Source organism: Lygodium microphyllum, chromosome 18 (assembly GCF_053477565.2).
Source record: "Lygodium microphyllum isolate KBCC chromosome 18, Lygodium_microphyllum_v1.1.10, whole genome shotgun sequence".
Classification (NCBI taxonomy): domain Eukaryota; kingdom Viridiplantae; phylum Streptophyta; class Polypodiopsida; order Schizaeales; family Lygodiaceae; genus Lygodium; species Lygodium microphyllum.
The window spans coordinates 27368367-27512545 of NC_141152.1; the positions used below are offsets into that span (position 1 = coordinate 27368367).

Here is a 144179-nt window from a genome sequence, read left to right on the forward strand (position 1 = left end):
AAACAGTGGAAGATGAAGATCTGCCGTATACAAAGATATGCAGATATGTACACGGGCGCAGTGCGCGAGACTGCGTGTCTCGACCTTGACAATGCAACATGCTATTCACCTCGAAGTCCGCTGTAGTCTACACGATCTCCAGCCTGAAATCTGAAAATAGAGATGTAATCTGCACGAATCTCCAGTCTAAAACCTGTGATCAGAAGTGAGAGAGACTGTGCTGGACATCGGCTATAAATAGCCAGGAAATATGCGCCTGAAAAGATAGGTCGACTGCATTAAATGCAGCAAGCTGGTGCATACAGTCGGACTGCCACATGGCAATTCGACTGGTCAGTCCGACCAGTCCCGACTAGTACGGCCAGGATCTGATAGACATCACTAACACCCCCTCTCAGAGCTTGGACAAGGCTAAAGCCTGAGGGATCTGGCATGTCTCCGAAGTAGAGCCTGGGGAAGCGCCTTCATAAACAAATCTGCAAGATTGTCCTCCGTCTTGCAGTACTCCATAACGATGGTCTCATCCAGAAGCTTCTCTCTAATGAAGTGGTACTAGATCTCTATGTGCTTCATCCGGGCATGGAAAACAAGATTCCGAGCCAAGGCAATGCAACTCTCATTGTTGCATTGCAGCAAAGTAGGATGAATCTGGGGGCAGCCAAGCTCCTCCAACAATCTCAGAAGCCACACAGCCTCACATGTGGTGGAAGACACGGCCCGATACTCTGCCTCAATAGACGAAAGGGCTACTGTGGGCTGCTTCTTGCTACTCCATGAGATAACACCTGCACCCAAGGTAAAACAGTAACCTGTAGTAGACCGTCTGTGGTCCACATCACCAACCCAATCCGAGTCGCTCCAACTTGCAAGTACAAGATCTGAACCATCTGTGCCTGCTGGATAATGAATCCCTAAATCAAATGTTCCCCTCAAATACCGAAGTATCATCTGGGCAGCCTGCCAATGCACCGTCTAAGGTTCACTCATGAACCTTGCCAAGAGACCAACAGCAAAACAAAGATCAACATGAGTGTTGAGGAGCCAAATTAATGATCCAATCAACTGACGGTAGCGGGAAGCATCCGCCAAGGGAGAATCTGAATGTGAAGTGGCCTTCCAATTCGGATCCATACGAGTAGAAATGGTCCAACAATCCTCCATCGCAAAAGAAACCAAGAGCTCATGTACATATCTCTGCTGAGAGATGAAAATCCCCCTCTAAGACTGATAAATCTCATGGCCCACGAAGAAGTGGAGTAGACCCAAATCCGTCATCTCAAACATCTGATGTAAAGCTGCTTTCGTCTCTTTGACCTTCTGTGCATGATCACCTATGACAATCAAATCATCAACATACAATACAAAAAGCACACAACCAGCCTCGGAACTGTGTACATAAAGCTGCGGATTGGCCTTGGAGCACCGATATTCCAACTGTGACTAAAGAAACGAGTCAATCTTCTCGTTCCATGCACGGAGAGCTTGCTTGAGGCCATGCAAGGCCTTCTTTAACCTGTAGACTTGCCCATCTGAAGATCCAAAGCTAGGAGGCTGCTCGACATAGATCTCCTCCTTCAAATCACCATTAAGAAAGGCCGACTTCACATCCAACTGGTAGACAGGCCATCTCCTATGGCCAGCCAAGGCAAGAACAGCTCGAATAGTTGCCATACGAGCAGTGGGGGCAAAAGTGTCATGGCAATCAATCCCTGGGCGCTGTGCAAAACCTTTAGCAACAAGGCAAGCCTTGTGCTTGTCCAAAGAACCATCGCTAAGATACTTGGTCTTGAAGACCCATTTGACGCCAATCACCTTCTTATTCGAGGGGCGAGGCACGAGATACCAAGTGTCATTCCTCTCAATAGCCTCCAGCTCGGCTTCCATAGCTTTCTTCCATGGTGCGGACTGTAAAGCCGCCTTCACGGAGGTGGGCTCTCGATCCTGCATAACACGGGTCATCAAACAATAGTTAGAGCAAACAAGCTCCGTAAAATGTGCCTGGTGCCTCCATGACCTCCGCGGACCATCCTGCGGTCCCCACTCCTCAGGGACCCCCTCGATCCCTGAATCACGGAACGTGTCACGGGCCCAACGAGGAGGAGGCCGGCGGACCTCTCCTCATCTCTCTCCATCAGCTGAAGACTCTGGGATAGCCACCAGTGGGAACTCCTCGGGGGTGACCGGTGGAACAGTAGACTCTGTATCGGAAACAGAATCAGAATCAAAAGGAGCTGGCTCCAAAGGAACTGTCTCGGGAGCCCAACTCTCCCCTGGATCTCCAAGAACGGGATGCTCCTCACCCGCTGCTATGGCCGGAACCTCCACAAACCGCACATCTCGACTGGTGTACACATCTTGCTTGACGGGATCATACAAACGATAGCCTTGGGACTAAGAGCTGTAGCCAACGAACACCTGTCTTCGGGAAGTTGCTTCAAATTTATCACAATGAGTCTTGGGAATGTGAACATAGGCATCACACCCAAAAACCCTGAAATAAGAAACATCGGGCTTAGTCCCAAAGTAAGCCTCAAATGGTGTCATCCCATCAACGGCCGAAGTGGGGGATCGGTTAAGGATGTGGACTGCAGTAGCCACAGCCTCGGCCCATAGAAACTGAGGTGTCTGTCGGTGCTCCATCATGGTGTGCGCCATCTCGATCACACTTCAGTTCTTCCGTTCAAGAATGTCATTTTCTTGAGGAGTGTTGGTGTTAGCAAACTCCTGGTGAATGCCTTTATCTGCACAAAAACGAGCAAACTCATTAGAAACAAATTCACCACCCTTGTCGGATCGCAAGGTCTTCTTCAAGCGCCGGCCCGATCGGTTCTTCTCAAAGAGAAACCAATCCTTGAAGTGGGAGAAAACCTCCGACTTCTACGCTAAAAAATAGGCCCATGTCATCCTGCTGTAGTCATCTATGATCAACATGAAGTACGAGCTTCCTCTCAAGGACTCGTTCCTCATAGGGCCACAAAGATCTATAGATACAAGCTCCAGCGGTGAAGTAGACCGCCGCGAAGCTTTGTTGGGAATCACATCCCTATGCTGCTTCCCACGAATGCAAGAGACGCATGGCTGCTGGCTCACCACTATGTCCGGCAATCCTCGAACAAGCTGTCCACGTGACACCCTCCGAAGATAATCATAGTTGAGGTGACCAAACCAAGCATGCCATAGCTCTGACTGTTTCTGAGAGGTAAGAAGAAGAGTAGGGAGGGCGGTAGAAGACGTCAATTTGTAGATGCCATTCTCCTCATATCCTAATGAGAGAACCTTCCTTGACCCACGATCAAGGACTCACACCGAATCACTGTCAAACTCCACCAAAAGTCCAAGGGAACAAATCTTATGGACCGAAAGTAGATTATACCCCAATTGGCACATGCAAGACCTCTGAGGTATGGGTACCACCACGCCCATCTGGAATAAGCTGCATCTCACCCCGTCCTGCAATAGACACCGAATAGCTATCTCCGATGAGAATCTGCCCACGTGAAGGTCACAATTGCGCAACACCAACTGATGAAGGAGTCATGTGCCGGGAGGCACCACTGTCAACAACGATCCACTCTCGAGTCTAGGGAGCTGTCATCGCAGCATCAGAAGCATTCGATGTAGAGTCCTCAATGACAGCTAGATGAAAAAACACAGCTGATGAGGGTGCAGCCACCGCTCCAGAATCCTTCGTGTCCTTTTTAGTGTCCTTCTTGTCTTTGTCAAGGCAATCCTTCTTCCAATGGCCGGTCTTTCCACAAATGTGGCATGTGGATTCTTTGTCCTTGTCCTTCTTTGACTTGTTGTCCTCCTTCTTTTGGTCCTTTCCCTTCTTCTGAGAGAATTGACCTGTCAAGGCTTCCAACTTGGAAGCATGCTATCCCTTCAGTTGTTCCTCTTGGTCCAAGACCATAGGAACCAACTCTTCTCAACGAAGAGTAGACTCACGCCCCGAAGCAATAAGGGCGGAGTAAAAAGCACCGAATCGTGGCGGCAACTAGGACAAGAGTGTGATCGCCATGTCTTCGGAGGAAATCGGCTTCCCTGCATTCTGAACCTGCATCTGAAGCTGTCTAAGCTTGTTGATGTGCTCCCGCAACGAAGAAGACTCGTTCACGGACAAGGTCCGCATCTACACCTCCAAAGAAACCCGCTTCATAAGGGTCATCCGGTTATACATCTGATCAAGCTCCAACCATATCTCTCGAGCCACCGTCAAGTGCTCGATGTGGGATATCACGGCTGTAGTATAAGACAGAAAAAGAAAAAAATGAATCCGGGCATTCAGTTTGTCCCAGTGAGACTGTCCCTTGGCCAACTCCGCACGAGCATCGAAAGAGAGTTTGGACTCATCTCTTACCGAGGGCCGGTCGATCTCCTCCTGTACAAGCTCCACCAAATCGTAGGACTCAAGGATGGCTAATATCATCACGCGCCAGATGCGGTAATTGTCGCCATCGAGCTTTTGATCTGCGGGAAGATCCGGTAAGACAGGCACCTTCCGGTCCATGATCGTCTGGAACTCCAAGTCAATCTCTGTAGACATCTTCACCTGGAATGCCTTCACAAACGCAAAAGCAGCCCCCTCTGACTGTAAAAACACAGCCTGCTAGGGCTCTTTCTTCCGTGTCTTGTACCTTCTTCACCCGCCGGAGGCGATGAAAAAGAAAAACCTACACTTGAAAGCTGAAAACTCAACCTTCCTTCTCTTTAAACAGCAGTAAACAGCAGCAAATCCACCAACTGGACTCCTTTCCCGCGCGCCCACGCTTGCTTCAGCCTTGTTCCGATGCACAGCCCTCCCGCTCGCCCTCGAACGTTGGAAACGCAACCTTGTGTCACGATGGAATCTCCTCTTCAGGTAGGTTCTTCACTCAGTCAGCCCTTCTTCACTGCTCTGATACCATGTCAGAGTGCAGCGATGCGGAAGTGTGGGACCAAGACTGAGAGAGAGAACGCAGAGAGAAGAGAGAGAAAGAGACAGTGGAAGATGAAGATATGCTATATAAAGTGTACTGTATACAAAGATATGCAGATATGTACACGGGCGCAGTGCGCGGGACTGCGTGTCTCCACCTCGACGATGCAACCTGCTGTTCACCTCGAAGTCCGCTGCAGTCTACACGATCTCCAGCCTGAAATCTGCAAACAAAGATGTAATCTGCACGAATCTCCAGCCTGAGACCTGCGATCAGAAGTGAGAGAGACCGTGCTGGACATCAACTATAAATAGCCAAGAAATATGCACCAAAAAAGACAGGTCGGCTAAATGTAGCCAACTGGTGCAGTACAGTCGAATTGCCACGTAGCAATCCGATTGGTCAGTCCGACCAGTCCGATTGGTACGGCCAGGATCTGACAGACATCGCTAACATGTGGAAGCCGCCACCATCTCTTGCTTATTATGGCTGGACCAAGAAATGGGAGCCGTGCCCAAGATAAAGAGGTAGCCGCCATGGGAACGCTTCGTGTCAAGATCTCCTACCCAATCAGAATCAATGTACCCTTGCAAACATGAATCAAAACCATAAGTGAGGCCATAAGAATAAGTACACTGTGAATAACGCAACACATGAAGATATGCAATTCAATGTGATATTCTAGATGCTGTGAAATATTGAATAAAAATGCTGACTAAGTAAGCTAAGTCTAGCCTAGTATGAATCAACCAAAGAAGTTTCCTAACGGACCTATAGGTATACGCATCGAAGGGCTGACCTAGGGTATCCTTCGACAAGTGGATCATAGGATCGAGAGGCGTGGCCACTGCCGTGTCTGATCCGTAGTGAACTATTCCATGAGTTGAAGTGTGTACTTTTGCTATGACACAAAAGTACAACCCTTAGATTGAACTATCTCATCCCCAAGAAGTACGACAACAAACCAAGGTTTGTCATCTCAAATGTAGTACTAAGATATGCCTTGATTTCCACTATGACATCAAAATTTGAGCCTTGATAAGTAAGTCATCAACGTACAGCACGATGTAGTTGATCCCCTTTGCAGTAGATCAAACATATAAGTTCAGGTCATAAGGGGTAGAATGGTATCCGTGAGTCTGTAACAACTCGTCCATCCTATGGAACCAAGACACTCGTGCTTGTTTCAGCCCATAAAGAGCTTTTTGTAAGTGGAATACCTTATCCCTCGGGTTCGCAGAAGGAAATCCTGGTGGTTGCTCCACATAGACTTCCTCCTCTAGATAACCATTCAGGAAGGCACACTCGACATCCAACTGATGTATCATCCAACCATGGTGAGCGGCTATGCAAGTAATAACTGAAAAGATGTCAACCGTAGTAGGTGTGAATGTCTCTTCATAATCAATATCATACTTCTGTTGAAACCCTTGCACAACAAGGTGAGTCTTATACTTGTCTAAAGTCCCATCATCCTTTAGCTTGGTCCTGAAAATCCACTTCATCTCGATAACTTTCTTGTGGATCGGACGACCCACCAATGTCCAAGTCTCATTTCAGTCAATACTCTCTAGCTCCTTCTCATGGCCTCTCGCTATTGAGGATGCTGAAGAGCCTCGTACCATGTATCCGACTTAGAATGCGCTATGTAATTAGCTGTAAACAATGACGCAAATGATGCCTGAGGCGCAAGCAAGGCATATATTCTAGATCCCTTCGGAGTGGAATTCAGTGGTAAGATTCTCGAATCCCACATAGGGGACCTGGAAGCTAAAGAATCCGCAAGTAGGTTAGGAGCGGGAAGTAGACTAGGCTCAGTAAGGCACGATCTCCAATAATATAGAAGGAGAAGTTGGATCGGAATCCAGTGTACAGGACTACACGATATCCCTATTGTCAAAGATGATGTCCCTCCTAATAACAATCATCGGTAGGCTTTTGATTTCGAGGAATATCCGACAAAGATAAGGAGATTAGATGGGGGAGTGAGCTTTCCTATTTTATCATCAAGTGTGTGTATATGCACGTCACCCGAAGACTCTGAAGTGGGATATGACAAGCCGAAAGCCAAAGAATGCCTCGTACGGGATCTTTTGAGAGAAAGAGCCGCAGTCGAGCATTGGTTGAGGATGTATACTGCAATGGTAGCAGCCTCAACCCAAAAGTCCTCAGGGAGCTCTGTTGCGAATAGCATAGAGCGTGTCATTTCCATGACTATCTGGTTCCTACGCTCTAAGACTCCATTCTGAGAGCGGAAGTTAGTACAGGTGAGTTGGCGAGATACCATGCTGCTATAGAAACTCAAAAAACTCATGGGAGATGAACTCACCATTGCTATCACTCCTCATGCAACCAACACAACGACCCGGTTGGTTATGATCAGCAGCACCCAAGCAGAGAAATATATGAGCATAGGACTTATGCTTAAGGAAGTACATCCACATGTATCTTGAATGATCATCCACTATAAAAAATAAGTAGAGTGCACCGTTCAAGGTGGCAGTGGATGTTGCCCCACAAAGATCAACGTGAATCAATCTAAGATAGGCGCCTTAGCTCTATGTGTAGACTATTGAGGGAATGGGGTACGTTGCTGCTTCTTGAGCTGACATGCTTTACAAACATCTCGAGCTAGTTTTAGGCAAGGAAGGCCTTCAACCATCTCATAGGAGGTGCACTCAATGGAGGCTGAAAGGATGTGGCAGCGGAATAAGAGGTTGGGATGGGAGGGAGATTAAATGGATTTGTGATAGGTGTAGATGTGGGAAATAATGTGGGTTTCTTTTGTCCATTAAATGCATTAAATTGAAATGATGATGATAATGCACCTGCTCCATTTTAACCTTCGAAATAAAAATTATTTGAAGGAAAATAAGAGAAAGAAGTACTCACAGTTTCTTGTTTCAATTGTTTACCTAGTCTTGAGTTCATAAAGAAATATTTGTCTTCCTCATTACTCGTAAACCAAAATTTGTTTAGAATACGTCCTTCATCATGAAAATCATCCATACCAATAAGAGAAGGGAAATCATCATTAACAAGATCTGAAATGATAGGCATACCTTGTACCGTGAGAATAAGTATGAAGGCAATGATGTGTCTCTATGCGAGTTTCCACTTGCGGATGACCAGTCCTAAGTGGAGATTCCGCCCTTCCTGCATGGTCAGTAGATCAGTGCACCAAATCTAAAGGGTGAAATTCAAACTTACCTTCTATCTGTTGTTGGGCTCTATGCATCAAAATAAGACCGTACTCAGCTGTAGTGATCTCGTAAGGCTGTGGAACTCCATGGTAGTCTAATGTCTGTCCGGCCTATGGGGAGCTTGTGAAGCAAGCTGTAAGACCCACTCTGACTCATTCCTCAATGGATTTAGATCAAATGTGAAAAGTGATACGAAAATAGTATTTGAATTCATCTGCCCTTCTATTGTTCATGCTTCTTGTGTAGAGCTTTCAGATCAAGGCCTAGGTTTCTCTTAGAAAACTCAGCTTTGATACCATGTGAAAAAAATACCCTAACACAGAAACACAAATAACACCATACGACAAAGCTCAGATTGATAGAATAACATAGTTGGGGTTAGGATAACTCAGAGATAATAAACACAGAGAATGAATGAAATGATATGACTACTGAATATACAATGCTCATGCGGTAAATACACTATGCAGTGAATGAATACCTTACCTCGAACTCCTGTATCTCAAGGATTAAGACAGGGCTAATGAGCTAGAGAGTGTCGTACTCCGAACAAATCCCAAATCGCAGTAAGAGCCTCTGGATGTTAAACACCAATAAATGCAACCAAGAAAAGCTATATCTGATGTAAATGGCAATGCAGAAGAGAGACGAAAAACGGTGAGGAGAGAGAAAATAGTGAACATAGGCTGCAAGAGAGAAAACAACAGTGACAGGCTAAGGAGATGACGGCGATAGTTGGAGGAGAGAGAAAATCTGCAAAGCGATAACTAGGGCCTGCAAACGCAGCAGTATGCTGACGTGGCATAATGTATGGCAATTGGATGATGAACAACAGCAATCACCTGGCTAGAAACAACAACAAACTAATGACGGAGGGTTGGAAATAAGTGCTAGATGAGTGAAGACTGCAATGGATAGCTTGGACTGCGATGTCCTTCGAGAACGGGGTGTGGGCAACAAGCTGAAAACACCTGAAACTTGCAAAAACGAGATTAGGGCTGAATGGAGGACAACATATTTATTTATAGAAAGTTTGGACTCTCCCCAGTGGGTTTATGCTTATGGGATACAGACACTCTCTAGGAAGGCATTTCTTTTTAAATAAACAAGGTTTCTTCCTTATTTAAGCATGTTTTGGGGTTGTTTAAGTGAAGCTAATGCATTTTTAGCTCAATAAGCCCTTGCAACTGGGAGTGTAGGAAACAACTCCTCAGTCAAGATTCAGGCCTAGCGTCATATCAGTTTTCCCACTGACCTGGGTCCAAATCTTGCTTTGTTGAATGATATCTATCATGTCCCCCAGCTTGGGGTGAACTTCTTATCCGTTCAACACCTTTGTCAGTTGGGGCGAGCAGTTTTCTTCACTGCGACCACAGTTAAGGTCCTTGACTCTCAGACTAGCTTAGTAATTGTTTGTGTCAAGGCACAACCTAATGGCCTTTACCACATGACACACTTTCTTACTAAGCGGTGATTCGGAGTTCCATCGCTTCCAGGCTTTAGCCACCACACGGGAGCCCACGGACTCTGAGTGTCTTGGGAATTTTTGCTTAGGACATCTTGGCTATGACTCTCTTTATGAGCTGTCACATTAGGGGATGGTTGAGAACCTTCCACGCCTAAAACTAGCTCAAGAGATTTGTAAAGCATATCAACTAGGTAAGCAACATCGTACACCCTTTCCTTAATAGTCTACCACTCGTGCTGCGGAACCCCTTAGGCTCATTTATGTAGATCTTTGTAGTCCCACATCCACCGCCACCTTGAATGGCGTGCTTTACTTCTTTTTGATAGTGGATAACTTCTCTAGATACATGTGGGTGTACTTCCTCAAGCATTTGGGTCCCCCCCTTTGTGCCTATTCTACAAGCATAAAAAAGAAATTGTGAGAGACCTTTTCTAGGAGTGCACGCAAGTCAGAATCATGTGGAAACAGTCACAAAGTTGGGCGTGCAAAGGGCTGGCTTCTCTGAAGCAATTGACTGTAAACTGGTTCTTTTTGGTGATAAAGGTCCTAGGGATGCCAGACTTTAAAGCTTTGGAATGTATAACAGGCTGTTGCCATGCAGGAAATATGGAGACTTAGGAATTTGAGGCTTTTTGGAAGGGTTAAGCTACCTCTAGTTCCAATGGATAGATGGACGAGGATTAGGGGTGAGGTTTTGGCTGCTCTCAAAGGCTTTAGATCAGTAGATAGTGTCTTGAAACTGTTTTGCAAAGGGCTTCTTAAGGCCTAAGACCAATGTGTCTTGAAGACTGCCTTTTATAGGCATTGTAAATATTTTATATTTGTTTTATTATTATCATCTGCGCATTGTAAGAAAAAACTCTTGATTAATTAGCCAATATTTACAGGGAAGAGAGAGAGAGAGAGAGAGAGAGATTTGCCCAAGAGCAGACTTGTACTCATTGGCTCTATCCATCTCAGAGAGAGAGATTCTTGCCCAAGAGCAGACTTGTCACAAGTTTGGGAGAAGGCTTGTACATGGGATCTCACTTTCTCATTGGCTCTATCCATCAAAGAGGGGAGGGGTGCCATGAAGAGGGTTTACATATATGAGATCTTGCTTTCTCTCATTGTACTTATCCCTCTATCCATCAAAGAGGGGAGGGGTTTCCATGAATCGAACTGGTGCTTGTAATGTGTATAACTTCCTCCCACTTCAGTGGTCAACTTCGCCTGTAGGGCACAAAACCCTGCCCGCTATACCTACTCCTTCCAGAGCTTGAGGCCACTGGATCACATAACCTTTGGCTTTTGAATGGTGATCCTTCTGCTGCTTTCTCCAAATTTTGTTGGTCTAATTTACATGTCCTAATCCTGCCTCTGTGTTCTCCATGCAACTGGCTTTTCTGGCTTGAAGACAAGAGTTTGGACTTGTTTCCTGCCACTTTCCATACTTTGGAATATTCAGTTACTACAAGCTTTTCTCTGTGTTTTGATGAAGCAACCTCTGAAGTAGTGTCTGCCACATGATTTCCCCCCCGTGTCACAGACAAGGTGTCTGCTGTCTTATGGGCTGCCAACAGATTTCCATTTTCTGCAACTTTCTTTCTTCCTGCACTGTAGGACACCTGGCAAGACATTCAAATGAAAGTTCAGGTTGTCGGTGCTTTTCAAACTCAAAATTTGATCACAAGCCATGGAGATTCCAAGGAAAAGAGGAGATTGAAGAAATAGAGGTCTGTTAAGAGTTTAGTACCTCATCAGATGTTTCCCATTGTTGTAATGAATGACCCCACATGTTATCATGCTTCATCTGCAGATCATTGTTTCCTTCAAGCAGCTTTCTGGCATGGCCTGACAAACGCTCCATTTTTTTACGATTGACCTGAATATCTTTGTTTTCTTCATGCAGCTTTCTGGTGTTGCCTGACATGCTTTGCTTTATCATGTCAAGCTCCTTCTCATCTTGTGAGGCATCTCCTGTTACAGCTACTAGAAAGGTTATCCTGAAGGCATCCTGTTCACTTGAAGTTTCACATTTCATTAGATGAGCACTTCCACATGGCTCGTCTACTCTTGATGCAACTCACTGCGCCGTAGCATTTGCTTTGACAGGTGAGCTATATCCAGTTTGTGATGAGCCTTCTTCCCCATCTTCTGTTGTAACTAGGCCACTCGAAGCTCGCTTCATTTTACCTAACAAGACATGGAAAAGCACTCAATGTTATGTCATTTCTACAAAATCTGAAGACGATTCTATGAAGTTTGCACTAATTCTACCTACCTTCACTTGCAGTAACACTTAAAAGTTCTGTGATTCGGTTTTTCTCATCGACCTCCTTTGAGATGTCACACTTGGCTTGAGTGCAGTTTTCCTCTCTATGTTCGGGAGAGGGTCTAGAGTTTGCAACAGTCCAGTCCTGTGAATCTGGATAATCGGAATGTACATCCTCTAGACTACCATTTACAGTACTGTCTTCTTGTTCACCTGATATTGGTTTGCAATCCTTCTCCTGACTCTTTGGATTGTGAGGCAAACAGCTCCAACCAGTTTGTTGACCTTCAATAGTTGTAGGCTGCACTGTAGGATTTGGTTTAAAAACTGACCTTACTTTTGGAGTGAAAGGGGGATTAGCAACAGCCCTATTTAAGGACCACCAAGTTGATGTATTAGCGAAAGCAGCTGCAGCTGCTGCCACTGCTGCTGCCGCCACTGCATTAGTGCTTTCCAAACCATTTTGTGCTTCAATATTTGAAGGTGGTCTTAAAGGTACATGTAATGATGATTGCTGAGTAAGGCCTGGCCAGAACGCTGCTGCAGCTGCAGCAAAAGCTATTGGATTATTGAAGGGTGCAGCATGTGCTAGATGCCATGGTATGTAAGAGCTGCAAGGACTTGTAAGGTTAGGCAAAGCAGGTGCACCATCCATGCTTGGAACTTGATTTGGGGATAAAGAATTCTGCATTAGATTCTGTGTAGCAGAAGAGGAAGATTGGAAAGGAGAAGATTTTTCAGATGAGTTTGTACAGTGCATAAATGGTTGTAAAGGAGCAATCAGTTGTTGGAATGTGGCCGCTAAGTTAGAGCTTGACATCTCTGAAGTTATATTCTTGTTGTCGATGGTTCCATTGTCTGGTTGATCTGGCAGCATTTCTTTGACAGGTGACAATTTACCTTTAGTTGCCTTGGTTGATCGATCAAACACCAATCCTGACAGACTTTGCAGCTCTTTTGCAACTTCAATGGCTGGGTCACTATTTTGACTTTCTTCTGACTGCATCTCTTGAAGGTTCTCATGAGACTTTCCAGCAGACGCATTGTCATCTGCTCTTCTTTGTTGACAAGGATCGTAGTCAACTGCAGGGGGTACACTGTTTACCGAATCTCTATCTGCAAGGAAGCATGCACAGGAAGGAAAGAATCAGGCATTTATGCAGATTTTCACATTCCTATGGTATATGTCTTAACAATTTTCACCAGGAATTCTTAAGAGAGCAGGCTTGGACTCTGATTTTGGCCTAGGCACTTTGTCATTGGATGGAATGACTGCCACACACTGCACCAAAAAAATGTTCATGTCAGTAGGCTTTAACATTCCCTGGATTAAGGTTTTGAGATATACCAAAGTAACCTCTCGATGAACACAATATGCACTGTGTGGCAAAGTTTGCAAATAGTAACAGACAAAATTGCTGACTACACAAAGCCATCAGCGATGCATCACAACTGACAGATATAGAGGATATGAAGAATGTTGACCTTTTGTCACAGTGAACAAAGACATTTAACATACCATAGCCTCATAAAGTAACACTTTCAAGAGTTGCAAGAAAAATGATGAAGTTGAATAGGTGAAAAAAGATTTATGTCAAGCTGAAAGATTGACAGGTGACCTAAAAGATTGATGGTAATAGAGTCAAAATACAAGGCTTGCCATGATGCTGTTTGTGATGAGGATTGGCATACTGGATGATTTAAGTGGCTGATCAAAACATGGAGGTCAGAGAGATGAGAGGGAATGTGGGAAAGGTGGCTGGCTATACACACATTTTCAAACAGGTCTTGTTATGGTGATCAAATGGCTCTCACCTTTCGTGGGTAAGGATGGATTGGCTTACGCTTCGGCCTTGGAGGTGGGATATCAAAAACTTCAATTGCCTCCTTGGTGACACCTAAAGATGCTTCCTTCTTGATCTGTGGTCAAAGTCACAAAAAGCTCTTGAATAACAGAGGCCATTTATAAACCTTTTTTAATTTTTTCCGAATCCTAATGCATCTAACTTATAATTATTTGTAGTATGTTTCAAGGTTACAGCCTCAGCAAGAAAACCAAACGAATACATTTCAATATGAAGAAATCATAGGATCCAGTTGATTCAAATTCACCAATCCATGAATGCATTAAACAATGATAGCTTCCTAAAGTACTTAGTAAATTCATAAACAATCACTTGGCAGATATATATATGAAAAAGTGGACAAGCAATCAGCATCTTGAGTAAAAGAAACCCTGCTGGAAAAATTTATATCAATATCCTCGTAGCAATGGTTACTCCATTGGAATTTGACATGGAACAACATAGTATGAATAGTTGATGCGTTTTAATGCTGAAAATTATACTATAACTGACTTGAGTTGGTACACATCTCCCAGTTAATAGACGTGCCTCTTGTCTTTCAAAGAGGGTGCTTGCTGAACACAACCCCTGCAATAATTAGATTAGCAGACAATGGAGGGCAGCTTGATGTATCTGCTTGAACCAATCAGGTTGAATAGCAAAAGTTTAGCGACAGGATTGATTCCTAATCAACCAACTGAAGGTTTCAATATGCAACTGGCATGTAGGAACATTAGCCATGACAGACATGCACAAAAATGAACTCCAATGAGGTTATGCTGTTTTCAGCCAAAGCAGCAGCTTTAGACTGCTCTGCTATTCAAAACTAAAAGTGAAACATGGCTATTACAAAACACCTCTGCCAGCTTTCCTTGGCAGCCCAACCATTCCCTCCTTGGTGATGTACAACACATCACAAAACAGGGCAGCAAGCATACAAAAGCTGACAAGGTAAGGCTGATCAAAACCACTAAAAAAGCATGCTCGCAGAACAAAACCCCCATAATGATTAGATTAGCAGACATATGTAGGCAGCTTGATTTATTCGGTAGGACACGTCACAAAACAGTGCAGCAAGCACACAAAAGCTTACCAGGCAAAGCTGATCAAAACCACCAAAAAAGCATGCTTGCAGAACACAACCCCGATAAAGATTAGATTAGCAAACATATGTAGGGAGCTTGATTTATTTGGTGGAACAAAGCAATTTGAATAGCAAAATTTTGCTAACCGGATTGGGTCCTAATCAAGTAACTGAAGGCTTCAATATGCAATGTCATGTAGGAACATTGGACATGATAGTCATGCATAATATTGAGTTCTAATGAGGCTATGCTGTTTTCAGGAAAAACCAGCACCTTTAGACTGCTCTGCTGGTCAAAAATCATAGTGAAATATGGCTATTACAAAACATTACCTCTGCCAGCTTGATTTGGCAACAAATGCTTAACTGCTCCCCCCTTGATTATGTACGACACCTCACAAAACTGTGTGGCAAGCACATGGAAGGTGACCAAGCAAAGCTGATCATAACCACCTAAAGAGTGTGCTTGCAGAAGCAGACAATGGAAGGAAGCTTCGTGTATGTGCTAGAACAAAACACCTTAGCAAAAGTTTACCAAGAAGATCGGGTCCCAATGCAATGCCATGTAGGAACATTGGACATGATAGACCTCCACAAAATTGAACTCTGATGAGGCTACACTATTTTCCGAGAAAATCACCAGAAAAGAAGCAGCTTTAAACTGCTCTGCTGGTCAAAACTAAGGGCAAAACTCGCTATCACAAAACACCAGTTCTACCAGCGAGGCTTGGGCAACAAATGCCCAACTATTCCCTCCTTGATGATATGTCACCTCACAATGTCACGATTGTGGGAGAGAAGGAAGGAGGCTCACTTGTAGCTTTCTCACTTACACAATGGGGGAATACACACAAAGGTGGAGGCTGAAAATAGTTTTCCTCTTCTTAGTTGTGTAAGCCAAAAAAGAGCACTTGTACAGAGAAATAGAAAAACCTTATATATAGGTCTCAAACCAAACTCAACTAACTAAGGTGGCATACTAACTGAGCCACGAACTAGAGTAGATAAGGATAGCTGTCATCTAGCTATTATTCATGGGCGGTGTACCAACCGCATCTGCAGCTAACAAGTCGGCGACATAAATGCACAACGGTCACCCTGGCATACCACGAGTGGAGCTCGATATCTCAACACTCCCCCTCGAGCTCAATCCCAATTCCTGCACACCAAGCAGGTCTCTGAACTTGCGCAGCTTCTCTGCACCCAATGCCTTCGTGAATATGTCAGCTACCTGATCCTCTGTGCCGACATAAACTAGATCAATAAGACCTAGTAAAACTCCCTCTCGCACATAGTGATAATGCACCTCAATGTGCTTTATTCTAGCATGATAGACTGGGTTATTTGCGAAGTGTATATTGCTCATGTTGTCACAATAAATGACAACTGGTCCATCTGTAAGCTGATGCATATCATAAAGTAGCTTATGCAACCAAGCTACCTCACATGCAGCCATTGCTGCACCCTTGTACTCAGCCTCTGTGCTCGACAAGGCAACTGTAGGCTGTTTCTTGCTGCTCCAAGTGACTGCACCACTCCCAAAAGAGAACACATATCCACTGATAGATCGTCTATCAAAAATACTACCAGCCCAATCAATATCAGTGTATCCATACAACTGTGTCTGAACCCCAATCTCATTAAATAGTCCATACTGCAATGTGGACTTCACATACCTGAGTATGCGTCTAGCCGCATCCAAATGCGGTTTCCTTGGAACCTGCATAAACTGCCTTACCAATCCAATAGCATAGCTCAAATCTGGCCTGGTAATAGTCATATAAATCAAACTTCCTACTATGCGTCTGTACATAGTAGGGTCTTCCAGAAGCTCACCTGCATCTGCACTCAGCTTCACATTCTGCTCCAAAGGAACTGAAATAGACTTACAGCCTGTCATCCCATATTTGGACAGCATGTTCAATCCATACTGCCTCTGCAAGAGCCGTATCCCACTTGGTGATCTAATCACCTCAATGCCCAAGAAATAACGCAGCTCTCCCAAATCCTTCATCTCAAACTTCTGCATCAATAGCATTTTCACATTAAGGATATCTTCATCACTATCACCTGTCATAATCAAATCATCAACATAAATGACAAGTAGCATAATACATTTATCTGTTTTTCTCACATAAAGTGAAAAATTTGCCTTGGAAATCTGAAAGCCAATAGTGACAAGATATTATCCTATCTTGTCAGACCATGCTCTAGGTGCTTGCTTCAAGCCATACAAGGCTTTCTTCAACCTGCAAACAAACTCAGGATAAACAGCATGCACATAACCTGGTGGCTGCTCCATATAGACCTCGGCATTCTTTACATCCATCTGATGTAAAGACCATCCCTTTGATGCAGCCATAGCAATGACTGCCCTTACGGTTACCATCCTTACAACCGGACTGAATGTTTTTTCATAATCAATGCCATATGTTTGTGCATACCCCTTGACTACTAATCTTGCCTTGTATCTGTTTATAGAATCATCTGCATTGTGCTTCACCTTATAAACCCACTTACAACCAATTGAATTATTATCTTTAGGCAAAGGTACCAATTCCCATGTAGCATTTGCTTCCAAGGCATCCATTTCTTCATCCATGGCTATCTCTCATTTTTCTTTTCCCATGGCTTGCTCAAAAGAAGTGGATTTTGGTTCCTATATCACTTTGACTATATAAGCATAGTGAATGGTTGTAAATCCATCATATTTCAGCCTATCCACAGGATACCTAACTTTAATAGACCTGCGCAAAGTAGGCTCACTTCAAGGTGCTCTCAAAACATCCCCAGTCTTTCTTACTCCAGGTGTAACAACAGAAGGAATACCCAACTCATCATCAATGCTCTGTTCTGAGCCACTGGATTTACCATCCACATAAGAGTGGCCTGCATTCACATCAAACATGGGCTGATCTACCTTCTCTTTTCCTTTTCGTGACACCTGCATGCCACTATCTGCATTGCTTTGAGAATATTCTCCTCATCTCAATCTGGCTATCCATGGCGAAGAATGTGAACCACTGCTAGAGGACACTTCAGGTCCACTAATATCTTGTGACTGCTGCTGTGAATTCTGTGCAGCATTACAATTTTGTGCATCTACATTATCAATTACATTTATTGGTTTATACCAGCTACTCATCTCATCAAAAACAATATCTCTGCTTATTGTAAACTTACGAGTAGAAGGGTTATAGCATCTATACCCTTTCTGCTGCAGAGAGTAACCAATAAAGATGCACTTCTCAGCTTTTGGATTCAACTTGGATCTCAACTCATCTGACACATGAACATAGGCAATGCAACCAAAAATTTTCAAATGAGAAATATATGGTTTCCTACCAGTATACCTCTCCTCTGGAGTCATCCCATGTATTGCTGCAGTGGGAGTCATGTTCATTATATAGACTACTGTAGCAACTGCTTCAGCCCAATAAAAATCCGGTAAGTCTTTTTCGTTGAGCATGGCACGAGATACCTCTCCAATATGCATGTTTTTCCTTTCTGCAATTCCATTTTGTTGTGGGATATGGCTGCATGAATATTACTGCTTTATGCCATGCTCCTGCAACAACCTTGCAAACTCATTTGAGAGGTACTCTTCCCCTCCATCTGACCTTAGGCATTTTATTTGCAGACCTGTTTCATTTTCAACCATAGCTTTAAGAGTTTTGAAATGCCCAAACACTTTACTTTTCTTTTTCATAAAATACACCCAAACTTTTCTGCTATAGTCATCAATAAAAGTGACAAAATAATGATAGCCTCTAATAGATGCAGCTTTAGTAGTCCACACATCAGAGTAGATTAATTTCAATGGCTTCTTACTCTCTTGAACATATCTAGGAAATGGTTTCCTTGCCTGTTTTCCAAATTGACAGGCTTCACATACCTTATGCATTTCTGCAACCTTGAATTTAGGCAATCCTGCAACAATATTTTGAGCCTGCATTAATTTAAGTCGTTGTACATTAACATGACCAATACGTTTATGCCAGATATCAATATCTGCAACTACACCGATCCCATGTGCAAACATTGCTACACTCAATTTAGGCATGTCTGCATCCAACGTAAACATTCTGCCCTTCTTCTTTTCTTTTACTATCAAGCGACCTTTATTTTTCATATCCTGAACAAAGTATCCATGAGGATTAAATCTGACGTGCAAGCCCTGCTCAACCATTTGACCAACAGAAACCAAATTCTTGGTGATATTCGGGACATGAAATACATCTAACAGGTATTTCTTTTTCCCATCTTGCATAGACAAAGGAATTTTTCCAATCTGCACAATAGGATGTGCAGTATCATCACCAGTCTCCACAAATCCTAGTTTTTCCATTTTCCTTGCATCCTGCATCCATTCTGCATGACCTGTTGTGTGGTTTAACGCACCTGAGTCAACATACCACACTTCGTTGCTTTCTTCTGCACTTGTCACAGAATTGTTCATGTGTTGCACCATAAACAAATGCTCATTTCTGTCTTCACCCTGTCTACTGGAAAATGCATAATTCCCTTGTTGCAATTTTCCATTCATGATGTCATTCTGCTTTTTATAGCAGTCTTTAGCCATATGACCCATTTTACCACAGTAGTAACATTCAACATTGTTGTTTGCATTTTGGCATCTTTGCCATCCACCACGGCCTCTTTGGCTCCCTCTGCCTCTAGAGTTACCACGTCCTCCTTCATAGGACTGGTTTTCTTGAGTTTGCTACATATTCTGATTTCTACCACGGCCTCCAGATCGGCCTCCTCTACCTCTGTCTCTACCTCTTCCAGCATTTGAGTAGAAGACAGTTTCTTTTGAAGTTCCTTCTGAAGAAGATGCACCACCATTTCTCTGCTCCTCAGAAATTAGAAAAGCAATCAACTCCTCAAAATCAGGAAATCTTTCACGGATGGAAATGGATGTTCGGAACTGTGCATAATCCTTTCCTAGACCATTCAAGGTCACAGAAACTAAATCATCATCTTCCACTGGCGACCCAATGGAAGCAAGTGCATCTGCAATCTTCTTCACCTTCATGTGGTAGTCATTGATGCTCATACTTTCTCTTTGCACATTGTAAAACTCTTGCTTGAGCTGCATTTTCCTAGCTTGCGTATTTGTGCTATACATTTTTGACAAAGTATCCCATGCCTTCTTTGGCGTATTTGCATCCTGAATATGCACAATCATAGAGTCTGAAATACTGATAGACAGCCAGTACATAACTTTTCTGGCTCTCTCAGGCCATCCTTTAAATGCCTGCATTTGTTGTTGATTGAAAACATCAGGAAGAACTGATTCTTCTTCATTTCTTGCAACGAATTCCCAATATCCTTTTCTCATAAGGAAATTCGTCACTCTAAACTTCCATGCTTGGAAGTTGTTCTTGTCAAGCTTTTCAGTGACAATCTGTGAAAGAGAATCAGACGCCATTACAGAACACTGCAAAGAATTCTGTCACTGCAAAAAACACAGCTTCAGTCTCACAAGGGCAAATCTGCAAAACTGACGAAAGTGGTATTTGACCACATAGTCGCTTCCTAGTGACGATTTTACATCAACATGCAACAAGGATGATTCTGTAACTCCCAATATCTCTGCGCACAGGCATACGATACAATTTCTACGGTAACTTTTCACCGACCTGTAGAACAATGATCGCACAGCAAAAAACAGGGCTTTTTCATGAGTGCGTGCGGAAAACTTCCACCTCCAAAACAGGCCCCGAAATGGCCTCAAATAAAAAAAACAGGGCAACCTAGAGCTAAAGCCCTATCCCGTAGCATATACTACCCTCTTGCTACACCGCGAAGGGCGTCTTAATCTGAAACAATGCACTCTTGCACTTTCCGGTTGTGCTACCTGCAGAGACTTGCTCCCAAACTCAAAAAATGAAAGCAACACTGGTCCTCTTACCAGAACACCGCGAACTTGGTTTGCTTTCTTGAGCTCCTTACCACGAACCAGGCTCTGATACCATGTCACGATTGTGGGAGAGAAGGAAGGAGTCTCACTTGTAGCTTTCTCACTTACACAATGGGGGAATACACACAAAGGTGGAGGCTGAAAATAGTTTTCCTCTTCTTAGTTGTGTAAGCCAAAAAAGAACACTTGTACAGAGAAATAGAAGAACCCTATATATAGGTCTCAAACCAAACTCGACTAACTAAGGTGGCATACTAACTGAGCCACGAACTAGAGTAGATAAGGATAGCTGTCATCTAACTATTATTCATGGGCGGTGTACCAACCGCATCTGCAGCTAACAAGTCGGTGATATAAATGCACAACGGTCACCCTGGCATACCACGAGTGGAGCTCGATATCTCAATACACAAAACAATCATCAAGCACATGGAAGCTGACCAGACAACTGATCACAACCACAAAGACCAACCAACAATGAAAATGATTTGATATACATTTTTTGAGTGGAGTACAAGCGGATACACCTATGGCTAAAATTCCTACATTCTGTTGTTTTCAGTCAGACCAGGCATTGCATACACAATCATCAATGAGTGATTTTATGTACAAACGATTTATAACACAAGTTACTCATTACAGGGAAGGTGGCATTCCCTCTTATGATGGCAGCATGGATATGGACTCCCAGTAATCCGCCAAATCATTACATGAATGAGCGAAAGGAAGAGATATAGGCAATTGCAAGTGTTGTGCAATGAAAGATGTAGACAAAAATGATGCTGCGTAAACTAAGCTGATCACCCAAATGACAGGCCATCATCTTTAAGCATAAAAGGATGCAAGTTGAGGGAAGTTCCAAAAGACCAATTGGTGCCTAAAAGTCCCACAGAATGAAAAAAGTGAATAAAAAACTAACCAAAGGGAAGATCTAATGATGCCCCCCCACTGACTCAATGAAAGTGCCCTCGAGTAGAAGAGAATCACCCATGCCAAATATTAGGAGTGCAAGAAAGATTTAAGAAGCCAAAGTGATAAGAACCAAAGGTAATGGAAAAGCCTATGTGAAGCTCAATTAAACAATGGATAATCTACAACCTCTTGTCTCTCTTTGGATCTCTATAAGCATATGGAACATTTGGGTTCTTCATAACATCAAAACAACTTTAGCTGTTGCACCAAAATCACAGTTTGTTGCTGCTATGGAAAGCCAACCTCTGCAATAAATCTCCTCAATTGCACCATGTCTTGGGCAGCCACATAAGTGGCCTTGTGCTGAGTGGATCGCTTCTGCTCCATAAGTCTTCAGAATAATCAAATACCAACAAAAGCAATAGAACACCATAACAATTAATGAACCCAAAATATAGAGATGAACCAGGGTAATCAATCAATCAACTACCAACAATATATAAATGGTACATGACAAGATGGCACAAGGAATGTGCAACGTAAGCGCCCCGCACCATAAACCTCTACATATAGGCACATGATATCGTAAGGTATAGAATGTAAACATAGAGTAGTGCACAAGTGGAACAAATGCAAGCACATATGGCATACCAAAATAACAGCTGCTAACACCCTCTATCAGCTCATTGGTGAACACATATCAAACGAGAGTACCACCCAAGATGCACCATGGATACTCCAGTAGCATACACTCCTGGTGAGCACCCAATAACCAAAGTAGTGCTCCCCGATGAGCAAGAGGTACTGTAGGAAGAGAAAAACCAGTTCTCACCAATCATACCAGCCACTAGCAAGGCAGCCATGAAAATAGACTCTTCAACTCAAAGCATCAGCATGCCCTTAAGATGCCCCCAATGTAGAAAGGACACTGGAATTTTGTCATATCATATCCACCAGGAACCTGAAGGTAAAACGTGCATAACAAGTGTTTTTGCTCAAGTGTAGGTAGTGCTCCTTGAGACTCTAGACATGGACCCTAAATAGCAGAAAACAATAGTGCACTTGAGAGCATCAACATGCCTTCTCTCATTACATCACATGCCCCTCTCTGGCAAGGGGTGATTGAAGCATATAATTGAAAGAAGCATTCTCATGTATCCATCACATTATACAAGAATCCTTCACACAGGCCACTAGCAGGTTGGGAGTGAAACCAACTAGCAATCACTATGTGATCTGGTGCTCTGGTGATGTGTAGGACCCCATCTTTGTCGTCTTAGGAAGTCACACGACACCATCTCTCCACCTTCATGTGCATGGTTGTAGTTCTACTGAATAGTGATGGAACCAAAGACTGCTCCAAAAGCAAAGCAATCCAACACCCACTCTGAAATGCACTGGTAAGCACCATAGTGCCAACCAAAGCACCTTCCTCTGAGCATGTCCTGATCAGGCTGAAAATGTAAACTTAGTTAAAAGTGCAGATTGTCAGAGAGTAGATCTGCAAAAAGGAGAACTTTAAAATGACTGCACACCAGCAAAATTGTTAGCTGTGGAAGAGAAACATCAGCTGTCCTAGCAAAAATGACAGTAGAACAGATGAAAATGTAGGCAGATCAGCAGCAAAAACACAAGCTACACACAGCCACCTAAAGGCTGAAAACTGCTGCCCAGCACTCTGCGTGACTGCTTGGACATGCATGGATAATATCAGCAGCAAACACAAGCTTTTGGAGCAGTCAAAGCACAATCAGACCTGAAAATAGCAGGCAACATGAGAACCAGGAGACACAAGCTTTGATACCATGACAGAGAAGTGTGGAGCAACAAAAGAAGTAAAAGAGACACTGCTGATATAGATTGCAATCAACACAAAGAACAGAAAAGAGAACAGCAAGAACACAAGAACTCGAAGACAGTAGACTCGGGAAATGGAATCCATATACCAAGGCTCAAGAATAGCACAAGGGCATGGACAATGAGTTATCGATAGTGTGCACCAATATCCCTCTCTCCACCTAGAAGCAATCATGCTGTAGGATGTGTATCTGAGTGAATGACTAAAGAGGAGAGAGACTGCTATAAAAAGGCAGAAATATGCCATGAAAAATGAGTACTCTGCCATCCATAAACTAGCAACAAAATACCAATTGGCCAGCATTAAAAATACACTGGTATAAAAATGAAATGCACATAAACACAGACTTTGTCACCTATGAGACATACTTTGCAAACACCCTCTCTCAAAGCATGGATTATTAGGACAATTAAATATACAATGATAATGACTCATCATAGCACATACAACAATGACAATCATGTAGGACCAGAGATACCCAAGCAATGGCTGATTAAGTCACCACCAAAGTGGCTTGGAAAGACAACGATGTCGATGTCGACTATACCAATCCCTAATCATCGAAAGTAGAAATAGCTTGATCTCAATGCCTAACACTAATGCCTTGCAAAGGTATTTGTAACCATGGATTCCTCATCTTTGGACAATCTGCCAAAGTGTCTCCTCACATGAGCTTTAGACTCGGAGTAGAGATTGCTCTCTCTCACACCAAACAACTAGTTATGAACTTGGAAGTCAATCCCAGCTCTCGGATTTCAAAACCTGCTAGACTTCATCAAGGTGTGTGGGAAGCCACAATTTACTGCACTTGCATATCTATGAGATAAAGATACCCCACCTCCACAACCCCCTCACATTCCTTATCTAGCACTAGAGAATCACGAGGAATGCTAGCACACTAGGGCTAGAAGGTCAAAGAGGAGGCCTTAATGACCTTTGCCTTCATCACAAAAGAGGAGGCCTTTGTGCCTTTGCCAAAGGGCCTAAGTCAGAATCTAAATCTAAAGATGAGGATGATGGTGACTTGTAGAAGGAGTCCTTGCCCTTCTTCTTTTTCTCCTTCTCCTTCCGCTCTATAGTTAATTCCTTGCAATCCTTTTAGAGATGCCCCTTCTTGCCACAATGGTAACATTGTGCTTCCTTCTTTTTCTACTTGACACCCCCTCTTTTAAGCTATAAAAGCATTCCTCTTCCCACCATATCAAGATGATAGCCTCCCCTGCAAATGCAAAGAAGCCTCATGCTCAAGTAGCATAGAGGTCATATGCTCAAACTTAAGAAGTGTTACTGATGCTTGAGCTCATACGATGTTGGCCACACCATAAAACTCAGGAGGGAGCTTGTAGAGAACATTCCTGACAAGATGTGCTTCTGGAAGAGTGAATTGCATGTGTCGAATCTAATTTTGAATCTATGTTTCACATAAGGAATTAGTAAATCCTATTAATCACCTCGAGCCTGATAGTCTGAAGTTGACCATAAAGGGTCATAGCTCACAAGGTCAATGGAGCCTCGTACATAAGCTATAACTTCTCCCACACTCGTGAGACATCCTATAGGAAATAATCACGGAAAGAACTACACATGCATTGAAGAAGAGTAGAGTAGGTGCAAGAATCATTTGTCTCCGAAGTAAGAATGGCTTCCTCATAGTTGTCTTCATCCCAATCATTTGGAAAGGAGAGGGCATTTGGGGACGTAAGATAGCTCCTGAAATGACATGCCATAGGTGCTTCTGCACAAACCAAGCTTTCATGACAACACTCCAAGAAAGATAGCCATGTCCCTCTAGCTTATCATCAATAGAGCCACATGAAGGAGCCATTGAGATGAGGTGCATAGGAGCTGAAAGAAGGCAAGTGGTTGGAGAGAGAGAGAGAGGCATATCCGGGATAGTAAAAAAAAATGGCAAGAAAGATTTATCCAACTTTGGAAATCTAAGGTTCCATATCAAGGTAAAGTGTTCATGTGGAGGTTGCTCATTGGGGGTCTTCCAACTGGGGATGTCCTACGTGCCCGAAAGATTTTTGCTGGTCGTTGTGTATTCTGCACTACATGTGATGAGACATTGCTTCATCTTTTTGTCTCTTGCCCTGTCGCTCGACAAATTTGGAGTTTTATTTCCCGTGTGTGGTCTTCGACGACTCAGCATCAGATGCTTGCTCGTTTGTGGATTATGGGAAACATGCCCTCTATATCTTCTTTGCATTCAGATTATTCTTGCCTTTTCCATTTCCTTAGATGGACAGCCCTGTGGCATATTTGGCGTACTCGTAATGCCTCTATTTTTGATTCAGTATTGGACATCCATGGTCATGTGGCCTATGTTCATGGTTTAGTGCTATGGCAAATCTCTTCTACGATATCAGCTGACCTGGTTCTTCCTGACATTGCTGCTCCCTGGCTGGCTATTGTTTGCTCTACTCCTGCTGTCCTTTTTGTGTGACCTCTTTGTGGTACTCATGTAGAAGGTTGTTCTGATAGCCTGATGGCTTCATTACAGTTGTTTCCTTCCTGTTTGGTTGGCCTAAAGGCCTGATGTAAATATTTCCATACATTAATATACTCTTATTCACAAAAAAAAGAGAGAGACATTTGTAGACATAGTTGCCCAAATACCACGATTTCAACAGCTCAAGTAGTAGAGTTTCAAGCACAGAGAGAGGAATACAAGTGAAGAGAGAGTAGTGACAAAAGCATGACAACCAACACATGTGATCCATCCTCTAAGTATGTTCGGATTAGGCTAAAAATACAGACTATTGAAGAGTAGATCTAGCCAAAAAAAAAAAGGGACTGCACATCCGAGCTCAGCAAAACGGAAGGATCAGCAGCAAAAGTGCAGGCTGCAAAAAACAACCACCCAATGGCTGAAAACTGCCTCTGCATAGCCGCCTGGACCAGCCCAGATGAAATCAGCAGCAAACACAAGCTTTTGGAGCAGTCAAAGCACAATCAGACCTGAAAATAGCAGTTGAAAACACCAGGCAGCACCATACCATGTCAAAATAGTGTGAAGCAACAAAAGGAAAGAGACACTGCTGATATAGACTGCAACGAACACAAAAAGCAGAAAAGAGAACAGCAAGAACACAAGAACTCAAAGAGAGTAGACTTAGGAATGCAATCCATATACCAAGGCTCAAGAATATACAATGGCATGAGCAGTGAGTTGCTGGCAATGTGCACCAGTCTCCTTCTCCCCACCTCAAAGCAATCGTGCTATAGGATGTGTATCCGAGTGAATGAGTAAGGAGGAGGGAGAATGCCTATAAATAGTCACAAATATACCATGAAAAATTACCATTCAGCCAAACATAAACTGGCGCAAAAATACTAGTTAGGCAACATAAAAAATGCTCAGGCATAGAAACTGAAATGCACATAAACACACACTCTATCACCCATGATAAACATCTTGTGCTGCTGCTCATGACCTCTCTCCATTATGTCGACCTGATTTGGCATATGTTACAGCTGTGTTTCATCTTTCATTTGGCTGCCAGCTGATCTGCTCCATCTAACATCAGCAATAGGTCTGGCCCTGCGTTTGTAGTCTCTTGAGGCCACCCAACATCCCTTCAGGCTCCCTCAGCTGTTGCCTACACCTGCAGCATCCGTGTTTGTTGTTAATAGGTTTGGTATCCATCATTACCTGCATTTTGCATAGCTGCTCTCATCACAGCCAGTTGCCCACCTCCTGGCAGCTGCCTCTAGTCAGTCTACATCTCTGTTTTGGTATTGCAATCCCTGGAGATCACTTCTCATCATCTATAGCTCCCCAGGGCTGCATTTTGCTCCCTCTACGACTGTCCATCATCATCTGGCGTCTTCTCCGACATCCCCCCACTTGTAGGATTGCATTCACTCCCTCCACAAAGCATTCTCATCCACGTGCTCTCACTCAATCAGCCATGACAATGCAGTCATCTTTGAGCCTTGTTTGACATATCAATTTTCTCAAGTCTTCTCTCTCCCTCTCACATGCGCTACATATGAAGTGCATGTTAGAAGTCATGGGCATCACGTATAGTCATCTTCTACTTGTGAGTTCTCAATCTAAGTCAAACAAGGACATTAGTTTTTCTAGTACAATGACCATTTTGGTCAAGTGGGCACCTACATGTTGGGCCTAGCAAGTTTCTATGCCAATGGTGGCCTCAACTTGCCTATTTATAGGTAGCCTGTCCCCCCTCACTTCATTCACTCATTAATCCATTAGATCAACCAGCCCTCCTCAATCTTCTATTATCCCCCTGTTTCCGTCTAATGTCCACATTGATGCTTACTTCTACGTATTGGGGCTGATTGTTGCAACCTTGTATTAGTCCGTCCTTGGTCAATTTTTTTTCTCTCCCCTTTGTTTCTTTCAGTTTCCTTCTTCTCTATTTGCTATGTGTTTGATTTCCTTTCCATTGCACTCTCACATGGTACCATTCACCTTGGTTGAAGCTGGAGTCCAAGAAGAGGAGCTGCTATCCACATGAGATGGGCAACATCTACATTAAACCTTTTATTAAAAAGAAATGTGTTCCTAGAGAGTGTCTGTGTCCCATAAGCACAAACTCTAATTGGGAGGACCCAAACTTTCTATAAATAGGCATGCTACCCTCCACTTAGCCATATCTCGTTTTTGCAGCTTGCAGGTGCTAGAGCTTTGCTGTCTACACCCCATACCGGAAGGATATCTTAGCCAAAGCTGTCCACTGTTGTCTGCTACCATCAAGCTCTTGCTTCTCAGCCATTTCTCGCAGATCCAAACTGTTTCCAGCCATCATCTCCCCAGTATCATCAAGGCGGCTGTAGTCTACCGTTCAGAGATTGCGTTTACTGCTTATCTTCATCAGAAACCTTGTGTTTTGGGGTGCATTGATGTCATCAACAATAGGCGACCTGTTCCAAGGCTGTGTTTTGTCCTTGCTGCTGCCTTGGCTGGTCGCTACCCTCTAGTGCTGTGTTCTACTGTTCTAGGCCTTTCATCAACTGTCATGTTATCATCTTGTGCTACATTTGCAGTTTTCTGCCCTCTTCTGCTTGTCTGTCACTCACTGATCTAGAATCCTACTACTACATTTGCTGCTACCAAACACATTCGGAGGCTGCCTTGCTGCATTTCAAGATCCATCAAAGTACGACACACTCTCTGACTCATACACTTTGCTCCAATTCTCGAGACTCTAGAGTCCGGGGTCAATATTCTTCATTGCAGTGTGTTTGTTGGATTGAGCATTGTATTCCATTTTCATACGATTTTTTTTTTTGTTTTTTGTGGTAGAGCATTACTTTACAACCCCTACATATGACTTGTGAACCGCCTATAGATTTTAAGAATCCATCTCGAGTACGATCTCTCGGAGCTAATATTGATGTATCTAATGCCTTTCTCGGTTCACCTCATCCTTGGTCCTCAAAACATAGAAGTTTGAGGCCCCTTTGTAGCATATTCAGTGTATGACATTCATTCATTCACTTACCTTTCGAGTTCTCTTCATCTTGAATTCTACATCACACTTTGTACTCGCATTTCTCTATCTCTATTCGAGCATTTTGTCACATAGTGTCAATGCTAGGTACATGCATCGATATCCAAGCCCTGATTTGAAATCCTGGCATTGAAGAGAAGAAAGAATGCAAGAGAAAAATGTATTTACCATAGTCACCAAAGCAGTCCACCTCTAAATATGTTTGTTTAATATTAACAGCTTCTTCCATGCAAGCCTTGAGGGATACTGGATATCCCAAAACAGAAGATCCTCAAATTGAAAAGATCCCATCAAGATTCAATCATCTACTTATGAGGAGTTTTTAATTATTCTGAAGAATGTGAATGGAGTAGATGAAGCCCTTATGCCACATTGCCTTGCACTACTTCTATCCCTTTTCCATGCTATCTAGATGACCATGTATACAACCCACGGGAAGGTGCATACCAGCATAAGTATGATACTTAATGAGGATCTAGAACTCCCAGTTTGAGGAGGACACACTAGCAAGGGGTACATGCCATATCTAGTCTCTCTTCTAAATCCATCCAGTCCTATGAGATGGGGAAGATGGAAGCTCAACTGAGAGTACAAAGTTGACAGTGAAGAGAGAGAAGACAGGAATCCCAATGCAATTACCAAAGAGTAATGAAAATACAAAGTACAACCCTTAAACCTTAGGGTTGTTAAGGTATGCTTTCACCCAAAAGGTGTAAAACACGATAAGTGCCCGAACTGTGTAACATAAGCGCATAAAATAAAATATACTATAACTGGGGGAAAAAGCCTCTCATAAAAAGAGTAAAAAGTGCCCCAGTGTCCTATTGCGGATCACTGATACTCCTCTGTGAGCATAGGCATGAGTCATACCCAACAAATCCCCTTGGAGTGAAAAGTGATCAACATACAAGGATCATCCACCAAAGGAGATTAAATTTAAAGCATTGTGAAATGCTTCAAATTTGTCACAAGGAAGAGCTTTGGCAAAGATGTCAGCCACATTACCAGTGGTAGGACACTAGACAAGGCTGATATCTCCTGCATGTAGCCTCTCTATGACAAATTAATAGTGGATCTCTATGTGTTTCGTGCGTACATGAGACACTCGGTTCCATGCCATGGCAATGGCACTTTGACTATCAATAAACAAAGGAGTAGGCTTCGTGACAGATACATCAAGTTCAGCCAACAAACGTCTTAGCCATACACATTCAACTTTGGTAGTGAAAGCTGCCTCATATTCAGCTTCACAAGATGATGTGGCAATAGTGGATTGTTTCTTGCAAAGCCAAGAGATGCAAGATGAGCTAAGAAAGAAATAGTTTCCACTCATAGAGTGACGTGAATCAAAATCACCAACCTAATCTGAATCATTGCAAGCATGTAGTTGCAGTGGTTCCCCCTTGGCATAAAGCAGTTCAAGAGTCCTAGTACCCTGCAAGTAACGAAAAGTATGCTTCACAGCTTGCCAATGTGACATGCGTGGGCTGTGCATATGTCCGCTCAGGGGTTGAAACTGCAAACTGAATATCTAGCCTTGTGTTGTATAAATAAATGAGGCATCCAACTGGAGCATATGTATAGATGTCAAACAAATCACTGTCATTATGCAATGACAGCTTGCATCCAGTATCCATTGGTGTGCAAACTCGCTTGCAACCTATAAGCCAAGCCTCTCAAGGAGTCTACCAATATATCTGGACTGTGACAATCCAATGCCTCTAGCATCATGAATGAACTGAATGCCCAAAGAGTAGTGCAAAGACCCTAAGTTTGACATCTCAAAAGTTGTAGCAAATTTTTCTTGAATGCTGAGATCTCATCAACATGTGTCCTTGTGAGCACAAGATTATCTACATAAAGACATATGACCAGCAAGGATCTCCCCTCTTTGCATACGTAAAGAGTAGACTCTGATAAACTATTAATGAATCCTTGGCTAAGTAAAAAGGCATCAATTTTTGCATACCAAGCTCGAATAGCTAGCTTTAAACCATACAAAGTCTTTTTCAACTTACATACCGAGTGTTTGGATCCCTCAACTGCAAAACCAATGGGTTGTTGTACATACACTTCTTCTTGAAGTTCCCCATGTAAAAATGCAATCTTAATATCAAGCTAGTGCACAATCCAACCATGATGGGCAGCCAAAGCAACCATAGATTGAATGGTAGTCATACAGGATGTAGGAGCAAATGTCTACTCATAGTCAATGCATTTCTTTTGTGTGTAGCCTTTGGCCACAAGCTTGGCTTTATATTTATCAATGAGTCCATCCACATTTCTTTTCAACTTATGGATCCACTTTGTACCAATGGCTTTCTTTCCAATAGGCAATGTCACTAAATCCCATATTTGATTCTTTATGATAGAATCAAATTCAGCTTGCATTACTGCCATCCAATGCACACTTTGTTGTGCATCCTCAAAACATTCAAGCTCCTCATCATCAAGTGTGTGTGCTGCCATAACAAACTCCATTGTATTAGCATGATCATGCAGGCGAGCTCATCTTCTAGTATGACCAGCAATAAGAGCATCCAAATGACTATCTTTCATAGTTTGCAAGTACCATCTAGGCGTCTGCCTAGCTTCCTGATTGTGTACAAGCTCTTATTGAATCTCAAATTAAGCATCTTGCTGAATATTCAGATCAGCCATATGCTGAATTTCTGCATTGCTCAATGGAGCAGCTGGCTAAACATTGTATTCATTTACTGAAGCTCCAACTGTGTCACTAAAAAAAATGGGCAACAGCCCTTCAAACACATCGCTTGCAGCATGATATGTATCAAAACCAGCAAGAGATAATTCTGATTTTTCATCAAAAACCACATTCGTACTGACAAAGACTTTCTTGGAAACAGGATCATACACTCTATATCCTTTGCTCTCACTGTTATACCCTACAAAAATGCATTTAACAGTCTTGTTGTCCAACTTCTTTCTTAGTACTTCGGAAATATGAGCATACGCAAGACACCCAAAAGTACGAAAATGGCCAACTGAAGGTTTTCAACTGTTCCAAGCCTCAAAAGGCGTAACACTTTTTAATGCCTTGGTAGGGCACCTGTTCAAAACATGACAAGCACACATAACTGCTTCCATCCAAAAGCCATGTGGCAAACTCTTAGCTTTCAGCATACATTTGGCCATCTCCATGAGTGACCGATTCATCCTTTCTGCTAGGGTTATATGCAGTAGTATATCGATGGACAATGCCTCTCTGCTTCAAAAAATTATTCAGCATAATGAAAGACATGTATTCCCCTCCTCGGTCCGAACGAAGAGTCTTAATCTTGCAGCCCAATTGATTTTCAGCAAGTGCAACAAAAGCCAGAAATGCATCATACACCTCTGACTTTTTCACAAATAAGTAGACCCAACAAAAATGAGTAAAGTCATCAATGAAGGTGACAAAATAATAACATCCATCCAATGACTTTGTCTGCACAGATCCACATACATCTCAATGCACAATCTATAATATGGCAGTTGCCTTAAAAGCATCACGAGGAAATGAGAATCGATGCATTTTATCCAAAATACATCCCTCACAAATATGCTTAGGATATCTCTCCAAGAAAGGTAAGCCATCTAGCATTTGAGTACGATACATAAGCATCAAACTGCCACAGTTGACATGCCCCATGCGAGCCTGCCATAACTCTACCTGTGACATAGGAGGAGTAAGAGCAGATGCTAAATAGACCAACGGATCAATCGAATAAGCATCTAGCTCATAAAGTCCATGACATAATGTGCCAATCAAAACCAAAGTCAAGAATTCTTTATCCTTGACCATACATTTGTCATCATCAAATGTGACCAGCATACCACACTTTGCTAAAAAAGAAATGGACAACAAGTTCTTATTTATGCCTGGCATATATAATGCATCCTATAAACGAAGAGTAGAGCCATCAATGGCTGTTAAGACAATCTCTCCAACACCTCTAACAAGGTGAGATGCTGCATTGATACACTGCACAGACTTACCAACAAGTGCTACAATAACAAAGGAAATCCTTGAGGGATGTAATGTGCTTAGAAGCACCACTGTCAAAGAATCAAGTGCTAGCATTCTCAGTAGAGCTAAATGCTCTATTAGCCCAAGAAGAGTCATAACTGCAAGTGTAAAAACACTAGTCATGGTCTACAACAAAAGGCGCAGACTTTGTAGCAATAGAAGCTGCATCAGAAACAGACATCCCCGTTCTCCTCGGCCATGCGCTTTTTACATTCCATGATGTAATGACTTGGCTTCTTACAATAGTGGTACTTACCCTTCTTGGCTTGTGTGCCCCCTTGTTTCTTGCTACTCCCTGAAGTACCTAAACTTTCAGAACTGTGCGGAGCATTTTTAGATTAGCTGCCCTTGCCATTCTGCCTAGCCATAAAATCCTGTTTAAAGGCTATTACATCCATCTCACTGTTCTTTCTTATTTGCTCTTCTTCTAGGAGCAAACTAACCAACTAAAGAAAAGTAAGTGGCTAAGGAGAAATTCTCGTGGTGAGATTTAGGGCTGTATGAAAGGCCAAATAAGAGGGCAGCAAAGAGTTCATGGTAGTAGTGATCAACTGTGCATCCGAATAATACTCATCTACATGCACCACGCTGCAATTGACAAATGTGTGTCACACTCTGTCAAAACTATCCAATGTACACGCTGTCCAATGCACAAATAGTGCTCACAATGTAATCAATGCAAAAGCCCCAAAATTTTGTTGTCTAAAATGCACAATTTTAGTCTATTCCACACTGAACCTGTAGTATATGTGCCAATGTCTACATAAACCAAAAAAACCCGAATTTCTTGGCTCGCTTTCCAAGAAATTCTTGCTAGAAGTGTGTCCAAGACATGAGACTACCTGGGCAAAAATTCCCTTTTTGAAATTCAAAATTTTAAATAAAAAATGGATAAACGTCTCTGTTACCTTCTGTGTTGGCAGCTAGCTGGGAGCGATTGCTTGGAGAAGCAGCAAGATGCTAGCAGCCTTGGCAGGAAGGTGCAAACAGCTAAAAGGTAAACAAGGCTGCGCTCAAGAGCCGTATAAGAGGCGGACAAGCTAGAGCAGTGGACCCAGGCGGTCGGCTACAGGCAGCACAGGACCAAGGCATAGGTGGCACAGGCGGCCAAGCGAGCTGGAGCAAACAATCGACAGCACTGGCTCCTAGTGGACTTAGCAAGCAAGGTGACAAGCTAGGACGGCAGAGCTGGCGGCCGCCAACTGGTACGGCACAACTGGTGATGGTGGTGACTGCTGACGGACGAACCTGTAGGGGCTAAGTGGCTAGCTCGAGCTGATCTCGCTGCTAGAGTTGAAGCTAAGTTAAATCCCTCCTCTAATACCAAATGTGAGATGAGGAAGATCAAAGATTAGCTGAGTACACAGTTGATAGTAAAGAGAGTGAACACACAACTCTCAATGCAATTACCAAAGAGTGTAATGAAAGTATAAAGTACAAGCCTTAAACCTTAGGGTTGTTAATGTCTGTTCACACCCAAAAGGTGTAAAATACGATAAGTGTTTGAACTGTGTAACAGAAGCACATAAAAGAAAAGATAATATAACTGGGAGAAAAGACCTCTCATAAGGAGAGTAAAAAGTGCCCCGATGTCCTACCGTGGATCACCAACACTCGTCTGTGAGCATAGGCATGAGTCATACCCAGCACCTTCTTCCTTTCCTTTGGTTGATGGGCAGGACATGAGTGCAAGTATTCATGATAACCTTAACCCATACAAGTATGAGAACGTAAAAAAGAAGACTCAAGAAGAAAAAGATCAAATAACACCTCTCATTAGTTGTTGATTCAAGAGATGTTGCTTTGGGTTCATCATAGTACCTTTGATTCCCACCCATGTCAAATACACATTCTACTACACATTCCTCTAATCATCCACCTATGACACACTTCACTATAGGGGGGGTACATAGTCCTTAAATATGCATCCCATAGAGCCTTAATCTTATCCAAAATTGGGTAATGGATGTGCACCATGGGGGGGGCCATATTCACTGACTAAGCACCTTGGGGGAACTACACGCAAGGGTTTCATTCCCAAGCATATCAAGCCCCGAGTGTCACCCCGATAGTACCATACTTTGCACACATGTCTTTACCTAATGGACTATCAATCCTCTATCATGTAACACCGCCTACTATTGAGCAAAGGCCATGAGTCACTATGCCTAGCCATACAGTCCAATGTGTAGCACTAGGCTCCCACATATGCCTTCCCACCACATCAACCTCATGTGACATCACAATTCTTTCCATAGATCTATATCTCTCAATAATTATTTTGGTGATAAGACTTGTTTCAAAGGGTCTAACTTTACTACTTGGTCTAGCTTGATGCAGGATGTCTTGGACTCACAAGTCCTTTGGGACCTTGTTCAAGGTTGGAACCCTAGCCAAACCCCCATTGGTCCTCATATGAAAAGCCGTAATGCCATTGCCATAGCTGCATTAATGCAAGGTCCACTACCACAATTCCACTCTCAATTGCAATACTTTGACTTAGCATTGAATTGTTAGGCTCTGACCGACGGGCTTTGACTAATCGCTATGTAGCTCAGGACAGGATACCTCGAATAAACCTTGACCATGAGTTCCAAGAGCTCAAAATTACTAACCAAGATGATCTTAATGACAAGCTCGCTAAGTATTTGTATTATTGATTTTTCTATGATCTTATTTTGATAAGTAACCATGCCCAAAAGGTCAAGGAGACTAAGGTGGCACTACACAAGGTGTTCCAAATGATGGATATGGGCCTTCTTCATTTCTTTTTAGGCCATGAGATTTACCAAAATCCGAGGGGGAATTTTATCTTCCAACACAATGGTATGTGCAAGAGCTTTTGAAAGGGATGCAGGAGACACAGGAGAGAAGAGCATACACAATGTAGGCGTTGTCAACAATGTTATGACAGTCTTATTGCACTTTCATATATATATGATCAAAGAATATGGGCGGTCACTGTACACGAGCAGGCCCAAGGGCCTTTTACCCCAACAACCTCCCACTAAAAGGCCAATGAGCTAGGGAGTGAAAAAACAAAATAAAACAAAAGAGACAGGGTGAGGAATCATGACATCTTACCCAACGCCCAATCGGAAAGCAAGCTGTGCAATAAGTGGCGGGAACCTCCTCACAAGAAGAGTCAAGCATCCCCGAGTCCATGACATCCAGAAGATAAGTGATCCCATAGCTCTAGACAATAAAGCAATCCATGACTGCTTCCCATGAAGCAAGCAACACAACTCATAAGTGCACGGCTGTAAAGCATCAAAGTGGCGCATAGTATCAGCGCAGCGCATAAAAAACAACGGAGAGTATACAAACTCTCTAAGGTAAATCATTTAAAGAGGGCCAGCATCCCGGATACAAGTCAAACGGGGTCTCAAGACAATATGCGGCCTCAGCAAAGCGGAAGACTAGCATATGGCTCTAGAATCAGCCATAAAGCACATTGAGCACGCATCAATAGGCCTAAGAGGTGTCTGCGTCTCATAAAAGATAGCATGACGGCTGCGTAGAACCTGCTAGGCATCTAAATCCAAAAACCTATAAGCCGTAAAGTCACCGTCTCCATAACCAAGGAGTATGCATCTGCGTGACATAGGCTCATATGGCATACTAACAGATGTCTGACAGCCAAACATCCTCAAGTGATCATAGGAGGGTCTCATGCCGATTAACCAAGTAGACTGCCGTCATAAGGGCCTCAACCCAAAAGCCATAAGACAACCTAGCTGTGGTAAGCATAGAAGCAATCTTTGCCTATAAAGTCAGGCACATGCCATGAGCAATCCCATAATACCATGGGCATAAGAAATCAATGCCATATTGCTGACAAGAGATCCGTAAGCTGGGAGAGATACCATGACTCTCATAATCCATCTGCAAGCATCTAGGCCTGCTACCAGCAAAATCCATAAACCTGTCATAGTAACAACATCCTCAATCCGTACCAAAGGGTAAGCCCAAACACGGTAGGTAGCATGATCCATGAAGGTCACAAAATACGACGCTCCACCAAGTGACTGGGAAGGCATAGGTTCATATACTGCAACATGGACTAGATCTAGAGGAGCATGCCTCACACGATCCCCATAAGCCAAAGAGGCTCTGCACGGACCGCGAGTACAATGAGGGCAAGTAGCATGGGGAAGAGCAGGCAATAAGCCCATATCACATAAAGCATCCATCTCAGTGTGTCGTACATGGCCTAGGCGACAATGCCATAACAATGCATATGGTATCTGCGTAACTGCAACCATAGAATCTCCCACATGAGAGACATGCACTACATAATCACTGCCATATCTAGCACCTCTGGCCAATACTAAGCAACCACGATGGATTTTCCATGAAGTATCTCCAAGAGAAACATAATATCTTGCACTATGCAACTGACTGACAGAGATCAGGCTCTTATCGAGCATAGGTATATGCAAGACATCACGGAGCATAAGAGAAGACCCATTTGGCAAAGCCAAGTGTATATCCCCTGTACCAATAACATGACAATCCTGCTCAAGGCCCAAAGAACTACATCCGACAACCTCCCTGTAAGAAGAGAACCAAGCTCTATGCGAAGTAACATGACAAGATGCCATACTGTCTAAAAGCCAATCAAAGGTATAGGCCATATCACTGAGCAAGTAATCTGTAGGGTAACATGATGCTAGGAGTCTAGGCTCAGCTGCATCATCGTGGGTAACTACATGCACCATACCACTATCAACAGTGGTCTCACCTACTGTATCACTCACTCTGCTCTCATGTCTAGTCCGGCGCAATCTTTTTTGCTCTCTAATCCACTTGAAGCATTTATGCTTCACATGCCCTGTCTTTCCACAATGAAAGCAAACTGAACCTATAAAACTTGTAGAAGAGGACAACTGCTCTGTAATAGCATGAGTAGGATTGTCCAATACATCCAAGGAGCTCAAATAATCAGGGGTACTCTCATCAAAGAGAACGAGCTCATCAAGAGGATTGTCTGCATGACTAGAAGAGTTGGAAGTCGTCATAGCATACTGCAAAGGGAACTTATCCAAACCAGAAGGAGAGAACACAAAGGCATCAACCACAGATGTAAAAGCTCCCACACGGACAGGCCTAGTAGACAAAAGCATGGCATATCCAACCACTGTAGCTCACAGCCATAAAAGCATAAGTATGCCTCAGAGCCATAAATGCATAAGCATCCCCGAAACATAGGAGTATACATAACTTTGCAGTGTCTCATACCATGTATTGACACACATGTCCAGCCAAGAACGGCAGGTGGCAAATAAGCCTGCAAGAATCAAGCTCCAATAAAAGCCCAAATATCTGTGTAAAAGCATCTAGGTAAGAGGCTCTGTAAAATACATAGCAACAGACCATGTGCATACATAGGTGGCCATAAAGATCAACTACTCCCTGACATACACGGGCAATAGCAGCCCAAATAGCATAGATGCCATACAATAGAGAAGCACGACGGCCATAACTGTAAATCCCAAGCACTGTCCAAGTCCACTGATCAGTAAGTATCCCGCATATCAAATGCAAACGAGCAATCACAACTCAATAGGCAATTGCTAAAACAAGGGAGCAATTCACTGCTCAATACCTGTAAGTGCATCGAAGTAATAGCCAAGATCCATAATCAGAGCATCAAATCCCATATAGCATCCAAGGTCGTAACGGAAAAAAAGCCAAGTCGTAACCGAAAAAACCAAGTCAATGTCCAACTGCTCAAGGAAATACTCAAATGAATGTCAAGACGAGCTCAAACAACTGCCATCCACAGCCAAAGCATAAAGCATTCACCAAGACATCATAACCCGTACTGGGTAGCCTAGGCATAAACCATGTCGTAGATGAAATGCTAGCTGCAAAGAAGTGACAGTCAAACCCAAATCGAACTCTAATCTCAGCTCAAAAGCATTCCGGAGCATAAACAATACATATGACATAGTCCAAATACATCATGACATCATACCGAGTAGCCGGGAGCACCCCATGATCAATAGGGATAACCCAACTGTAGTATAAATAGCTTCAGCCCTGAAGTTTGCAGCAGCAAATAACAGTCCAAAACTGAGTAAAATAATGCTCAAACCAAGCTCAAATCAAGTGTCAACTCATAGGCATACATTCCCGTATGCATAGGCACCAACCGGGCATAATCGGGCATCAAATGCCAAGACCTGTAAGCATAAAATTGAAGTAACAGGTGGATGCCCTGTTTTGGGCTGCTTATGGACTGTGTAAAACAATCAATGGCTGAGCAAGATCAGCTCCAAAACCATCTCACATGATAGCCATACATTCCCACATCATTCGGGGAGCATTTGGGACCAACTAGGTGACCAATGTCAATGCCAATGTGGCCCAAACATAAAATGCTGACGTAGCACTGCTGTAAACTGTCTGTGAACAGTCCTGGACTGAAGTAAATCAGCCCACAAATCAATGCCAAGTCAAATGTCAAGTGCTAGGGTCAAATGCCAAGTGTCGGGGGGTCCAATGGACCAAGATCAAGTGCCAATGAGTAGCCAAGTGGGTGGAGGAGCTGGAGAATGATCACGTGCTGTCCAGGGCCTGCCAAAAAATGGCGCAAACTATCATAAAGGGAGTTGATTACGTTTTTTATGAAGGGGGGACTCAATAGGTGCCAATGAAGGCCCAAACAAAGCCTAACCAAGCCAAGCAAGGCAGGAAGCTTCAAGCTTCAAGGAGAAGCTCATCAATGGCTGCCCCAACCTGTAAACCCTGCTGTACCTGAAAATGACTGAGGGAGAAGACCTCATATTTCGTGTAGATGCCGGGAAGAGCTCGCGAAGGAGTGGCTCTGATACCAATTGAAAGGGATGTAGGAGACGCGAGAGAGAAGAGAACACACAATGTAGGTGCTGTCAATAATGTTATGACAACCTTATTGCACTTTCAGATATATATGAATAAAGAATATGGGCACTCATTGTACACGGGCAAGCCCAAGGGCCTTTTACCCCAACAGCTTTTAGCCACGTTTGAGATGGAGGGATGTAAGGCCATTTCTACTCCTATGAATCCGAATTGGAAGGCTACGACCCATGCAAATTCTCCAACGGCGGATGATGCCCGCTATTAGTAGTTGATTGGGTCCTTGATTTGGCTTCTTAACACTCAGGTTGATTTGTGCTTTCTTGTAGGTTTGTTGGCCGAGTTCATGAGTGAACCTCAGATGGTACATTGAAATGCTGCTATGAGGATTTTGTAGTTTCTGAGGGGGAAACCTGATCTTGGTATTCATTATGCACTAGGACTGGAGATTCACCTTTGGTTCTTACAAGCTCAACGGATTCACATTGGGCCGAAGATATTGACCAACGGAGGTCAATAACACGATATTGTTTTACTTTGGTACGAGTGTTATCTCGAGGAGTAGCAAAAGGCAACCTATTGTTGCCCTTTCTTTCACAAAGGTGGAGTATAGAGCGGTGTCTTCTACCACATGTGAGTGATTGTGGGTTTAGAGGTTCCTAGGAGAGCTTAGACAGGCTCTACGACACTTCACTTTGACAATGAGAGTTGCATTGCTTTGGCATGGAACCCAATATTTCATGCTAGGTCAAAGCACATTGAGATTCTGTGCCATTTCATTCAGGAGAAGATATTGGATGAGACCATTGATGTGGTTTACTGCAAGAACGAGGATAATCTCGCAGATTTGTTATGCCGCATCTAGGATCTAAGAGGGAATGTTAGAGATTAGTCATCCCCTAGATTAGCATTCCTCAAGTTACTATTGGTGCAGTCAGTTCTCTCAGAGGGCATTATTCATTATTCCTATCAGTTTGGGCATTATTTTCAGCCGTCATCAGTATTTGGGTAGGTTTCATGGCCAAGACAATGCCACGCAAGTAGGCCATTTCTATTGTAGGTAGTGCAGCTGTTTAGTCGGCCATTTTCAGTGGCTTTTGACCAGATTTGGCAGGTCAGCCAGATTTGGCTGGCCAACCTGCCATGTTTTCCCCTTCTTTTTCTGGCTATTTATAGCCCATTTTCAGCCTGCCCTCTTCAGTCTTTGCAGGATTGGTGGGAGAGATCCAACTCAAGGAGATGTCTTCTAAAAGAAATTTGCAGACCACATTGATATTCTTCATTCTTAAAGCTCGACCTCCACCTTGTTTGTGAGATCTTCTCTTGCAAGTGCAACGTACTTCATCTGCCATGGACCCACAGACATGGTTACTAAGTCAACCACCCAGTTATAGTGCATAACTAGTGGATATGTCGTATCTAGACCATCACAATGTCGTACAGAAGAGTACATCTAACAAGTAGTACAAGTCTCAACAAATTGCAAGGCATCTCTATACAAGCCTTTCCACCAGTATCTTTCCATTATCTTTGTGAATGTAGCCCAGACACCTCACTAACCAGCCCATAAACTCTCATGAAACTCTCTCATAATATGTTATTGAGTGTCTTTGTCACATACTACTCTCAATGGAGTTCCATTCCTCTACTTTGCATGTTTCCATAAAAACCCATTCTTCAAGAAATATCTATATGATTTTCTGCAAATCCCCTTGAGTTCTTCTTTTGACCACTCTTCTTGCCTTATCAAAGTGCTCAAATAACGATCAATCTGTGGCCACTCACCCTCATACAACTCCTCTAAAAAAGACTCCACTAAGACAACATAGTATACATGGTCAAGTGCTGCTCTTGCACTTTCACCTTCCTCTCCATCTAAAACCATACCTTTCTCATTCTTATATTGAGTCCTTAATAAGATATCAACGATTGGATTAACTTTGCCTACAATATGTCAAAACTTTGGATTCAAGGACTTGATATGAGTAATCCATTGAAGCATAGCAATATCTAGAGTCGAACAACTAGTAATCATGCCAAGAAGTGGTAAGCAATCTATCTCAAAAAGAATTGAAACTCCAATGAAATACACTTTGTCACACTTCAATGCAATGAGCTAAAATAAGCTTTACAGCTAATAAGCATTTTTAAACAGCCCCAAAACACGTCTAATTAATGAAAAATACAATTTGGTGTGTGGTTCAAGACAGTTTCAGTGGTGCTCCAAAACCTAACTTTTTGGGGCACCCTTCAACAACTATAAATAGACGAGCTGCCCACCATTCAGGCTTATCCTTTTGTGCAGGTTTCTCACTCTACTATGTGGATTTTAGCCATCAACCACCTACCATCTACTGTCCAGCCACCATCACCAACCTGCACTCCATCACTATCCAGCCCTAGGTGGCCTATTTTCAGCCATCACCTTGCTGTTTAGAGGTCTCCAACTGCTGCTCATCATAGCACCTGATCAACCTACGTTTTCAGCATATGGTGCCAGGCAACAGGCTACTGCCTTCTCACCCACAAGGCGACTATTGTAGTACCTGCGTTTTTGCTATCTAGCAAGCCATCTACATCAATGAAACCTCTTTTGCTGTCACTTGATAATTCTCTACCTCAAGTGATTAGTTTTCAGCCTTTCTTTGGTGGTACATTGCTGCATTTACCAGATTTCAGCCTTCGACTACTGTGTTTTGGTGACCAGCCTACTGCCCTTCATTATTCAACACTCTCTCATCCGACTGGTGGTCACAACACTTGGGATCCATCTTCGGTGGACATCACTCTCTAACATTGCATTGCTCTGCCCTTGGGCATTCTGTACACTCTTACATTCATTTACAACATTCATTCACTTTAGAGTTTCTTCTCTCTATGTTTGTCTCTATGTTTGAGTAGTGAGTTTTTGCATTTTGCGTTTTGCGTTTAGGGTTTGAGTTTTGCTTGTCTCTGTCTGAGTCTTTGTGTTTCAATCTTGGTTGTACATGCTATGTTTCCTCAGTGCAAACCCTAGCATATCTTCACATAGTATCAAAGTCAGTGCTCTTCTAAAGAGTATCCTGTGGTGATTGTGGAGGCTAGTCTTTGTACGAGACTCACAGGCGACTCAATTCTAACTCATAATGTCTCAGGAACCTTCTTTTAGGTATACTATGACACCCTATCAGGGTTCATCATTGGAGGCTCTGAGAAGGCATTATGGTCTCGAGAAGAAGGTAGACACATGTTCACCTTTATTGTCTTCTTTTACTCGTTCTGGTCACCTTACAAATGAAGAGTTTGAGAAGTATGTGCACATCACATACAGTTAGGTTTACACCCCTCCAACGATTGGATGTGACGTGCATCACAAACCGTGCACATCACAAATCGATTTTCTCGATCGAGACAATTGGAGAGGGATCGTCTTCCGCATCCGAGACCTCATGATCGAGAGAGATCACCTTTTTCACTTGCCCTTGAAAGACCTTTGCATCGCTTCAATGGCAAGTTTTTCCAACGACAATCTTCATAGACATCGTCGGGAATACCAGGGCATGGTGTGGCCTCTCCTCCTAATTTGCAAAGATGGATGAGAGGGCGAGTGACAGATGAGATTTGGAGCTTTGGGCAATACTTGCATTGCCACTTGCAAGTGTTGGATTTCTCCTTCACTCATTCGAAGTAGGCACAATGCAAGCGAAAGGCCTCATGGAGCAGGGGTGCCATTGATGATGTATAGAGAGAGCCTAGAGAGTCACGGGTGGCGGGTGAGATGATTGAAGAATGAGTGAAAAGGGTAGAGAGCTTGAGGAAGTAGAGAGAGGCTAGAGCTTGATGGAGGAGGTTGGAAGGGTTGAGAGGTTAAGGGAGGAGAGAGCTTGAGAGAGTAGGAAGGATGGAGAGCTTGATAGGAGTAGGAGGGGTGGAGAACTTGAAAGGATGAATGAGATGGTGGGGGGGGAGGCAAGATTTTTATAGAAAAGGAGAGTGCTTTGGGATTTAGGGTTTGGGGAGAGAGAGAGAGAGAGAGAGAGAGATTTCAAATTCTGAAATTTGAATGGTGGCCCATCATCCATGGGAGAGGATGGTTGCATTGTGCCATTGTGTGCATATGAAAGAGAGAGATGGATGAAATTTTAATCATGAGAGAGGGAGAGGGAAGCAGAGAGAGTTTTTAAACTTGTTAGTTTAATCTTTAATCTTTTCTCTTGAGTCTGTGTGAGAGAAAGAAAAGATAGAGAGAAAGAAAAGAAAGATAAGAAAGAAAAGAAAGAAAGAAAAGAATAAAGAGGAAGAAAAGAAGAATAGAGAAGATTCAAGAAAGAAAAGAAGAAAAGAAAGCGCTGAAAGAAACGAGGAAAAACGGTCAAAAAAAGTGACCATTTGTTGGCGGCAGGCGTACTAGTAACGGTCGGACATGGCGCAGTCGGCACAGTCGGGCAGGCCGGACGGGCCCGAACGGGTTGGACAAGTTGACCCGTCCGTCAGTCGTGGACAACCTTGGGCATGCGGACAGTCTCAACAATCTATCTCCTTCACTACTCCTGAAGGATTGGCTGATTGGTCTGCTAGTGACTCGCCTATTACACTTTACGCATCCCTTTCTAGGACATCCACTACATCTTCTAGGACCCCTTGTCCACCTCACCGTACGCAATGGTAGCCACACACTTAGCCTTTCCCTTTTTAGACTTCCGCTACATACTACATACTCATGGCATTGCATTTAGCTTTACTTTCTTTTATTTTCAGTTTTGTTTTTGGAGCATCTCACTACTCACCTCTATGTTTGCAGATTTTGATCTCTTTTGTGGGGTTTTGTATTTCAGTGTAGGGCTAATATACAAGTTTGCACCAGTTCTTCCTAAGCTGGGATAGGAGATGCATGTCATTTCTTTCATAGTTCTATCTACTTGGAATTTTGCTCTTCTACTAGCATGGAGGCTTCCCCTCTCGTGGCAAATTGTGCAGTCTCTCTTGATGCTATCATTGCGGTTGTGAGAGTGGAGGTCAGGATCGAAGCTCAGCACAGAAAATAGTAGACTGTAGAGAGTGAAGCACAACCTATGCAATAGACTGAAAGAGTGTAAACTGAAAGTACAAGGTACAACCCTTAAACCTTAGGGTTGTAGGGGGGTGTTCACACCCGAACACGGTAAGTGCCCGTACGTGTGTGTCATAAGCACATACGAAATAATACCATAAGTATGGGGGAAAAAACCTCTCCTACCGAGAGTAAAAAGTGCCCCAGTGTCCTACTAATCACCAATACTCCGATGTGAGCGTAGGCGTAAGTGAGGCGTGAGTGAAATACCCAACAAACCCCCCCTGGAGTGAAGAGTGATCAAGAGTACAAGGATCATCCGCCACCAAAGGAGATCAAATTTAAAGCATGGCGAAATGCTTCAAATTTCTCACGAGGAAGAGCTTTGGTGAAGATGTCTGTCACATTACTGATGGTAGGACAATAGACAAGGCTGATATCACCTGCATGTAGCCTCTCTCTGATAAAGTGATAATGTATCTCAATGTGTTTCGTTCGTGCATGAAACACTGGGTTCCGTGCCACTGCAATGGCACTCTGACTATCAGTGAACAAAGGAGTAGGCTCCATAACAGATACATCCAAATCAGCAAGCAAGCGTCTAATCCATATGCATTCAACTGTGGTGGTGAAAGCTGCCTTGTATTCAGCTTCACATGATGATGTGGCAACAGTGGACTGTTTCTTGCTAAGCCAAGATATGCAAGACGAGCCAAGAAAGAAACAATTGCCACTAGTGGAGTGACGTGAATCATAATCACCAGCCCAATCGGAATCACTATAAGCATGTAACTGCAGTGGTCCCCCCTTGGCATAAAGCAATCCAAGAGATCTAGTACCCTGCAAGTAACGGAAGACACGCTTAACAGCTTGCCAATGTGACATGTGTGGCTGATGCATATATCTGCTCAGGGCTGAAACTGCAAACTGTATGTTTGGCCTAGTGTTGCATAAGTAAATAAGACATCCAACTGTTGGAGCATATGTGTGTATATCAAACAAATCACTGTCATCATGTAATGACAGTTTTAAGTTCAAGTTCCATTGGTGTTGAAACTGGCTTGCAATTCTATAAGCCAAATTTCTCAAGAAGTTTACCAATGTATCTTGACTGTGATAACCCAATACCTCTAGCATCATGTATGAACTGAATGCCCAAGTAATAATGCAAAGACCCCAAGTCTGACATGTCAAAAGTTTGCTGCAAATTTTGTTTAAATGCTGAAATCTAATCAGCATGTGTCCCTGTAAGCAAGAGATCATCAACATAAAGACAAATGATCAGCGTGGATCCCCCCTCTTTACATACGTAAAGGGTAGACTCACATGAGCTGTTTATGAACCCTTGGCTAACCAAGAAAGCATCTATCTTTGCATACCAAGCTCTAGGAGCTTGTTTCAAACCATACAAAGCTTTTTTAAGCTTGCATACCAAGTGTTCCAAGCCTTCAACTACAAAACCAATGGGCTGCTTTACATATACTTCCTCATGAAGCTCCCCATGTAAAAATGCAGTTTTAATATCCAACTGATGCACAGTCCATCCATAATAAGCAGCCAAAGCAACCATAGACCTGATGGTCATCATACGAGAGGTAGGAGCAAATGTCTCCTCATAGTCAATGCCTTTTTTTTGTGCATAGCCTTTAGCTACAAGCCTTGCCTTGTATTTGTCAATGGATCCATCTGCATTCCGTTTCAGCTTGTAGACCCATTTTGTTCCAATAGCTTTCTTCCCAAATGGCAAAGACACCAAATCCCATGTTTGATTTTTAGTGATAGAATCCAATTCAGTTTTCATTGCTGCCATCCAATGCACACTCTGTTGTGCATCCTCAAAACATTCAGGCTCCTCTTCATCAAGGGTGCGTGCTGCCATAACAAACTCCATGGTCTGTGCAGTATCATGCATACGAGCTTGCTTTCTAGTACGGCCAGTCATGGGTGCATCCAGATGACTATCTTTCATAGTCTGTAAATACCATCTAGGCATTTGTCTTGCCTCCTAATTGTGCATAAGCTCTTGCTGAATTTCAGTTTCAGCACTTTGCTGAATATTTAAATCAGCCAATGGCTGATTTTCTGCATTTTCCAAAGGAATAGCTGGTTGAACATTGAGTTCACTTGCTGAAACTCCAGTTGAATCACCAAATGTAATGGGCAGCAGCCCTTCAAATACATCACGGGCAGCCTGATATGTATCTAAACCAGCCAGGGACAATTCTGATTTTTCATCAAATAGTACATCCCTACTAACAAACACCTTTTTAGAAACAGGATCATAGTGTCTGTAGCCATTGCTCTTGTGAGATGGAAGGATCGAGGTGCAGCTGAGATTCAGTAGACAGTGTGAGAGTGAGAGACAGAGTGAAGCATGACACCCAAGAGAATAGACTGAAAAGAGTGTAACATGAAAGTACAACCTACAACCCTTAAACCTTAGGGTTGTAGGGGGTGTTCACACCCGACACACGGTAAGTGCCCGTAAGTGTGTAACATAAGCACATAAGCACATACGAAAATAAGACTATAAGTCTGGGGGAAAAAACCTCTCCTACCGAGAGTAAAAAGTGCCCCAGTGTCCTACTGATCATTGACACTCCCATATGAGCGTAGGCGTAATTGAGTCGTGAGTCAAATACCCAACAAACCCCCCTAGAGTGAAGAGTGATCAAGAGTACAAGGATCATCCGCCACCAAAGGATATCAAATTTAAAGCATCGTGAAATGCTTCAAATTTGTCACGAGAAAGAGCTTTGGTGAAGATGTCTGCCACATTACTGGTGGTAGGACAATAGACAAGGCTGATATCACCTGCATGTAGTCTCTCTCTGACAAAGTGATAATGGATCTCAATGTGTTTCGTGCGGGCATGAAACACTGGGTTCCGTGCCACTGCAATGGCACTCTGACTGTTAGTGAACAAAGGAGTAGGCTCCGTAATAGATACATCCAAATCAGCTAGCAAGCGTCTAAGCCATACGCATTCAACTGTGGTAGTGAAAGCTGCCTTGTATTCAGCTTCACATGACAATGTGGCAACAGTGGATTGTTTCTTGCTAAGCCAAGAAAAAAAAAGAAGAGCCAAGAAAGAAACAATTGCCACTAGTGGAGTGACGTGTATCATAATCACCAGCCCAATCAGAATCACTGTAAGCATGTAATTGCAATGGTCCCCCCTTAGCATAAAGCAACCCAAGAGATCGAGTACCCTGCAAGTAACGAAAAACACGCTTGACAGCTTGCCAATGTGACATACGTGGCTGATGCATATACCTGCTCAAAGCTGAAACTGCAAACTGTATGTCCGGCCTAGTGTTGCATAGATAGATAAGACATCTAACTGCAAGAGCATATGTATGTATATCAAACAAATCACTGTCATCATGTAATGACAATTTCAGTCTAGGTTCCATGGGGGTACAAACTAGCTTGCAATCCTGTAAGCCGAACTTCTCAAGAAGCTGCCCAATATACCTTGACTGTGATAGCCCAATACCTCGAGCATCATGTATGAACTGGATGCCCAAGTAGTAATGCAAAACTCCCAAGTCAGACATGTCAAAAGTTTGCTGCAAATTTTGTTTGAATGCTCAAATCTGATCAGCATGTGTTCTAGTGAGCAAAAGGTCATCAACACAAAAAGACATATAATCAGCATAGTTCCCCTTCTTTGCATACGTAAAGGGTAGACTCAGATGAGCTGTTTAGAAACCCCTGACCAAGCAAGAAAGCATCTATTTTTGCATACAAAGCTCTAAGAGCTTGTTTCAAACCATATAGTGCCTTTTTGAGCTTGCATACCAAATGTTCTGAGCCTTCAACTGCAAAACCAATGGGCTGCTGTACATAAACTTCCTCCTGAAGTTCCCCATGTAAAAATGCAGTCTTGATATCTAGCTGATGCACTGTCCAACCATAATGTGCAGCCAAAGCAATCATAGACCTAATGGTCGTCATACGGGAAGTAGGAGCAAATGTCTCCTCATAATCAATGCCCTTTTTCTATGCGTAGCCTTTAGCTACAAGCCGTGCTTTGTATTTATCAATGGATCCATCTGCTTTCCTTTTCAGTTTGTAGACCCATTTCGTTCCAATGGCTTTCTTCCCAAATGGCAAGGACACCGAATCCCAAGTTTGATTCTTAGTAATAGAATCTAATTCAGCTTGCATAGCTGCCATCCAATGCACACTGTGTTGTGCATCCTCATAACATTCAAGCTCTTCATTATCAAAAGTACTTATTGCCATAATAAGCTCCATGGTATGTGCTGAATCATGCAAACGAGTTTGCCTTCTAGTACGACCAGCCATGGGTGCATCCAAAGGACTATCTTGCATAGTCTGCAAATACCATCTAGGTAACTGTCTAGCTTCCTGACTGTGTGCAAGCTCTTGCTGAATTTCAGTTTCAGCATTATGCTGAATATTCCAATCAGCCAATGGCTGAATTTCTGCACTTTCCATAGGAGCAACTGGCTGAACATTAGGTTCATTTTCTGAACCTCCAGCTGAATCACCAAAAGTAATGGGCAGCAGCCCTTCAAAAACATCACGGGCAGCCTGATATGTATCCAAACCAGCCAAGGATAATTCTGATTTTTCATCAAAAACAACATCCCTGCTGACAAAAACCTTCTTTGTAACGGGATCATAGAGTCTGTAGCCTTTGCTCTCATTACTATATCCCATAAAAATGCACTTAACAGCCTTGTTGTCCAATTTTTTTCTAAGTACTTGTCGAATATGGGCATAGCAAGACACCCAAAGGTACGAAAGTGACCAACAGAAGGTTTACGGCTGTTCCAAGCCTCAAAAGGTGTGATGGTCTTCAAGGCTTTGGTAGGGCATCTGTTCAAAATATGGCAAGCACACATGACTGCTTCCATCCAAAAACTATGAGGCAAGCTTTTTGCCTTCAGCATACATTTGGCCATCTCCATGAGTGACCAATTCTTCCTCTTTGCTACCCCATTCTGCTGTGGAGTATAGGCTGTAGTATACTGATGGACTATGCCCTTTTGCTGCAAAAAGGAATTCAGCATAGAGGACATGTATTCCCCCCCTCAGTCCGAACAAAGAGTCTTAATCTTGCATCTAGATTGATTTTCAACAAGTGCACTGAAAGCCAAAAATGCATCATACACTTCTGACTTCTTTTTCAAACAGTAGACCCAGCAAAAACGTGTAAAGTCAACAATGAAGGTCACAAAATAATAACAACCGCCCAATGACATGGTTTGCATAGGCCCACAAACATTTGAATGCACCAACTGCAATCTGGTTGTTGCTCTGAAAGCAACATCACGAGGAAATGAGAAACGATGCATTTTCCCTAAAATGCATCCCTCGCATAAGTGCTCAGGAGGTCTCTCCAAGAGAGGTAAGCCATCCAGCATCTGAGTACGCTGCAAAAGCATCAGGCTGCCAAAGTTTACATGCCCCAAACGAGCATGCCATAACTTAAGTATGTCGACTGATCTACTGAAAGAGCATCCAACTCATATAAACCATGACACAAAGATCCTGTCAAGACCAAAGTCATGTGTTCTTTATCTCTAACCATGCAACGGTCATCATCAAATGTGACCTGCAAACCACAACATGCCAAAGAAGAAATAGAAAGCAAATTCTTCTTGATTCCAGGCACAAACAAAGCATCTTGCAGGCAGAGAATAGAGAAATCAATGGCTGTGAGCTAAATCTCCCCAATACCACGAACAGGGTATGATGCATTATTGGCACACTGTACCGATTTCCCAACGGGAGGTGCACTAACTGAAGCAAACAAATCTCTGCGAGATGTAATATGTCTAGAAGCACCACTGTCAAAGAACCAAGTGTCAGTATCCTCTGTAGAGCTAAGTGCTCTATCGGCCCAAGAGATGTCATAACTGCAAGTGTAAAAACAATAGTCCCTGTCCACAACAAAGGACGCGGACTCACTAGCAGTGGAAGGAGTAGTAGAAACAGACATTCCTGACTTCTTCTTCTTCTCTTTGGCAATGCGCTTCCTGCACTCAGTGATATAGTGGCCGGGCTTCTTACAATAGTGACATTTTCCTTTTTTTGCTTGCATCCCCCCTTGTGTCTGATTCTGCGATGTGCCCGAAGTGCCAGAACTCTATGGAGCATTTTTCACCTTGCTGTTTTTGCCTTTCTGTCTTGCCACAAAAGCCTGCTCAGAGACTATAGCATCCACATCACTATTTTTCCGTGTTTGCTCCTTCTCTAGAAGCAAACTAACCAGCTGAATAAAAGTGGGTGGATGCTCAGCAATCCTCATGGTGAGGTTCAATGCAGTATGAAAAGACAAGTACGAAGGAGGTAAGGAATTCAAGGTGGTGGATATCAACTATGCATCCGAAAAATACTCATCTACATTCATGAGCTGCTCCCTCAAGTCCTGAATCTTATTTAAGTGATCCTGCATAGAATCACCCTCACGCATCTTCAAAGTTTCCAACTCTTTCTTCAAGAAAGAGATTCGAGTCTCATTCTTTGCTCCAAACATATGATCCAAAGTCAACCATGCATCTCCTGAAGAAGATGCCGAACGGATGTGAGGTATGATGGACCGATGAACTGCCAGAGCAATCAGCGACAAGGCCTGTGCATCACGTGTATCCCAAGCTTTTTGAGCTGCAGTTCTTGGAGAAAGTGGTTGAGGTGGAACGGGCTGAGGTCCCCATTGTCCACGTGCACCATGGGGAGGAGGAGTAACGGGAGCTACAACTCCCGGTCGAGTTTCCTCTCCACTAACATAATCCCATAAATTATTGGCCACTAATACACTCTTCATCATGAATGACCAAAGCGAATAGTTGTTTCCGTCCAATCTGTCTTCCTTGGATACATACGTAAAGACATCACCTCTTGATTTGCCATGATGACAAATTTCCAAAGACAAAATGAGCAATGTCAAAGCAGTATGGACTGAAAATCTGCAAATTTCCAGAAATTGCAGCAAGCACGCTTCTGCAATTAATGTGCAAGGGCGTACTCTGTCAAAAACTGTCTTTTTATGCACGCTTCCCAAGGTGCAAACAGTGCACAACAACACTTATATCAAAATCCCCAAAATTTTTGCCAAAATGTGTGTCAAAACAGTCTTTTTGTGACTGTACCAACAGTTCATATGCAATTGTCCTCAAAATACACAAAAGCCCCAAAATTTCTGATTATCCAGTCCAAAACTTTGCATCAAATTTGCCGCATGTATTCGTGCTGTGCCTGCCGTGTACGAACCTCCTGTTCTAGAACTTTGTTCTAGGCTAAAATTAAATATTTTTGTTTTAAAAAAAACACACCTGACATGGACTGCAGTGGGCGGACAGGACGTGATGGCGTGACATTTGCAACTGGCGGTAAACTGACAGGTGGGCGCTGGTCTAGACGGAAGTCGACCGGGCAAACTGACAAGCGGGCGCTGGTCTGACGGTGGTCTGACGGAAGTCAGGCGGGCAAACAGTCGAGCAGACGTTTTTACGGCTGACGTACAGCAGGCGACAATGCTGACGAATAGGACGACACGCGACTTAGGCAGCGTCGTGGCTGACGTGGACTGCGGGGCAGACAGGCGGCTGTTTGGGCGCTGACGAGTAGCGCGCTGGCAGACGTCTGCGCCTGCAGCTGACGTGACGCCTGACGACTGACATGGCTGGGCGACGTTGCACTAAAGACAGGTTACGTGACCCAAGTTAGCTGGAGATGTCTGCACTGTAAGCTGGAGGCAGGAAGCAACGTCTAACGAACAGCACTGGCGTGCTGAAGACTGATGACTTGGAGCAGATGCAGAGCAGAGGTGGCTCGGGTGCGGTCAAGACTGCACACTGCAGGCAAGAGCTGAGCTCAGAGCTGTGCTCTGATACCAAATGTGACATGGAAGGATCGAGGTGCAGCTGAGATTCAGTAGACAGTGTGAGAGTGAGAGACAAAGTGAAGCACGACACCCAAGAGAATAGACTGAAAAGAGTGTAGCATGAAAGTACAAAGTACAACCCTTAAACCTTAGGGTTGTAGGGGGTGTTCACACCCGACACACGGTAAGTGCCCATAAGTGTGTAACATAAGCACATAAGCACATACGAAAATAAGACTATAAGTCTAGGGAAAAAAACCTCTCCTACAGAGAGTAAAAAGTGCCCCAGTGTCCTACTGATCACCGACACTCCCATATGAGCGTAGGCATAAGTGAGGCGTGAGTCAAATACCCAACAGCTCTCACTGCTATATTCCATAAAAATGCATTTAACAGCCTTATTATCCAACTTTTTCTTGAGTACCCTTGGAATATGTGCATATGCAAGGTACCCAAAGGTACGAAAGTGTCCAACAGAAGGTTTCCGGCTGTTCCAAGCCTTAGAAGATGTAATTTTCTTCAATGCTTTGGTGGGGCATCTGTTCAAAACATGGCAAGCACACATGATGGCTTCCATCCAAAAACTATGAGGCAAGCTCTTTGCCTTCAGCATACATCTGGCCATCTCCATGAGTGACCGATTCTTTCTCTCTACAACCCCATTCTACTGTGGAGTATAAGCAGTAGTGTACTGATGGACAATGCCCTTCTGCTTCAAAAAAGAATTCAGCATAGAGGACATGTATTCCCCCCCTCGGTCTGAATGGAGAGTCTTAATTTTACAACCAAACTGGTTGTCAACAAGTGCAAGAAAAGCCAAGAATACATCATACACTTCTGACTTTTTGACCAAAGAGTAGACCCAGCAAAATCAAGTAAAGTCATCAATAAAAGTCACAAAATAGCAACATCCTCCCAATGACTTTGTCTGCATAGGTCCACATACATCTGAATGCACTAACTGCAACCTGGCTCTTGCTCTAAAAGCAACATCACGAGGAAACGAAAAATGATGCATTTTCCCCAAAATACATCCTTCGCACAAGTGCTCAGGAGGTCTCTCCAATAGAGGTAATCCATCTAGCATCTGCATACGCTGTAAGAGTATCAAGATGCCAAAGTTCACATGCCCCATCCTAGCGTGCCATAACTCTGCCTATATCATAGCAAGAGTAAAAGTGGATGCCAAGTACGCTGACTGATTAACTGAAAGAGTATCCAACTCATATAACCCATGACATAAAGTATCTGTCAAGACCAAAGTCATGTGTTCTTTGTCTCTCACCATGCATCGGTCATCATCAAATGTGACCTGCAATCCACAACGTGCCAAAGAAGAGATAGAGACCAAATTCTTCTTTATGCCTGGCACAAATAAAGCATCCTGTAGGCGGAGAATAGAGCCATCAATGGCTGTGAGCACAATCTCCCCAATACCTCTAACAAGATATGATGCATTGTTGGCACACTGTACAGACTTGCCAACTAGAGCTGCACAAACAGATGCAAATAAATCTCTGCGAAATGTAATATGCCTAGAAGCACCACTGTCAAAAAACCAAGTGTCTGCATCCTCAGTAGAGCTAAGTGCTCGATCTGCCCAAGAGGTGTCATAACTGCATGTGTAAAAACAATAGTCCCTGTCTGCAACAAAGGACACGGACTCAGTAGCAGTGGAAGGAGCATCAGAAACAGACATTCCTGACTTCTTTTTCTTCTCTTTGGCAATGCGCTTTCTGCACTCAGTGATGTAGTGGCCTAGCTTCTTGCAATAATAGCATTTTCCCTTTTTGGCTTGCGTGTCCCCTTGTTTTTTGTTTGCCTGGGATGTGCCAAAAGTCCTAGAACTCTGCGGAGCATTCTTCACTTGGCTGCCTTTGCCCTTCTGTCTAGCCATAAAAGCCTGCTCAGAGGCTATAGCATCCACACCACTATTCCTTCGTGTTTGCTCCTCCTCTAGAAGCAAACTGACTAACTAAAAAAAAGTGATTGGCTGTACGGCAATCCTCATGGCGAGGTTTAAGGCTGTATGAAAAGCCAAGTACGAAGGAGGTAATGAGTTCAAAGTGGTGGATATCATCTATGCATCCGAATAGTACTCATCAACATTCATGAGTTGCTCTCACAAGTCCTGAATTTTGTTCAAGTGATCTTGAATAGAATCACCTTCATCCATTTTCAATGTTTCTAGCTCTTTCTTTAAGAAAGAGATATGAGTCTCATTCTTGCCTGCAAACATCTGCTCCAAAGTTAGCCAAGCTTCTCGTGAAAAAGCTACTGAACGAATGTGGGGGATGATTGACCGTTGAACTACCAATGCAATCAGCGACAAAGCCTGTGCATCCCGTGTATCCCATGCTTTTTGAGCTGCTGTTCTTTGGGAAAGTGGCTGAAGTGGAGCAGGCTGAGGTGCCCGTGGTACACATCCTCCTGGAGGAGGAGTAGCTAGAGCCACAACTCCAGATCGAGCTTCTTCTCCACTGACAAAATCCCAAAGATTTTTCGCCACAAGTACATTCTTTATCATGAAGGACCAAAGTGAATAGTTATTTCCATCCAATCTGTCCTCCTTGGATACATAGATGAAAACATCTCCTCCCTGATTTGCCATGATTTTCAATTACCGAAAAAAATGCAAAAGAGTAATGTCAAAGAAGGACTACACTGGATATCTGAGAATTTCCAGAAATTGCGGGAAATAACTTTCTGCATTTAGTGTACAGAGGTGCACTCTGTCAAAAATGTCTGTTATGCACGCAGTCCAACGTGCAATCAATGTTCAACAACACTATACTAACAAAATCCCCAAAATTTCTTGCCCTAGATTTGTTCAAAACAATCTATCAATGACTTGGAAATGACAAATCGTCGCTGATGACAGGCGGATGTGGGAGTGGTCAACATTGCTGACATGAGGGCAATCGGGCTGGTCGTCGCAGGCAAGTTGACGTGCAGCGCTGGCGACTGACGGGCGTGACGTCTGGCGCATCAACAGTGCTGATGCTAGGCACAGCGTTTGGCAGTCGAGCTGGTAACGAGCTAAGATCTGAAGACCAGCAACACAAGGGCGGACAGGAGACGTCAAGCGCCTGAGGTCTAGGTGGCAGGAGCTGGATGAGTAGCTGGCGAGGCAAGCACTGTGGCTGGGTGAGAGCTATCTAGTGAGTGGCGCAGCAGCCTGGCGGGTGTCAGTTTAGCGTGTACAACAGATTGGCGTGGCGCAATACACGAGGCCTGGCGGATGCAAGACGAAGTGCTGCAGGACAGGGCGTTGGTCGAGCTGCTGCAGTCATGTCGAATCCGACGGACACAATTGGAGCTCCCACAGGCTGAGCGGAGTTGAGCTGATGAACGGAACCTCGGCTGAACAGAGCCAATGCTGCTCTGATACCGAATGCGAGAGTGGAGATCAGGATCGAAGCTCAGCATAGAAAATAGTAGACAGTAGAGAGTGAAGCACGACACTCAATGCAATAGATTGAAAGAGTGTAAACTGAAAGTACAAGATACAACCCTTAAACCTTAGGGTTGTAGAGGGGTGTTCACACCCGAACACGGTAAGTGCCCGTAAGTGTGTGTCATAAGCACATACGAAATAATACTATAAGTTTGGGGAAAAAAACCTCTCCTATCGAGAGTAAAAAGTGCCCCAGTGTCCTACTAATCACCGACACACCGATGTGAGCGTAAGCGTAAGTGAGGCGTGAGTGAAATACCCAACAGCAGTGTCTTCTATCCTTGCTCTTCTAGTCAAGATGCTTCATCATTTTCATTCACATGGTTCTCCGAACCACACGAATACCGATATCCTCAGGTTTCTCCTTCTTCTTCGGCATCAACATCCAAGTTAAGAGGGGATTCCTACCCTTCTTGGTATTCTACAGGTTTTGGCACTTGTCTTCGACATCGTCCTTTTCCCTGTTGTATCTTTTCTTGTACTAGGGCACTTGGACAAGTAAACAATTTTTCCACGAGGGACACTGTCCAAGTGGCACATGTTGCATGAGCATTCTTTAGTATATAGCATACTATGCATCCCATTGTGCGGAGCACCACACGACGGATCCTAAGCTGTTTCCATTGACGGATTACACCACCATCCTTCTTCACATGATACTTCATCACCTTTCCCTCGTCATCCACATCCTTGAGTAGTCGGGTATGCTTGTACTGTTTTGTGATGTGTTGGATGTACCATCCCTACTCCCATTTTTTGGGTCACTGTTACTCAATCGGCCACCAGCCCTAAAATTAACTTTTCACCCTCCTCCCCCAAAAAAAGTTCAATGTGGTTCCATCCACCTTTATAGGCCTTGGTAGGCCACTAGACAGCCGACGAACACCCTTTGTCCGATGCCCTATCCTCTTTGGGGTGACTACTTGGACTCCCCTAGTAAGATCACTATTGCCTCTGTAGTCTTGATAGGCCACTGGGTAGCAAACGTATACTCTTTGTCCGATGCCCTGGCTACTTTGGCGTGTGATGCCTTGGGGTAATTATTACAAGCCTTTCCTTTTAGGCTCAGTTTTGGGCCTGAGAAGGGGTGTTCAGCTAAAACACACTTTATAGCAGCTGATTAGCATTTTTACAGAGTCCCAAAACATGCTTAATTAATGAAAAATGCAAATTTGGTGCGTGGTTCGAGAGAGTTTCAGTGATCTCCCAAAATCCTAATTTTTTGGGGCACCCTTTAACATCTATAAATAGACAAGCTTCCCATCATTCAACCTTTTCGTTTTGTGCAAGTTTCTCACTCTACTATGGAGATTTCAGCCATCAACCACCTACCATCTGCTCTTGAGCCATCATCAACTGCAGTCCATCACTATCCAGTCCTAGGCAACTTCTTTTCGGCCATCGTCCTACTGTTTGGAGGTCTCCATCTATTGTGTCATCATTGCACCTGATCAGCCTGTATTTTCAGCATCTAGTACCAATAGGCTGTTTTTGTTGTCCAGCAGGCCATCTATATCAGCAAACACCTCTCCTGTTGTCGCCTAATAGTTCTCTGTCTCGAGTGATCAATTTTCATTCTTCCTTTGGTGGTACACTGCTGTGTTTACTAGATTTCAGCCTTCGACTGCTATGTTTTGGTCACCAGCCTGCTACCCTTCATTATTCAGCACTCTCTCATCTCTGACTAGTGGTCACAACACTTGGGATCCGTCTTCGGTGAATGTCACTCTCTGAGATTGCATTGCTCTGCCCTTGGGCATTCTGTATACTCTTACATTCATTTACAACATTCATTCACTTCAAAGTTTCTACTCTCTGTGTTTGTCTCCATGTTTGAGTTTTGAGTTTGTGTTTTGCCTTTTGCGTTTAGAGTTCGAGTTTTGCTTGTCTCTATCCGAGTCTATGTGTTTTAGTCTTGGTTGTGCATGTTGTGCTTCCTCAATGCAAACCCTCGCATATCTTTACAATAACCACTCCCCATAATTCCCTGTTTATGTGAGGGTTTTTTTTTTTAAACGTGGGTTTAACACTTTGGCTCTAAATCTTATAGCATACATGTTTCCTTCTTCATCATCCTTTGTCCAATTGCCTATCCTATCCCTATAGGGCTCATATCAACTATAACAATTATAGGTCTTCTGCTTTTATAATCAGCCTTTCTTAGTGTAGGTGCTGTTTGTAACAAGTATTTCAGCTTTCTCATTGCTTTTATATGCATCTCATCCTACTAAAACCTTTGCCCCTTTCTTGACAACTGATAGAGTGCATCTACAACATGAGCAAAGTGTGGAACCTATATGAGATAGAATACACAAGCACCCAAGAATCTCCATATTTTTGAGACTAATGTACAAGCTTCATTCATTCTCCCAATTGTATCCACCTTCGCTGAGCATGGCTATCTTACATATGTTCCACATATGTGACCTACAATCAAGACTTCTCTACCCCAAAGATTGACTTTTGTCGTGATAGAGTAAGATTCACCTCTTCCAATCTGGTTAAGATTTTCTCATAGTTGGCTATGTGATCTGTAACAAATTTTCTACATTCCTTTTCATACATTGATTCATCTTTGGCCTCTTCCTCACACCCTTTTATCAATACATCATCAAGAAAAAGCATAGTGATCTTTGGTATGTAATCCCGTAGAACCTTATTCATGGTATTCATCATATGTGCAACAGAATTCATTCTTCCATGTGACAAGATACACATCCTCACCAATCCCAAGGTGTTTTCATTGTAGTTAGATCCCTTCTTTCAATAAACAACTAAAACTGATCATAAAACCAGAGTAAAGATTACCCAAGAAGTAGTTAGCCTTACCTGTAAAAACTTTTGCAAACTCATCCACAATTGGACGAGCCCTAACATTCCTAATAGTCACTTTGTTCACTAGCTACATGTCCTATATGAACCTTAAGTCCCATTCTTCTTAGGCACACTGAATCACATGTATAAATATGGAGTAGACAATGGCTTCAATAAATCCAATTTGATCTTCTCATTCAGTAACTTAATCAACTTTAATAAATGTGCTTTTGGCACTATAATAGGCTAGAAATTCAATGGTACATGAGGCACAGTGAAAATAACCATCAAAACAACAACACTAGGATTAACACGTCCAATTTTATATGGCTGAAATGAAATGCATATCCATGAAGCATTGTTTCTTTGTATGAGTAAGAAAATCCTCACATCCAATCTTCAAGTCCTTTAGAAACTTTGTAGTAAACTTATACCCAATCTTCTTTGGGTCTCCAAGATTTGACTAATGAGTAGCCAACTCAATCTTTTCTTCACTGTCAGAAGGCAACAACAAAGCAACAAGCTTAACCTTCATAACCACAGTTTTATACTTCATTTCAACCCATGCCTCCAATCTTTCATCTGTACATCCATGTGCTTGTTTTTCAAAGTCTTCTATCACTCTATATATATGAAAAGAGAATACTTTGATAATATCATGGCCTGTATGCAACCTAGAATCATAGTACCACGATCTGCCATAGTGTCAAAGTATGACAACTGATCAAAAGTCTCAAAATACATTCATCAAAATCAAGCCATCCATTCTGCCTCAACTTCTCTTGACCCTTATGAACAAACTGCCTTAAAAATCTATGCATATTTTTAATTTTCCGAAAGCAAACCAAACCCTTCGCTGAAAATGTTACAAATCGTGCAAAGAAAGCATATGTGCCTACAAAAAGAGGTGAGAGCTTTTTCCTTTCAGCACCATCATAGTCCCACTTTATAATGGCACTTGCTGAAAAACCACCTTCTCACAAGACTCTTTGAGTTCCTTAAAATTCGAGGGCAATGGATACTCCCAAAGACTATTACGATTAATCTCATGATTCACATATACTATAAGAAACTGCACAACCCCCTTTCCATCACAGCTTCTTACCCTAGCATAAGCAAATCCATCATCAAATAACCTTTTTTTCCATGCAAACTGCAGTCATATACAGCTGCCAAAGAATTACAAGGTATGTAGAAACATCCTATACAAAGAAGTGTTGCTTATCCTATACATCCCCAGTAGTGATTTTGACATTCGGACATGCAACATACCAATCCCCTATTGCATTATTAGCAGCCCGCATCCTCCATCCATGATCCATATCAAGTGGCCATCTCCCACAATGAAAAAGACTTCTTGTTATCACATTTATCTCAGACCCATGACATTGTAATACATGGCTCCTCTAGATCTCCCACTTTAATAAGAGTCTCTATCATAGTTTTGGCCCGATGATTCTTTGTATAATGACTTCTCAAAATAAAACCTGGTGCTTCTTCTTCCATGAAATGAACCTGCTTTACCTCTTGGAAAGTATGGTTACATACGATTGCATTTTCAACATCTTTTTCTTGTGGCTCTTGTATCCCATTAGAATTTTGAATACCGTGTATGCCCTACAAAGATAATTCATATTTTTCACCCTGCAAGCTGATACTCGGTGATTCACCCACAATTTGGCACTTCCTCTTGATAATATCAATGTTCATCATGGAATTCTCTCTTTGTGATTCCTAGAAATTCATCTAAGATAAATTCCACATTGCTATTTAAAATCCTCTCTTTCAAGACTTTCTTCAAATCAGTGGTCATCTCCATATCTGACTGCAATTTATAAGCCAAATTCTTGGCTTAAGCTTTACTTTGATCTTGCTTTTTCCCTTTTTCTGTAATTTCCAAGGTTACATCAAGTGAAGAATTTGCAAGAGGCATACGTTGTTCAGAATTAGACTTAACAACTCCTTTAGCTGTCCTCTTTGATGTCCCTTCATTACCATCATCCCATTTCCATTTTTTCTTCCACAACCACCTCAGTATTTTGGCTTTTGGCAATATGTGCATACATAGAAAAAGAATCGACAAGGTCCTTCTAGCCTATCTTTCTTCTAATGCAATTACCTACATCATTCAATTTGGACCTGGTAATCTTTCCTTTTTCAGCTATCTGTATAGCATAGGACCAAAGCTCATTCTTCTTACCACCAGCTATGTACATCCTCTTTTATGAGATTTTCAAACTGTAAGTGATAAGTCACAAATTTAACTCTTGCAAAAGCATGCCGAACAAACATATCCTGCTATGTGGTATATTACTTCCTGTTGGGCCTTCTCTAGGTCATGCATGGGCCAAGTGAAGCAACTCATCAAGAGTTTCATTTGGTCAGGTGGAGATGGTAACCCTACAAGAGCTCAGGTAGCCTAGGATGCTATCATTCAGCCCAGATCTAGGGGTGGTTTGGGGATTGTTGCTCCAAACAATCAAAGTAGAGCATTGATGGTAAAGCTTATTGTGAGGGACCTTCTTCCTGGCAAGGAGCCATGGAAGAAGCTACAATTATGAATACTAGAGACCATTGCTCCTAATCAGTGGTCCATGATAGCCTAGCATACATTGGATATTTCAACACATCTGAGCTATAGGGCTTGGGAACAGTTTTGAGGTCAGATTTGCTTCATTTGTTATAGAGGCATGGAGATTAGTATATCAATGACTTCACCATATTGACCTAGTTATCACTTTTGAAAAGAAGTTGAGGTAGCAACTTCTCCTTCAGCCAGCTACTTAGGACAAATAGAGGCCACACCATTAGAGAGAGGACCCTTCTATATTGGGGGAGGTTCTCTTCACAAGTAGCTTCCATAGTGGGGGAGTGGTTTGCCTTTCTTAAGCTGCCGGCTTATATACAAAGATAGAATCTTCGAGGCATTAGGGGGGCTATAGCGATAATGGAGACCATCAGGGAAGTGGTATCCCCAGAATGGAGGATTGACATAGAGACTTTGCAGACTTGAATTGGGATCTTCACCAAAGGACAGATCCTCCTTGCAATGGCAGCCACCAATGGAGAGTGTATTTACTTTCTCAATAGAGATGGATGGAAGAGTTAAACAAGAGGACCTAGATCAATTAGGTTGATAGAGAATTAGAGTTTTGGTTCACTATGACGGAAATTGATACTTACACCTAAACCCTTAGACTTGCATGATAGATGGATGGAGACATTGGGTATATAGAAGAAGACTATTGTAGAGACTTCAGTGGGACCCTAGGGAGTGGGTATGGAGAGAACCATTTCCAAAGACACCACAAGATATGTCCTCCTTTGGATATATGACCAAGCTAGGGAGGAGGATATAAATGAGCATGATTAGAGTGGTGCCAGCTACAACTCAGCATTGGACTAACCAAGGTATATCATAGCCTTTCTTGGCAAACCTCTTGACGAGATTGAAGGACAACTTCAGACCAAGAAAGATTTCACTCTTTCATTGCTTACTAGCACACAAGAGTCTAGCAGTTGGTGCATGGCTTGGCTATAATAGAGGCCCTCTCCCTTCACACCACATAGGGGGAGCATGAGGAGACATATTGCTATGTGGGGAATGGTTGCTCGGGTCATAGACAAAGACCCATCTTATGGATATGAGGATGTATGGAAAGTCATACCTATCTTCTTTCAGGTCAACTTGTGATGTGAGCTCATAGCTAGCATTATAGCTTGGTACATATGGACAGCCAAATGTAGCTACATTATTGAATTTTTGGACATATCTACTAAGAGACTCTCTCCAAGATCTGGACTGAGATTGTGCATACTCTCTATAGGAGATGGAAGAGAATACAAGGCAGTTTGGAGACTATGAGGAGGAGAAGAGATGCTTTTCTCAATACATGGGATTCCAGCACTGTCTTCCCTCTCTAGACGCAAGTGGTATGCACTCACACCATATCAGAGAGACGGTAAGGTTTGCGGGGAGAAAGATTGAGTGTACAGCAAACACTGAAGGGAATCTGCACAATGAAGGGAGCGAAATGCAGTCCTTCGGGCAGTAGAATATCAAAGTAGATGCTGAAAGATGAAGGAAAGCACTGTACAAAGCCAAATACAGTCGTCAAGAGTGAAGAAAACACAAAAACGCAAGTATCTGATGTAGGGCTGATGAAGAGGGTGTAATTTGCTGTAAATGGTTTTGAATTTTCTGCAAATGAAGCCTCCACAAAGTGGCTAATGGTTGGGTGTGTCGCCTGGGTGCTAGGGTGGCAATAGAAGCTGAAAACAGACTATAATGATGAAGATAATCTGCTGTACCAGTCCAGGGAGGAGTTGTCACAGTGCAACGAATGCGGAAGTGTATGGACAAGACTGAAAGACAATGAACACAAGAGAAGAGGAAGAGGGAAAAGAGACAAAAGAACACAGACATCTGCAGTCAATGAATGCTGAAATGAAAAAGGCAGATATACAAGGGGCTATCGGAGTATCTCCTCAAGCCAATCTCTCTCGCCAACACCTGAAAAGACAAGTGATGAAGGGCAGGCTGCCTAATGGCTATATATAGCATAAAACAAAGCAATAAAATAAGTAGGGTGGCCAGAAAACTAGCTGACCAGCTGCTGACGAGGAATAAATGCAGCTAATTGCTCATAATGTAATGCCTAATCATGACGACCAGTTGTTGTACTGCCACATGAATCACCAGATCAAAACAAAAGCAGCAGAACCAGCACTTTCAAACTATCAAATGCTATTTCTTCCTAAAAGATGATACATACTTGCAATGAAAGCCTCAAAGGGAACTGCAAATTAACACGACACTGATACAGGCCCAAAATAAACACTAAATAATCTGTGTTACTTTGGCAATTGAGAATTGATTCTAACCTTGCAAAAGAACTTTTGTGCATGGCTGCGATTTTGGACAGCAGTCTTGGTTCCCACATGTTCTACATTGACAGTAATTTTGAATGCTTGAGAATACTGAAAGTTCAAATGACTAGTTGAGAGAAAAAAGCAGGGTCTGAGGCAATCATATGAGACTCCCCTGATAAGAAATAAGATTTCCCTAATCAATATTAGTTACAAGATTCCAGGGTAAACCTTCAATACGTCGCCATGCTCTACCATAAAGCTTCAGAGCCTCTAGAAATTTATGATGCTCGTCTTCAGTCCACCTCTCCCGTTGTTTTGTTATGGTATAGGGCTTTCTGACCTGACAAATGCAGGCCCCATCTCCCAATAGACATGAGCAGTATATAAGCATCAACTTAAGAATGACCATTGAGAGGGCACTAGGAAAATTCTATGCTTCACTATTAGTAATGAGCTAATTAGATTTTTCATTATATGTATGCAATTTCTAGTCTGATAAATTTTCGGATCTCTTGGCAACTATGCAGTACATTTCTTCTATCCCTTTTCGATTGGGATTCAAATATCTGGACTAGATTATGACTAAGCATTTCTGAATTCATAAAGAACCACAAAAGAGGTGACAATACTTGGCCAGACTTATCTACTTATTTCCTCAATTATCTTACTGAAGAATCAAAATTATTTAGAAATTGTGCAGTATCTTAGTAGGTTATTCCTGGAACTGATGTGCAAATTAGCTGTTGTGTTTTAAGCATTTGACAGAGCAATAGGAATCAGACCACTCCATTGTACATGGAGCCGACCCCCCTTCCTTCACTGACTGTAGCCCCAGGGCCCTTACGTGCACCGGTTTCCCCCCTCTTGTGTCCCTCGCTGCCCCCCCCCCCCCCCAACCTTCTCTTGCAGACCCCACACATGCACCTCCCTGCTTGCCCACCTTCTCCCAGCCTCCCCCTTGCAATCTGCCAAGATTGCCCCTTCCCTAACTGAGCACCCGCCTGTGTCTTGGCCCTCATCAGCTACCACTGCTAGCAGCCACCGCACTCCTAGCTGCTCCCTGCCTCCCTCTCTCCTCCTGGCCTGATCTTTAGCACTTCTCCATCTACTTGCAGCAGCTCTCTTCCGGTCTTCAGCAGAGAAGTTTGTGAACATGTTGTTCCTTCTACACACATTAGAGAAGTCTACTACTGCCTCAAGCCTTGCATGTCCTCTCAGATGAGCACCTCCGGTCATTCAGAGCATCAGACGAGGAGTTGAGTCAGCAGTGTGACTGGCATATCCTCAACTGCAACCATCTTCTTGCAAGTCACCATTGACAAACTCACTATGAAGCTGCTCCATCTTTCTAATGTAATCCCCATCAGATAAGGTGTTGGTTATCCACCTTCTTAGAAGCTGCAAGAACACAGACTCGGGATTGCCAAAAGTGGCTGTCCACCCACAATGCAAATATCACTGGTTGCTGCAGGTGGCTGTCCGCTGAAATGCAGCAAGGCTTGGGTTCCCTAGAGCTGAAATAACTTCGCTTCTTGAACATACTATCTAATGCGACCCATGTAATATTTGACATGACTGTGCCTCACATGTTGCATGCAAAAATTGAATTTTACAGCGCATAATGTACATCATCCAGCATTTCCAATCGAAGACTGTCTGTCACATGTCAAACTTCATCCACTATGAAAATCTGATGCAGGAGAAAATTATTATTTAATACAAAAACCTTACACAAAGATAATGAAATCCTCTATCCTGTTCATCGCAAGGCACACAATTTTGACAAGACCATATTTCAAAGCTTGCACGAAACTGCACCAAGCTCAGTAGCATTTGGTAAGTACAGTCTGTCCCAACGGGCACAGTATTCGTTATAATATGTGTAAAAATACACATTGTTTGTAAAGCATAAGATTCACAAGCAAATGCAGCCCATGTTTCCCTTTCAAATGTTAACATCTGAGAATGTCCAAAAGAGTTATCCATCTACTAGGGAGCACTATTGAAATCCCTGCAACAAAGGAAATTTGCAGCCAAGGATAGACAGCTATTTGAGCCCATACATTTGCTCTGTGGGCATTATTGATATCCCCACAATGACGGAATTTTGCAGCCAAGGATAGACAGTAATTTGAGCCCATACATTTTCTCTATGGGATAAAGCCCAAGGAGCATAACGGTAGCAATTTCACAAATCTATACAGAAGTGCAAATGTACATTACCAGCCATCTATTCCATGGACCATGATAAGCCAAAACAGGTTGCAAATGTCTCATGGCCCAAACAACTACTCCAGAAAACGAGGAATGGTTTGCAGCTAAAAATATTATAACCCATAAAATGGCCCTGCTGCCTGCCAAATGTTTCTGCAAACAAACTGCATCTGTCTATTAGGAGTGATATACAATATTTCCACAATCACATAAAGTGTATGTTTGAACTTTGATTAAAGCATTCTTGAATGTATGTACAATGAAAGGGCACATACAGAAGTTCCCAAACTTCAAGTTTTATGCATATTATCCAAGGTAAATCAATGTCTATGGAGGAGAAACTTCAACATGCATCCAAGATCTAGTCCTTATGCATTTCTTTGGAAACCTACCATCCCCATGTATTTTTCTTCTGCTTATCCTTTGTACTTTTCTTTTGGTCATATTAGCACCAGCCACCAACACATCTTATTTACCTTTATCCTTGTTCAGGTTCAGTTTGGTGTAGAAATTACACGACACGGCGCACAGAATCTGAGCAAGGAATAGAGAACACACAGCAAATGTGAGAAGGATAGAGACTGCTTTAATTTCAAACGAACTAATACAAAGATGGTTGTGTCCACCCATGCACTTCCATTGTGAAGCTTAGATGGTGATCTAGACAGATGATAGGAGAAGAGCTTAGGATAGTTGGAAGAACTCTAACTGGGTGAAAGATAGATTGACAATGGCTTTAGAGGGGTCTTCCTTTTATAGCGCGGGAAGGTAGTCTGGTCAACAAGTCCGACCATATTATAAACCTTCCCTAGTCGGCCACAAACTATTCTAGGAAATATTCCCTTTATCGTTGGGGGCCGAGGGAGCTGCCCTCGAACCCCCGTCATAAGGGTTGTTAGCCCCCCTGAGACCCTCTAGCTAGGGGCCACTTCCACAGCCCCCGAACCCCAAAATAGGGGTTCTTCATAACTCCCACACCTTGCAACTCGATGCATTGTGCCTGGAGTTGCTACCAGTATAACAACTCTATCTAACCCAAAGGCTAGATCCACAAAGGTCACCTTTTTGCCATCCGGTCACATAGACCTCATCTGACATATAAGTCAAGAACCACCCAATGTCTATGCTCACACAGGGCTTCTTCTCATAATGGGGGCCTTACAACTTAGAGCACCATGGATCATTGGTTGCACCTTACGAGGGTGGGGGATTGAGCATATCTAACACCCCCCCCTCAATGTCCACCCACAGGTGAACTACATTCTCGATCCAATACCGAGTCTTTGAAGATGAATTCAAAGGAGATCATTTGTAAGAGCTTTGGTGAGAATATCTGTCCCATTCTTCTCCATTGGATAATAGACCAACTTTACTATCCCATCCTCGATCAAGTCACACATATAGTAATACTGAATCTCAATATGTTTGGTGCGTGCATGAAACACTCGATTTGTGGCAAAGGCAATGCAGCTCTAATTGTCACATCTTAGCACTGTTGGATCTTCATCCTATACTTCCATATGCCATAGAATCCTCCTTAACCATACTGCTTCACATGCAGTAAAGCAAGCTACCTTGTACTCTACTTCAGTAGAAGACAATGCCACATTTGGTTGCTTCTTACTAATCCAAGAGAAAATTCCTGAACCTAAACAGAAACAATATCCAGAAATTGATTTCCTAGAATCTATCACCTGCCCAATCCGAGTCATAGTTTTCCATAAGAGCAATTCCAGAACAGTATGTGATACCATAGTCAAGAGTTACCTTTAAGGATCTGAGCACCCGCATCCCAACTTTCCAATGGCTTTCTTGCGATTTGTTTGAGAACCTGCTCAAAACTCCAACGACAAGCTGATATCTGGCCTAGTGTTTCACAAGTAGATGAGGCTGCCAATCAACTTACTGTACCTCCCAATGTCTCCTAGTATTGATGTATCTTCAATGGATAACTTCACATTAACCTCCATAGGTATAGCTATCTCCTTACACTCGGTCGTGCCAAATGCTTTTAAGATCTCCCATGCATACTTCTTTTGAGAGAGAAAGATTTTTCCAGGCACTTGCTAGACTTCAATCCCTAAATAATGTGAGATGGAAGGATTGAGGTGCAGCCGGGATTCAGTAGACAGTGTGAGAGTGAGAGACAGAGTTGAAGCACGACACCCAAGAGAGAATAGACTGAATGAGTGTAACCAGAAAGTACAAAGTACAACCCTTAAACCTTAGGGTTGTAGGGGGTGTTCACACCCGACACACACTAAGTGCCCAAATGTGTGTAACATAAGCACATAAGTACATACGACAATAAGACCATAAGTCTGGGGGAAAAAACCTCTCCTACCGAGAATAAAAAGTGCCCCAGTGTCCTACTGATCACCGACACTCCCATATGAGCCTAGGGGTAAGTGAGGCGTGAGTCAAATACCCAACAAACCCCCCTGGAGTAAAGAGTGATCAAGAGTACAAGGATCATCCGCCACCAAAGGATATCAAATATAAAGCATCGCGAAATGCTTCAAATTTGTCACGAGGAAGAGCTTTGGTGAAGATGTCTGCCACATTACTGGTGGTAGGACAATAGACAAGGCTGATATCACCTGCATGTAGCCTCTCTCTGACAAAGTGATAATGAATCTCAATGTGTTTCGTGAGAGCATGAAACACTGGGTTCCGTGCCACTGCAATGGCACTCTGACTGTCAGTGAACGAAGGAGTAGGCTCCGTAACAGATACATCCAAATCAGCTAGCAAGCGTCTAAGCCATACGCATTCAACTGTGGTAGTGAAAACTGCCTTGTATTCAGCTTCACATGACGATGTGGCAACAGTGGATTGTTTCTTGCTAAGCCAAGAAAAAAAAAGAAGAGCCAAGAAAGAAACAATTGCCACTAGTGAAGTGACGTGTATCATAATCACCCGCCCAATCAGAATCACTGTAAGCATGTAATTGCAATGGTCCCCCCTTGGCATAAAGCAACCCAAGAGATTGAGTACCCTGCAAGTAACGAAAAACACGCTTGATAGCTTGCCAATGTGACATACGTAGCTGATGCATATACCTGCTCAAAGCTGAAACTGCAAACTGTATGTCCGGCCTAGTGTTGCATAGATAGATAAGACATCCAACTGCAGGAGCATATGTATGTATATCAAACAAATCACTGTCATCATGTAATGACAACTTCAGTCCAAGTTCCATGGGGGTACAACTGTTCCAGTGAGCAAAAGGTCATCAACATAAAGACATATAATCAGCATAGATCCCCCTTCTTTACATACGTAAAGGGTAGACTCAGATGAGCTATTTAGAAACCCCTGACCAAGCAAGAAAGTATCTATTTTTGCATGCCAAGCTCTAGGAGCTTGTTTCAAACCATATAGTGCCTTTTTAAGCTTGCATACCAAATGTTCTGAGCCTTCAACTACAAAACCAACGGGCTGCTGTACATAAACTTCCTCTTGAAGTTCCCCATGTAAAAATGCAGTCTTGATATCTAGCTGATGCATTGTCCAACCACAATGTGCAGCCAAAGCAATCATAGACCTGATGGTCGTCATACGGGAAGTAGGAGCAAATGTCTCCTCATAATCAATGCCATTTTTCTGTGCGTAGCCTTTAGCTACAAGCCGTGCCTTGTATTTATCAATGGATCCATCTGCTTTCCTTTTCAGTTTGTAGACCCATTTCGTTCCAATGGCTTTCTTCCCAAATGGCAAGGACACTAAATCCCAAGTTTGATTCTTAGTAATAGAATCTAATTCAGCTTGCATAGCTGCCATCCAATGCACACTGTGTTGTGCATCCTCATAACATTCAGGCTCTTCATTATCAAAAGTACTTGCTGCCATAATAAACTCCATGGTATGTGCCCAATCATGCAAACGAGTTTGCCTTCTAGTACGACCAGCCATGGATGCATCCAAAGGACTATCTTGCATAGTCTGCAAATACCATCTAGGTAGCTGTTTAGCATCCTGACTGTGTGCAAGCTCTTGCTGAATTTTAGTTTCAGCATGATGCTGAATATTCCGATCAGCCAATGGCTGAATTTCTGCACTTTCCATAGGAGCAGCTGGCTGAACATTAGGTTCATTTTCTGAACCTCCAGCTGAATCACCAAAAGTAATGGGCAGCAGCCCTTCAAAAACATCACGGGCAGCCTAATATGTATCCAAACCAGCCAAGGATAATTCTGATTTTTCATCAAAAACAACATCCCTGCTGACAAAAACCTTCTTTGTAACGGGATCATAGAGTCTGTAGCCTTTGCTCTCATTGCTATATCCCATAAAAATGCACTTAACAGCCTTGTTGTCCAATTTTTTTCTAAGTACCTGTGGAATATGGGCATAGGCAAGATACCCAAAGGTACGAAAGTGGCCAACAGAAGGTTTACGGCTGTTCCAAGCCTCAAAAGGTGTGATGGTCTTCAAGGCTTTGGTAGGGCATCTGTTCAAAATATGGCAAGCACACATGACTGCTTCCATCCAAAAACTATGAGGCAAGCTCTTTGCCTTCAGCATACATCTGGCCATCTCCATGAGTGACCGATTCTTCCTCTTTGCTACCCCATTCTGCTGTGGAGTATAAGCTGTAGTATACTGATGGACTATGCCCTTCTGCTGCAAAAAAGAATTCAGCATAGAGGACATGTATTCCCCCCCTCGGTCCGAACGGAGAGTCTTAATCTTGCATCCAGATTGGTTTTCAACAAGTGCACTGAAAGCCAAAAATGCATCATACACTTCTGACTTCTTTTTCAAACAGTAGACCCAGCAAAAACGTGTATAGTCATCAATGAATGTCACAAAATAATAACAACCGCCCAATGACATGGTCTGCATAGGCCCACAAACATCTGAATGCACCAACTGCAATCTGGTTGTTGCTCTGAAAGCAACATCACGAGGAAATGAGAACCGATGCATTTTTCCCAAAATGCATCCCTCGCATAACTGCTCAGGAGGTCTCTCCAAGGGAGGTAAGCCATCCAGCATCTGAGTACGCTGCAAAAGCTTCAAGCTACCAAAGTTTACATGCCCTAAACGAGCATATGCCATAACTCCGCCTGTATCGTAGGAGGAGTAAGAGTGGATGTCAAGTATGCCGACTAATCTACTGAAAGAGCATCCAACTCATATAAACCATGACACAAAGATCCTGTCAAGACCAAAGTCATGCATTCTTTTTCTCTAACCATGCAACGGTCATCATCAAAGGTGACCTGCAAACCACAACATGCCAAAGAAGAAATAGAAAGCAAATTCTTCTTGATTCCAGGCACAAACAAAGCATCCTGCAGGCGGAGAATAGAGCCATCAATGGCTGTGAGCTGAATCTCCCCAATACCACGAACAGGGTATGATACACTATTGGCACACTGTACCGATTTCCCAACGGGAGGTGCACTAACTGAAGCAAACAAATCTCTGTGAGATGTAATATGTCTAGAAGCACCACTGTCAAAGAACCAAGTGTCAGCATCCTCTGTAGAGCTAAGTGCTCTATCGGCCCTAGAGATGTCATAACTGCAAGTGTAAAAACAATAGTCCCTGTCCACAACAAAGGACGCGGACTCACTAGCAGTGGAAGAAGTAGTAGAAACAGACATTCCTGACTCCTTCTTCTCTTTGGCAATGCGCTTCCTGCACTAAGTGATATAGTGGCCGGGCTTCTTACAATAATGACATTTTCCTTTTTTTGCTTGCGTCCCCCCTTGTGTCTGATTCTGCGATGTGCCCGAAGTGCCAGAACTCTGTGGAGCATTCTTCACCTTGCTGTTTTTGCCTTTCTGTCTTGCCACAAAAGCCTGCTCAGAGACTATAGCATCCACACCACTATTTTTCAGTGTTTGCTCCTCCTCTAGAAGCAAACTAACCACCTGAATAAAAGTGAGTGGGTGCTCAGCAATCCTCATGGTGAGGTTCAATGCAGTATGAAAAGACAAGTACGAAGGAGGTAAGGAATTCAAGGTGGTGGATATCAACTGTGCATCCGAAAAATACTCATCTACATTCATGAGCTGCTCCCTCAAGTCCTGAATCTTATTTAAGTGATCCTGCATAGAATCACCTTCATGCATCTTCAGAGTTTCCAACTCTTTCTTCAAGAAAGAGGTCCGAGTCTCATTCTTTCCTCCAAACATATGCTCCAAAGTCAACCATGCATCTCGTGAAGAAGATGCCGAATGGATATGAGGTATGATGGACCGCTGAACTGCCAGAGCAATCAGCGACAAGGCCTATGCATCACGTGTATCCTAAGCTTTTTGAGCTGCAGTTCTTGGAGGAAGTGGCTGAGGTGGAGCGGGCTGAGGTCCCCGTTGTCCACGTGCGCCATGGGGAGGAGGAGTAATGGGAGCTACAACTCCCGGTCGAGTTTCCTCTCCACTGACATAATCCCATAAATTATTGGCCATTAATACATTCTTCATCATGAATGACCAAAGCGAATAGTTGTTTCCGTCCAATCTGTCTTCCTTGGATACATACGTAAAGACATCACCTCCCTGATTTGCCATGATGACAAATTTCCAAAGACAAAATGAGCAATGTCAAAGCAGTATGAACTGGAAACCTACAAATTTCCAGAAATTGCAGCAAACACGTTTCTGCAATTAATGTGCAAGGCCGTACTCTATCAGAAAACTGTCTTTTAATGCACGCTTCCCAAGGTGCAAACGGTGCACTGCAACACTATTATATCAAAATCCCCAAAAATTTTGCCAAAATTTCTGTCAAAACAATCTTTCTGTGACTGTACCAGCAGTTCATATGCAGCTGTCCCCAAAATACACAAAAGCCCCAAAATTTCTGATGATCCAGTCCATAAATTTGCATGATATTTATCTCATACCTGTGTTGTGCCTGCGGTCCCTGCTGCGTATGAACCTCCTCTGCCAGAAATTGATTCTGGACTAAAATTAAAAATTTAGTTTTTAAAGAAAAACACACCTGACGTGGTCAGGGCGGACGAGCAGAGTGACAGGTTTGACGTGGACTCGTCAGATGGCGGGCAGGACAGTCGCGAGCTGACGTGGAGGCGTCAAACGGGTGGGCAGGACAGTCGCGAGTTGTGTGGCAGGTGGCTGGTCGTCGGGCGGGCGGGTTGGCTGGTCGTCAGGCGGGCGGCAGGACAGTCTGACGGAAGTCACGTGGGTGAACAGTCGAGCCAGCTGGCGACAGTGCTGACGAACAGGATCACAGTCGACTTAGTTGGCGCATGGGCTGACGAGGGTAGCGCTGACGAACAGTGCACTGGTGGAGCTGCACTGGAGGGCTATAACGCTAGCAGACTGACGGGGGCAGGGGCACGCTCAGAAGGCGAGCAGGATCAGGCGGTGCTAGCGGGCAGACGAGCTGCAAGTGGGAGCTGCTGAACTGGTCGACTAGGCAGAGCTGGCAGGGGCTGCAGACAGCAGACAGAAGACTGCTCTGATACCAAATGTGAGATGGAAGGATCGAGGTGCAGCCGGGATTCAATAGACAATGTGAGAGTGAGAGACAGAGTTGAAGCACGACACCCAAGAGAGAATAGACTGAATGAGTGTAACCAGAAAGTACAAAGCACAACCCTTAAACCTTAGGGTTGTAGGGGGTGTTCACACCCGACACACACTAAGTGCCCAAATGTGTGCAACATAAGCACATAAGTATATACGACAATAAGACCATAAGTCTGGGGGAAAAAACCTCTCCTACCGAGAGTAAAAAGTGCCCCAGTGTCCTACTGATCACCGACACTCCCATATGAGCGTAGGCATAAGTGAGGCGTGAGTCAAATACCCAACAAATAATAGTACAACAAGCCCAAGTCTATCATTTCAAACTCAAAGCTCAAAAACTTTTGAGTCTGATGGATCATATCTTCATAGTCACCTGTAATAAGAAGGTTGTCCATGTATAGGACAGTCACTACAGACTTTTCACAATGCATGTAAACATACAAGTTAGCATCTGAGGCACATCTTTTGAAATTTAAACCTAGAAAGAATTTATCTATCCACTAGTACCATGCTCTAGGGGCTTGTTTCAGCCCATACAATGTCTTCTTCAACTTATAAACTTTGTTCTCAAAATGGGGGGTCTCAAACCCTAGTGGCTGAGCCACACACCTCCTTCTTAAGATCACCATTCAAGAATGTTGATTTGACATCCATTTGGTAAACTCGCCACTTCTTATGAGTAGCTAGTGCAAGTATTGTGCGAATAGTGATCATTCTAGCAGTTGGAGCAAATGATTCTTGAAAATCAAATCCTTCTGTTAGCAGAGTATTTGTTAGCTCATGTGTGAGTCTGAGCTTGATCTGGGCTGGGCATTTTTATTAGGTATTTTAGGCTTTTTTCTGGTGTGGCTTTTTATGCTATTGGGGCATTTTATACACCAATCGGCCAGCTTTAATGCTGTCCGACCAGCATTTTTGCTCCCCACTTTTTCAGCCTATTTATACTCAGTGGCTCCTCCTCAGTCAGTCACTTCATTTCACCATCTGCAGACTCTGTGGAGAGAGGAGCCAGTGCCAGTGCCAGTGCCCACGCAGCCAGTGACTCACTGTTGTATGCGACTGTCTCGTGTTCAGATATATGGATTCCATTTCCCGTGCATACATCTGAGTTCTCATCTGTATCGTGTTCTTTTCTTTTCTCTTTTTGTCTTGTGTTTCAGCAGTTTATTTCAGCACATGTTTATGCTTCCACCGCTGCTCCACTTCTGACATGGTATCAGTTTTCAGGATTTGTGTTTCTGCTGTGTTTTCTTGCTGATTTCAGGACTGTTTTGTACCCCTGCTAATCAGATGACTGCTGTCGCAGCCAGGCGACCTGTTTTGGGGCTGTTTTCAGCCTGCGTTTTTTGCAGTTTTGCGATCGCCTGCTGCCTCCGCACCCTCTGCTGCCTACGCACCCTCTGCTGCCTGCGTTTTTCATCTGCAGCTGCTGGCGACAGTTTTCTACCTGTTTTCTCCAGTTTACAGCCTGCGTTTTGCTGATTTAGCATCTCTCGTGGCTGGGTGGCTGTTCCTTCAGGCCGTTTTTGCTGTTTTTGGCAGTTTTTGACTGATTTTTTGTCTTTCTGCAGCAGATTTTGTCTTCTATTGATCAGATTTTGGGTTCTATTGCATGTGAACTCTCATTTTCTGTAGTCTGTGCTTGTGTTTTGGCTGTGTTTCCTCTCTCAATTCCATCTCTTCTCTACTTCTCTTCTTATCCTCTCCATATGGCTCCTCCGTGCACTTCCACTGATGATAAGCATGAGGCATCCTTGAGATTACAGGGGCGGCTTCCGGCACATTATGGAGATGAGGCTTATGTAGCTTCAGAGAGGGGTGACGGGAAGAAGAAGTCGAAGGCCCAGTGTTACCACTGTGGCAAGAAGGGACATTTGCGGAAGGCCTGCAAGAAGTTAGCGGCTTCCAGGAAGAAGGAGCAGAAGACGAAGCGGGATGCTGACTCTACCGATGAGTCCTCTCCTTCCTCAGACTCCGACTCCGATCCTCCGACCAAGGTGAAGTCCAAGGCGCGGAAGGGATCCTCTTCTTTGGATCGCGGGAAGGGCTTGGTGGCCCCTTCCTCGGCTGCTTTCTAGTGGTGGTGATGAGGTCATCCCTCACGACTCTCTTGTGCCAGAGAGGGAGTGTGAGCGAGTGTTCAGATGGGGCAGCCGCGCCTCATCTATACTTTTATACAGGTGCACAGGTTCCAGAGATGGACGTCCCTGACGCATCGACTTCAGTCTGGTGGAATCAAATCCTGGAGCTGGGATTGACATCCAGGTTCATGCTGAGCTGGTTATTTGACAGAGAGCGGGAGGCTTTCGTCTGGAGCTCACATGAGGGGACACTTTGGCGGTCTGGCCAAAGGCGGGGAATCCATGGTCACCTATGTTCAGGGGCATTTTTGACAGGATGGTCTTGTATGCTACTGCAAGATATTGGTGATGGACACAGAGACATGCTATGATCTTCTCTATTTTCAAGTGTTTGGTACGATCGACATCGACATCAGGTTCTCTCCGAGGCACCTTGGTGGTGGCTTGATCACCCACTGCTTGGGTATCCATGGTTCTACTTGGTGGTTCTCTGTTGTATAGTTTATGATCCCTTTTCATTGTACTATTGTATTGTATCAGATCACTCATGATCTGAGAGAGGGTGTTAGCAGAGTATTTGTCAGCTCATGTGTGAGTCTGAGCTTGATCTGGGCTGGGCATTTTTATTAGGTATTTTAGGCTTTTTTCTGGTGTGGCATTTTATGCTATTGGGGCATTTTATACACCAGTCGGCCAGCTTTAATGCTGTCCGACCAGCATTTTTGCTCCCCACTTTTTCAGCCTATTTATACTCAGTGGCTCCTCCTCAGTCAGTCACTTCATTTCACCATCTGCAGACTCTGTGGAGAGAGGAGCCAGTGCCAGTGCCCACGCAGCCAGTGACTCACTGTTGTATGCGACTGTCTCGTGTTCAGATATATGGATTCCATTTCCCGTGCATACATCTGAGTTCTCATCTATATCGTGTTCTTTTCTTTTCTCTTTTTGTCTTGTGTTTCAGCAGTTTATTTCAGCACATGTTTATGCTTCCACCGCTGCTCCACTTCTGACACCTTCAACCTTTGAAAATACCTATGCAACTAATCTAACTTTGTACTTTTCTAAGCTGCCATCAGTACTTTACCTTCCAGACCCACTTGGTATAAAAAATATTTCTCTTTTCTGGCCGATCCACTAGCTCCCAAGTGTCATTCTTCATGATGTTGCCATACTCAGCTTGCATAGCTATTCTCCATGCTGGATCGGCGAGTGCTTTTTTCCAAGTCTGCTGGTTCCTTTACTTCTCTCATAATCTCAGCCATCAAGGCCATATTGACTATGTAAGAAGAAGTCTTTCTTTGCTCCTCTATTCTCAGTGACCTCCTTGGTCCATCTGCCTTTTCCTCAATTGTAGTAGGCATAGAATTGCTAAGATCATAGAGCTACTTCACCCATCATGGCAATGGCTTTTTCAATGGTGTAATTGCACGTTGGTGAACTTTTTCCTCATCATTCGAAGATAATGCTTCCTCCTCCTTGAGAGTAGGAACAGCTCTTGGGATAGGTTCATAGTGGACTACTTCTTTGCTTGATGATAAAGTGGAAGAGCTTCTATTCTCCTTCTTCACTGTATGTGCCTGCTCCTTAAAGACCACATCATGGCTCGCTATGATCTTATTTGCCTCTTGGTCATACAATGTGTAAGCCTTTTGCTTATCACTATAACCCAAGAAGATACATTTTGTGCTTTTTGGATTTAACTTGTTTCTCTTATCCTTTGGAATATATGCATAACATTCACATCCAAAAGTTCAAAAATGTGAGACAAATGGTTTCTTACCAAAATAGGCCTCATGAGGAGTTTTACCCTTAAGAGCCTTTGAGTAACTCCGACTAAGAATGTAGACTACAGTATTAATAGCTTCTGCCCAAAACAGGTTAGGCAATCCCTTGTCCTTAAGCATGCACCTTGCCATTTCCACAATGGTGCGATTTCAACCTTCAACAATGCCATTCTGCTGAGGTGTATGAGGCGTCATCAATTGACATTCAATCCCTTTGCTCTTACGAAAGTCTTCAAACTCCTTTGAGTTGAGCTCTCCACTACTATCTATTCTAAACTTCTTCACATTTTGCCATGTTTCATTCTCAACAAGTTTTAGCCATTCTTTAAACTTACAAAAAACTTGAGCCTTATTACAAAGAAAGTACACCCACATCTTCCTACTATAGTCATTGACGATCAACATAAAATAAGAAGATCCTCCCAAGGCTTTTATAGGCAATTTACCGCACAAGTCAACATACACCAACTCTAGAGGGGCCTTCACTCTATTCTTGCTTTCTTATGGAAATGCCTTTCTTTGTTGCTTGCCCATTATACAAGCTTCACATGGTTCTTTCATTTTAGTTTATTGCAAGTAGATGAGCAACCGTGCCTTGCTTATGCATCTCCTTCAACACTGCAAAACCAATGTGACCAAATCTTTCATGCCAAAGTTTACTTGTGCCCACACCAATGGTGGCTGTAAGAGCACTTAGCTCATACAGGTTGTTCCTCCTTTCTTCTTTGTTGACAACTTTGTTAGCACTATCAATAATTTCTGCACCTCTTACTGAACCTCACCTCATGGCCAAGATCAGTTATAGAAGCAACTAATAGCAGATTTCTCTTAATCTCTAGAACATACAACACATTTGAAAGATTCTTAAGTTCACCATTTGCAGTAACAAAGAAAATAGTACATGTGCCCTCATGCAATAGGACTTTTTGCATCATTCCCAACCATTGTAGTGATGGATTCTTGCAGAGGCTTCATAGAACTATATAGACCTTTCTTGTTGGTCATGTGATAGGAGGCACCACTATCCAATACCCGTGAGTCAGTGTTAGGTATCTCTTGCACCGAGTAATACACTTTCTCAATGATCATTATAAATAACTCTAACTCTACTTCAACCGTATAGGCTATCTCCTTCCCTTTAGTCTTCGCGGTGTCATTATTTTCATCTACCTTCTTAACAACAATCTACAATTGTATGTTTTTCTTCTTGCAGTAGAAGCACTCTCCTTGAATTTTTTCTTACCACCCTTCTTCTTTTTGTTACTGTTGGTAGAGAAGCCACCTTTACCTTTCGCATTAATGGAGAATGCAACATCTCCACTACTCCTACCTTCTCGGACTTTAAACCTCAACTCCTCCGTTAGTAGTGCACAAAATTCCTCAAACGTCAAAGCTTGGGGTCTCACCTGAGTGTCTAGGGCAGTTACCAATCCATCAAACTTTGGTGGACAAATCCAAAGACACCTCTGAGCTAGCTCCTCATTAGCTTTTTATATCCCAGCCATCTAATCACGCAGATTCTTGATTCGAGTGATGAATGCTTTAACTGTCTCTTCTTCAGCAAACTTCTTTGCTCCTAGTTGATTCTCCAAGTTCTAAATCCTTGTTTGATTTCGTGTTTCGTACTAACTCTGTCACAACTCTATAGAAACAGAATTTGTATCCTTTTTCATTAATTTGTCTATATAATGATTTATTAAATTTATTTCCTTTGCACTAATTAGATATAAAGAAAAGTGCATTGGAGCTGGCCACTGATGAGTGGTCACAGGTTATGGTGGACCCACACGGTGGGTTAGAGAAAAGATAGTTCACACTTCCACCTATATGACCCGATTGGGCGCCTGTGACTAGAACTCACGCATATCAGGGTTAGACTCGCACACAGAAAGGATTGATGCCTTGAAGTGTGGGCTAGATCCACCAGAACAGACAGTTACAATCAACAAGATGGCATGATCATGAAATGCTTGTATAATGTGCATGTGTGGGCTGAAAGCTTGAAATGCACATTTCTTTGCATAGGAAAGTCACATGAAGATTCGGATACCATTTTTGCGATGTACACGGAAAAAGCTTTCATATAATACCCATATTGGGGGGGTCCCTAAATTTTAGGAGATCCCTAAATTTTAGGAGGTCCCTAAATTTTAGGAGCCTCGAATTAGCCTAAAAATGCTAGTCCTAAAAAATAGGGATGTCATTCTAAAAATAGTAAATTCTGTACTCTGACTGTGCTTACTAAATTTGGTTGTTTCTATTCTTGACAATATTCAACCCAAAAAGGAAGGCCATAGAGAAGAGACAAGTGTCAAGACACTTGTCACACAAGTTTCCAAGTGTCCCACCACTTGTCACATCTCATGACATGTGGTTGGACACTTGTCTTGTGCTACTCCACTTTCCCCTTTTGTACTAGCTCTCCCCTCTCCTATAAATAAGAGCTCGTTTTTCTTCATTCAACATCATTTTTCTTTGCTGTAAAATCATGTACAACACCCACAGATAGCCAGAAATTGGCCCCATCCATCCCCATCATCATCCCCCACTTCTCCATTATCAAATTCCTCCATATTCCCTCTTCTATCACTGTTGTTTTACAAGACAGCAAGCCTGTAAATTCATTACAACACCTCCTTCTTGAGCTCTTTTTTCCATTTTAGCTACAAGAAGCAAGCTCTATCCATGTACTGCTGATCAACGATGGAGAAAGGCTGAATTCCCCTTTTTCTTCTCTCATACTGTAAAGAAATCAGTTCTTATCATTGCATAATAGATAATGCATGTGTGTTTGTACATCTTTGCATGATCTTGTGAGAGTGAGAATTACTTCTTCTCACTCTCAGGTTGATTGTAACTGAGCTCTTTCCTAAGGGACTTGGGTTGAGCAGAAATACATTCCTTCGGGGGGGGTTGCCCATCTTCAACCCTCAATCTTGTCTCCATTACTTTTACATTTTCATGGCTGTAATTTTGTGAGTAATTTTCATTTTTAGCTTTAAGTGTTCATTCTCTTTTATATTAAATCTCGAAAACAAGCAAATATCATAATTGTTAAGCATACTACGTTGTTCGGGGCGTTTACAAACTCCTCAGTACGTTCTAAGCCTCTGATGCCTTGGTTGTGTGTTGAATCAAGGTCCAAACACTGTCAAAAGAGCTTGTAACTAAGGCATATATTGCATCTGCATTCCTTCGTTTCCAAGCTCGTAGAAGATTTGCAATCATAACACTTAAACTTGACGAGGGTGGATTGTAGTTTTGAGTCAGTCTCCAACACCATCTCCAAAAGCTCATAAGAATCAAGGATAGTTGTGATTTTAAACTTTCACAAAGTATAGTTTGTACCATCTAACTTGTCTTCGTTGAAGGTTGGTGGATGAATCCTTAGTATTTGAATTGCTGGTACAATAGCAGCACCACCTGATGGGCCAACACCGCTACTTGATACAGTAGATGGCATTTCTCCTCTTCGCTCTTAAAGCCCTTGCCTCTCGCATACTCTTTACTCCTCAAAGCCCCCCGCGCTCTAATACCATGTAGAAATTTCACGGCACAGCAGACAAAATCTGAGCAAGGAGTAGAGAATACTTAAAACAAGGCTGAAGCAAGGGTGGATACAAAGTATAAAACAGTTGCAAAGAAGGTTAAGCCTGTGGCTTTGCCTTTACCACCTGAAAGTGATGGGTTGGCTGAAAAAGTGACTCAACAGCCTACTTTACGGGATCCACATGGAGTAGGACATTAATTCACAGCTGAAAGTTTACAAGAGCTGAAAATTGGTGATACAAGCTTCCTTTTGCCTGCAGAAAGAGCTTGTTTCTTGCAGATGTTAGCAAGGCATGGGAAAGCCTTTGCGTTTCAGCCAGATGAAATTGAATGTGTTAATCCGACCATAGTTGCACCTATGGTGATCTTTACAATACCTCATGTGCCATGGAATTTAAATCCTATTCTAGTGCATGGGGCATATTTGCCTAAGCTGGTGGAGCTTTTGAACGAGAAGATCAAAATGCGGATTTTGGGGCCTTCTTCAGCTCCATATTCGAACCGGTGGTTTACTATTCCAAAGAAGAATGGTGCTTTGAGGTTTATACAGCATTTACAACCAATTAATAAAGTCACCATAAGAAATGTTGGATAAGGCCCGATAGTGGTGGATGAATTCGCAGAAGCATTTGTGAGCAAGGAAATTTACTCTATGGGTGATTTATATTCAGGATATGATCAGTTCAAACTTGCATTGGAAAGCTAGGATATCACTACCATGAAAACACCGCTTGGATTGGTTAGGATGTGTACGCTTCCACAGGTAGCAACCAATTCAGTGGCAATTTACTCTATGGGTGATTTATATTCAGGATATGATCAGTTCAAACTTGCATTGGAAAGCTAGGATATCACTACCATGAAGACACCGCTTGGATTGGTTAGGATGTGTACGCTTCCACAGGTAGCAACCAATTCAGTGGCGCATATGATGAATGCTATGCATAAAGTTTTGAGGGAGTATATTCCTTAATTGACCTTACCCTTTCTTGATGATGTGTTGATTAAAGGATGTGATATCTATGAGAAGAATTAAGAGTTGAATGAGCATGGATATAGAAGATTTGTGGTTGATCATATTGCTGATTGTGACAGGATTTTGAGCCGTCTTGAAGAAGTGCATTTGACTCTGTCATTAACAAATATAATAGCTTAACTCAAAAACCTTCTAAAAATATCCCATAAAAGTTTAAAACAATACATGAACCATGAAAGTTGAAACATAAATAAAAATGAATACTCAAATTGAAGGGTAAAAGCAATAATTGTCAATGCCAAACGGTGATTGAGAAATGTTATGCGACTTAAAGACTGAAGTCCAACAGTAAACACTGAACAAGAAACAATATAAAGTTAAAACTAGGGAATCATAAATGCCATATGACATAAAGACTAGTGTCCCAGCAGTAACTACCAAATAGTGAATCCTCGAACTAAAGACTACAAGAAGCAGTACAAGCTGAGAAACAATAAAACTAGTGGACTAAAGACTACAAGAAACAATGCAAATAGTAAAAACCCTATGACATGTGGCGTCCCCTGTGTCCCATCCCACACGTCCCCCCTATCCCGCTTATCCCAGAACGCGTCCCCTTGTGACAAACCACTGCATGGAAACACACCCTTTTTGGGACACATTGGGAACGGGTCCCATGTTTCAAGACGGGATCCTTGCGTTCCGGGCCCGTGTCCCCTGCACCCCCTGTGACTATGCCTTGCTACTGCTGAGGTTTTATGTCAGATTTGCTACATTTCTGCCTGGATGCAAATTTTACATTCAGCTGATCCTTCTTTGTTTACTTTGTCTCATATGTGGGCCATGGATGCAAGTATTCATGATAACCTTGGCCCATACATATACCAGCATGTGAACGTCAATAAAGATGGTTCAAGAGCAAGAAGACAAGGTAACTTCTCTCATTCAATTGCAAGATTTAGCTTTTGGTACATCACATATTTATAGATCCCACCTATCCCATTTACTCCTCATATTCATTCCCACATAGGTTCCATTCCTATCCCACATCCAAATGGTAGAGGTGCACCAGTGGTGGGGGTATATCCCCCAAATCAAGCACCCATGGGGACCTACACACAAGGGTATCCATCCCAAGTGTATCAAGCCTTGAACATCACTTAAATGGCCACACAATTTGTGTAGATGCCTACATCCACCTTCTATCAAGTATTATCACCTTCCATGGGTGCCAAGAACGTGGGTGTTGCACATAGTACTAGGCCAAACATCAGCCTTCCCACCATGATCCACCAACATGACACTTGCTCATCTTTCCCCTAAAACTTATTAGTTTTAAAATTACCTCACAACATGAAAGGCAACGTGATCACGTTAGAAGTAGCAAGCGATGGTAGCATCAGTCTCCTCCTTTTGTGGGTCCCATGAAGCTTCAAAGTTTCCATGTTGTCAAAACAAGGTGCAGTAGAAGTAGATGATGGGGCAACAATCTCGAACGTGCTCTAGGCATGAGAGGATGAGGGTGTAGCTATAGCCCATCTCGATGCGGATGCATCCAATGCTAGCTGTGGAATATGTGTGGCAAGATCAATGGTGGCCACATGTTGCCTTGATCGAGCCAAGGCATCTAGGTCTACCACACCCATCTCAAACTGGTGCCTATTTTGAGGCATCAATCGTGTGCAAGAGCACACCTCTTTTCCTTCCTCCCCGAAAAATGAGCATGCACCTTATCAGGGGTACTCCTGCACCCATACGGACATAGCTTGTATGTTCAGAAACTTGATGATTTTGGACCTTGGTGACTCGCACACACATGTCCGCGTGAGAGAGAGAGAGAGAGAGAGAGAGAGAGAGAGTATATTAACGTCTCTAAAAGGCCAATGTGGCCTATGAGACCAAAGCAATACATACAATGATGGTGTGTTTCTCATCTGGAACGAGGAAAGATGAAAAACATGCGTGAGAGAGAGAGAGAGAGAGAAGAAATGGCAAGCTGTAGCAGGTGAAGTGGGAGATGGAGGCATCCACACTTGGAATAGAGACAAAGGCGAAGCAAGCAATGAGTGTAGTCTCCCACAAAATGACCATCAAGTCCCTTGCCAAGAACACCATGTCTTTGATAGCATTTCCTAGTTGGGGAGCTTTCCAACATTGGAACATTGTTGGAAAATGCAACTGGAATGTTCCCATGCTGGGAATGTGTATCATGTTTCCCATCTCTCTCATTTTGAGATGGCATTTTGATGTTCCAAGGGCCCATTCTTCCTTTCCATGTTGCTCTGATGTTAAGAGTGCTTTTATAAATGGCTTTTTTGATAAGAAAGCATAGGTGGAAAAGCCGCTTGGATTCTTTATTCCAGGCTGTGAGGAAAGGTATTCAGATTGTGAAAAGCTCTTTATGGGCTCAAGCAAGCACCTTGGTCTTGGTTCTAGAAAAAGGATGACTTCTTATTTTTTCACAGTTTCCATTCTTCCCTTATGGTCCAAATCATTACATGTGATCTTCCACAAGGGGTTAGCTATATGCTGTTAAAAATTGATGATCTACTAATTGCAAGCTTAAATTAAGCTACCATTGCACATCTAAAGGCACAATTAAGCTCTACTTCCAAGATCACCAACCTTGGCCTTCTCTCTTATTTCTTGGGCATTGAAGTTGGGCAGCATTTGCAAGACGTCTTTATGCCACAGTAAAAAGTATGCCCTTCAGTAAGTCAATTAGTTCTTTCCTCACGCTGCACTCAAGTGGCCACCCCTATTGTGAAGCTAATTAAGGACTCTGATGCTCCTCCCTTCAACAAGCATAGCTGTTGTTAGGTAGTGGGAAAGCTCCTATGGCTCACTCACACCCACACAGATCTTGCTTATTCAGTTTTTATTCTTAACCAGTACTTTATGCACAAAAGCAGTCTCATTGGATTTCCTCTATATGTACAGCTTGTCATTTAGTCAAGGACTAACCCTACAAGGAGTATAGTCATTCTGACAAGACTGGAGACTTGGATGGGCTCAACTCTGATCGCGTCAAGCCGAAAAAAAGAGACCGTAGTTGTCACAACTAAGATGAGTAGCATGACCAATCCTTCTAGTGGAATGCATAGAACATGAGAAAATAACACCAATCATGCATTTCCAAAGGAATAGGTGCTCCTCAAGTGACAATTTGATGGCCAAAAACTAAAGCTGCATACCAAATAGCCCAAGACCTAGAGTAGGCCATGCCAACAGCTTTGGGAGCCTCAAAACATTCAAAAAGACCTTTCAAATGCTGAACCTGACTTTAGACAGGGGGAAAGCAAGCATATTTAGATTGCAAATGTTGCCCTCTTTCACACAAAAGACAAAACACACACCACTCACCTACAAGTGCGCATCTGTATTTGCATGCATGTGCACACATACTTTTGTGGTAAGTATTGTATTAGGACTCAATATACAAAGTGACTGAACACTACAGAAGAGTACACCCTAAAAAGTTCAAAAAACACTCATAAGAAAGATAATATGAGGTCTATCTAATATTTTAGTGGCAAGGCTGTTAGAAAGGGATTGGTGCAGAGATCTGCAAAATGAAGTGTAGCCACCAGATTAAATGGCCTAAGAGGCAGCCCAGTTACAAAGTTCCCAAATAGTCCAGAAGGTCCAAAAGTGGACCCAAGAAAAGAAAGGCATAGAACTTCAAACTGACCCGAAAGGACCAAAGAGCCAAAAGAGTTTGTGAAATCCAAAAGACCAAAAAGGGAGCCTGAGAGAAGTAGACACATGCCAAATAAGCTCCTATGAACAAGGAAAACTGCAGAAAATATGTGGAAAGGTCTCATTAAAGCATCACATCTATGACAAGTAGTAGGAGCAATCCTTTTGGTTGCAAGTATAGGAACCAAAGGATTAATACCAATCAGGCATCTCCAAAGGAATAGGTGCTCCTTAAGTGGCATTTTGCTGGCCAAAATCTAAAACAGCATGCCAAGTAGCTCAAAACCTAGAGTAGCCATCCAAACCCCCCCCCACACACCCCCAACCACCCAACAACACCCCCACAATGCATGTCCATTGCCGTAAAATATCAGTATGTTGACTATACTGAGGAAGTCATAAAATCATGCTGACTGGTTTTGTGGAGTTAAAATTTCATCTTAAATCCATCATTATGTGCAAAGCACTGATGAATATACAAATTTTAAGGTGAATACTATTGCTAACATGTGCACTATACTACTGGTTTTAAAATCTCATTCCAAAAAAATGTCAAGGGTCCATATGTGAAAGTAAAAACACACACCTGGGGTGTTGCAACTCCAGGAGAAGTGCTCATAATTTACAATCTGATCATGAACTCCACATGTCTTTGAAAGGTGATAGGAGGCTTCTATCGCAACCTTGTAAGCTTAGAAAGCCTGTTCTCATACCATCCTTCCCTCATCAGGAGCTGCCCCTTACCTCCTGCAAAGCATTTTTTATCATTGCATTTCCAGCATCATTACTGGATGCCTGAAATAAGTATGCTTTGATGGCATTAAGGTCTTGTTAGGTAAGCTTTGATCTGCAGAGATTCATCTTATCATATTTACCAGAAGTATAGTTGCTTGGTTCTCCAATACAAACTTGCAAATTCATGTATGTGTGTGAAAATGGCGTTCATTTCCTTCCTGGAAAAAACTAATACGGTGAAATTGCAAATGAAAGGAACTGTTGTCACCTTAACCGTAGTGAATTCACAGAAATTTGATCGATGGATGTAAACAGAAACAAGCTGTGTGGATGTGCAAAAGACCTTCTCTGATCTTCAAAGAGAGACAGAGTAGCATCCTAACTCAGTTTCTGCAGGAGAAATCCTCGCTGAGGTTCAAGGCAAACCTGGAGAAGGAAGAGAAAACTGAAAGAAGGGACTGGGGAGTGCACCTTGTGGGAACACCAGTGGTGGAAAAGATTGTACGCGACGGTGCGGCTTCTTTTGTCAGACAGGAAACAGGCCCGCTTTCTTGGATATGGCGATCTGCGTGCTCCGCGATCGAAGAATCTGGTCTAGCTATGGAGACGAAGAAGCAGCTTGTGACGATGAGTTTCTTGCCTGAGAGGAAAGGGTCCCCAAAAGGAAAACGATTTAAAAAATGCCAAAATACAGGCCCGCTTAATTTAGCAGGGAAAAGGCCAAAAGCTTGTGGCTATGAACGGCCGCTTGCGTGGCAACTTGAATTCGTTGCCGGTTTGCCGGTCAACACACCCCATGTACCCCTCGCAGGAAACCGGCATGCGACCGGCAAATAACGGTCGCTCTTTTCGGGGCCTTTTTTTGGGTTTGCCGCGCCGATAAAGCGCATTTTTCAGCCAGTAGGATTCGAGGCTCGAGCTCTTTGGGATGCCACGTGTCCAGCGACGCGGGCGCGGCTTTTTGGCACTTTTTTCTTTTTGACCACGTCGTCGGTCCTGCTCCGCTATCCAGTTTTGCGTGCTTCCTTGCCAACCACGTGTCAGAAGGCCAGTGGCTCCAGCGTCTACTGCTTTGAGCAAAATATATGGTCCAAAGTAGGTATATGTTACCAACAAAAAGAAGATAGGAAAGTGGATCAATACTCCACACATCATCGTTTCCTTTCTTAGGTATAGTTTTTTTAAATCTCATAGAGAAGGCCTGAAATTTGAAACATGCAAGATGGCTTGAGGTTGTCTTCAAGGTTTTAACTCACTCACCCATGTGCACACCCACACACTCAAACCACTTGGGCTACATCCCATCGGCTTTCCCAAGGGATAGTTACATATCCATAGGAAACCTCTACCCGTCCGGAAAAATGAAGGAACATAGTGACATGTGACAAAACAACACTAAGTATGGGAGTTTCAAGGTTGGTTAGAAACTTGCACTTTTATGCTCAAAAATTGCAATTTCCAAGATTAAAGCAACACATGGCCAATGGAAACTCAACAACATCAACTATATCATGGTGGGGTCCCAAACTAGCTTGCTGTGTCCCAAGCTATGTAGGCGGGTACCCAACCTCAACCGATCAAATCAACCCTCCAACTCAGAAAATTGTAGAGAAAAAATTGAAATGATGGTGTGGACAACTCCTCTTGATGAGCTCCATTCACAACTCCCCAAACTATGTCAATATAGTACCCATAGGGGAACTAGTTGGTATACATGTTGGGAGATCGCCTTTTCCAACTACAAAATATATTGAACGTAAAGATAAATGTATTAAAGAACATTGCATCGAATGGGGTTTAAGCCCACCATTGATGTAAAACACAATTGGCTTAACCATTAGGCCACAACCATCTTTTTGGTATGCTTTGATGGTTTTAGTGTGTAAGGAAGTAGCACCCAATCTTTTAGATTTTTGAGTTGGGTGCCTCACAATGTGTTACCATAAGCAACTTGAGGGGCCAATTATATCACACCCTTAGAGGCCAGTAATGCCAACAAAAGAAATATGCATGGATCTATTTAGGCGTCGAAGTGGATCAAAGTTCCAATATTAGACTTAGTCAATTTGTTTGGATATCATTGTGAAGTATTTTTTGGTATGCTAAATTATTTAACAAGAGATACAAGGACACACGTGACTATACCACAATAAGGAAAAAAAAACAAGTTTTGTGCTCTAGGACACAAAGGAAATGGAATAAATTAGCCTTTGAAATTCAAATTTTCTTTGTGATAGGTGTGCAGGGCTTATCTTTGGTTTGAAGGACTTTGACAAGTTTTTGCCATTATATTGTAGTGTAGGGCTTTACCAGTGTCAAGGACTATGAGAGAACATGAGGATGGAAGAAGCAACAAGGACAATGTTGCATGAAGGAAGCAATGCAATTAAGCTATTTTGCAAGTTGTTATTTTTCTATAAGGAGAGATGACAAGACTTGTTTCTAAAATCCATTGAATTTATTGGTTCTCAAAACAAGTTCAAGGCATTCTCACTAATGTTGTAAGGTTGCAATAGAGGGAGGGATGTTTACTTTTTGCATATGCATCCTTAGGAATTTTAAGGGAGAATAACTTCTAATATTGTTATGGGCAATGCATTATGATTACATATGTGATTTTGGGGCATATGAACAAGGACTTGTGCATAAGCCTAAGGCTTATGAAGGCTAAGGTGATATCTATGTTATGAAGCACCTTGGAGAGATGCTAGATTTGACAACATGGACATTGGCATCATCGATGACACCCTAATGTAGATTCAGGCAAAAAAACATCGCCAAAATGTAGCATATTGTAAGGAACATAAAAGCTTAAGGTTCATAGCTTAAAAGAGAGCAAGAAGAGGTTCATGTGGAAGAGTAGAAGGCCAGTCACAAACCAAGAAGATTAGAAGACCAATCAAGTGTGGCATAGTAGCCAATTAGACCTAAAAGAGTAGAAGGTCATAGATGAGAACAAGAAGAGGTTGATGTGGAAGAACAAAAGAAGTTTTTTTCAAGCATTGCAATCATAAGAAGGAGCTAAAGAGTTGCCATGCCCAAGTTAGGCAAAGAGGAAGAAGGTATCAAACATGTGAAGTTCCATATTCAAACCTAAACAAGGAGTTTCCTTCATACCTTGGCCAAAAAGTGGCAAGGGTGAGGTCATCAACTTGAAATGTGTTAAGGATCTTGCTTAGTTAATTGTGAGTTGTTCTTTTGTTCGTATAACATTGGTGCTCATACTATGTGTGGTTGGGGAGATAGTTGTGTTTCAATATTCTAAGATAAACCTTCTTGCACTTGTAATGTGTGTAAATCTACTCTCCACAAAGAAAACCCACACTACCAACTTCAGATGCAATTCTTACACTCATCCCCCAAAAGAGATGCCATTAAAAGGGCACAAAGGAATTGAGAAGAGAGGAAAGTGTGACTCGTGATAAAAAGGAGATGAAAAAGAATCATGTGATACTCAAAGCTCAATCACTACTTTGTGATGGAACCAAACCTCAAAGCTCAATCACTACTTTGTGATGGAACCAAACCTTTGGTCCTTGCCTTCATATAGACTTGATGTATCTTGGAATCACTATTATATGTGGACCAAATAATGGTGATTATATACATGAAAGTACTCTAGCAAAGCAATTCTTGGATTTTGAAATTTTTTGTATAATCATCATTAAAAGTCTTAAATTGCACACATGCTACAATTTTCAAAATAACACTAAAACTTCTAGCATTCCATAGTTTTAAAACACACCTCAAATTCTAATGCACAAAAAAGTCAACTACCACCAAAGGTTCTAGCATTTTGATAGTCTTTGTAATTCCAACATATCCAATGGAATTATAGATATGTTACATAAGGTTGAGGATCACCACAAAATGATGAATCTAATTATACAAATTCACATGCGAAGTGTCCTCCTTGGCTCTCGAGTATATAACATAGTGAATCTACAAAGTATCCCAAAACTCATCATTGTCATCATTATTCCCATCCTCATCATCCCCTTTCTCTCATTTTCATTGTCATCATCGTCCCTACGATCATTTGGGACATAATCTTCATCCTCTTTATTTGAGTCCATCACATGCGAACTCTACAAACCAATCACATAGGTTGTACCATGGACTCTAGCTTAAAACATCTAAAAAGAGTGGACAATCATTTGTTTGGAAATCTTGTTCATGACATCATTCTTGCCTTTACAATGTGAATTGTTGAGGAGTTTGATGCCAAGAAAGGCCCTTGATATCCACAATGCATTGCATAATAAATTTGACATGTACAAAGAAGACCCTTTACTTCGACATGGAGACATATTAGCATCTTAGAATAGGCTTGCAAATTTACACAAGGAAGCAAACAAATGTGAGCATTTTCTAGGGAATATAAAACAAATTAGAGATAAATTGAGATTCCTTTAATTGGAAAATTTTTGAGATTCCTTTGATTGGAAAAAAAATGATACGATGATGGCTCTATCCACCCTTCTACTTCCGTAGTGAATCTTAAATGGCAATCTAGATATAATCTACAAGAAAAACTTGAACCTTGCTAGATGAACTTTGATAAGGAGAATGGATAAATGATCATACTTTTTTGAGGGCCTACTTTTAATAGCCTATGAAGATGGTCGGTCAGCTTGATTGACATACCATATTATTAACCTTCATTATTTGGCTACGGAATACTCCCTTTGCCCATTGAGTCAAGGGCATTGCCCCTGAACCCCACCAAGGGGGCCATAGGGCCACAGGCCCCCTTGGGACCTCTTAGCCATGGACTCACAATAAGGATCCTTGATGACTTCCACACCCCATGACTCAATGTTGTGTACTTGGAGTTGCTACCAACTTAACTACTCCATCTAGCTTGCAGGCTAGACCCACAAAAGTCACCTCCTACCATTCAGTCACATAGATATCCTTTGATATACAAGTCAACATAGGGCTCAACCACGACTTGTCCTCATAAATGGGGCCTTGAGCACCATCACTCGTCCTTGCAAAAAATACATTGTAAGTGTCTCGATGAAGATATTTGCTCCATTATCCCTCAAATGGAGAGGTAATAGATCGACTCCACTATCCTATTAGTCAAATCGTGTATTTAGGGTAATGAATCTCTATATGTTTGGTGTGCACATGGAACACTCAATTCTTGGTAATGGTGATTCTAATCCTATTGTCACGTCTCCACATAGTTGGCCCATCATCTTGCACTCCCATGTGCCATAGGTTCTCCTCAACTACCATGCTTCGCATGTAGCAAATATAAGCTACCTTGTACTTAGCCTTGATAGAAGACAATGGCACTATTAGTTGCTTCTTACTAATTCAACTAAAAATTACTAAATCTAAAATAAACTATAATAGGAAACTAATTTCTTTGAATCACTATCCTACCCAACTCAGATTACTATTCCTAGCTGAAGAAATTCTAAAACTATATGTGATGCTATAATGAAGAGCTCCCTTGAAATATTTGAGACTCCCTTAAAATAGTTGAGCATTTGAGCACCTACATCCAAATTTTCAACTATTTGCATGACTCTTGTTTTGAGAACTTGCTACTTGCTCAATATACCAATAACAAAAGTGATATTTGGTTTGGTCTTACACAAATAAATAAGATTACTAACCAAATTTTGTACCTCCCAATGTCTGCTAATAGTGACGTGTCCTCAATGGATAACTTCACATTGACCTCCATATGTGTAACTATCTCCTTGCAATTGATCATGCCAAATGTTTTCAAGTTTTCCCATTTATACATCTATTGAGAGATAAAGATCTTTCTTGGCTCTTGCTAGATTCAATCCCTTAACAATAGTGCATCAAGCCTAAATCTATGATTTCAAACTTAGTATTCAAAGCCTTTATGTCTAATGGATAATATTCCATAGTCATTTGTAATAAGAAGCTCATCCACATATCAAACAATCACTACAAATTGTTTCCCATCCTTATAAATATATAAGTAAACAACTAAGGTATATCTTTTGAAGTTTAAAAAGAACTCATCTATCTACTAGTACCATACTCTAAGGGCTTATTTTAGCCCATTTAGTGCCTTTTTTAGCTTACAAACATTGTTGTTTGAAGGGGGCTCTCAAATCTAGGTGGGTCAGCTATGCATACCTCCTCCTTGGGGTCATCATTCAAGAATGTTGATGTAACATGCATGTTGTAAAATAACAACTTCTTCTAACTTGCACTACAAGTACTTTGCAAATAGTGGTCATTTCTATAGTTTTTGAAAATTAGATTCTTCAACCTGAAGATATCTTTGAGCTACTAATCTACCTTTATAATTTTCTAAGGTCCCATTTGCCTTGTACTTTACCATCTAGACTCGCTTTGGTGTTAATAATCTTCCTTTCGGCTAGCCAATCCACTAGCTCCCAAGTATCTTTCTTTATTACAATGACATTGTTAGCTTGCACAATTGACTTTTGCATTGGATCCACAACTTCTTCTTCCAAACTACCTCCTTTACTTCTCATATAATATTATTCATTAAGGATATGTTGACTATGTGAGTAGAAGCCTCTTATTTCTCCTCTATTCTTTAAGACCCTTTTTGTTTCTTTGCTTTTTCCTCAAGAGAGCAAGGCATAATATTAGTCTAACCATAGAGTTGATTCACTCAAAATGGCTTTTTATGTGGTATGATGTTAACCACGAAAAATTAAAGGTGGCAAAAGCAGCCAATAGAAAGCCATAAACAGGAATGTCTAAAATAGCAAAAGAAAAAAGGCAAATAAAGTTGGAAATCAAGAATATTCAAAGGATTAACTCTCTTAGGCCACTTACAGTATGCGAAAAATATTTTTCTATTAATATTGTGGATGCATAATTATTTGTAATATTATTTTGAGAGTCGAGCTCAATGTTGTCAGAGTGAAGCAATGCGAAAGCGAATGACCGAGACAAAGAGTGAACCATAGAGAGAAGAAAGAGAGTGAAAGAGATAGTGAAACACATAAAATTTGCAGTGAAGAATGCAGTATAAGGATGCAGAATTATACATAGGTGCAGAGAGAACATCTGCATATGTCTCCACCTTGGGGGTCTCGATCTCCATCAGCCCCAAGAGCAATCTCCGCAGTCTGCAGGCTAAAATATGTGAGACACAATTGCCAAATACTGCTAAAAACATAGCCTATTTATAGGCTGAAAATAATGCCTAAAAATGATTAGGTCGGTTGCATTTAATGTAGCCAACTAATGCATTCCGACTGTTGATGCAGTTTGACTACTACCACATGGCACCTGCATGTGTGGCCCTACCTAGTCCTCAAGAGACACAAGCTCGAGAGGAATAATTGCTAGGGCCCAGCTATCATCAAGATCTCCAAGTACAGGGTGGTCCTCACCCCCCTATAGAGCTAGAACCTCCACGAACCGAACATCACAACTCATGTAGACATCCTGATTAATAGTATCATACAATTGGTAGCCTTGAGATTGCGAGCTATAGCCCTGTTAACCTCAACACGAAGAAAGCAAAAGGAAATAAAAAAGACGCAGGGCAAAGGCGGAAAAAAGGTAGCCCGATTGAAGAAAGAATAGGAGAAAAGGCCAAAAGTGCAAGGGCAACCTTAAAAGTCCAAGGCAAATACAAAAGGGGAAAGGCGCATTTTAAATAAAAAGGCGCACCCTGAAATCTTGTAAAAGAGCGCCGGGCTCTCACCTGTGCAATTTGTAAATGTAGATGGGCGGTGGAAAGGAAGCTAGGAAGATAGAAGGACAATGGGAAAAATGGCCTAGGCTATGGCCGGCCATGTAAAAAGGGGAAAAGGGGATGACCGCCCAAAAGGGATTTAGGGTTTTGTATATAAAGTTGAAAAGTGAATGAGAAGCATATTCTTGTGTGTGGCCAAAAGTAGCTCTCTTCTTCTTCTTCTTCTTCTTGTTCTTGCTTGCTTGAGCTTGTGCTTGAGAGAGGGAGTGTGAGAGTGTGAGGGAGTGAGTGTGTGAGGGTGAGGGACCGAGGAGGAGAAGCTCTCCATCTTCTCCTCTCTTCTTCTCTTCTCTTCTCTTCTCTTCTCTTGCTTGCGGCAATGGAGCTTGGAGAGTGGAGCTTGAGGATGGAGCTTGCTTGAAGCTTGCACTTGGATCGTGGAGCTACCGGAGTGCACGGGAGAGGAGGTAGCTCAAACGGCACGGAGGTAAGCTCACTACACCTGTAGATATGGATGGCACGTCGGTTATGTGAGAGGTAGCCATTAGTGCTTGGCTTGGAATGCTTGAAACAATAAGTGGTCAGTGGGTCTTGGCGGTTGAGTGAACACTCCCACATTTTGGTTCTGTTGCCGGGACCAACGGATTCAAGCCTTGAGCGCTTGCGCGCTTCGAATCGAGCATTGGAGTAGGGTTTTCCCCGAACCGGTGCTTGAGATAGGTAGGAAGCAAGGGGGTTGAAGATGGTATTCGATCTCCTTGGCAAGTAGGTTTGTTGTTTTTCTTGAGATTCATGTTGAGAGATGGAGTAGTGTAGGTATTTACTTTGTGATTTGGATGCATTAGAGTAGGAGAAAACAAAGAAAAACAAAGAAAATAAGCATTAGGGTTACTGTTGCAAAACAGGGTAGAAACAGGGCAAGAATCGTGCAAATGTGGAAAAAAAAAACTTACTTATGATGCCTAAGGTCGGTAAGCGAGTTATTGGGGGTGCCAATGCCATACCCGGAAGAGGGTATAAAGGCCAGAAGTGACAAGAAATGCCACATTCTGCATTGAAGGGTTTTAGAAGAGCAGGAGAGAAGAGGAAAGCTTGGTGAGGAAATCCACTTCAATCTTGGCATCAGGGAGATCTTTGGCTAGCCCAGGTAATTCTACACCTCCCCCTACAATAGTAGGACCAATCTGGAGTTGCTCGACAAGGGGGAAGACCCCCAGCGCCTTGCACAACGAATTTTGCGAGCTTTGGCTAAGAAACATGCGCAACGTTCGGCGCATTCGAGTCACGTTGACTTTGGTCCGAGGCCCAGACTCGGCCCTCGGACCACCCGGTCCACTCGGCCTAACCCTAGTCGGCTTCAGACCATCCGAGGAAAAAACCGTCCGAGTCAACCCATTCGGCCGTCCAAGTCAAAACTTTTTGCCACGTGGCGCATTTGGCCTCGGCCCGCCCGAACGACCCGTCCGAGACTCAAATTCGGCCCTCGGCCCGCCCGAGTGACCTCGTCTGAATTCGTTCAAATCGTTTGAACTCAGCCCCCCTTGGCCCGTCCGAGTGACCCACTTGGACCCTGCAATTTGGACCTATTAGGCCAAATTTAGATTTTCTCAAATTTTAACCTGAAGATAGTGAAATTAACTGAGAAACCATACAGAGCCGAAGCCATATCATAGATCGATCACTAGGTTGAAACTGAGAGCAAGTAGTTCAAAATTTGGCTATAAATCGTCCTCCAACTTGCGCATGGTGTTTACCGTAACGGCCCTGCGGGCTGGGGGGACTGCCCCCCCCCCCCCCCCCCCCCCCCCCCCCCCCCCGGGACCCCCGTAGAGGGGGCTCTGCCCCCTCCGCACCTTCCTCGAGTAGGTTGGAGAGAAAATGTGCGCTATGACAGGTCCTTCAAATTGAACCCTAGTGTAGAAATGGCTCTACACGAGCATGGATTCTCCCTTGTAAAAGAGCAACCAAAAGCTCGTGCTCGAATAGAGACAAACAGAGACCCTAGAACCTCAATGGCCCCATCTAGCCAACAAGGGCAAAAAGGCCACACTGCAAAAACACATACGTATTGTATTCAGATTGCATCTAGTCAAAGCGGAAAGCAACAACATCAAGCTATAATAGCAAGAATGGCTAGTTATGACAGTCCTGACGAGAGATGTACCTTGAGCAACACTGCACAGGCGACCCAAGACATTGGAGAAGAATCCATGTCTGGTCATGCATGTGGGGACTCAAGGGCATCTATCAGAAGGCTTAAATTTACAAGCCGAGACCCGGAAGAGGAAGACATAGTACCACCTGCTTATCTTAGGGTCAAACTCACCGCGAAAAGAGAGCATACTATTAATGCTCTAATTGATGAAGGAGCAGATTTTAATGTCTTGACCTATGAATCATGGACCCTACTAGGCCAACCAGAGCTCACATCGACTGATGCAACTCTTAATCCTTACGGGGAACACCCACAAGCACTTCTAGGGAAGTGCAGAATCCTTGTAACAATTGAGACAGAAAGCTTGCCACTCCTGTTCTATGTTCCTCCCAATAGCGAGAATGGTGGAAAGGAAATCCTCCTAGGAAGGCCCTTCAAAAAGGCTACCAAGTGTGAGGCGGACTACGTAGCTCAGAGGATACACTTGACACTACCGGGTGTGAGGATAGTCACGATCTTTAGCAAGGGTGACCTCAACAATCCTTGAGGGAAAGGCAAGGAAGGTGCTGATGTAATAGTCAAGCCCATTAATGAGAGCAAGGACTTGTTGGAAGAGTTAATACAAGCACATGTCGAGCAACGAGAGCTAGTGAGTGAGGCCATGCCTGAACCAAAAAGGTTGAGAGACAATGCCAAGGACAGGCTTTAGACTTACAAATATCGTAGAAGACCCCAAAAGAAGCCCAAGCCTTATAGACGCAAGCATCGATGGAGAGCTAGCACCACGCCACGATGGATATCCAAGGCGTGGCTTCGTGCTCAAGGGTATTATGCAGGAAACCGATGGATTTGGGTACCAAAATCCCCTACTAAATCGCCTCTATCAGCTGAAGGCCAGAGTGCATCAAAAGCAATGAAGCACAGGAGGAAATCTAAGAGAAACTCTAGGTCTCGAGGCAAGAAACCAGACATGATTGTTTGAAGGAAAAAACCTCAGCCTAGCATGCTAAATAGACAGATGTCACATGTAGCCATTGAGCATGCACAAAAATCGTTAGTGCCCAAAGAGCCTTTGACTTCCCAAGGGGAGAACAAGCATCATAGGCACAACATTGCTCAGGGCAAGGCTAATAACTCAACAAAGAAAATGGCACAATCATCTAATAGCCTGGAGCAAATCATTCAGCCAGTGCCGAGCCCACCTCAGAGCCCTAGATCTCTTGCATCCTCTTTTTCCAAACGAACACAGGAAGCACAATAGCGGTTGTCAAGGGAAACTGCTCAATTCCAATATCTATCTCCATCTAAGCTTCCAAATGTCCAAGAGGTGGGACGTGACGCCATCTGTAGCTCTCGGCCCAAGGATATGACCAGATCAACTCATGCCCGATCTACACAAACGAATGCTCAAGGGGCAACAGAGGATGCGACCACTTCCGATCGTCCTAAGGACCTGACACTGCAATCCACCAAGGGTAGCCAGCCCACTAAACTAGCTGCTACTACTTCCAATCAGGGAACACAACAGTCATACCCCTTGGCCATGACAATGCCCTGTGTGGAACGTGTCCTTAGTAGTTTACCTGTGGGGGAGGTGTCACAACCAACTACCTCGACAACTCCAGCACTTCCAAAGTGCCTAAAGCCTAGGCTGGAGGAGTCACACACAAGGGAGTTGGTTGAAGAGCTAGGCTCTCCAAAAAGGAAGGCAGTTGTGCCCTCACAACCTAGCGAGGCTACTCAGCAGGCCATGGTCATGTCCCATAAGGACACACTAGAGAAGGGAAATGCTGAGGCCCAACCAAGCACATCAGCGGTCGACCTAGCCCAAGGTCCCGAGCCATTAGATGCACCTGCACTGACCGAGAAGAAGAGGAGGAAACAACGAAAACAACAACAGTTGCAGGTGGTTGTGGACCCAAAGAGCATTGAGACCAAGAGCGATGAAGAGCTGGGGAATAAAGCATAAAGTCCATCCACCAATGAACCCATTGATGTCTCTCCTAATAGCGGTGAAACCTCAGTCACATCTGTGTACTCCGACAAATCAAAGCAGTCGTTACCATTAATGGCTGCTTGCAACGCTCTATCCACTGACAATAGAACTCGCATTGACAAAGCAAGAATGGATATAGCACTGTCACGACGGGGTGACGAAGTCGCACCAGTCACACCCAAGGAGAACCATGACGCAAGAACGAAGCCTCAAGAGAAACATGGAAACCCCAAGAGCATGAGCAATCCTAGTGTTGACCAATCCTGCTCATCTAGGCCTGAGCCCCCAGCTATACTAAATCCTAAGGAAACTCTTAGAACTTTGCATGAGATAGCAACCAAGCAAGCCTTTGTTGAACGTAGAAGTGTCACAAAATGCTTAACTGAGTTGGATGCTAAGCTCAAGGTGTTCGCACGAGTCTACGTCCTTGCGGACATGGGCACAATCCCAAAGGAGCAACTTGGAGATTATTTGCCATTTCCTCTATCCTGGGAAGAGCAAGAACATCTCAACGAACACTATAACAAGCTCTTACATGAACACATGCGACTCATCTTTGACGAGGAGGCTGACAAACTACGCTTAACTGTCACGTTCAATGATGTGCTCTGCCGACCGAATCTCTGGACATAGAGCAACTAAAGCGACTAACAAAGGGCCGAAGTCAATTTGAACAGCATTGGTGTGAGAACCGCGTTGCAATGGCCGAACTAGGGGCTCAGATCATGACAGTCTCATAGGAGCGATTGGCCAAATGGTAGTCTCAAAAGGACCCAACCTATCTAGCACCAACTTCCCTTCGAGTGCTAGCTGACATTCGGGGTACGGACTTAGTTGGAACTAGACTAGAGAGCCCTTTGATTGATAAGGTTCTCACTGAGGAGGAGTTACATATTGCCAATAGACTCGGTCAAGGTTCCATGCCACTCGACATGGCAAAATATCTATCGATATTAAGTAAGCTACCGCGAATGCTAGATGCGTGTGCCATGCTCCAGTACAACCCCGAGTTCTACAATTGGTTCTTATCCTTGTGAAGTGACATTATATATATAAATAAACACTAATTCTTGTGTCACCTTGTATAAACAATATCAACACACACAAGTAATGATAGTCAAGCGCAGGGAGAAGAGTTGGGTCTGACAGGCTAAGCTCCTCAAGTCCTCCTCTCATCACACATTTAAAAGCCGTGTGACCATCCCCACCTCCAAGTGAAGGGCATGCAACCCACATTACCGCTATAGGAAGCCATGACCAACAACACTGATGGTGTAGATAGGGTGCATCCCCTTTCTACACACCTTCTTCCCTTTTTGGTCTATCCTTCCGAGGATGTGCCCTGTCCCACTCCATGACAACCAGTCCACACAACTTAGCATAAGCCAATATCTGCTAATGACTAGAGGCAAAGCGAATATCATCATGGGGGCCATCCCTCTACAACAAACACTGCATGCCTCACCCCTCCCCTCCTTGTCATATGCACTTGATAAACCACACTAAAATCCCTTCCTACGAACAGTTGTATCATGTATCAAGGTCTAACCCTTGGGTTGCATCTTGCAGGCTTCCAGATGGAACACATGGAAAACCATGGACACCTGGCATGCAAGGACTCTCTTCACAGACGACGGGAGCATGTGGCACGTGCCCCTCCACCGGAGCGCTATGTGCCCACCCTCAAGAGGTATGCCAAGAAGCGAGGCCCTAAGCGACACTGCCCCGGACGAAGGCCGAAGAACCCGCGGGCCAGGAAAGCAGACGGTCAGATAGGCACACAAAATGTGGCAACGCCAGTTGCACAGACCCCTAATGCACGCTCGGGCACCAGATGCTCAAGGGCAGCTCGGGAAAGGAAAGAATTTAATGAACTGTTCAAGGACATTTTGGAAACGGTCGTGGCCCGATCACCGCAAGACCATTGACCCCACAAAGAGCCGCGACAAAGCCAAGCTACTGAAAGCAAAAATCACCCTTGCCGACCACCCACATCGCATGGACCAACGTACATTCATGGGCCACGCTCTCTTTCTGGGTCAAGCTCTATAGTTGACTCACGGTAGTCGTTCCCTCAATTGTATCAATATTGCGTGTGTCGCAAGGAGGTTTGCAATATCTCAAGTGTATCTCCCCATCTCAACAACTGCTTCTCTAACAACGAGGCTAGGGCACAATCATCACTGTAATATCAATTTCCTGAGCCTTCGAAGCTTGACATTTTCCAACCCATTCAAAGGCTGATAGCCTCAACATATTGTAATGGGTGTACTCAGGCAAGTCCCAAAAAAAAAAGAAAAAAGAAAAAACGATAAGAAAAGAAAAGAAAAGAAACGAATGAAAAGATAAGAAGCACCCACGATCACAGCACACCACCTAGGGGTCCTCAAATCAGGTATGTCCGGTGACCTTGATCGACTGGCTCCGTCCCTAGTCCCATAGCCCTTTAGCATCACCCACAATTGTTCAGGGCACATCAAGGGCAGGACATACCTAGGGAGCTTGTCTTGCCTATGGTTAGACCTGTCACCCTGACCCACTTGCACAATTCCCTCTTGCACTCTACCTTAATACCATTGCAATCCATTGTGGTAAGCACCGCACGATTGGCCATGAAATGTACACCGTCCTCATCAAGCAAGTCCAATAGCTTCCTGCTATACCGAAAGTGCGGTGTCCCTGTATTCAATTATGCTCCATCGTGTAGTCACAATGCAAAGGATGTCTCATATACCTTCACGTGTACTTCTTCTCAACATGGACAACTTTGCTTCATCCACACATTGTTATGAGAAACTCGCCCACGGTCTTCTAACTACGTACTATCTAAGTATGCACAAGCACTTAACATAATATCTGCACTGAAGTATATACACAGTTTGGATCCTCAAGTGCAGGACAATACTCTCAGCTTGCTTAAATTTGGACCTGTCTCCCAAACTAATCAAATATGTCTTGTGCACGATAAGAAGACTAGCACTTCCCCTTAGGGAGAGACCACACGAGAGGTTTTCAATTGCAGGTATTAAAGCCTCCAACGAAATTTCAATCGCTCTTCAGCGACACCCAACACTGAATGCTTATCCCTTACCATCCGACAAGCCCGCAAAGAATCAACATGTGCAGAGTCCCCAACAAACCAACACTCGTGCTGGACATCAATGCAGTTCCCAACACAGAATAGCCCTACCACCAACTCCAACAAACCTTTCACCAGCCACCTTGGCCACCAACAGGCCCCAAGGACTTGCTTTCACACCACCACCAACACTCCTCCACGGAAACCACAAGCGTCCTTGTCACCCACGTCTTCGGTGCATGCTACAGCCTGCTACCTATGACAGCGAGTGCCATGGGACTGATACTCGTCTAGGAGGGAGATAATGTTAATCTCAACACGAAGAAAGAAAAAGGAAATAAAAAAGACGCAGGGCAAAGGCGGAAAAAAGGTAGCCCGATTGAAGAAAGAATAGGAGAAAAGGCCAAAGGCGCAAGGGCAACCTTAAAAGTCCAAGGCAAATACAAAAGGGGAAATGTGCATTTTAAAATAAAAAGGCGCACCCTGAAATCTTGTAAAAGAGCGCCGGGCTCTCACCCGTGCAATTTGTAAATGTAGATGGGTGGTGGAAAGGAAGCTAGGAAGATAGAAGGACAATGGGAAAAATGGCCTAGGCTATGGCCGGCCATGTAGAAAGGGGAAAAGGGGATGACCGTCCAAAAGGGATTTAGGGTTTTGTATATAAAGTTGAAAAGTGAATGAGAAGCCCATTCTTGTGTGTGGCCAAAAGTAGCTCTCCTCTTCTTGTTCTTCTTCTTGTTCTTGCTTGCTTGAGCTTGTGCTTGAGAGAGGGAGTGTGAGAGTGTGAGGGAGTGAGTGTGTGAGGGTGAGGGACCGAGGAGGAGAAGCTCTCCATCTTCTCCTCTCTTCTTCTCTTCTCTTCTCTTCTCTTCTCTTGCTCGCGGCAATGGAGCTTGGAGCGTGGAGCTTGAGGATGAAGCTTGCTTGAAGCTTGCACTTGGATCGTGGAGCTACCGGAGTGCGCGGGAGAGGAGGTAACTCGAATGGCACGGAGGTAAGCTCACTACACCCGTAGATATGGATGGCACGTCGGTTATGTGAGAGGTAGCCATTAGTGCTCGGCTTGGAACGCTTGAAACAATAAGCGGTCCGTGGGTCTTGACGGTTGAGTGAACGCTCCCAGAAGCCCACAAACACCTATCTTCTAGAAGCTGCTATAAATTTATCACGCTGTGTCTTTAGGATGTGAACATAAGCATCACACCCAAAAACCCTGAAATAAGAAACATCAAGCTTTGATCCAAAGTACGCCTCAAAAGGAGTCATACCAACAACAACAGAAGTAGGGGAACGATTAAGGATGTGAACTGCAATTGCCATAGCCTTAGTACATAGACATTGAGGTGTCTAACAATGCTCCATCATGGTGTGGGCCATCTCGATCACACTGCAATTCTTCCGCTCCAAGATGCCATTCTCCTGAGGGGTGTTTGTGTTGGCAAACTCATGGTGAATACCACCATCTACATAAAACCGAGCAAACTCATTAGAAACAAATTCTCCGCCCTTGTCTGATTGTAAGATCTTCACCTTCCGCCCCAATCAGTTCTCCTCAAAGAGCAACCAATACTTGAAGTTGGAGAAAGCCTCTGACTTTAGCTTCAAGAAATAGGCCCATGTCATCTTGTTGTAATCATCTACAATGAGCATGAAATACAAGCTTCCTCAAAGGGATTCCATCCTCATCGGTCCACAAAGATAGGTAGAAACAAGCTCCAAGGGTGCTGAAGACTGCCTCAAAGCCTTGCTAACATCACAAGTTTGCTTTCCACGGATGCAAGATACACAAGGCTGCTAACTCACCACAATATTCGAAAAACTACAAACAAACTAGTCCTTAGAAGCCTTTCGAAGGTAATCATAATTGAGGTGGCCAAATCGAGCATGCCAAAGCTCGGACTGAGTTTGAGAGGTAAGAAGAAGAGAAGTCAGGGTAGAAGAAGACCGCAACTTGTAGACTCCATTCTCCTCATAACCTGAAGAAAGAACCACTCTCGAACCTCGATTAAGAATCCAAAAATAATCCACATCAAATTCAACCAAAAGGTTGAGGGCACAAATCTTGTGCATCGAGAGAAGATGATACCCCAAAGCCGGCACATAAAGTATCTCAGAAGCATGGGCACCACCACGCCTATCTAGAATAAGATGCATGTTGCCTCGTCCCTGAATAGGAATAGATGAACTATCTCCAATGAGAATTTGTCCATGAGAAGGCTGCAAATGAGTAACACTTGTGGAAGAAGGAGTCATGTGCCTAGAGGCACCACTGTCAACAATCCAGTCCCGAGTAAATGGGGCCGCCAATGCAACATTATAAGCCGACAAGGTCGAATCCTCAACCACCTCCAAATGGAGGAAAGCAGCTCATGAGAGAGCAACCACCGCTCCAGAATCCTTTGAAGATTTCTCATTCTTCTCCTTGTTAGAGCAATCCTTCTTCCAGTGACCTATTTTGCCACAAATGTGACAAGTAGACTCCTTGTCTTTGTCCTTCTTAGATTTATCCTCCTCCTTCTTCTTTTAATCCTTCCCCTTCTTCTAAGAGGATTGACCAACCAAAGCCTTATATTTTGAAGCATTGGTTTCTTTCAGTTGCTCCTCTTAATCCAAGACCATAGGAACCAACTCTTCCCACCGAAGAGTCTTAGACCACCCTGAAGCAATCAAGGCGGAATAAAAACCACTAAAGCGAGGCGGAAACTATGAAAGGAGAGTTATTGCCATGTCTTCATAAGTGATCACATTCCTTGTGTTTTGAACCTGCATCTGAAGTTGCCTTAGCTTGTTAATATGCTCCTGCATGGATGATGACTTGTTGACACTCATAGTCCTCATTTGCACTTCCAAAGAAACTCGCTTCATGGTGTTCATATGATTATACATCTGATCCAACTCCAGCCATATCTCCCTAGCCACCATCAAATGCTCTATATGAGAGATAACAACTATAATACATGAGAGAAATAAAAATGAGCGAATGTGAGCATTGAGCTTATCCCAATGTGCCTGAGCCTTTGCCAACTTCACCTTCTCATTGGAAGCGAAGGAGGATGATTGATAGCCTCCGTAACAAGCTCTGCCAAATCATAGGACTCCAATATGGCAAGCATCATGACCCGCTAGGTGCAATAGTTCTCACCATCGAGCTATTGATCTGAAGGAAGAGCCGATAGGACAAGCATCTTCCAGTCCATGATCACTTGAAACTCTATCTCCACCTTAGAAGACATCTTCACCTACAATGCTTGCACGAAACAAAAAGGGTAGTCGCCTCTTACTGTGAAAATACAGCTTGCTAGGGCTTTGGTTTGCTCATCTTGCTCCTTCTTCACCCCTACAAGAGGCGATGAAAAGGTAAAATCTGCACTTGAAGGCCCAAAACACAGCCTTCTTCCTTCTCTAACAGCAAAAAAACAGCATCAACTTCAGCAAATCTTCTCTTTTCTCGCACGTCCACGCTCGCCTCGACCTTGTTCTAATGTGCAATGCCACCTATTCACACCTGAACGCTGAAAATGTAGCATTGTGTTGTGCTAAAAACTCCTCTTTAGATGGGTCCACCCTAGGTCAATCCATCAATGCTCTGATACCATGTTAGAGTGAAGCAATGCGGAAGTGAATGATCGAGACAAAGAGTGAACTAGAGAGAGAAGAGGGAGAGTGAAAGAGACAGTGAAACACATAAAATTTGTAGTGAAGAATGGTGTATAAGGATGCTGAATTATACATGGGTGTAGAGAGAATATCTACATATGTCTCCACCTTAAGGATCTCGATCTTCGTCAGCCCCAAGAGCAATCTTCGCAATCTACAGGCTAAAATTTCTGAGACACAATTGCCAAAGACTGTTGAAAATACAGCCTATTTATAGGCTAAAAACAATACCTAAAAATGATCAGGTCAACTGCATTTAATGCAGCTGATTGATGTAGTCCAATTGTTGTTGCAGTTTGACTGCTACCATGTGGCACCTGCCTGCATGGCCTTACCTGCCAAGTCTAGGGAATGACTCTGAGACAAATGTCCATGCAAGTTGTACTATTTTTTGGTGTTGGAAATGAAGACTCACAACTCAAGAAGGGTGAGGGCATTAGCTATTTCTTTGCTTTCAAAAAATCAACTGATGTAATCTAAATGTGTGTGCATGAACCAATAAAGACTAGACAAGAGCCAAAAAGGAGGGACATGCGCCCAATTATGAGTGAAAGCCCACTCCCAACACTATGTATAAAAGTTGAAAAGTGAATGGATAAGCTCATTCTTATGGTGTGCAATTTTGAGAGCTCTATTCTACACCTTCCTTCTATTCCATCTTCTTGTGCTTTATCTTGAGAGGTGAGAGTGAGGGACATGGGGATTGAAGCTTCTCTCTTGCTTTGTGTTCTTTTCTAGTTCTCCTTCTTCTTGGGTGATAGGCAGAGTGGAGTAGATGATCTTCTTCTTCTCTTCTCTTTTTTTGGAAGTGTTTTTTTAGCGAGATTCCTTAGGCGAGCTTTTCCAACTATATGCCTGGTTAGGTGAGCTTTTGGGACATACTTACCAATCCATGATATATAAGGTTATGTTTAGAAAATAAAATTGATTTTGTGTGATGGTGGATCATTTATGCATTAGTATAATATGTGTGTGCGTGTGTGTGTGTGTGTATGTGTGTGTGTGTGTGTGTGTGTGTGTGTGTGTGTGTGTGTGTGTGTGTGTGTGTGTGTGTGTGTGTGTGTGTGTGTGTGTGTGTGTGTGTGTGTGTGTGTGTGTGTGTGTGTGTGTGTGTGTGTGTGTGTGTGTGTGAACACCCTTCCATCGCTAAATAGGGTCCCTAACTTATTTTAAAAATAATGCTATGCATATAGAGAAGTACTATGATGTCTCTATGATGCGCTGTTTCATCTCAAGAAGAGATCAATGTATACCTTCTTCCACAAATGTCACTTCCTTGGCCAAGTTCTACTGGGAGACAAATGCTTTGTATTTAATATGTCTATAAAAGACCTTGGTTCTATTTTGTGAATTACAAGGGAAGGTTTGGCAATGGAAATTTGCACAATGCATTAGGTGCAATTTGATTGCACCCATTGAATCTATGGATGGGCTACAATGGGCTACCATGTACATGTACCAAGGTAATAGTATTTTTAATGCAATGTCATGTGATGCAAGACTCTTTGACTCACCCTTGATTGCAATCTACTCTAATATGCAAGAACTAAGGACAAAACCACGTAGTAGATGAATGCGGAGGGCATTGCCATCCAAGTGTTTTTTTGGGAGTGGTTGAACTCTAGTATGTAATGTTGTGAATACTCATGTACTAATTTTTATGGGCTCATGGCTTGACAAGGTTGGGGCAAATTGGTCAACCACCATTAGAACTATGTTCAAAGGGAGCCTAGAAAATATGTTGGAGGGGAGAGAGATGTCATGCTTCTCCCATTCTAAGCAAATCCTCTAGCAACATACAAGAAAGTTTGTTAAGAAGGACAAACAATAGGAGCACATTTCCATCTGTGAGTAATGGATGCTAGTGTAAACAAAGGCTGATAGGACAACACAAGCAATGCTAATAAGATAGTGGTGGAAAAAAGGCAACATGCAAGAAAGTGACATACCTTCCATGGATATTTGGCTTAGTTGGTGGGATAATTTGAATTTGTCATTGGGGAAAATTCGTATCTACCATAAGCATTCTTAACGCATATGGTTTCATTCATTGCTATTTAGGAGTTCCATAACATCAAATTCACTACAATAATTTATACTTGTAAGTATCAACAAGTGCTACGGAGGTCACCCAGACACCAAGGAAAAACCTACCAAAGAGCATGCATGGTTTGTGGAGAGGAGTATAAGGACATGATCTTGCTTTATGATGCTTCTTTATCGGCCACATGCTATGCTTTAGATTGCAAGTCAACACGCATATACCCTCAGCAGGCATGTTGTTGATGGACCAAGCATGGAAGAAATTTTGGGATGCATTGCAATAGAGAATATCCCTAGCCCCACTTGAGTTGCTCATATATTGGAGGAACCAATAAATTTACAAGGGAATAAGAAGACTAGCAAGGGAATAAGGAGACTATGTAACACAAAAGAAGGAAGTCGGTAGATACAATAGGAACTTGCTCTCACAAGCTTGGATTTATCATGGAAACTAGGGATGGGATGAGAGAGCACATAGCATGTCTTTGATGTGGTAACACTAGATGTGGAGGTTTTGTTACAAGGCATGTCATGGACATAGACCATGTAGCTAAAAAGAAGCAGAGGAAGACCAAGGAAGCTCAAGTCAAAAAGTGAAGAAGCTCATTCTGCCCAAGCAAGAAAAGTGGAAGAGAAAGCAAGCTCAAAAAAAAAACGTGGGAGAGCACCAAATATTCTATCAAGGTCCTCTCAAGGATGAAGGAGGCTCTCTCAAGGATGAAGGAGAGCCTCTGAGGGCTCTTGCAACAAGGAAAGCTCAGGGCACAATGTAATTCATTTTTTAAGGGTGCTAGGCTCCCTCCTATGCAAGTTGTAAAGTCTAAATAGACATAGATGAAGGGATAAGGCAACTAGAAGGAAATAGGGAAAGAGGACCTTGGCAAGATGCCTGGTCATGTAAATGTTAAGACTTCAAGATCAGCTCTACTATCTTTAGGTTGTGTGTACCCGACATTTAGCTTGTCTAGTTGTACTACATGTGGACATTAAATAAGTTGGCGACTTTAGACTTAGTCTGTACTTGGTGTGAATGGTCTTATAGACCTTAGAGTGTTGTATTCACTTTAGATATATGGGTTAGGGAATAAGAAGATAATAAGAAGTGTGCATACGGCTCCTCTCTATTGCTCCAACCCTTCTCTCTGTCTCTGTCTCTCAACATGGTATCAGAGCCATAAATGGGCTCTATGGTGGATAGTGTTTGTAAAGCAGACTTGGAACTTGAAGATTCAGGGTTCTTGACAAGAGGGGCTCACTGCCATTGTTCCTGTACAACAAATACTTTGTCATGTTTATTGATGATTGTTCAAGAAAGCTATGGGCATATTTCATGAAGAAAAAGAGTGATGTATTTAAGCACTTCAAACTTTCAAGGTTGTTGTTGAAATAAAAATATGCTTGAAAGTTAAGTGCTTGAGATTAGATAGAGGGGAAGAGTACCTCTCTAATGACTTTAGTGACTTTTTGAGGTCTCATGAAATAAAGAGACAATTTACTTATTTGAAAGATATGCTATAGTAAAATAGAGTTGTAGAAAGAAAAAATAGGCATATTGCAAAAGTTACACGGACATTGATGGCTAGAAAGGATATGCCAAAATATTTTTGGTCTGAAGTTGTTCATACTATTGTCTATATTATGACTAGAACTCCCAAAACTACATTTCATGGGATGACCCCTAAAGAATGCTTTACAAGAAAGAAACCCGATGTGTCATACCTGAAAGTGTTTGCTTGTATTGCATATATTCGTGTGCTGGATGAGTTGCAAAAGAAGCTTTGATCCAAAGGCTGAAAAATGTATTTTTATTGGATACTCTTTAGAGCCTATCATAAAGAGAGTTCAGAGTGATCAGGGATGTTATTTTTTATGGGATAAGTAGTTGGTATGCATCGAGTAGTGATGTATTGGATGATGATGATAGTTATGTGCAGAAAGAAAAGAAAAACTCATGGAGCCTTAGTGGACTAGAACCACCATCTGGTACTATATCTATAGTTAGCCCTTTGTCTGGGAGACTAAGGAGTAGGCTCACATCTTTAGGTAGATCTACAAGTATTGCAGGTAAAGACAAAGGGAAGAAGCAAGTGTCGGATAGTAATGATGCATCTACTTTTTGTCAAGATTGTGGGAGAGAAGGAAGGAGTCTCACTTGTAGCTTTCTTGCTTGCACAATGGGGGAATACACACAAGGGTGGAGGCTGAAAACAGTTTTCCTCTTCTTAGTTGTGTAAGCCAAATGAACTCTCATACAAAGAAATAGAAGAACCCTGTATATATGGGTCTCAAACCAAACTCAACTAACTAAGGTGGCATACTAACTGAGCCACAAACTAGAGTAGATAAGGATAGCTATCATGTAGCTATTAATCAGGGGCGGTGTACCAACCGCGTCTGCAACTAACACGTCGGTGACATAAATGCACAACGGTCACCCTGGCGTATCACGAGTGGAGCTCGATATGTCAACACTCCCCCTCGAGCTCAATCCCAATTCTTGCACACCAAGCAGGTCTCTGAACTTGCGCAGCTTCTCTGCGCCCAATGCCTTCGTGAATATGTCAGCTACCTGATCCTCTGTGCTGACATAAACTAGATCAATAAGACCTAGTAAAACCCTCTCTCGCACATAGTGATAATGCACCTCAATGTGCTTTGTTCTAGCATGATAGACTGGGTTATTTGCCAAGTGTATACTACTCATGTTGTCACAATAAATGACAACTGGCCCATCTGTAGACTGATGCATATCATAAAGTAGCTTATGCAACCAAGCTACCTCACATGCAGCCATTGCTGCACCCCTATACTCAGCCTCTGTGCTCGACAAGGCAACTGTAGGCTGTTTCTTGCTGCTCCAAGTGACTGCAGCACTCCCAAAAGAGAACACATATCCACTGGTAGATCGTCTATCAGAAATACTACCAGCCCAATCAGCATCAGTGTATCCATGCAACTGTATCTGAACTCCAGTCTCATAAAATAGTCCATACTGCAATGTGGACTTCACATACCTGAGTATGCGTCTAGCCGTATCCAAATGTGGTTTCCTTGGAGCCTGCATAAACTGACTTACCAATCCAACAGCATAGCTCAAATCTGGCCTGGTAATAGTCATATAAATCAAGCTTCCTACTATGCGTCTGTACATAGTAGGGTCTTCTAGAAGCTCACCTGCATCTGCGCTCAGCTTCACATTCTGCTCCAAAGGAACTGAAATAGGCTTACAGCCTGTCATCCCATATTTGGACAGCATGTCCAATCCATACTGCCTCTGCAAGAGCTGTATCCCACTTGGTGATCTAATCACCTCAATGCCCAAGAAATAACGCAGCTCTCCCAAATCCTTCATCTCAAACTTCTGCTTCAATAGCATTTTCACATGAAGGATATCTTCATCACTGTCACCTGTCATAATCAAATCATCAACATAAATGACAAGTAGCATAATACCTTTCTCTGTTTTTCTCACATAAAGTGAGAAATCTGCCTTGGAAATCTGAAAGCCAATAGTGACAAGATACTGTCCTATCTTGTCAGACCATGCTCTAGGTGCTTGCTTCAAGCCATACAAGGCTTTCTTCAACCTGCAAACAAACTCAGGATGAACAGCATGCACATAACCTGGTGGCTGCTCCATATAGACCTTTTCTTGCAAATCACCATGCAAGAAGGCATTCTTTACATCCATCTGATGTAAAGACCATCCCTTTGATGCAGCCATAGCAATGACTGCTCTTACGGTTGCCATCCTTGCAACCGGACTGAATGTTTCTTCATAGTCAATGCCATATGTTTGTGCATACCCCTTGACTACTAATCTTGCCTTGTATCTGTTCACAGAACCATCAGCATTGTGCTTCACCTTATAAACCCACTTACAGCCAATTGCATTTTTACCTTTAGGCAAAGGTACCAATTCCCATGTAGCATTTGCTTCCAAGGCATCCATTTCTTCATCCATGGCTTTCTCCCATTTTTCTTTTCCCATGGCTTGCTCAAAAGAAGTGGGTTCTGGTTCCTGTATCACCTTGACCATATATACATAGTGAATGGCTGTAAATCCATCATATTTCAGCCTATCCACAGGATACCTAACTCTGGTAGACCTGCGCAAAGTGGGTTCACTCCCAGGTGCTCTCAAAACATCCCTGGTCTTCCTTACTCCAGGTGTAACAATAGAGGGAATACCCAACTCATCATCAATGCTCTGTTCTGAGCCACTGGATTCACCATCCACATAAGAGTGACCTGCATTCATATCAAACATGGGCTGATCAACCTTCTCTTTTCCTTTTCGTGATACCTGCATACCACTATCTGCATTACTTTGAGAAGATTCTCCTGATCTCAATCTGCCTGTCCATGGTGAAGAATGTGAACCACTGCTAGAGGACGCTCCAGGTCCACTAATATTTTGTGACTGCTGCTGTGAATTCTGTGCAGCATTACCATTTTGTGCATCTACATCATCAATCACATTTACTGGTTTATACCAGCTACTCATCTCATCAAAAACAACATCTCTGCTCACTGTAAACTTACGAGTAGAAGGGTTATAGCATCTATACCCTTTTTGCTGCAGAGAGTAACCAATAAAGATGCACTTCTCAGCTTTTGGATCCAACTTGGATCTCAACTCATCTGGCACATGTACATAGGCAATGCAACCAAAAATTTTCAAATGAGAAATATCTGGTTTCCTACCAGTATACCTCTCCTCTGGAGTCATTCCATGTATTGCTGCAGTGGGAGTCCTGTTCATTATGTAGACTGCTGTAGCAACTGCTTCAGCCCAATAAAAATCTGGCAAGTCTTTTTCATTGAGCATGGCACGAGATACCTCTCCAATATGCCTGTTTTTCCTTTCTGCAATTCCATTTTGTTGTGGGGTATAATTGCATGAATATTGCTGCTTTATGCCATGCTCCTGCAAGAACTTTGCAAACTCATTTGAGAGGTACTCTCCCCCTCCATCTGACCTTAGGCATTTTATCTGCAGACCTGTATCTTTTTCAACCATAGCTTTAAGAGTTTTGAAATGCCCAAAAACTTCACTTTTCTTTTTCATAAAATACACCCAAACTTTTCTGCTATAGTCATCAATAAAAGTGACAAAATAATGACAGCCTCCAAGAGATGCAGCTTTAGTAGTCCACACATCAGAGTTGATTAATTCCAATGGCTTCTCACTCTCTTGAACATGTCTAGGAAATGGTTTCCTTGCCTGTTTTCCAAATTGATAGGCTTCACATACCTTATGCATTTCTGCAACCTTGAACTTAGGCAATCCTGCAACAATATTTTGGGCCTGCATTGATTTAAGTCGCTGTACATTAACATGCCCAATGCGTTTATGCCAGATATCAATATCTGCAACTACACCGGTCCCATGTGCAAACATTGCTGCACTCAATTCAGGCATGTCTGCATCCAATGTAAACATTATGCCCTTCTTCTTTCCTTTTGCTATCAAGCGACCTTTATTTTTCATATCCTCAACAAAGCATCCATGAGGATTAAATCTGACCTGCAAGCCCTGCTCAACCATTTGACCAACAGAAACCAGATTCTTGGTGATATTCGGGACATGAAATACATCGGACAGGTATTTCTTTTTCCCATCCTGCATAGACAAAGGAATTTTTCCAATCTGCACAATAGGATGTGCAGTATCATCACCAGTCTCCACAAATCCTGGTTTTTCCATTTTCCTTGCATCTTCCATCCATTCTGCATGACCTGTCATGTGGTTTGATGCACCTGAGTCAACATACCATACATCATTGCTTTCTTCTACACTTGTCATAGAATTGTTCATGTGCTGCACCATGAACAAATGCTCATTTCTGTCATCACCCTGTCTACTAGAAGATGCATAATTCCCTTGTTGCAGTTTTCCATTCATGATGTCATTCTGCTTTTTATAGCAGTCTTTAGCCATATGACCCATTTTACCACAGTAGTAGCATTCAACATTACTGTTTGCATTTTGGCCTCTTTGCCATCCACCACGACCTCTTTGGCTCCCCCTGCCTCTAGAGTTACCACGTCCTCCTCCATAGGACTGGTTTTCTTGAGTTTGCTGCATATTTTGATTTCTACCACGGCCTCCAAATCGGCCTCCTCTACCTCTGCCTCTACCTCTTCCAGCATTTGAGTAGAAGACAGCTTCTTTTGAAGTTCCTCCTGAAGAAGATGCACCACCATTTCTCTGCTCCTCAGAAATTAGAAGAGCAATCAACTCTTCAAAATCGGGAAATCTTTCACGGACGGAAATGGATGTCCGAAACTGCGCATAATCCTTTCCTAGACCATTCAAGGTCACAGAAACTAAATCATCATCTTCCACTGGCGACCCAATGGAAGCAAGTGCATCTGCAATCTTCTTCACCTTCATGTGGTAGTCATTGATGCTCATATTTTCTCTTTGCACATTGTGCAACTCTTGCTTGAGCTGCATTTTCCTGGCTTGCGTATTTGTGCTATACATCTTTGACAGAGTATCCCATGCCTCCTTTGGCGTACTTGCATCCTGAATATGCACAATCATAGAGTCTGAAATGCTGATAGACAGCCAATACATAACTTTCCTGGCTCTCTCATGCCATGCTTTAAATGCCTGCATTTGTTGTTGATTGGGAACATCAGGAAGAACTGGTTCTTCTTCATTTCCTGCAACAAATTCCCAATATCCTTTTCCCATAAGGAAATTCGTCATTCTAAACTTCCATGCTTGGAAGTTGTTCTTATCAAGCTTTTCAGTGACAATCTGTGAAAGAGAATCAGATGCCATTACAGAAGACTGCAAAAAATTCTGTCACTGTAAAAACCACAGCTTCACCCTCACAAGGGAAAATCTGCAAAACTGGCGAAAGTGGTATTTGACCACACAGTCACTTCCTAGTGACGATTTTGCATCAACAGGCAACATGGATGATTCTGTAACTCCCAATGTCTCTGCGCACAAGCATACAATGCAATTTTTACAGTAACTATTCACCGACCTGTAGAACAGTGGCTGCACAGCATAAAACTGGGCCTTTTCCTGAGTGCGTGCGAGGGCTAAAAATACCATGTCAAGATTGTGGGAGAGAAGGAAGGAGTCTCACTTGTAGCTTTCTTGCTTGCACAATGGGGGAATACACACAAGGGTGGAGGCTGAAAACAGTTTTCCTCTTCTTAGTTGTGTAAGCCAAATGAACTCTCATACAAAGAAATAGAAGAACCCTGTATATATGGGTCTCAAACCAAACTCAACTAACTAAGGTGGCATACTAACTGAGCCACAAACTAGAGTAGATAAGGATAGCTATCATGTAGCTATTATTCAGGGGCGGTGTACCAACCGCGTCTGCAACTAACACGTCGGTGACATAAATGCACAACGGTCACCCTGGCGTATCACGAGTGGAGCTTGATATGTCAACACTTTTCATTTGGAATTTGATGGAGATTGCAGTGATTTAGAGAGTTTGGATAATGAGCTTGGTATTTCCTTTAGTTAATTCACCAGGTATACAGAGAGCACATGGTAATGTAAAGGCTCCACTAAGTGATCCAGTGGTATACAGGTCTAATGGGATCATATGCCCTATTAAAATATTTAGTTTTGAAGGTTATGTAGCTCACCATTATGCTTGTATGGTGAAACTAGTTGAGAATGTTGAGCCCACTTACTTTGAGGATGCTGTTGTTCATGCTCATTGGAATGTAGTAATGGATGAGGAGATGGCTGCATTAGAAGCCAATAAGATTTGGAATCTAGTACCATTGCCTAAGGGCAAGAAACTTATTGCCTTTAAGAGGGTTTACAAAATCAAACATAATGTAGATGGTTCTATTAGCATGTATAAGGCTAGGATGGTTGCAAAAGGCTATGCTCAAACATATGGCATAGATTATGAAGAGACATTTAGTCTAGTTGCTAGAATGGCAACTATTAGATGTGTGATTGCTTTGGCAGTAGCCAAAGGTTAGAGTTTGTAGCAAATGGATGTCAAGAATACCTTCTTGTATGTTGAATTGCAAGAAAATGTGTATATGGAGCAACTAGTAAGTTATGAGGATTTAGAGCATCCCACATATGTGTGCAGGTTAAAGAAAGTGCTCTATGGACTGAATCAAGTACCTAGAGCATGGTGTGATAAGATCTTCAGAGAGTATCTTGTTAACATTGGCTTTTATGTTTCTAATGCTGACCACTCACTTTTTATGAGAAAGGGAGATGCAAGCTTGGTCATCATAGTCATCTATGTGGATAACTTGATTATTACAGGTGATAGTAATAGTGGGATTGCTAAAGTTAAAGACATTTGAAAAATAAGTTTGAGATTAAGGATTTGGGTGAGCTAAGGTACTTTCTTGGTGTTGATGTGATGAAATGTGAGGATGGTATATGGTTGTCCCAAAGGCAATATGGCTTGGATATGTTATCCAAGTATAGTATGATAGTGTATAATCCTCTTTCAGTGTCATTGGAGCAAAATATGAAGTTGAGTTCTGATGTTGGGGATGAGACAAAAGACCCTACTGTGTTCAAGAGGATAGTAGGAAGTTTGATTTACATGACTATCACAAGGCCATACTTGAGCTATGCTATTGGCCTTATCAGTAAATTTATATACATGCCAAGAAAGCCTCACTTGGATGTGGTTAGATGAATATTGAGATATGTGAGGTCCACTTTGCATTATGGACTTTTTAATGAGGCAAGTAAGGATATATAGGTGTTTGGATACACATATGCAGATTGGGTTGGTAGCATGTTTGAGAGAAGATCTATCGGGCAGATTTATATTTTCCCTTACAACAGTTACATAGAGCAGCAAAAAGCAACCTACAGTTACTTTATTGAGTATAGAGGTATTACTATGATAGCATGTGAGGTAGTATGGCTGCAAAAGTTATTGGGTAATTTGGATATGCAAGAAGATGGTCTAGTTGTCATTCACTATGACAACATGAGCAGCATACAGCTAGTTAGGAATCCAATGTTTCATGCTAGGATAGAATATATTGAGGTGCATTACCACTTTGTGAGAGAGAAGGTACTTGTAGGAGAGATTGACTTGGTATATGTCAGCACATTGTTGAGATATCGAGCTCCACTCGTGATATGCCAGGGTGACCGTTGTGCGTTTATGTCACCGACTTGTCAGTTGTAGATGCGGTTGGTACACTGCCCATGAATAATAGCTAGATGACAGCTATCCTTATCTATTCTAGTTCATGGCTCAGTTAGTATGCCACCTTAGTTAGTTGAGTTTGGTTTGAGACCCATATATAGGGTTCTTCTATTTCTATGTACTTGAGTTCTTTTTGGCTTACACAACTAAGAAGAGAAAACTGTTTTCAGCCTCCATCTTTGTGTATATTCCCCCATTGTGCAAGCAAGAAAGCTACAAGTGAGACTCCTTCCTTCTCTCCACAATCTTGACATGGTATCAGAGCCTTGTTCGTGGTAAGGAGCTCAAGAAAGCAAGCCAAGCTCGTGATGTTCTGGTAAGAGGAGTAGTGTTGCTTTCATTTTCTGTTTTGGGAGCAGATCTCTGCAGGTAGCACAGCAGGAAATTGCAAGAGTGCATTGTCTCAGGTTGAGACGCCCTTCGCGATGAAGCAAGAGGACAGTATATGCTGCGGGAGAGGGTTTAGCCCTTGGCGACCCTGTTTTTTTTATTTGAGGCCATTTCGGGGCCTATTTTGGAGGCGGAAGTTTTCTACATACACTCAGGAAAAAGCCCTGTTTTATGCTGTGCGACCACTATTCTACAGGTCGGTGAAAATTTACCACAGATATTGCATCGTATGCTCTTGTGCAGAGACATTGGGAGTTATAGAATCATCCTTGGTTCCTGTATATGCAAAATCGTCACTAGGAAGTGACTATGTGGTTAAATACCACTTTCGTCAGTTTTGCAGATTTGCCCTTGTGAGGCTGAAGCTGTGTTCTCTGCAGTGACATAATTTTGTGTAGTATTCTGTAATGGCGTCTGATTCTCTTTCACAGATTGTAATTGAAAAGCTTGACAAGAACAACTTCCAAGCATGGAAGTTTAGAATGACGAATTTCCTTATGGGAAAAGGATGTTGGGAATTTGTTGCAGGAAATGAAGAAGAACCAGTTCTTCCTGATGTTCCAAATCAACAGCAAATGCAGGCATTCAAAGCATGGCATGAGAGAGCCAGAAAAGTTATGTATTGGCTGTCTATCAGTATTTCAGATTCTATGATTGTGCATATTCAGGATGCAAGTACGCCAAAGGAGGCATGGGATACTTTGTCAAAAATGTATAGCACAAATACGCAAGCTAGGAAAATAGAGCTCAAGCAAGAGTTGCATAATGTGCAAAGAGAAAGTATGAGCATCAATGACTACCACATGAAGGTAAAGAAGATTGCAGATGCACTTGCTTCCATTGGGTCGCCAGTGGAAGATGATGATTTAGTTTCTGTGACCTTGAATGGTCTAGGAAAGGATTATGCACAATTTCAGACATCCATTTCAGTTCGTGAAAGATTTTCTGATTTTGAGGAGTTGATTGCTCTTCTAATTTCTGAGGAGCAGATAAATGGTGGTGCATCTTCTTCAGGAGGAACTCCAAAAGAAACTGTCTTCTACTCAAATGCTGGAAGAGGTAGAGGAGGCGGATTTGGAGGCCGTGGCAGAAATCAGAATATACAGCAAACTCAAGAAAACCAATCCTATGGAGGAGGACGTGGTAACTCTAGAGGCAGGGGGAGCCAAAGAGGTCGTGGTGGATGGCAAAGAGGCCAAAATGCAAACAACAATGTTGAATGCTACTACTGTGGTAAAATGGGTCATATGGCTAAAGACTGCTATAAAAAGTAGAATGACATCATGAATGGGAAATTGCAACAAGGGAATTATGCATCTTCTAGTAGACAGGGTGATGACAGAAATGAGCATTTGTTTATGGTGTAGCACATGAACAATTCTGTGACAAGTGTAGAAGAAAGCAATGATGTGTGGTATGTTGACTCACGTGCATTGAACCACATGACAGGTCATGCAGAATGGATGGAGGATGCAAGGAAAATGGAAAAACCAGGATTTGTGGAGATTGGTGATGATACTGCACCTCCTATTGGTGCAGATTGGAAAAATTCCTTTGTCTATGTAGGATGGGAAAAAGAAATACCTGTCCGATGTATTTCATGTCCCGAATATCACAAAGAATATGGTTTTTGTTGGTCAAATGGTTGAACAGGGCTTGCAGGTCAGATTTAATCCTCATGGATGCTTTGTTGAGGATATGAAAAATAAAGGTCGCTTGATAGCAAAAGGAAAGAAGAATGGTAGAATGTTTACGTTGGATGCAGACATGCTTGAATTGAGTGCATCAATGTTTGCACATGGGACCAGTGTAGTTGCAGATATTGATATCTGGCATAAACGCATTGGTCATGTTAATGTACAGTGACTTAAATCAATGCAGGCCCGAAATATTGTTGCAGGATTGCCAAAATTCAAGGTTGCAGAAATGCATAAGGTATGTGAAGCCTATCAATTTGGAAAACAGGCAAGGAAACCATTTCCTAGACATGTTTAAGAGAGTGAGAAACCATTGGAATTAATCCACTCTGATGTGTGGACTACTAAAGCTGCATCTCTTGGAGGCTGTCATTATTTTGTTACTTTTATTGATGACTATAGCAGAAAAATTTGGGTGTATTTTATGAAAAAGAAAAGTGAAGTTTTTGGGCATTTCAAAACTCTTAAAGCTATGGTTGAAAAAGAAACAGGCCTGCAAGTAAAATGCCTAAGGCCAGATGGAGGGGGAGAGTACCTCTCAAATGAGTTTGCAAGGTTCCTGCAAGAGCATGGCATAAAGCAACAATATTCATGCAGTCATACCCCACAACAAAATGGAATTGCAGAAAGGAAAAACATGCATATTGGAGAGGTATCTTGTGCCATGCTCAGCGAAAAAGACTTGCCAGATTTTTACTGGGTTGAAGCAGTTGCTACAGCAGTCTATATAATGAACAGGACTCCCACTGCAGCAATACATGGGATGACTCCAAAGGAGAGGTATACTGGTAGGAAACCAGATATTTCTCATTTGAAAATTTTTGGTTGCATTGCCTATGTACATGTGCCAGATGAGTTGAGATCCAAAAGCTGAGAAGTGCATCTTTATTGGTTACTCTCTGCAAAAAGGGTATAGATGCTATAACCCTTCTACTCGTAGGTTTACAGTGAGCAGAGATGTTGTTTTTGATGAGATGAGTAGCTGGTATAAACCAGTAAATGTGATTGATGATGTAGATGCACAAAATGGTAATGCTGCACAGAATTCACAGCAGCAGTCACAAAATATTAGTGGACCTGGAGCGTTCTCTAGCAGTGGTTCACATTCTTTGCCATGGACAGGTTGATTGAGATCAGAAGAATCTTCTCAAAGCAATGCAGATAGTGGTATGCAGGTATCACGAAAAGGAAAAGAGAAGGTTGATCAGCCCATGTTTGATGTGAATGCAGGTCACTCTTATGTGGATGGTGAATCTAGTGGCTCAGAACAGAGTATTGATGATGAGTTGGGTATTCCTTCTATTGTTACACCTGGAGTAAGGAAGACTAGGGATGTTTTGAGAGCACCTGGGAGTGAACCTATTTTGCACAGGTCTACAAGAGCTAGGTATCCTGTGGATAGGCTGAAATATGATGGATTTACAGCCATTCACTATGCATATATGGTCAAGGTGATACAGGAACCAGAACCCACTTCTTTTCAGTAAGCCATGGGAAAAAAAAAATGGGAGAAAGCCATGGATGAAGAAATGGATGCCTTGGAAGCAAATGCTACATGGAAATTGGTACCTTTGCCTAAAGGTAAGAATGCAATTGGCTGTAAGTGGGTTTATAAGGTGAAGCACAATGCAGATGGTTCTGTGAACAGATACAAGGCAAGATTAGTAGTCAAGGGGTATGAACAAACATATGGCATTGACTATGAAGAAACATTCAGTCCGGTTGCAAGGATGGCAACCGTAAGAGCAGTCATTGCTATGGCTGCATCAAAGGGATGGTCTTTATATCAAATGGATGTAAAGAATGCCTTCTTGCATGGTGATTTGCAAGAAGAGGTCTATATGGAGCAGCCACGAGGTTATGTGCATGCTGTTTATCCTGAGTTTGTTTGCAGGTTGAAGAAAGCCTTGTATGGCTTGAAGCAAGCACCTAGAGCATGGTCTGACAAGATAGGACAGTATCTTGTCACTATTGGCTTTCAGATTTCCAAGGCAGATTTCTCACTTTATGTGAGAAAAACAGAGAAAGGTATTATGCTACTTGTCATTTATGTTGATGATTTGATTATGACAGGTGACAATGATGAAGATATCCTTCATGTGAAAATGCTATTGAAGCAGAAGTTTGAGATGAAGGATTTGGGAGAGCTGGGTTATTTCTTGGGCATTGAGGTGATTAGATCACCAAGTGGGATACAGCTCTTGCAGAGGCAGTATGGATTGGACATGCTGTCCAAATATGGGATGACAGGCTGTAAGCCTATTTCAGTTCCTTTGGAGCAGAATGTGAAGCTGAGCGTAGATGCAGGTGAGCTTCTGGAAGACCCTACTATGTATAGATTCATAGTAGGAAGCTTGATTTATATGACTATTACCAGGCCAGATTTGAGCTATGCTGTTGGATTGGTAAGTCAATTTATGCAGGCTCCAAGGAAACCGCATTTGGATGCGGCTAGACGCGTACTCAGGTATGTGAAGTCCACATTGCAGTATGGACTATTTTATGAGACTGGGGTTCAGATACAGTTGCATGGATACACTGATGCTGATTGGGCTGGTAGCATTTCTGTTAGACGATCTACCAGTGGATATGTGTTCTCTTTTGGGAGTGCTGCAGTCACTTGGAGCAGCAAGAAACAACCTACAGTTGCCTTGTCCAGCACAGAGGCCGAGTACAGGGGTGCAGCAATGGCTGCATGTGAGGTAGCTTGGTTGCATAAGCTACTTTATGATATGCATCAGTCTACAGATGGGCCAGTTGTCATTTATTGTGACAACATGAGCAGTATACACTTGGCAAATAACCCAGTCTATCATGCTAGAACAAAGCACATTGAGGTGCATTATCACTATGTGGGGGAGAGGGTTTTACTAGGTCTTATTGATCTAGTTTATGTCAGTACAGAGGATCAGGTAGCTGACATATTTATGAAGGCATTGGGCACAGAGAAGCTGCGCAAGTTCAGAGACCTGCTTGGTGTGCAGGAATTGGGATTGAGCTCGAGGGGGAGTGTTGAGATATCGAGCTCCACTCGTGATATGCCAGGGTGATCGTTGTGCGTTTATGTCACCGACTTGTCAGTTGCAGATACGGTTGGTACACCGCCCATGAATAATAGCTAGATGATAGCTATCCTTATCTATTCTAGTTCGTGGCTCAGTTAGTATGCCACCTTAGTTAGTTGAGTTTGGTTGGAGACCCATATATAGGGTTCTTCTATTTCTATGTACTTGAGTTCTTTTTGGCTTACACAACTAAGAAGAGAAAAACTGTCTTCAACCTCCACCTTTGTGTGTATTCTCCCATTGTGCAAGCAAGAAAGCTACAAGTGAGACTCCTTCCTTCTCTCCCACAATCTTGACACACATAGGATAATATAGTTGATATTTTTACAAAGGCGTTGGATGTAGATAAACTTCGAAAGTTTTGAAGCCTACTTGGAGTTGTAGAGATGTAGTTGGAGCTTGACGGGGAGTGTTGAGATGGCAAGCTCAACATGTGGGAACATTGATGATAGACCGCCACATGTTTACACTTAGCATGTTGGTGGTCATTATGATCCTCACGTAGCCACTAACTTATAATTTATTATATTTAGTTTGTTGCACCTACTTACAACTGGCATAGTTATAATGCCAATCGATTAGTATAGTTAGGCATGCAATGTTTCACTTAGTATGCCATTTTTCTTTAGGTTGTATCTTATCTATACTTTGTGTACATTGTATTGTGTGTGGAAGACAAAGAAGAAACCAACAAGAAAATGTTTTGGCCTCCATCTCTCTTCTTATGTTCTTGAGTGAGCTTTATCTTGTGTATATAGTGTGTGTTCGGCACAACAACTCAAGCAAGTCCCTCCACCACACGATTTGTGACAATGATAAGCTGGATGTCTTGAAAGGTCAACTCAAGAAGAGCTTCAAGATGAAGGACATGGGACATGCCTCGCCTATTCTTGGGATATGCATCATGCACTATCGCTCTAAAGGGCTCCTTTACTTATAATAGAAGAAGTACATCTAGAAGGTCCTTGAGCGATTTCATATGCAACATGTTAAGTCTATTGGATTTCCTTTACCTTCTCATGTAAAGATTAGCTAGGCTGATTATCTATAGTTTGATGAGCAAAAGGCCAAGATGGCCAAGATCCCTTATGCATCTATAGTGGGTAGTTTGATGTATGCCATGATAGCCACTCATCCTGATATAGCATTTACAATGGGAGTTGTTGCACGCTATATGGCTACACTTGGCAGGTGGCATTGGGATGCCAGGAAGAGTATCATACGATAACTTAAGGGCATTGTATATATTTACATATATTATGATAGCTAGGATATAGGAGTTGTGGGATACACCAACTTTGACTATGGAGGACATGGAGATAGTAGAAAGTCCATCTCTGGCTCTGTCTTCACCTTTGCTAGAGGTGTTGTTTCTTGGATTTCTAGGGTGTAGAAATGTATGGCCCTATCCACTACTATAGAGGCTTGCAATATACTTTTAGTGGTCCCTACACTACATTCAAATTCTATGAGTGCTATTTAGTTGGCTAAGGATTTGGTCATTCTTCATGCAAGAACAAAGCATATTGAGGTGCATTACCACTTTATCCAAGAAGTTATTGAGAACAAGCCCATTGAGCTTGTCAAGATCTCAACTAACCAAAATCCTACAAATCTACACACTAGAATTCTCTCAGCAAAGCCTTTTGCCTTCCTTAGGAAGCTATTGGGTGTTGGATGAGATGACATCTTTCCTCATCCTATTGTACTTTATGTAGAGTTTTCCTTTGCTACTTTTTTCTTGTTCTCTCCTAAGTAGGAGCACATTAGTCTTAAGTAGGAGGTTTTTGGGATAAAGGTGCGTGTGCCTAACCATCCATGTATTCATTACATTGACAGTACCTACACACCTGTACATTACAAGTAGCAAGTTCCTATCAATGTCACTTCATTTTTTATTCTTTCAGAGACATTTGAATAAGGAAAGACCAATCACACATTGTGATTGTTGGAGTTTCCACATATGGTGTCTCTTTCTCTCGCTCTCTTGCTCCATCCACCATAGCTCTTGCTTCTACGTATGTGCGTTCACTCAAGTTCTATCTTTCATTACATAGGTCGCTTACCCTTCCCTTGCTCGTTAGTAAGGTTAAGTTTGCTAAAAGTTATGATTATCTTGATACTAGGTAGGGTTAAGTGTATTTGGTGTGCCTCGTAGTTCACATCATGCTTAGTTTGCAAGCTTGAAAGGTCTTCCAAACAAAATTTTATTTCTAATGTCCTCTCTACAACATCTTTTCTCACCCATATCTTGTGTATAACTAGATTACAACACATGTAATCCTTTTTTCAAGGGATTAGCCAACATACATACTTTTCAGCTTTTGGATCCAACTTCTTTCTTAGCTTATCAAGAATATATGCATATGCAATGTATCTATTTACTTTAACACATGACAAATCTATTTTCTTGCCAATAAACTTCTCTTTTGATGTCACATCACACACTGTAGTAGTGGGAGTCCTATTTATAATATACATAGTTGTAGGAATAGCTTCAACCCAATAATAATGAGGCATGCTCTTTTTAGCCACCATCAAGGCTTACACAAAGTCTACAATGTGCATATTCTTCCTTTTAATAATACCATAGTATTGTGGAGTATACCTATATATAAACTACCTTTGAATTCCATGATCTTTTAGAAAATTACTAAATTCATTGGAGATGTACTCTTTTCCTCCATTTGACCTTAGGTAAATCTATACAAGTGTTTGTTTCTTAACCAAATTTTTACAATATTTTGCAATCCATTATGCCCTCCAACCATCAAGGAATCAGTAGCCCTCGAAGAGAAGCTAGAGAACTAGAAGCTCATTTGAGCAAGTTTGGTACACTATGAAACCTCAATGGCTAAACTCGAAAGTCAGCTCATGACCATTTTAGAGCAAAGGCATGCCATTTGGAAATCCCAAATCTACCCAACTTATGTAGCTCTAACTTCCCTTCGAGTACTTGCCATCTCACAAGGAGTCACTCTAATTGGGATCTTCTCTTACTCAATAAAATCATAGAATAAGAGCTCTATGTTGTGGGCATATTAAATCAAGGAGGTGCCGTACTTGACATTGCCACATATCTAATCCTAATGGCAAAATCACCACAACTTCGTGATAAATATGTTGCACTCCATTACACTCGTAATTTTTATCAATGGTGCACATCTTGGTAGAGTAACCCTGTACCATAAAAACTTTACATTACAAGTTTATACATAATCAAATTTATCAAAACAAAAAAAACAAAAAACATCAAAAATTTCATGCACACTACACTATTAGTACTCTTGCAATGCTCGAAAGCATTGCAAAAAATTCCGTACAGGGAGGGAGCAAGCAGAAGCAACAAGTTGTTAACAACACAAACATGCAAGTGATATAAAAAGAAAATTTCCAAAATTTCTATTAGTCCTTGTTGAACTTAACTGCTGATCTGATCTTTCCTATTGAACATAGAGAATGGTGCTCACCAATGGAAATAAGAAAGAAAAAGAACAATCAAATCACATGTGTGTTGATTTTAAGGAATTAAAAAAGTAGACGGTGAAGGACTATTATCCTCTGCCCTTTATCGATCAGGTTTTAGATTAGCTGGTAGGATGAGAGATATACTCTTTCATGGATTGTTTTACAGGTTATAATCAGATGGCCATAGCTAAAGAGGATAAGTTAAAGATGATGTTCATTACAATTTTTGGTACTTTTGTGTATCATGTGATGGCTTTTGGCCTATGTAATGCTCCTGGTCTTGGCAAAGAACTGTTGACAAGACATTTGCCGATATATCCCCTGAAGAGCTAAAGGTTTTCATAGATGATTTGGGGGCTGTTAGCATGACCTATCATAGATAGTTGATTGTTCTATGTGCATGCTTTGGGCGATGTTGTGAGTATTGCATAGCATTGAATCCTCCAAAGTATATATGTAGGATGCCTTATGGCTTACTATTGTGTCATGTTGTGAGTGTAGTTGGTATTGCCACCCAACCCTAAAAAGGTGGTTATTATTGTGGTATAAGCCCACCCACTTGCCCTAGGAAAGTTCACAATTTTGTTTCATCTATAGAGTATTACCATTGGCTCATTAACGCATTGGTTGAATATTCATTACCCTTGATGAATCTTTTATCTCACAGTCATGTTTTGAATGGATAGAATCATGAAAAGTGTTGTTTGAAGATGTTCAAATGTAATTATCTGAAAGGTGAGAAGGATCAAAGCTTGCACTTGAGAGTTATGGCGGGAGAGCAAGAGCAAGAAAGAGAGAGACAAGAAATGGGAACTCCAATAGTCACAATGTGTGACCGGGCCTTCCTTTATTCAAACTGTCACTAAAAGAATAAAGAATAAAGTGACGGTGACGGGCGCCTGCCACCTGTAGTGTGCAATGGCGATGATTGTCAGTGTAGTAATACACGGGCGGCTAGGCGGAGGCGCCTTTACCCCCAACAACCTCCCACTTAAAGGGAATCTTCCCTAGTGAGGAGTGAAAAGAAAAAAGAAAAGACAGTATGACATGTACACATGTACAACAGGATGAGGAAAGACGTCATCTCATCCCATGCCTATCAACCTCCTGAGGAAGGCAAAGCGCTCTGTAGAGAGGCTTTTCATGAACAGATCTGTAGGATTCTGGTCAGTCGAGATCTTGACAAGATCAACAGACTTGTCCTCAATGACCCCATGTATGAAGTGATACCTCACCTCAATGTGTTTCGTCTTCGCATGGAAGACCGGATTCTTGGATAACTGAATAGCACTCATAGAATCCGAATGCAGTGTAGGGATAGCATCAATACCAAGGTCAGCAACCAAACGACCCAAACAAATGGCCTCTTTGCAAGCCTCAGTGGCTACAACATACTCGGCCTTTGTAGTAGAAAGGGCCGTGCATTTCTGCACCCTGGACATCTAAGAAACAGCACCTCCAGTATATGTGAATACATAGTCGGAAGTGGACTTCCTACTATCTGCATGTCCTGCATAATCAGAGTCAGTGTACCCCATGACTCTTGTATCCTAGCTAGCATAGCATATGCATATATCTACAATGCCCTTCAGGTACCTCATGATACCCTTCACGCCATCCTAATGCTTCTTGCCAGGTGTAGCCATATAACATGCCACAACACCAACTGCAAAGGAAATATTTGGATGAGTGGATATCATGGCATACATAAGACTGCCCACTGTGGATGCATAGGGAATCTTGGCCATCTTGGCCCTCTGCTCATCTGTATGCACACAATCATCCTGTGATACCTTCACATAAGAAGGCAATGGACAGCCAATAGGCTTTATGTCCTGCATGCGGAAGCACTCAAGGACTTTATGAATGTACTCCCTCTATGACAAGTAGAGGAGTCCCTGATGCCTATCGCGTCTAATGCGCATACCAAGTATGTGAGTGGCCTGTGCCAGATCTTTCATCTCAAAGCTCTTCTTGAGCTGAGCCTTAAGAGCATCTAGCTCATCAGCATATCATCCAGATAGAGTACCAAAATCAATAAAGAACCATCACGGGCTTTCTTTGTGTAAAGACATGGATCCATAGCACTCCTGCTATAGCCCTGTGACTGCATAAAGGCATCAAACTTATGATACCACTCCCTAGGTGCCTGTTTCAAGCCATAAAGACTTTTCTTCAATTTGCACACTAGGTGCTCCTTGCCAGGTTCTGCAAAGCCCTTAGGCTGCTCCATATAAATCTCATCATGCAAGTCCCCATGTAAGAAAGCCGTCTTGACATCCATCTGGTATAAATCCAATTCAAGCTGAGCAACCAAAGCCAAGACTAAGCACAGGATGGTCATCTTAACCACAGGAGAAAAGACCTCATCAAAGTCCACACCATGCTCCTGCTTAAAACCCTTTGCTACCAATCTAGCCTTGTATGCCGACTTGGGGTGTCCAGGGGTACTTTTCAGCTTGTACACCCACTTGCATGGCAAAGCCTTCTTGCCCTTAGGCAAGGAAACCAAATCCCAAGTCTCATTCTTATACAAGGAGTCTATCTCAGACTGCATAGCCCTCTCCCAGGAGTGACTGTCACCCCTGCGCATAGCCTCATCATAAGTGAAAGGCTCTCCAGCATCTGTAACCAAGACATAATGCATCGAGGGCTGAAATCTATCAGGTGGACGTCTGTCTCTAGTAGACCGTCTCACGGTAGGCACTGCTGCCTGCCTAGCTGCCTGTCCAACACCCTGACCATGAGCATCTGCTGCAGCTATAGGTTGTCCAACTGGCTGTGTGGGAGCTCTCGGCTCCTCCTGAAATACGATCTTGTGGATCTCAACAACTCTCTCAGGCTGCCTATGCGTCTTGTCTTCATGGAAGACTACATCATGATTGCGGATGACTTTCTGCGCCTGCGGATCCTAGAGACAGTAACCCATCTTACCTGCATCCCCATAACCAAGGAAAATGCATTTGACACTCTTAGGATCCAGCTTACTTCTCTTGTCCCTGAGCACATGGCAAAATTCCTCACATCCAAAGACATGGAGATGCTCATAAGAGGGAGGTTTTCCAGTCCATACCTCCTCAGAAACTTAGAAATCCAAACCACTAGAAGGTGATCTGTTTATGATATGCACAACTGTACTAATTGCCTCAGCCCAAAAGCTCTGTGGTAGTCATGCGTGGCTAACCATACTATGTACACACTCCTGGATGGTTCTATTCATCCACTCATCCAAACCATTCTGGGGGGGTGTAGGGGGCGGTCAACTGATGCTTAATACCCCTCTCATCACATAACTGCTCAAAAGCATGTGAGACATACTCACCCCCATTATTTGTCCTTAGGCATTTTAGCCTATACCCAGACTGGTTCTCAACCAATACAAGCTATCTCTGAAACACAGCCAAGACATCGGATTTCAGCTTAACGGGATAAGCCCAAACTTTCGATGAAAAATCATCTATGAAAGTAAGAAAAAATACTTGGCAATCACAAGTTTGCCACGAGTGATCTTCCATGCAGAGTCTCCAAAACATACATGATATCCTGCATCATCAAGCTGTCCATAGCTGACAGGAGACTGTGCGCCAAAGCAGGTACATGACATACATCCTGCATAACAAAACTGTTGCCAGAAGGAAACTGTAGCCTAACATCACCAATGTCCACAATATCAAGAGAGCTGTCATCACCCAAGCGCAAAGAACCTGAAATAGTACGGTATGAATGAAACCACTCTTAGAAAGGTGTCACATGAAAGGACGCACCTGAGTCCAAGAGCCAACACTGTGCATACATAGAGTGTATCTCTATCATTTGCGAAGCACTAGAAGAAGCTGCAAGGATATAATCATCATCATCAACATCCTCAGGCTGTATAACATTGATCTCTTCAATTTTAAAACTAGACTTTGTAGGCACTATGCTGCGATCAGAAGACTTATCCTGCACTTTGTCTTTCCTCTTATCTTTGTGCCTTTCATTGCGCAGTTCATGGCATTGTGGCCTAATATGGCCCTTTTTCCCACAATGGTAGCAAGTAACATATGCATTCCTACCACGGGATTTGCTACGTGTCTTCCCACGAGACTTGGACCGAGATTTCTGAGAATCCAGTCCACGGCCATTGCCACTGCCACTGCCATGCTTTCCATATCCATCATTCCTGCCTCTAACTATCATAGCATGTGACACACAAGAGGCATCCAAATTCTTACAGTTAACCTCTTCCTGCAGAAGAGCACTCTCAACATCAGATAATTTCAAGATAGCAGTAGAGGCACATAATGCAGTGCACAATACATCCCATGACTCATTAAGAGTACCAAGCAAGAAAAGAGGAGTGACATCCTCTGCAAAAGTAATATCCTGCGAAGTCAAGTTCTTGATTATAGCATGGAACTGGCTCAAGTGAGCAGACATGGTCACATTCTCCTTCATGCGTAGATCCATAAGCTACTTAAGCCACCAATACAACTGACTCGCTGGACTTTTCGTGTCATAGAGATTCTTGATTTTATCCCACAACTGCCACGCACTCTGTTCTTCCTCAAATACATTGTAGTGAACCTATTCTGTGAGAGATAATACAATAGTGGACTTGCATAACTCATCAAGCTCAAGCCATTCCTCATCTGGCATAGTTGTAGGCAGATGCCCGCTCAACCATAAAGGTTTGATCTACGATTTCTGCACCAACACCTGCCAAATCTGGCTCTTCCAATAAGAGTAATTCGTACAATCAAGCTTGGTGATGTTGAAAATAGCATGTTTAGTGGACAAACTCGCCATAATGCAGGCTGGAAGACTGTAGACAGTTCAAAACTACTTGCTGTATATTGTAGAAAATGACAAAAAAATCACCAAAATCGAGAGAAAATGGCAAGAAAAGTGTAACCAAAGCTGCTACCCACCAAGTACTAGTGAAAATACATCATTTCATAATATTTCAGCATGAAAAATCCATGTCAGTCCATAAATTATGCTTGTTGTAATAAATTACAGATTTCAGTAAATGAGAGCTAACAGTGCCAAAATCGGATCCCAAGTCAATTAGATACTGCCAAGACCAAAGTCGGCATCATGCGGGCATAACATAGGCATATGATAGTTGATAAGCATGAATCCAATACCCAAACATGTCATACAAACATCTGTAGTGAGTAGGCACACCCCCAGTCAATGGGGCAAAGTGTTCCTGCCACTACCAAAACTTGACACAAGTAGGTGTCAGCTCATAAAGATACGGATCCAAATCTGAGACTCATCTCATAAGCATATAGTGAACCAAGACATATAAACCATGCATCATCCCAAAGGGTAAGAAATCCCAAAGTTACAAGTGTCTGTAAATTGCTCAATAGTATGTAATTGCTCAATGCATAAAAGCACTGCCTGCTCAATGTCTGATAAGCATTCAAGAATGCTCCCACTGGCACAAAAGCCATATGTACGAGCTCAAGAGCTCAAACCAAGGCAAGACACAGTGCCAATGACATAAGTCCAAGACAATACATCAATAGTACATCCTGAACATGTAGGCAGTAGAGCATCCGTATGTAGCATCCATAAGCATGTAAGACATCCAGTACATCCCAATCCAAACTCTAACAAGCCAAGTAACATCCAAGACAACTCCAGATAATCCAAAATGCATCCAAGGTAGAGCTTTAATGAGTACTCAAGCTCAACGTATGCATAGGGTAATCAACCGGGACATGAGCATCAAGCCGTAGGCAACGGGTATGCATAAACCCAAGGAGCATCACTGTCAAATCATATACCACTGTCAAGCATGAACCATGTCAATGAGTGCGTAATGTCAAAGCTCTTCCAAAAGCATCCAGAATGAAATCCAAGCTCGAAGTCGTACCCCAAAGATCAATACTTCATGGCATATATGCAAGACATAGGCCGGAACCAATAGGCATAACCCAAGGCATGCATAATAGCTTCATCCGCTTTTATTACAGCCAAGAATGACTGTCAAAACTGAGAAATTTCAGCATGAAAAATCAGCTCCAAATGGTTGCCAAACAATAGGCATACATTCCCCTAACATGTAGGCATCATATGGGACCAACCGGGCATCAAATGACAATGCCGGGCAAGCATAAACATCAAATGTTACTGTAGCACCGTTATAAATTGCATGTGGACTATTATGACAGTCCCAAAATAGTGCTAAATTAGACCATAAGCAATGTCAATGCTCAAACCTTCGATACCAAGCATCAAAGCATGTGCAAATGCCTCAAATGAAGCCTGTTTAAGTGCCCAATGACCTGGAGCTTGAGTAGTACCCTGTGATGCGGATGGAGACCAGCCTAGAATCAGGCGCAAATAGTGTGCTACTATCTTGGGTGGCCTGCAATCCACGTGGCATAAATGGGGTTGAGGAGGGGCTCAAGTAGGCGCCCAAGGGGGCACACAACAAGCCTCAAGAGGTCTTGATCAAGGGCAATGTAGATATGAAGCAAGGGAGCTTCAATGGTGGCTGCCCCAAACTATTCATAGCCTGTGTGACTTGAAAACAATACAAAACCCTATGGAGAATGAAGCAATACCTCTGATGTAATGCACTGAAAGTGCCCAACAATGCCGGGAAGAAGCTCGGGAAGCTGGGGAGTGACAGGAGCTCGAAGGAGTTGGATATGGCTACCAGGATGGAGACCCAATGCGAGTAGGGAGTCGATGGGAAGCTCAGAATGCCATGAACCAAGCTCAAGAGTCAGAAAGCCGAGTTTTGATACCAGTTGAAAGGTGAGAAGGATCGAAGCTTGCACTCGAGAGCTATGGCGGGAGAGCAAGAGCAAGAAAGAGAGAGACAAGAAATGGGAACTCCAACAGTCACAATGTGTGACCGGGCCTTCCTTTATTGAAACTATCACTAAAAGAATAAAGTGACAGTGATGGGCGCCCGCCACCTGCAATGTGCAGTGGTGGTGACTGTTAGTGTAGTAATACACGGGCGGCTAGGCGGAGGCACCTTTACCCCCAACATTATCCAAATGCCAACTTTAAAATCTCCAAAAAGGGGCGAGATTATCTATATATTCACAACTGAGACAAGGCGTAGTATTAGTTGTTGCCTATCCCAAATTTGGGAGGCACAACTTAATCATCCTATTGCATTCACAAGCTGAAAGTTGGGAAATTCAGAGCTTCATTACAGCTATTTGGAGAAGGTTTTCTTGGCTATGGTGTTTTCCACCAAGAAGTTCAGACACTACATTCTTTATGAGAAAGTGGTATTCTTCATCAAGGTAGAGGGATTGCACTTATTACTGAACAAGATTCAACCCCCTGATTGCCTAGCCAAGTGGTTGATCTCTTTGCATGAGTTTGACCATGAGATTAGGAGTAAACCACCAAAGCTGCATGGTATTGTAGAGTGTCTAGTAGATTTTGGTGATCCTATGGAAGAGGGGGTTGATATTAGTGATTGTGAGGACTTATGTAAATTGATGCTGCCTCTATTCTGTCATGGTATGCGTCTATCACACATTATCTATCAATAGGCAACCTGATGAAAACTCTTTCTAAATTCAAGAAGAGGAAGCTTAAGTAGCAAGCACTTCACTTTTCAATAATAGCGAGTGTCTTATATAGGAAAGGTGTGGATGAGATTTATCATCATTGTATGGTGCTTGATGAGGTATCCTTTATTCTAGAGGAATGTTATGATTCAGCATGTGGAGGCCATTTTACTAGACTAGCTCACCGCCCAAAAAGCTTTACATGTTGGCTATTGGTGGCCAATGGTTTTCCAAGATGATTTTGTATTTATTAAGCATTGTGATGTTTGTCAAAGACTCAATGCTAAGAAAAATCGTAAGCAGCTGCTTAATCCTATTCTTGTAACTTTGCCCTTTGAGAAGTGGGGCATCGATTTTATTGGACCTATGCACCCTTCGTCTACTACGTGGAAGTGTTATGTCATTCTGGCAATGGACTACTTTTTATCCAAGACTATATTTGAGGGCAAGCATGACTAGGACAAGAAACTTCATGTGGCTGTGTGGGCATATAATACTACATTCAAGAGAGTAACATGCCATATGCCATTTAAGTTGGTATATAGGGAAGAGTGTGTCCTGCCCTTGAAATTGAGTTACCCATTGTGAGGTTTGTGTTGAACCATTCTGTGGGTGAAGAGGAAGCATTGAGGAAAAGTTGACCTCCTTAGCACATCTTGATGAGATTTGATTGCAAGCCTTGTTACATCAAGAGATAGGGAAAAAGAGAATGAAAGCATTTCATGAACTTTGTGCTAAAAGATATAAGTTTGTAAAGGGCCAATTGGTCCTATATTATGATATAGTTCACAAGTTATTTCCTAGTAAGTTAGAACCCAAATGGGATGGCCTTTATAAGATCATGCGTATAGGAAAGAATGGCTCTACAATAGTTTTAGAAGAATGGCTCTACATGTCATACATCCTCTGTCTCGGTTTGGAAACTTTGACTACCATAAGTAAGAGTAGGCTAATTGATAAGGCATGGCCTATCAATGAAAAATAACTCTATACTTTGTATTTTGACGGAGCTTCATGAGGGCCCATTATAAGCATGAGAGTGTCTGTATGGTTATTAAAGACCCCCGACGTAGAGTCATTATGAAAATGGAAGTTTATTTAGGCACTACTTTTACTAATAACATGGAAAAATACAAGGCCTTAATCATGGGGCTGATTATAGCCTGACATGGTGGTATCCACCATTTATTGGTGAAAGATGACTCACAATAGCTAGTGAGTAACCAATTGAATGGGACCTATACTATGAGAGATTCCATTCAACCTATGTATCATCATGCCTTGGATATATTTAAGATTTTCCAGACACTGACTTGTCAAGTGGTTCCTTGTTAGTGGAACCGCTTTGTAGATTCATTGAAAAATTATACCTTTGTTGAGAATGTATTTCTCAACTGTGGTTCCTGAGGGGTTAGAATTGTCCAATCTTATTAGCCCAGGACTACTGTGGGGACTACTTGTTCACATGACTTATTATGGCTATTGATGGTTAGTATAGGTGATGAGCCAAGTCAGGATTCACCATCTTTCTATTCTTTCATGGATGCATAGGATAGTTCAATGATGTATTGATTGGATATCCCTTGTCATTTATGTAGGGGGTTAGCTACTAATTTGATGCATTTAGTGTAGGGCCTCAGCATCCCATCCCTTGGTCTAGTTTTTTTCTTTTGTAAAGTTTATGTGGGGGCCAAGGGTTTGTTCTCAGGAATAGGATGTTGAATGGTGTACTTTATAGCTATATTTTTGTTAGGCAAAGAGGGTGTTTATTGTTGGATTTAATGTTTTATTTCATTAGGCCAAGAGGGCTGTTTGTTTTCTAGTAAACTAGGTTATCTCATTAGGCCAAGAGGGCATTTTGTTTGTTTGGTGTGGGTGTGATTAATGGTTTCTTATCTTAGTGCATTACTAAACAAATTAGATGGAGCATCTAGAGAGAGCCTCTTGTTGCGTAGAAGCTTTTTGTGGCCAAGTCCAGGTGATATCCTTCCTTTACGAGTTCTTTCCCTTTGTGCTATATGTGTATATGTATATGGAAAATTTATTTTCCTTTTTTGTGGGGGATTGTCATTCAAGGCATGAAGTTCCAAGGTTAGGTTACATGTGTTTGGGGAGGTCTTTCCCCCTCTTGTGAAGACATTGTTGGGCACTCTACGAGCTATTTTTGAGAGTAGTCCTTAGTGACCTTTTCTTGCTAGCTTGCTAGGCAGCTATTTCTAGAAATTTCTATTAGTTGTGAGGCAAATAGAGAAGCCTGCCAAATAAAAGAAAGAGAATATGATCATTGCTTTGCGAAGGCCTGCTAGGTTCCTAGGGTCCTAACTCCCAAAATAAGTAAATAAAGAAAGAAAAAATTGAAGAGTAGATGATTATTGCTTTGCAAAAGCTTGGTAGGTTCTTGGAATGTAAATAAAAGTGAGTGGCAAAAAAAGGATTTAGTATCGCATTTGCGAGAGCTTGGTAGGTTATTGGGTACCAAGACAAGACCTGAGACCGATACCTTGTTCTCCTTGGGTCAAAATATGCTCAGATCTCTCCTTTTTACATGCTCGAGTATCAATTTGTGAGGTATAAAAAAGTGATAAAATAAAATATATCTAAAAATATAAGACAAGGCTATAGGAGTCCTCGTTGAGTAGGAGTTTTTGGTTGAGTTGTCCTAGGTCAATATGCAGGTCAGACCACCACTTAGGATGATTGCTTTTAGAGTTCTTTTTAGTCGGTCTATGTTGGAGCAGTTGGTTAGCAACTAACTTTGGACTTCTTATCAGATTATTCTTAGCCTATCCCTAATGGATCTTCATGCCTTGATTTTGTCAAGGGGTAGGGTGAGAGATGTGTTTGTGTTTTTTTGTGTATTATTCTTTGTAGTAGCTTGATGCTCTTTTATGATTTCTGAATGTGCAAATTAGTTCATGAATTTGACAGGTTGAGTCACCCTATCCCGTGGTTTCCAATGTGAACAGGATTTTAAGCCCAAAAATTGTGTGAAATTTTCTTAATTTGAGGTGAAAATAGAAGCTTGTTGGAAGTGGTGGATGTGGACTTGACAATTTTAAGCAACCGTGAAATGCCGGATTTAAAAGTGCTTTTAAAGACGGACCTCACAGAAGTCTCAAATTTTTAGTAATTTTTCTAGGTGTAGGAATAGAGTGGAATAAGTTCCAAGCAGTGTGGAACTCTGAGATGAGTATGTAAAAATTTTTGGACTTCAATTTGGACACCAAAAACTGGAGTTGCAGGTGCTCGAGCACAAAGGGTCAAAAGAAAGAAGTGTAAAGAGGCTTAAGGGGGGGTGTGACCTTTGGGGCCTTCCTAGCCCCCCAATTTTTCACGTGACGAGGGGGGGAGGGGCTGTTTCTTTTTTCAAGGTGAAAAAAAAAGTCATCTTGTATGGTGACGATGAGAAATGGAGGGGGAGCCAGGTAGTTGAAAAATAGCCATATCAACTGTGTGCATCGGTCTTCTCATGCATTTTTCTACTTCCAATCATCATCTCTACCTTTGTGAATGATGGACTGACCAGGGAGATCCAAAATAAGTCTTTCTCTCTCCTCCCTCTCTCTCCTCTTATGGGCTATTCATGTGGGATTTCTTATGAGAAGATCGGGATGGAGATCAGTTATCTGGCTTGGACCGAATAGATGCGGGACCATATTGACATTGAGTAGTGATGACCAGCACTGTTTGGACACCAATGATTGGTCTGGTCCTTGTTCGTAAAATCAATTCTTGAGACCCGAAACATGAAAAATGGCAGTAAGTCTCTTTTTTAATTGGAATTTGGAATCTTTTTGACATTTCATGGCTCCAATCATGTTCATTTGTGATAAAAATTTGTTTGAAGCTTGGTTTTGATATATTTGAGGGTTGCAAATCATAAAATGTAGAACTTGTGTCCATGCTTGTGAGTTATTAATTTCTCAAATGCTGAAATGCGCGTTTTAAGAGGAAAAAATGACGTTTTTCTTGGTTTCGAGTGATCAAATCATGTTCATATAAAATGATATTAAACGTGATGATGGAATATAGTGTAAGCTAATTTCTTGAATTTAGAAAATCAACAAATAAAACATTTTAAATAAAAATAAAAAAAACTAAAAATGGGATTTTGAAACAAAAAATAGAGAAAAAATAGTTCTAATGTGCTAAAATTGATGGAAAAGTAGGAATATATTTGTGCTAGTATAATGGAGGTAAAGATTGAGGATTTGCATCAATTGATCCCCATTTGTATGTTTTAGCGCGTATTTATTGCTTTCATTATGAAAAAACATACATGAAAACACCTCTTAACCTATCCATCACAAGCAAAACCCTAAATGATAGGGAGAGAGGGGGGTTTTATGTGCTCAATATGATTCAAAATCTAATTTACTTTCTCCACTTTTTCATATAGATTTCGATCTTATTTTAAGTATTAAGAGGTACAATGGCATAGAGTAGACCAACATTGCCTTATTATCGCAAAGCAAAGTCGTTAGTGGAAGAAAATCATGGAAAGAATGCTTGAGCACATTCACAATGTTATTTTTGTTTAATTAAAATGTTTGTATACTCAAAGTCATCCACTTTGCATTGCCTTGCATCGACATGGTATAAAGAGAACTATCTTTTAGATGCATAACACTTGGTTTCAAAGTGTTGACCCACGATGAGTGTGAGGTTTCCTATGCTATAGGTTTAGTATAATTATTTTCTTGGGGACCGACTAGGTGAGGAATACACTATCTCTTGGAACAAATATTATGAAAAGTGGACTTTGTACATACGTGTTATATTTTTGAGACGACATATTTGAGGGCCAATCTTTGAGGTGTAGGAGAGTCATAGTGGGGCCACAACGATAAGTTGGGGGGTGCTTCCTTTGTTTGTGTTACAAGGTGCTAGCCACAGATATGTTTGGGTACTCCCTCTGTTTGGAGTCAAGAAGGGCATCACGTTGGACTACGATTTAAAGATTGTATTTACAAATGTGTTCTTTTTATAGATCAATTTATACTGTCTATATGTAAGAGCTGGATTTTGGGACCCATTTTTGAAGTAGAAAAGTGGTCTGGGAGGCGTAAAATATCAATTTTTCAAAATGAAATAGTTGCGGATCAATAAAATAGAGTTATCTTAGATAGAGTTCGATGCCAGGAATGCAACGCAAGTCTCAGTTCATTGATCATCCAAGTCTGTTTGACCCCCCATTTCATCCCTGCAAGTTTTCACATGAAAAAGCAGCTATGTGAACTGGGAGCCGAAAAGTGCGTGACAGAGGCCAAGTTTATAGATTTCAATGCCAGGAGCTACATGGCCAAACGGATCTCGAATCTGAGTTCGTTTGCCCCTCCCAAATGCAAAAATCCATTTTTCGAGTAGTGTGAATATCCAAAGTGTGAACCAGATATTTTATAAATGAAATGAGAAAATCAATCTCATCAGGAGGGGGCACAAATTTGTTTGCGCTCCAAATTTCTAGGATTTTGTGCCTTTCCAATGTTGGGGATCATCAAGAGATAATAGCACATCCCTGATCTAATCCTCAAGGGCTTCACTTTGACTGTGAGCATGCCAACTTTCATGCAAGGAATCAAAATGCTGATTTTCAGTATTTCTCTCTCCTCTCTCCTCTTATTGTGTGTTTCCATGGATTAATGTATGAGAAAAGGGGGTGGATTGAGATGAGAGATTTTGATCGTGGGATGATGTTGGAGTGTGAAGGAGCATAGTTTGAGGTTGGAAGGATTGTCAACAGCTATTGGAAAGTGTCAGGAGGTCTCCAATCATGAGATGCATACGTCATAAGGCAAGTTTTATGAGTAAGTGATATATTTAATCGTTTTATAGCTGACCGACATGAAATACATTGTGGATTTTGGTGGTAGGGGGGAGTTCCAAGTGGTAGACCAAGTTGCCAATTCTCTTCAGGATTCGGTATGGGCCATAGAAGCGATGGGCTAGCTTATTACTACTGCCCTCTTTGAGAGTGGAGTAGCAGGACTTAAGCACTTTCAAAAGGACCGATTCCCCCTCTTGGAATTCCAAATGCCTTCATTTTTCATCAGCATAGAGTTTCATGTGTGTTTGGGCCTTCTGAAGATTCATTTTGCATTGCTAAAGTAAAGCTTGCATGCGATCCAATTCAGCTTGACTCTGAGGATTGATCTTATTCGTAAACAAGACTGTAGGAAGGGGAACCTTATACCCATATAAGGCCTCGAAAGGGGAAACTCCAATGCTAGAGTGTGTGGAGTTATTATATGCAAACTCAGCCAAGTGAAGCCATGTATCCCAATTGTGCTGTACATCATGGCAAAAGTGCCTCAAATATGTCTCAAGCCATTTGTTCACTCTCTCAGTTTGGCCATCGGTCTGAGGGTGGTATGCAGTGGATGGAGCAAGCTTGGTCCCCATGGAGGTGAAAACTGTCTACCAGAAGTTGCTCATAAACTTTGCATCCCGATCATGTACTATGACTTGTGGTAAGCCATGCAACTTGAAGACATTTTCCATAAATTGAGCGGCCATCTAAGAGGTAGTATATTGGACCTTAGTGGGGATAAAGTGGGCAGCTTTGGTGAGGCGATCAACTACCACATAGATACTATTCCACCCTTTCTTAGTCACGGGAAGGCCAGTGATAAAGTCCATTGTGAAGTGAGTCCATTTCCCTTCACGGATAAGGAGAGGCTGCAAGAGGCCAGCGGGCCTAAGTGTACTATCCTTGTTCTGTTGGCATGGAACACATTTGGTCACAAAGTCCTTGACGTCCCTCCATAAGCCTTTCCAATGAAAGCTCTTGGCAATCTTGTCATATGTTTTGAAAACACCCAAGTGACTGACAGTGGGGCAAGAATGCATTTCTTCCATGATCTTCTGCGTGAAGGGGGAAGTGTGTGGGATGAAAATCTTACCATGGGACCAAATAAGGCCATGCTTGAACTGATATTGGGAGTTTTCAGCCATAACCCCATGCTGTAGTTTCTGAAATATGTGGCTGAAGTGATCATCTAACAAGTAAGCCTCCTGGAGCTCTTCAACCCAATCACTGTGCAATTCTGAAATAGATGACACTCTGCATGCCCACATCCGAGAGAGAGAATCAGCCACAATATTGTCCTTGCTCCACGTGTGTGAAATGTCAAGTCATAGTTCTGTAAGGTTGCCACCCATTGCCTTTTCTTAGGAGTCAAAGTAGACTGAATCAAGAAGTATTGGAGGACTCGATGATCGCTTTTCACTTGGAAGCAGCTGCCATACAAATAGTGGTGCCATTTCTTGATGGCATGGAGGATTGACAACATCTCTTGGTTGTATACATTCATTTGCATCTCCTTCTCATCAAGTTTGCGGCTTTCAAATGCAATCACACCATGCTCTTGCAACAATACTGCACTAATACCCTGGCCACTGGCATCACAATGAATGGTAAAGAGCTTAGAGAAGTCAGGGCAAACAAGGATGGGGGCTGAAGTAAGTGCGTCCTTTAACTATTTGAAGCTATAATCTACAGTGGCATCCCAAAAGAATGACTCTTTTTTCAAGAGATTAGTCAAAGGTGTTGCAATGGTGGCATAGTGCTTAATGAAGCATTTGTAGAATGAAGATAGACCAAGGAAGCCATGCAAGGAGGTGGTGGTGGAAGGAGTGGGCCAATCCTTAACACATTGCACCTTTTTGAGGTCAGTTTGTATACCATTTTTGCTCACAATGTGTCCCAAGTACTCCACAGATGTCTGCATGAATATACATTTGCTCTCCTTACCAAAGAGTCGATGCTCTCTCAATATGTCAAACACCCTCCGAATGTGTGTCAAGTGCTCCATAGATGACTTGTTGTAAATGAGGATGTCATCAAAGAAAACAAGTACGAACTTGAACAAAAAGGGTTGTAGGATTTTGTTCATGAGGCTTTGAAATGTGGCAGGGGCGTTAGTCAACCCACAAGGTATCACAAGAAAATGGTAAAGTCCATGATCAATCTTGAAGGCCGTTTTGACCTCATCTCCTGCCCGCATACGAATCTGATGGTAGCCAAAGCACAAGTCAATCTTAGTGAAAAAGCATGCCCCTTTTAACCCATCTAGCAAATCATCAATCCGTGGGATGGGGTAGCGGTACTTCACTGTAATTTTGTTCAAATCTCGGTAGTCAATACAGATCTAGCAAATCATCAATCCGTGGGATGGGGTAGCGGTTCTTCACTGTAATTTTGTTCAAATCTCGGTAGTCAATACACATGTGAAAGGATGGGGTAGCGGTTCTTTACTGTAATTTTGTTCACATCTCGGTAGTCAATACACATGCGAAAGGAGCCATCACTCTTTTTGACTAAGAGGATAGGGGATGCATAGGGGGAAGAACTCGGTTCAATGAAACCCATCTCCAACAACTCCTTGATTTGCTTTGCAACCTCTTCACACTCACACTTGGAGAGTCTATAGGGGGTTTTGTTCACTGGCTTGGAATGGGGCTCTAAGTCAAGTGGGTGGTCCACTTGTCTCTTGGGAGGGAGGGATATAGGCATCTGAAATATGTATTCCTCAAGTAAGGCCTACAAGGCAAAGTCATATGATACTGTGGAGGGCTGATCAGAAGTGTCCTTATTTAATTGCAAAACAAAGATCTGTGAGCATTTCTTAAACTCCCATTTGAGTTGCTTTGCTGTAATGAGCTGAAAATCAGCATGATCTCGAACTCCCTCTAGCTGGATAGGCTGTCCACGAACCCTTTGTACGCTCCTCAGTGGACTATGTGGAAGAACTTCCCCCCATAGATGAAGAGGGCATCACTCAATATGTTCCTAAAGCAATCATTGGGTAGCGAGATAAGCATTTATGATCCCGATCCATTAAAGAATATCTCATCAAATGGCAAGGCCTATCCTTGGAAGAAGCATCTTAGCACCCAGCAACCATCCTCAATGAATTTTCCCTACCTCCGTGAACCCCAATGGTTGGAAGACTAGCCGGTCATGCCCCAAATTGCCCACTTCCTACCCTGAGAGACTACACATTGTTTTAGAACAGTTTTGTACTTACTCAAATGACATGCATGTGTTTTCTACATAGGCTGAAAGTACTCATCATAAGCTCCGTTTCGACATATAGTACGCCCTGTTTGGAGCAGCCTATCAAAAGTTATGACCAGTTTACTTCGGCAGACCGGTTCAAGACTGCATGCTGTCCCTAGTCTCTCCACACCTATTCTTCATTGTCAAAGGGCTCTGAGTAGTACTCTACGATCCTCCCTTAGCCCACCCACCATCACTCCCCTCTATTTCTCCTTGTTTTTGCGGGCAAAAAGCCTTCGAGTGGCGATGGATTGTAACAAGCGGGATACACACTGACTAGTGTTTAGACACCCTGTCACATTGACCGGGGTATTTAAGGTATAAGAGCCCCAGATTAGGGCAACCAGTTATTATCAAGATCACACTCTTCACCTTCATCTCCATCTTCCATGGATTCCTTCTCCCTTCTCTCCTCTTTTCTCTCTTTCTCTCTCCTCTTCTAGTCTTCTTCCTTCTCCTTCTTGTTCTCTTTCTCTCTCCTCAGCTCTCCTTCTCTCTCCCCTCAGCTTCTTTCATTACATGAAGCTCTTTAATGTCTTATTGCTTTTCTCTTCTTCTTTAGTAGCTTCTCGAGTCGTTAGTATACTTAGTGGTGGATGTGAAGAAGTGACAGCATCAAATCAATATTATTGGGTTCTGGAACCATCTTTGAGTTCTCAAGCTTTTGGACTATAATGTGGGAAGGTAACTTGGTGAGTTCACTTTAACTCAAGACTAGTCTTGTGTTGTTTGCTTTCATAGGTCCAAGAGAGAGGATGTAGGGTTAGTTAGAGCAGAGTGTCAAGAGACAAGGTGAGAGGTTGTCACCAAAGTGAGTTGCAACTTTTGAAAAAATATAAGTCTCTCCAATGTCTCAATTATTGTGTGTTTAGCCCAATATTCTGATTTCATTTCTAGGACTAAAGATGGTGCAACCACCAAGGTTCTCACACTTCTACCATGTTAGGAGGCTTGTATATGAGTGTAGATGGGGTTGGTGGGGTATCAATCCTCCACATTTTTGGGTAGCATACTCCAAAACCCATGTCGTTAGATTAGAAAGGCTGAACTTGGAGGAACTTGTTTGTTACATTAGGAGAAATATGGACTTTCTTTTTTGCCCCTTAAGAGGTTTCTCTCACCTCTCTCTCTCTAAAAAGAGATTCCAAAATAATGCTATAATAAAAGATCTTCTATAATCAGGCAAATCTTGTATTTTTATTTTTAATAGAATTCACCTATTATTTTATCCCTAAACTGTAGGATAAGGTCACTTTTTCTCAAAATCCTTACAATTAAAAACATACAATTTGATTTTCTCCAAAAATAGAACCAATTATTGACAGACGACTCTTTAATACCCTCGTGGCTTTTCAACATTAAAATATATTAGAATCATTCTCATTCTTGCTTCTTAAAAGGACGAAAGTTAAAAAATGGTAAAAGTCGATGTACACATCATATTTTAAGATTTTTTTTAAACCCAATGACATCTTTTTGACTCGAGGGTTTCCTTGTAAATTTTTATCTCTTTTGGACAAGTATTTGCCTATTTTTGGGCATTTCTTCCTTCCCTCTAAAAGTTCTAGTTTTATCCCAAACTTAGTGTACTCTTCTATTTCCCTCCAGAATATGGTTTTTTGTAAATAAAATCTTTTTAAGCAACATTGAGGAGTGGTTTTGATGCTATTTTTTGAAATCAAATAATCTCCATCTACAACACTCTCTACACTACTACAAGCAATCTCTCTCTTCAACATTATACTATAAGCAATCTCCCTCTTCAACAGTCTATACTACAAGCAATCAAGTGATAATGGAGGTATCTTTATTTTTTAATCTCTGTGATATTATTATTCTTCACAATTTTTATTTAATCCTTAAGTAACAATTCATGTAGAGAGAGAGAGAGAGAGAGAGAGAGAGAGAGAGAGAGAGAGAGAGAGAGAGAGAGAGAGAGAGAGAGAGAGAGAGAGAGAGAGAGAGAATCTGATTATGTAAGATGAACTAGGAAAATAAGTGATAGAGTGACAAAGAGTACATTTGGGAGATTTGGACAAAAGATAAGATGATGTTATTTTTCTTCACTATCCAAGCTTTTGTACAAATGTATTTAATAATCTTTGACCAATTCTTGTTCACACACACACACACACACACACACACACACACACACACACACACACACACACACACACACACACACACACACACACACACACACACACACACACACACATAATATTTTGGATAGAACAGAAGATAAGATTAGAGCCTGATTAGAAGTTGATTCCAATATTAGATTAGAGGGTAACTAGGGATTGATTAGGTCTATCATGATTGAAATCAAGTGAAAGAGTCAAGATCCCATTGGGTAAAAAAGAATACAGATATAGTGAATCAAAGAAGTATAATTATGTGATTTGAATGTTAATCCAAGTTAAAGTTTTCATACATTTTCCTTTGCAGAATGGAGGTGCAGGACATACTAAGAGAAAGATAGATATTAACTTCCAATTGGAGGATGAATATGCACCATTGTTCAAAAGCACTGTGGAAAGGGATGATGCAATAAGATACAGGAAGAAATAAGAAAGAAATGGAGGGAAAGAAAATGTAGATCTTTGGATTGATAGGTGCATTTTTCCAACTGATCCACTAACTCAAAGGGCACTAGAATTTAATGGGCTTATATCATTTGTAAAGTTTGTTTTTGAAGGCAATGAAGGATTGTATGGATACACATGTAGACTCGTGACACAAGGATCAATAGGGGTTCATCAAG

The 144179-nt window shown here is 42.5% G+C and overlaps 2 protein-coding genes across 9 annotated transcripts; both read right to left on the reverse strand.

Moving 5' to 3' along the window:
• Positions 1–10446: 10446 nt before the first annotated feature.
• Positions 10447–11610, reverse strand: LOC148020702 (uncharacterized). The gene is made up of 2 exons (XM_087698504.1): positions 11323–11610; positions 10447–11194 (listed from the first exon to the last, which is right to left on the reverse strand). The coding sequence occupies exons 1-2, from the start codon at positions 11608–11610 to the stop codon at positions 10790–10792; spliced, it is 693 nt and encodes a 230-aa protein (XP_087554630.1). The 3' UTR covers positions 10447–10789.
• A 12-nt stretch (positions 11611–11622) lies between these two features.
• LOC148020703 (uncharacterized) lies at positions 11623–87076 on the reverse strand. 8 transcript variants are annotated; one of them, XM_087698496.1, is made up of 10 exons: positions 86875–87076; positions 86672–86793; positions 86255–86415; positions 66081–66235; positions 64086–64197; positions 63870–63931; positions 13657–13761; positions 13045–13123; positions 11851–12957; positions 11623–11762 (listed from the first exon to the last, which is right to left on the reverse strand). In XM_087698496.1, exons 4-10 carry the CDS (start codon positions 66132–66134, stop codon positions 11653–11655), a joined length of 1629 nt encoding a protein of 542 aa, XP_087554622.1. In that variant the 5' UTR covers positions 66135–66235; positions 86255–86415; positions 86672–86793; positions 86875–87076; the 3' UTR covers positions 11623–11652. The 8 variants fall into 8 exon arrangements, with proteins under 8 accessions (XP_087554622.1, XP_087554624.1, XP_087554626.1 ...); XM_087698498.1 differs by lacking the exon at positions 66081–66235 and having other exon boundaries at positions 86875–87075; XM_087698500.1 differs by lacking the exon at positions 66081–66235 and having other exon boundaries at positions 63870–63965; positions 86875–87075.
• Positions 87077–144179: the final 57103 nt, after the last annotated feature.

Coding starts and splice junctions, on each gene's coding strand:
- LOC148020702 (XM_087698504.1), bottom strand. CDS start 11,610: ATGAAATGTGAAACTTCAAGTGAACAGGATGCCTTCAGGATAACCTTT. Junction 11,195..11,322: donor AATGGGAAACATCTGATGAG/GTACTAAACTCT, acceptor ATGTCTTGCCAG/GTGTCCTACAGTGCAGGAAG.
- LOC148020703 (XM_087698495.1), bottom strand. CDS start 64,266: ATGGTCATTCTTAAGTTGATGCTTATATACTGCTCATGTCTATTGGGA. Junction 13,124..13,656: donor TCCATCCTTACCCACGAAAG/GTGAGAGCCATT, acceptor TTTTTGGTGCAG/TGTGTGGCAGTCATTCCATC. Junction 12,958..13,044: donor TGCTCTCTTAAGAATTCCTG/GTGAAAATTGTT, acceptor GCTTCCTTGCAG/ATAGAGATTCGGTAAACAGT.